This window comes from Tachypleus tridentatus, chromosome 7 (assembly GCF_004210375.1).
Source record: "Tachypleus tridentatus isolate NWPU-2018 chromosome 7, ASM421037v1, whole genome shotgun sequence".
Taxonomy (NCBI): Eukaryota; Metazoa; Arthropoda; class Merostomata; order Xiphosura; family Limulidae; genus Tachypleus; species Tachypleus tridentatus.
The window spans coordinates 66,464,273-66,593,985 of record NC_134831.1 but is presented as its reverse complement, the minus strand read 5'-3'; the positions used below and the strand labels follow the sequence as shown (position 1 = coordinate 66,593,985).

At 33.2% G+C, this 129,713-nt stretch overlaps 1 protein-coding gene across 1 annotated transcript; it reads right to left on the bottom strand.

The window, feature by feature from the left end:
* Window positions 1–8,071: 8,071 nt before the first annotated feature.
* LOC143257685 (uncharacterized) lies at window positions 8,072–125,400 on the bottom strand. Its single transcript, XM_076516728.1, has 4 exons — window positions 124,849–125,400; window positions 99,241–99,329; window positions 96,989–97,081; window positions 8,072–8,271 (listed from the first exon to the last, which is right to left on the bottom strand). Exons 1-4 carry the CDS (start codon window positions 124,884–124,886, stop codon window positions 8,072–8,074), a joined length of 420 nt encoding a protein of 139 aa, XP_076372843.1. The 5' UTR covers window positions 124,887–125,400.
* Between the last annotated feature and the right edge of the window lie 4,313 nt (window positions 125,401–129,713).

The window sequence follows — 129,713 nt, the reverse complement described above, 5'->3', positions numbered from 1 at the left end:
CCACTAAAGACATTAAATAACAAATATCCACAAAGCAACACAATGGACAGTGCTCTGTCCACCACGTATATCGAAACCCGGATTCTAGCGTTGTAAGTCTGCAGATATACCGCTGTGTCCCTTGGGGCCACGTCTATGAGGATCGCTTTATCAAAAACAGCAGCATCTCTTATGGCAGCTGGGCAATTATAGGATAATTAGATGATTAAAACACAACCTTAGAATTGTACTCACGTAATATGTGAGAAAACGACAACAACGCCTATGATTTAAGTCATTAATTATATCCAGAATTTGTTGGATAAATTAATTTTATGTTAACTTTATGTGTCCAGAATATAAGATTAATATATGAATTTTTTTATGCTTTCCACATTTCTTAGAAACGTAGGAAGTAAGTGGAATTCCTAGGCAATAATAAAAATACAAAATAAGTAAGCGCATCCTATTGTGTTTTGTTTTTACTTGCCACTGCTTTTAGTATACTAATCGCATTTATATTTAACCCCAGATTGTAACTTGTGTGATAGCCCTGTAGTCTTGTAGGAAATCTTTAAGAGCATTGGTATTGTGGGAAAGGCCTCGTCGGCACTGAATATAGAAGATATAGTGCAGTTGGCCAATTGTTATGCATTCTCAAATCTTCCTCATGGAGCAAGGAATCACTTACAAAAGAGCTGAAATGGAATTATCCATTGTTGCTGGTATTGTAGATCAATGACAGTGTAGCATTGTTACCGACGTGAGAAGGGGTTTCCTCGAAGGATACATTACCCCAACTTGACATCTATAGTGTACCGATTTTCTATACATGTAGTGCTAAAACTAGGCAATGTAGTGGTTGGGGGCGGGGGCTCATGCTGTACACTTCCTGTATTCTCACGTGTGGGCAGCTTATTCTGTGGCCGGAAGACGCCTGTCTGTTAACACACAATTTGATATAAGGCGGAGCATTCTAACGCTAAATTCATTGTGAAGCTGTCATGATGTCACGATATGTTCGCAGCTGCTAGGCCTACTTTGTGCATATTCGTTCAAATGATTGATGGATCTGTACTGAGATAAATGTAGGATTACAAACTAAACGGAGACAATACTGTCAAATGCCGTGACGTATTAGCCTACTATTGCTGTTTCATCAAAAACAGGAATCTTTTATAGATTTCAAACGCTGACAGTTTCACAAAAACGCACACGCACATCGAAACTCGTGTACATGTTGTCATGTTTCATTGCCCCCCTAAAAGAAGAATGCACGACATGATCTCGCTCGGGTGTGCGAGAGAAAACTGAATCGATCGAAAATTTATAAAAGTTGGCAGCTACAGCTTGCCTAATTAATCTCAAGCGATTCACTAAAATATCAACGAACCCTGATACACTGCATATAACTATCATTCTGAAGTTTCTTTTATGATAAACGGAAAAAAAATGCAACATTTTAAAAGTGCAAAATGTGAAATTAAAAACAATGATTGTAAAACGCAAAGTGCAAATGAATAATATTCCTCTTTGAATCATAATATGTTAAGCACGACACATTTAGCTCTCATATCTTTGGTGTGCGAATGGGAGTGATTTTTGTAGAAAATATCACATAACTTATAAACTTCTTATGTGATTTAAATTCAAATAAATAGTTCTGTAGAAATGCCTGTTTCAATAAGTCATCAGGGGTTCGATTCCCCTCGGTGGGCTGATCAGATAGCCCGATGTGGCTTTGCTATAAGAAAAACACAAACACACACACACATATTAAATAAGTCACGCGACAGAACATCTATCAACCCACGTGCATGATAATGTCTGTGTTCAAAACAGTTTATTTCGTAATATCGAAGGGCATTTTTCTTTTCTCTTTTTACATTGTCTGTCTTAAAACAATTTCTTGACAATGATTATTTAACCGGCTTTACGGTAATGTCTATAATCTTTAAGGTTTGATTATAACATGACCATCCATATATTTTTTCGATAATGTATATATTTCAATTCAGTTTTTGTCTCAAACTTTGCATCCATCCAGCTGAGTAATAACGTTTGTACCAATCACTTTTTTTTTAAGAATTTCGATTTTTAAACAGTTTATACAAACACCAAAGCTTTATGACAATTTTTACAATTCGTTAATTTTTAACGTGTGGAAATTTTTAATTTCAAACAATTCTGTAAAACTATTTTCAACCAAGGTATGTGAACTTATGAAGCTGACTTTGTACAAAATTTATCTTAATCTAGTTCATATCAAATGTACTTTGAGTAAACTATTTTGAATATTTTTGCCCCATTTGTATTATTTATTATTTCTTACTTGTTAGGAGTGAGTTCTTGTCCTCAAACTAAAAATTGGAGATGTAAATGTACGGGCTTATAACGCTAAAATAGGCAAATAGCAAACAGCCTAATATGGCCTTGTTTTAAAACAAAGACAGAAAGACATTGTAATGTAATGTAAAATATTGTAGATTGTTCCTAAAGTATAAATTAACCATGGAAAATCTCTATTTGTTTAATAGGGAAAAGTAGCTTTTTTTTAATTCTACGTACATAGAAAAAACATGTATTATACAGAGGTTGATTACATTAATTAAGGGTATATTTAAACGATTTTGAAGCTTTATAGCATCTTTACAGTCAATGTTTCCTCGTCCAATCATTCTCTATTGACAAATGTGTTCTTCACAATATTCCTACACCGTAATTTTCTCTGCAAAAGGCTCAATCATAAGGCTGTTTTTTCCAAAGCACGGTACGTCTTCCTGCAGACTTTCCATAGTCCATCTAGTATACGCAAATGACAGTTCCCCCAACGGCCGTTCCAATAGTCTAGTCGCACAGAAAACCACAAATACCTATTTTGGCGAACTTACTAAAATGTCTTTTTTAGCTCTCAGAGGTAAGCGACGGGTTAAACTTAAGATGTAACTAAAGTCATATCTTGATGAATCCACACCCTATTGACTTCATTTTCAGAAGAAAATTATTCTTGGTAAAGTTGGATATTGTTACCTGGGACTCATGGACAGTTTCTGCTAATAACTTTTGTGTTTGCGAATACTCATCTGTTACAAGACGCCGAAATTGACTTACTACAGCTTTAGCATGACTTGTTGTAGGTATCCTTCCAAATGATTTTGATGCTCTAAGTTGATTCATATTTTTTTATTCTAATGTTTTTGAGTTCAAGGGTAGAAACCCCGTCCTGAAAAATCTAAGTCCTCAATTTGTACAGATATTTATAAGTAGAGTGTATGAATATTTTTGTCGTAAAGGGTTACTACATAACCTTCCAAAAGCAACCAGCTCTACTTACATAACGCCGAGCAATGGCCAAAAATTTAGTTTTGGTACACTTCGTTAAGCTGAGACTTTATATAGATTTTATTAGGCCAGAATGGCCAGGGGGTTAGGGCTCACGATTTGTAATCTGAAGGTCTCGGTTTTGAATCCCCATCGCATCCTTTCAGCCGTGGTAGCATAATATTATGATGGTCAATTCCACTATTCATTGGTAAAATAGTAGTCCAAGAGTTGACGGTGGGTGACGATGACTAGCTGCTTTCCTTCTAGTTTTAGACTGCTAAATTAAGGACGGGTAGCGCAGATAACTTTTGCGTAGCTTTGCGCTAAACTCAAAACAAACAAACAAACAAACAAATATAGGTTTTATTATAAATATTTTTATTATAACGTATTCAGTCATGTTTAACTTCAAGGTTCTGGAAGTGATATTAATTTTAAGATCTGTGCAAACTTTTTTAATGCTTGCAAAGGAGTATTTATCAATAATGAGCTGTAATTTAATAACCTGAAATAAAAAGAAAATGAAAACGTATCCAAAAAATTCCATTGTATCTTCATAATAAACTGTCCAATAGAAAAAACACACACTAAAAATTAGTTGACATATTTTTTATTTATTTTACTAATCACTGTCTTATTTTACATTTTGGTGCGTTGAATTATTGTTCAATAGCCACGGGTAAATGATTTTAAATAAATTGCATCTAAATCGATTGAATTAGATAATATGATAATTAGACTTGTAAAAATGTTGTTTTAGATGGTTGTTCGTGAGGTTAAAAGTGCACATTTTTTTCACTATGAACACTATTTTTCGCAGTGGTCTGTAGTATTTGACGAATATAGTTAGACGAGTAGTTGATATAAAGCACAAGATACGGTCATCTGATTTGTAGCATTGCTCTGCAAGAGTCTCCTCCATACACTCATTCCGCCTGTGATGGATAGTAACGCTCATCGATGATTCAAACCGTAAAGCAATTTGCTAAGCCTAAGAAGTGTAGCGAACTATCACAACGCATTTTCGGATAATTCGTCTTGCACAACCCATTAAAGATTTTAAGCTAGACATACGTAAACGCAACTTTTCAATTCTGTTTTTGTTAGACCACAAATTAGTGCCTATAGAACCTCTCGTTCAGTAATATATCTTATCAATTAGTCAGACTTTTGGGCTATTTTTAAGCAGTTGTAAAAGATAAATGTTGTATAAGTTGCTTAATACTGTCAAACAACAAACGTCAACGTACTTAAAATTTGCTTAAATCTTTCTTGCGCATGTATAGTTGCTAATTTATTTTGAAAACTGTGTTTTTATTATTTTTCTTTAAAATGAAAGGATTGTTGCAGAACGTGAAGACCACGTGAAAATAGAAAAAAATACATAAAAGTTTAATCGTGATAACATATTTTGTTTTTTTTTTTTCAGATTAAGCTTTCATGTATAGTTTTCATTCTACATATCATAAACTTAACCGGTGACAACCAGTTTTATTCCATGCCATTTACTAAGAATGATAGATTTTATTTCAGATAACAACCGAGGCAGGCTTGTTTATTAATGATATTCTATGATAATCTCTGTCATAAATTGTCATGAATACCGTCTTTTTAATCTCACTCGTAAATTCAACAGTCCCGTCCATTTTTTTTGGTTCCTCTCTAGGATGAAACCTATATAAATTTCAGACTATAAGGCAACGCAAACAAACCGAATCTCTTGTAGTAAAAGCAATCCCCATTCTTCATTGAAGGCTGTAGTTTATTTATGATCTAAGCGGTCTTATAAATTATACAACCTAACTGAGGGAGAAGACGAAAGAACCGCGAGCCTTGAGGACGAAGCTGCATTGAAGAACGAAATAGGCTGATCCTTTGCTTGTCTTTCATCAAATATCCCTAATAATTCATACAGTCAGCGGGATCGTGAAGGAATAGGTTGTCAGAAATATTCATGAAACTACAGACTATCTTCACGTACTCGTACGAAAACACATCATTTACTGAATACCATACTTTGTTTTCGGCGACGATTTAGAGTAACGTATTTGAAAGGGTTCATGAAATGCTTATATGTAGATATTTAGTAGACTTCATCGTTGAATACATTTCTGTGCTAGATAGATAGATGCATACTTAAAGTTAGATGAACATGCATAGAGTGATAATATTGAAGTACACTGATGCAAAACGATCGAGATGCATACACACTCATACATATATACAGACAAATAAAAATAAAGATATAGACCAGGCAGAAACACACTCACGTATAAATATGTACTTATATATATATATATGCAGAGAAAGACATACATGCAGATGAAAAATATAAGCCAGTAGGTCTTACCTTAAAGATGATCCATCATGTGTGCGCGTATATATTATCATCCATCACTCAGGGTTGGCTGACTCGATTACCATATTTTTTCTAAGGTAACTGGAAAATGCCCGACGGTGTAAATGGATTATTTTGTTTCAGGGGTTTTGCCTGAAAATAAGGCTAAATCCCCCTGAAGTATAGCAATTTTCTACTTTTTAAAAAAAAATATATTTTTGACTTACATCGCCCAGAGTTGGTTACTCGATTACCGTAAGTTTTTGTATGGTAACCCAAAACTGTCCAGCGGTGCACACTGGTTATTTTGTTTTATAGTTTTTGGCCTGAGAAAGGGGATAAAAGAACTCCTCATTAAATAGTATTATTTCCACTTATTTTATATAGTTTTGTCTTGCATCACTCAGAGTTGCCTGGCTCGACTGCTTAACTTAACATGATCAGTGATGTCGAGAAACCCACTTGTTGAGAAATTTATATGCAAAAACGGCTCGTTTGGGTTGAGAAAATATTTTACATAGAAGAGCGAACAACGTTTCGACCTTCTTCGGTCATCGTTGTTCGCTCTTCTATGTAAAATATTTTCTCAACCCAAACGAACCGTTTTTGCATATAAAAAAATTAAATTAACATGAATTTCATGTTTCGGTCAGGTGTATAACACACATGAGTCTTGATTTTCTTATAGACTTTGCCACACATTAATGAAATAACACAATATCCACAGTTAGAGAAAACCAAAATAAATGGAATTCCTTAGAAAACTAGAAATTAGAGATGCTAATTTCGACACATTTGTGCGCTATCTTTAGTCTAATTTCTCTAAGTTCAAGTTCCCTGATAGTATGATTCATTTACAATAGTCAGAGTGTAAAATAATTACTCCTATATAGGAAAGTAAAAACAGTTACATAATGCTAATTACATATGATTCATTTACAATTGTCAGAGTGTAAAATAATTACTCCTATATAGGAAAGTAAAAACAGTTACATAATGCTAAAACTTTACAGAGCGCAAGAATATAGTCTGTACACTTAATAGTGGTATTTTCAAACCGAACGGATAAACGATAAAGTCAGGAACCTTTATATTTCAGGGATTCAGGAACACTTGTCTCTACTTTTGAGCTAGAGACTAAAGGAAGGCAACCAGATAATAACCCCCGCCATCATAAAAGTTTTGTTCAACTGTGGAACGAATGACGGGATTTACTAACAATCTTATAAAGTGTTCAAAGTTGAAACTGTGTTTCGGGTTAAGCAACATCATGCTGCAAACATTAGACCATCGAGTAAACAGTCCGATTCGTAAACCGCTAGGCCAAGCATGACCTTATTAGTGAATAGTTTAGTATCTATAAAGGAACATTTATAAGTAACAATCAGATATGTCTTATTATAATGGAACTTGATATGTATATATCCAAAACTGGGATCTCAGAAACTACCGCACCGATCATAACCAATAATAACTGGGTAATATTTTTATAACTAGGCAGCATTTTTATAGCTGAGCAATAAATAAAACAACAGAAGTTTCCACGAAAATGATATGTTTCCGATTTAACCAATAAAAGTTACAAACAAAAATGAGTAAGTGTCAAATATAAAACAATCAAAAAACAAACTTGAGAAATTTATTTTTGTTTAGTGAAAATCTCATGATTGTTGCAACAGAAAGACAAATACTCACATTGACAACTACGTCAACAAAGAAACATTTCAATAAAATCTACTCTGTTATGATAACTCATTCTTTAACTAAAATTTCAATAAAATCCTTTTTCTCATGAATGGTGAACATTATGAAATGTCAAGTACGAGCACATTGTTGTAGAACTATCAGATATTATAGAAAAGGCCGTAGGCCTAATAACTTACTACAGGAGCTAGCAGTTATACCTGCCCAGAATTGCGGATATTTCTGCTAGTACATATAAATACGCTCTGTTATATAAACATGTTGCTGAGTTTATACGTGAACAAAATGTATACGAAATTGATGCGACTTGTAATAAAAGCTTGTTTTTATTTGTTTGTTATTGTTCAACGCAAAGATATCCACCTGGGATATCGAAACCCGAATTTTAGCATCATAGGACCTCAGACTTTCCATTGAGCCACCAAGGATTAATTCTCCATAACGTCAAGTATATCACTATACAGTTATAAAGATTATGAAACTAAAGTGCATGTGGTTTCTTTTAGTGCCAGCGAGAGACATGAAAATAAAGTTCGAAAGATATAACATTTGTTTAAAACCTTACAGTAAAGTCATGCTTATAAATTATAAACAAAAGTTTTGTATGTATAGGCATCTAGGTACGTATTTATGGTTTGTGATCCGTTTTGAACGATATAGCCGCAGCTTTTACATTATTTGTAGCCGCTAAGAAAGGCAGACTAATGAATTTTAAGTTGAAACTGTCTACACGACAATCGGCTTACTGGTTGTTAGTTGAGAGGGATGAAAGAGACTTCTACCGGTCGTTGATCTTGTTGGAACAGTAAGACTTATCAGGCTATCAGGAACTTTGGAACCGAAATGACATCTCTGACAACCTGTTTGAAACTTGATGGCTGTTGTCAACTTGTTTTTAGGGTTCAGAGCTGAAGAAATCTCTCCATCTGAAAAGAAGTTTGACATGATAACTGTCTCTGTCATGGTTGGAGGCTCTTGCCACTTTGGCAGAGCATCTAAATAAAGGTAATCAGCAATTAGAGTCCAGATTTAGCACTCTGGTTGTAGAAGACAGGTGCTATCCATTACAAAGCGTTCGCTATTAAGTAAATAAACAACCACAAAGTATTGCTACAAAAAATATGTAAAAACAAAATACAAAAATATGATTTCAAATACTTATTAATTATTTAGATATATGCTCATATCTTTGGTATACCTCCTCTGACAGCTTCACTTTTAATTCGTAAGTATCTCTTTATTTAGCACAACTTATTTTCAATGGAATTTGTTGCTGTTTTAGCGCAAAGCTAAGAAAAGTTATCTGTACTTTTTCTGCTGCGGAAAAATCGAACCTGGATTTTAGAGCTATGAGCCTGTAAATTTATTGTTGCCCTGCAGAGGAGTCACAGTATAATTATATTATCTCATTATATGACTGTGAAACACTAAACAACACGTAAAGAAGAGTGCTCGAAACCCGAAGAAAATGTAAATAATTAAATACTACAACTAATCATAGGCTTATCTAATGATACACAGCTACTTGTCATATGTGTATGGTGCTTTTTTTTCTTTATATGCATATTCATAGTGTTGGTCGTATTTTTAGGCTTAGCAAGTTTGTTGCGAGAGTTAGTGTGTATATCTCGGTATTAAATAAATCTTCGAACAATGTTTGTAATTGTGTCTAGCTTAAACGAAAAATTACTTTGATTGTTTGGAAACATTGTTTACGATTAAACACGGCTGATTCCTTTTTATTCACGCACGTTCATGCTAAGAATATTTACAGGGTCATCCGAAAAAAAGCTTCACCTTTTGTTTATATTCTAATTTTCTGTAACACCAAATAAAGCAACAGCGCAATGACGAAAAATGAACAAAATATTCTGAGTAGCATTTGATCAGTCAACAAGTTCTATTATACCAGTCTGTTTTATCCTACTTTCATTACACCAGATCATTTGTCTGTTTTCCCTGGGACACTGGGACATTTTCAGTCTCACAGAGTGATCAAACCAGTCCAGGTGAAAAACAAAACAGAGCTGGCCAGAAGTTCCAAGTTTAAATTCACAACACAGAAGTCATTAAATGCTATATTAAATGAAACGTTAGACTTGGACTACTCTTTATAAGCCACAATTAATGAGATCTTTACGACAGGTTTTTCAAGGTCTTTATAAATTACTGCAGACAAACTAACAGACAGGAGCATGCTGTGAAATAGGTTTATAATTGGCTGTATATATCACGTGGTTCGTGACCTGAAAGGGTTTCCTGTCGATGAGATCTGTTGACGCAAAGATCAGTATCACAAGTTTATTTATGTCGTAGAACATTAATGTTTTCAAGGCATGAGCTTATTACAGATAACTTCAAACTAGTACATTTTAGCTGGCAACATAAAGAATAAAATCCAGATAAAATGTCTGCCAATTTCAATGGGGCTTATATACTCAATAGTATACTGTAAAGGAATGCTATTATATGTTACAAACACATTAATTTTGTGTTACAAGGTTATCACTTTTATCAGTCAGGTTAATTTGATGCGATTGATTGATTAAAAAAACCATTAAAAGAAATAAAATTATTAAGACTAACACCTCTAACATTTGTTATGTACAAAAACCTATTGTTAAAGTTCTAACATTTGTTATGTACATAAACGTATTGTTAAAGTTCTAACATTTGTTATGTACATAAACATATTGTTAAAGTTCTAACATTTGTTATGTACATAAATGTATTGTTAAAGTTCTAACATTTGTTATGTACATAAACATATTGTTAAAGTTCTAACATTTGTTATGTACATAAACATATTGTTAAAGTTCTAACATTTGTTATGTACATAAATGTATTGTTAAAGTTCTAACATTTGTTATGTACATAAATGTATTGTTAAAGTTCTAACATTTGTTATGTACAAAAACCTATTGTTAAAGTTCTAACATTTGTTATGTACATAAACATATTGTTAAAGTTCTAACATTTGTTATGTACATAAATGTATTGTTAAAGTTCTAACATTTGTTATGTACATAAATGTATTGTTAAAGTTCTAACATTTGTTATGTACAAAAACCTATTGTTAAAGTTCTAACATTTGTTATGTACATAAACATATTGTTAAAGTTCTAACATTTGTTATGTACATAAATGTATTGTTAAAGTTCTAACATTTGTTATGTACAAAAACCTATTGTTAAAGTTCTAACATTTGTTATGTACATAAACATATTGTTAAAGTTCTAACATTTGTTATGTACATAAATGTATTGTTAAAGTTCTAACATTTGTTATATACATAAACATATTGTTAAAGTTCTAACATTTGTTATGTACATAAACATATTGTTAAAGTTCTAACATTTGTTATGTACATAAATGTATTGTTAAAGTTCTAACATTTGTTATGTACATAAACATATTGTTAAAGTTCTAACATTTGTTATGTACATAAATGTATTGTTAAAGTTTTTTCCTAGTGTTGTATAATTATCATACATCATCTACACTAACTTCTAGGCGGTTCATAGAGTCAACGCCAACTGTCATGCAGTTTAAAACAGCTAACATCTATTATTTAGGACCAATACTAACATTCGTCGCCTTTACGGCTTCTGTCTCTTTCCATGATATTTACATTTTGTCTATTTCGTTATCTACCTATCACATGTGTTAACTTACTTTTGAAGGTTTCTGTACTTATTTAGATTTACAAGTATACGTATAAAAAGACGTATGATAGGAATCAGAACAGGAAGAGTGAGGTACTAAATCCTGAAAGGTACAGCTAGATAATTACTCTTTATAGCCGTGACAACGGTTTCTACTTTTCCATACCTGCAACTCCATCTGATAAAGCTAAATGACTATAGCTCAGCAAACCTTTTAATACACCAACTATAGATGTGATTTATGGTGTGTTTTTTTTCAGCACTCTAGCTCTAATAAGCACGGCAGAAGCAGAAAAGATGGCTATGAATTGGTAGAGGCAATAACTGCTATTGATATATCATTAAAGACAGCAATAAATATACATATATACGCTCGAGTGCTCTGGTTTTGCTGTTTATGACGCTCTCTCTCCAATGATTTGTATAGGATGAAAGCCGAGCAATGTGTCAGTTCGTCACTTGAAAATGGTGAAACACGTGTTCCAAATGTTCTGTATCAACTGATATAATTGTCAGTGGATGATATAAGGTTGAGGTTATGAGGAATGCGCTTGGTATTTCACGTTATTGCCTAAATCATCGCATATTCATCTGTTCCATTGACAGACAGATAGAAGGATAAGGGGAAAAAAAAAAACGATACCCAGAAGAAAAGAAACATAAGTTAACACATACATATATATGTATAGAAATAATGAAACTGTGAATACAGCATGTAAGTATATTGTGTAGCACTGATAAAGTTAAATAGATGGATTATTTTAGTTTTACAGTAAGGTAGTTCTTGTCAGCGGACGTGCAGCGTTTTACTACACTGAGTTCAGCAGTTTTTAATGTACATTTCGGAAGATGTAGAGAATTAATAGTGTACGACCCAATGTTCATGGTGACAGTAAACGGTTTTATTAACGACAAGGAGAACAAATTATTCTAACCTTAATATTTAAATAGGAATCTTAACCGTTAAGTAGGACGAGACAATTGTTATTCCATATCATACTTTATTTCTCTTGCTATGTTAATAGACATTACCTTTTGTATTAAGCGTAGACTTTGAATCAGTCTACTTATTAAGTAAACTTCGTACACACGGATGAAGGTGATTTGTTTACAGCATCCCCCAGCGCCATAGTAGTAGGATGCGGACTTACAACAGTGAAAGTCGGGCTTCGATACCCGTGGTAGACAGAGAACAGATATTCCATTGTGTAGTATTGTACATTATTACAAATAAGGAAACAAATAAATCATTTTCAGTTAGTTTACCGACGAGTTTATTATTTTACTCACATAATATTTTCAGAATACTTATTGTCCAAAAAATTATTTATAGATGGTTATTCATAATTCTACTGCAGAAGAAACGGTTGTAAAGAAATATAATTTTATTATTTTTCTTTCACAAATAGTTAATCTAAGTTACATTTTACAGAATTTTCACCGAATGAAACACAAATTATAGGGGATTTTTAGTTATTTTTAACCTAGTGTTTGTTTTGAATTTCGCGCAAAGCTAATCGAGGGCTATCTGCGCTAGCCGTCCCTAATTTAGCAGTGTGAGACTAGAGGGAAGGCAGCTACTCTTTTGCCAACGAATAGTGGAATTGACCGTCACGTTATAACGCCACCACGGCTGAAAGGGCGAGCATGTTTGGTGTGACAGGAATTCGAACCCGCGACCCTCGGATTAGGAGTCGCATGTCTTAACCACCTGGGCCATTAACCTATTGAAGCTTAGGTGTGTGTGTTTTCATATAGCAAATTCACATCAGGCTATCTACTGAATCCACCGAGGAGAATCGAACTTATGATTTTAGCGTTGTAAATCCGTAGACTTACCGCTGCACTAGCCGGAGACATGAATCTTAGGTTACACATTATTATAATTATCATTATTTTACTAAGTGGAACTTATTTTACAAATTGCTTTTACGGTCTTTTTGCTAAATCAAATATTACAGTAGCATTTTTCCAACATGTTTATTGATTGGTTATGGTCAACAGAATTACAGAAGTTGTTTATCTTTTTACAAATTACATAATATCCAGAAACTTCATGGAATTTTTACAGACTGAGACACTGTTTAACATACGTTTGAATCATGTTTATTAAATATCACCATTAACTATTGAGCATCTGACGTGATTATTAATACATTACAAGTGTTTTACAGATATTTTACATTCAGGTTGCTTACTGAATTCACTCGAACACGGTGAATAAAATATCTAAGTATATACAGGAGATACCATAATTTTACTTACTCTACAATAACTTACTAACAGTTCGAAGTATGTTTTAACTCAACCAATGTTTCCAGAATATTTTTCTATATATTTACTGGCTGGAACTGATAATTTTGTAAAATGGTTTTTGGTTTGTATGATTGGCATCATTTACAGAATGTTTCAATCATTTTGTTAACTAGATCATCATTTACGGAATGTTTCGTTCAGTTTATTGACTGGATCATCATTTACAGAATGTTTCGTTCATTTTGTTAACTGGATCATCATTTACAGAATGTTTCAATCATTTTTTAACTAGATCATCATTTACGGAATGTTTCAATCATTTTATTAACTGGATCATCATTTACAGAATGTTTCGTTCATTGTGTTAACTGGATCATCATTTACAGGATGTTTCAATCATTGTATTAAACGATGAATCAGTTAACAAAGTGAATAAAAATGTCTTAAATGGTGATCCAGTTAACACAATATATTTTTCATTTTGTTAACTGTCTTATCGTTTAATGAAGATTATATTGATTTTCTTAATTGAATAATCATTTACAAAATCTTTTATTCATTTTGCTTACTGAATCGTATTTTAAGGAATGTTTCATCTATTATGTTGATTGGATTATTATTTACGGAAGGTTTCTCAGGATCTTTACTTATTTGGAAATGCTAATCACTCTTTTGCAATCTAATAACGACCTCATGAAGATAGCCATTAAATGAAGTTTGCGATTTTAAATTATCATAGCTGTAAATCCAACGGAGTTTTTTTTCGGCGTTTTTAGAATGTTTTTTTAATTGAATAACATATATATACAACGTTTTTACAACAGTATTTTTTACGATTGAAAAATTATTTTCAGCATTTTTATAGTGATCCCAACATCACTAAAGGAAGATATTTGGTAGGTTTTTAACATAATAAAATCAATTTACAAAGGATGTTTGTCACGCTTGTGATGAGAAAACAAGTTATAAATGGATTTAAATTGTTTTACAATTGAATAATCATATAAGAAAATTTTGTCATTCATATACAGATTTCAGAGCATCAACCAGACACATACAAATGAAAACAAACTTTCTGAATATAGCATGACATCATTTGAGGAATAGTTTGAGTGAGATTATTGTCTAAAGAAATATCGATTTAAAAATTTAGTATATATATATTAATGAATTGTTATTTACATAAGGTTTCCCTTGAGTTGTGTTTACTGACGTTTTAGTTTCAACGTGTTTTGGTGCAGATTTACTGTTTATTGTGAGAAAAATTTGGAAACAAGTTATAGATGGTTTCTGTCATTTATTTTTCTCTAAAATGTATTTAATGGAAAATTTCTCAGAAACTCTGGAAAATATTTTATAACATGTTTTCCAGTGAGGTATGTTACAGAAAGATTTTTCACTAACTGATTGGAAAGTATTCTATAACACGTTTTTCAGTATGTTGACTGTAATAAAGGTATTATAGAGAAGGATTTTTCAGCGTGTTTACAGTCTGGAAAGTATTTTACAGAATAATTTTGTAAGTTTATTTACTGGAAGGCGTTTTACGGAAAGTTTTAGTCTGTTTACTGACTGGAGGTTATTTTACAGAATTTTTTTAGCATGTTTACTAACTGGAGGTTATCTTACAGAAAGTTTTTTCGTCTTTTTACTGATTAGAGGATATTTTAGTATGTTTACTGACTGAATCTTATTTTTCAGAAAGTACTTTAGTATGTTCACTGACTGGGGGCTATTTTATAGAACGTTTTTTAGTATGTTTACTGACTAGGGGTTGTTTTATAGAAAGTATTTTAGTATGTTTACTTACAGGAGGTTATTTTACAGAAAACTTTTTAGTATGTTTATTCACTGGAGGGTTTTCTATAGAAAGTTTTTAGTATGTTTACTGACTGGAGGCTATTTTACAAAACGTTTTATATTGTGTTTACTGACTGGAACATGAAGGAGGTCTGTCTTCTGTTTTCGTCAAGTAGATAGATGAGAGATTATGAGAGAGACTTTAAAAAACAAGTGCATTGATACTTCTATATGAAACACTGAAATAAAAATATATAGTTTGTAAAGCTGCAACTTCCTGTGATGGGGTTTAACAGAAGTCTGGAATGTTCTCTCTTCTTCCACAAGGATATTTCTTCTTTTGTATCTTATTTTATCTTCAAGAATTGACGATAATACTAAAATTCAATAAAATTTTGTTGCTTGAAGAATAATTTCAGTAATACCTGTTTAATCACTTTCAGAGTGATAAATAAGCTTCCGATTGTTAATGAATGTGACAACTATGAATTATTTAAAAAGAACACGTTAAAAATCAGTCTTAAACTGAGTTCGTTTCGTAATTGTGTCTTATCAGACTGATAGAAATTTCTAAGAAATGAACATTTGCATTTCAACATTTTTCCATATACAAAAAACAGATTGTAATATTTTAGTACTGTGTGGGGATATCCGAAACTGGTTATGCCAGTGACGGTTTTATATTGAAACACAAAGCGGTGTTAAAATGGCAGCTTAAATGGTGTTACAGATATTATTAAAAGAATTAGAAATATAAGAGAGGATCATGATTTACCAGGTAAATACCCTCCACCACCTATGTTAGTTGTGATAATCTCCTAATTCTGTGTATGCTCGCAACATTTTTCATTGTTCCCCATGGATGTAAATGAGCATTTCTTTCCATGTTTTCTTTTTAGTTCGAATAAGATAACGAAAAATATAGTTTAAATTACTTATATAGACCGTATATATTTTTTAGATACACTATACAGTTTTTTCAAGAAATATTATGTTGTTAAGTTGTAACGTAAATTATGAGTTGAAATAATAAATCGTGTTAATGTTAAGTACATTACGGTGTTAGAAAAACAACGAATAAAATATTACACATCATTTTAACAAGATTCACTTTTTTTATGCACATTTTTATATTGTGAGAAGGTAAAATGGTATTTTAGGGATATCAATAAGGGTATGTAATTTCCTGGCAGGCCTTTTAAAATCATGTAAATCACAATAAAACATTATATGGAAAGTAACCAAGAAAAAAAGGGTGTTGATTACACCCGTAGAATTCTTCCAACGCTCCATAATTTTATTTTCTTTGTTCCACTTACCTTGAAAATAAATAAACATGTTTATGTGGAGGGAATAAATATGTATGCGAGTGCGTGTACTCAAACGGTTCTGTAAGTTAAAAACAGAGTTTTATGACTGCGTATTTTTCATTTACAATGCTTAGTGGTTGAATAGTTGAACAAAGCCACTCTCCTGAACGTTATACAAAATGAATAAAATAATAAAGATGTACCATGTAAAGACTAAATTATTTATAGTTTCTTTCGGTAGGAGCTATGGATTCATTTCCTATGGTCGTTTGCATTTGCCACTGTTTTATTCTACGTTTTTCTCAACATAAAATATACAGAAACAATAACTTTTCTAGAATTATAATCTATAAAACTTCTTTTTGACCATTAACAAGGCTAAAGATAATCCAAAGTTTTTAATTAAATCTCCAACAAATGAAACCTCTTTACAAGTCCCAGTACTTAATGTAAGTAACAATTTCTAGTACTTAATCTAATATAACAAGTCTCAGTACTTAATCTAATCTAACAAGACTCAGTACATAATGTAATCTAACAACTCCTAGTTCTTAATGTAATCTAACAAGTCTCAGTACTTAATATAATATAACGACTCCTAGTACTTAATGTAATCTAACAACTCCTAGTTCTTAATGTAATCTAACAAGTCTCAGTACTTAATATAATATAACGACTCCTAGTACATAATGTAATCTAACAACTCCTAGTACTTAATGTAATCTAACATCTCGTAGTACTTAATGTAATCTAACAACTCGTAGTACTTAATGTAATCTAACAACTCCTAGTTCTTAATGTAATCTAACAAGTCTCAGTACTTAATATAATATAACGACTCCTAGTACTTAATGTAATCTAACAACTCCTAGTACTTAATGTAATCTAACATCTCGTAGTACTTAATGTAATCTAACAACTCGTAGTACTTAATGTAATCTAACAACTCCTAGTACTTAATGTAATCTAACAAATCCTAGTACTTAATGTAATGTAACAACTCCTAGTACTTAATGTAATATAACAAGTCTCAGTACTTATTGTAATCTAACATCTCCTAATTCTTAATGCAATCTAACAACTCCTAGTACTTAATGTAATATAACAAGTGTCAGTACTTAATGTTATCTAACAAGTGTCAGTACTTAATGTTATTTAACAAGTGTCAGTACTTAATGTAATCTAACAAGTCTTAGTACTAAATACAATCTAATAACTCCTGGTACTTAAAGTAATCTAACAGCTCCTAGTTCTTAATGTAATCTAAAAAGTCTCAGTACTTAATGCAATCTAATAACTCCCAGTTTTTAATATAATGTAACAACCCCTAGTACTTAATGTAATCTAACAAGTGTCAGTACTTAATGTTATCTAACAAGTGTCAGTACTTAATGTAATCTAACAAGTGTCAGTACTTAATGTAATCTAACAACTTCTAGTACTTAATGTAATCAAACAACTCCTAGTTCTTAATGTAATATAGCAACTCCTAGTACTTAATGTAATCTAACAACTCCTAATTCTTAATGTAATCTAACAACTTTTACTACTTAACGTAATCTAACAACTCCTTGTTCTTTATGTAATCTAACAAGTCTCAGTACTTAATGTAATCTAACAACTTCTAGTACTTAATGTAATCTAACAAGTTTTAGTACTTAATCTAATCTAATAACTCCTAGTTCTTAATGTAATCCAGCAAGTCTTAGTACTAAATGCAATCTAGTAACTCCTAGTACTTAAAGTAATCTAACAACTCCTAGTTCTTAATGTAATCTCACAAGTCTCAGTACTTAATGCAATCTAATAACTTCTGGTATTTAATGTAATCTAACAAGTCCTAGCACTTAATCTAATCTAATAACTCCTAGTACTTAATATAATTTAACAACTTCTAGTACTTAATGTAGCCTACACAGTGGTTTTATGCGTTTTATTTCGCCTGTCACATTGGTTCAAAGACGAGTCTAAGGTTTGAAACGCTAAAACTCAGGTTTTAACAACAGGATAGGTTAAAGCACAGATATGATTTTGTGTAATTTTATTCTTAAGAGCAAACAATGAATCTTTATGCCAGAATGATGACGATTGTAACTTAGGTAACCATTTTACATAAACATCCTCAGTAACCTATGAATAAACTTAGTTGGATATACTCAATTCAGTTAAAACTAGTGAAGAATTTAGACCATAGTATGATCTAAGACTATAAAATATATGATGAAGAAAAAATAGTATTTGGTTTCAAAATAATAAAAGGTTTGCTAGAAACCACGTATTTGAGAGGAAGCAGCTGGACAGAGACCATAAAATTGAAGACTGAATCAATAACAGAAATATGTGTTCATCTTGCATGTTTCTGCAAAAGTCCTTAAGTTGGCAGAATGATTTATAGTTGTGTTTCATCTCCAATAACATCTAATAAAAAACAAAATTAATAAAATTATTTTTATCCAAAGAGAACAGATTAAGCAGGGCAGGGTCAGCTCTTCAATAGCTATAAAAAAGCATAACCGTATATGATTTAAAAATGTTAGTTTACTAATTAATTGCTTGTATGTTAGGGCAAAGTTTGAATTGTATCATGCGTACCAAAAAGCGGATGAAATTAAATGGGGATTTTAATGTGATTTATTATTCGTAAATAAGAAATTACGGATTAAGAAATTTTATTGAAATCTAAATTTTCCGGTACATAAGCCGTACATACATATTTATGCACACTTTTTTTCTACTGCTTTTGAGCAAAGAAAAACCTGTTTCTACACCGTCTAACTGGAAACATTTACCTCAATTATGAATAATTGTGCAAGAAAAGGTCAGGTGTTTTTAACCTCTTATTGCTTCATGAAAATGTTATTATAAAATTAAGCCAGAAACAAGGGCATTTTGTACCATCACAATTTATAGTTTTTAGGCTTAAGGGAGTGTATGTAATTTAGTGGAATAACTATGCATAAACTTGCGCTCTAAGTGATGTGTATCATAATTATATAGAAGTGAATATTTATATGAAGCATGTGCATTTGTATAATTATATAAACTACATATACGCTTATAAAACATATGCACTTTTAAATATTTATATGGTTCTACACATAACAGATTTAATGAAGAGACTGTTTTTATCGTTGGAGTTCATTACTAAATGCATAAAGCAAGGATTAAATGTTTAATAGCCCCCAGTTAATACCGTATGTCAGAAAATAAAGCTACACTGTCGTAAAAAATTGAATTAAAGTCTTTTTTGTTTGTGCTTAGGATTGAGAGTTGTGTAAATTTTCTAAACACATTTGTTTTTTGTGTTACCTAAAAGAACTCATTCTTTTAGCTTAAGTGATTCTTTCTATGAAAATGGATATTACGAAAATAGGTGAATGCGTTAAAAGATGTGTAACTGTAGTGATACTAACTTGTAATAAAGTGACAAAGTTAGGTGCTAACGTAAAACTCTTTTAAATTTTCATGAAACAGAGAAACCTACAGCCATGTTCGTAAACAACAGGCAGACAATGAAGGGTCACAAATCTTACCAATAGCTAGGAAGAAAGAAAGACTGGTGGTTTACTCTAGAACACACTCAAGTTTGATTTAGAATTTGCATGAAAAATGTACGTCATCAGGAATTCGCAGTGTAAGAATAATTGTAGTTTTGAATGTGGAAGCTAAAAGTGTTTCACTTTATCAGTGGATAAAATTATATTGAAATCTCTTAAGTGTTTCAACACTGAATGTATACTGACTCTTATAACATTCTTGCGATTGAAATACACAGTATACAGACAAACAGACGCAAACAATTACGACAATCTTTTCCTCCGGCGCTGTTGTAAATGATACTGTCTTGAAAGATCATGTGTAAAATAGAATAAAACAAAACACTAAAAGTAATAGAGTCACTCTCGCCTCAGTGTCCTGTGATACATGCATACAGTTTTCTTTGTCAGATTATTTTAGATAAAATGTCCATTCAAGTGTGGTGAAAAGGAACGACTTTCTTTATTCTTATGATATTATGTCAAAATTATAATAAAAACGGCTTGATGAAACATATTGTCTTTTAAATTCATAAATAAAATATACGTTGTTTGTCTCTAACTAAAACACAAGCTCCAAAGAAATAAATGCATTTTCACCTCCCCAGAGCTGTTTATTAGGTGATTTAGATGAGTGAAGTATTTAAATAAACATACTATAATACTTTTGAACACTTAACATTAACGTGACATTAATCATTTTTGACAGAGAGGAAAAAATAAAACAACAACAAGGGAAGACAGCTATTATTATTTAATTATCACATTCATGGTAGAGAAGTTGTCCTAGAGAACATTTCTTCTCATTCCATACATGCTGTCATGTTAATTACACAACAGGGAACAAACAGGGTTATTGTTCTTAAGTTATCGCATTCAAAGAAAACATACTGTCCTATAGAACATTACTCTAAATTATGTATGTTAACTAAAAAAAAATTACCTCATTTATTATTCTTCAATTATTACAAGTTCTGTCCTATAGAACATTACTCTTCATTATATATGTTAACTAAAGAACATTTATCAAAGTTATTATTATTTATCACGTTCAAGATATTGTCCTATAGAGAACATTACTACTTATTCTACACGTACTGTCGTGTAAATTACACAACAGGGAACACGATTATTATACTTTATTTATTACATTTAAGGTAGAGTACTGTTTTAGATAAAACTCTGTATTTACTAGCGTGTTAGTTACAAGCCACTCATATATTATATTTTTAATTTAAGAAATTGTGATTTTGGTATTATGAAAAGTCTCTCTTTAGCATAACCTTTTCAGCAGTATTTTTTTTTCTTACAATTGCAGTACGCTTTTCTGTTTAGTACAGTATTTTGTTTTTCACTTTACTTTATTTTGAAAACAATGCTAAAATAAATCGTATGTTGTATAATAATTTTGTTTTCAATATCTCTGTCAGGACACTCCACCAAGAAGATCAACTTGTACATTGTAAAAGTTACTCGTATGATAATCATCGAAAATCTGAAGAAAGCCCCATCTTAGGTTTTACAGTGAGCACTTTAAATACAAAATTGCAAATAAATATTTGCTCTTTTACTATCTTCGTATGTATTTTATGTAGGGATAGAATATAACAATATAATGTTTAAGTCTTTGCATTATTTGATCTATGTATCATATAATACATATATGTGTTATTGTTGTAAAAACTAAAAAAATCACAAAAACAGGAACATATGTGCGTGCGCATAAGTAAATGTAGTATGGATTAATATATAGCTTCGAACTTACATAACATGTATATATTTATTTATTTATCGTTGAAGACTGGCACGATTGCAGAATTAAACGATTACGTGCATTGCCAGATAACATAAGATGTATGCTATAGTTTAACAGAACTGTCAGTTGCATATCTCTAAATTAAGGAAACAACGATTTGGTTATGATTATTGGTGCAGCTGTGATGGTGAAAGAGCTTTTAGGAAGTAACAGTATTTTATGTCACCCAATACTGTATCCAGAAAATCCTTTTTAAGGGGTAACTAACTATACGTTATTACAAATAAATGACACATTACAGGCACTTACTGTCTAAGTGTTATTGCCAGATTTAAAATTATGACTGTGGCTTCAAGCATAAAGACCGCAAAAGCTCAACGCATTATTACCTGTCCAATAATTTTCGCACTTAAACTTTTTCAGTCAATGAAACAAAAATATTTTTAAAGTTACAAGAGCTGTTGTAGTCAAAGTGTTAAAACGTTATATAAAGAAGGATTATGTAAGCTTTTCGTGTGTTACGATTTATGACTATTTTTGTTTCTTGGTTAAACACGTTTCAAAAGCCTGTCTTAGTTTGTCTGAAAATTAGGTTGAGTTCAACATAAGTATGTGTATTTTGTATATTCTATTTTATTAGATCACGAGCACTATTTATTAATACTGGTCTCATTTACTGTGGGTCAGCAGCAGGTTTACACTTATAACGCTAAAATCCAGGGTTCTATTCCCTCGTGGTGAACAGAAAGTAGATAACATACGCCCATCTTAAGAAATATTTTATAGATGTGTTGTATACATATGCAATTCAGCTGAGATATAAGTTAATTTATCGTCTAAGCATCGCATGACATAATTTAAAGAACATGTTTACGTACAAATGCATTTCGTGCAAGAACAAAAAATATTTATATATTTATGAAACATCACAAAATGCGTCTTAATAAACACGCATGTATTTTTGTACGAATAAGAATGAGGCTAGCTAGATTTATAAAACTTAAACACAAAATAAGTTTTATCCAAACATTTCAATGCATACTTTGATTAGCCCCCTGGTGCTTCGGCGGTACGTTTGTGGACTTACAACGCAGAAAAGCGAGGTTCGATACCTGTTTAGGCGAAAATTTAAAAAACATAGTTCTGTCCAGACATCACAAGAACCAGCCTCTTAGTGGCTTAGCTATAAGCCCTAAGACTTATAACGTTAAAAATCGGGTTTTCAGTTCCCATGGTGAGCACAGTACAAATAGCCTATTGGGTAGCTTTTTGCTAAAGTATAAACAAACAAACAACACAATAACTAGTAAAAATATGTATAAGCTCATATCAGACTGATATAGACACATTCTTGTTTAATAATTTATAACCTAGAATTACTTTTTCAGAAAACAGAGATGCGTGTATCAATAGTTAACACATTAGAGCCTCTTATTACATAGAAGGTTCAATCGTTTGTAATTTCTTCTGTACTTTGTGTATGCTAACTTAAATCATTGAATGCACCCATCAATGCCAGACTTAACCCTGTAGTACAAGGTCACTTTCGTATGGCATCCGTTTCACGTGTTTTTGCTACTGACATCCATGTTCAGGCGAACCCTTTTTTGCAACAAACTTGAAAAGGCTACAAATTTGCTTATCTCTTTAAACTCTGATATTGAGTACCTCACTTGAGTTTCTCTTGTACTAATTTAGTCAAATATTCACACAAACACTCAGGCAGAAGGTCAATCTTGAACCACTTATCTCGACAAACTTGTGTTAGGCTTTGCACTAAGGGCCCAACATGGCCAGGTGGGTTAAAGCTTTCGACTCGTAATCTGAGGGTCGCGGGTTCGAATCCCAGTTGCACCAAACATGCTTGCCCTTTCAGCCGCGGGGACGTTATAATGTTACGGTCAATCCTACTATTCGTTGGTAAAAGAGTAGCCCAGGAGTTGGCGGTGAGTGGTGATAACTAGCTGACTTCCCTCTAGTCTTACACTGCTAAATTAGGGACGGCTAGCGCACATAGCCCTCGTGTAACTTTGCACGATATTTAAAAACAAACAAACAAGCTTTCCACTAAGGTGTATATTATTATTATATACTGGAAAATAGAACTTTACATAAGAGTGAATAGTTTGGCAACTTGGCGTAGGTGGCCTTTGCTTTGGTTTTTTCGTTTAATTTGCTCTTCGAGCGCTGGAAAAGGTAAATTACTTCTCAGAATAATAAAAACTTTGGATTTTCTATCTGTTAGTTTCCTTTTAAGTGCTGGTTAGTTAAATTTCACCTGTCAGGATATAAATAAAATAAAAAAACGTATTTGAAAATTTACGTCCCATTTAGATAATAAGCTGAGATTAAGAACATAAAGCTACACATCTTCTCACGTTTACAGTTAGAAACCGCCAAAAGCACAAGTTACAGTAAAGAACCCCATAATGGTTAATCGCTCATTGCACAGAGGCGCCACTTGCGGAGAGAGAGGTGTGGAAGGGAAACTGTTCTCTACGAACTGGACTAGAAGAATATCAAAATGAAGACCAATATTTTGATTTTATTGGGTCTTCTTTAAACTTACCATACATTCATATGCCAAGCTATATATCATTGTACTTTCCCTTTAGAAAAACCTAAGAACGTTTAGGGGCTAATGGTTTCTGGACTTCTGTAAGAATTTGTCCTTAGCCTAAGTTAACTGTTAAATGTCTCTGCTTATTGTTTAAGAACAAATGTCCATCTCGTACATTTATTCAGTTTTAGAGTCTTAGCCACACATGTTGTCCGATACTTAAGTTTTAATTAGAATAAGTTTTGCAAGAAATGACTAGGTCAGTCTTGTACCACATATTTCAACAAACTTTTAATATACTTTCTATAAAAGCATATGTCAGCTTCTAAAATTTTGTTCAAGCGGAACAAATCATAAAAGTCCTTTGGAAAACTTCACACATCAAACATAGTAGAAGGGTATTGGTGCAAATCCAGTTTTCTTTCAGCCTGTGGGTTTTATTTGGAAGCTTGTGAGTTTTTTTTTCATTTGATCCTTTATTAATTTAAATCTGTTTTATTATTTTGTTATCAAAAACAGATGTCTCTCGCTTCCAGCGAATTTGAGTTAGAAATATATGTAAATAAGGGTGTTTCTACAGATTGTCTTTAGTGTGGTTTTTTGGGACTTTATTCTGTCATAAACACTCTTATATGAAAATATCACAGTTTGAAGGAAAAATTATTGAGGATTCCTTTCTTCGAAATGTTATGTCATTTGGCCTGATATCGTTTGTCAATCTTGTTGTACGAATAACCTTCCTCAGAAAAGCTATGACATATTACCCCAGCCATAAGTTTCCTCTTGATGTTTTGCACCGTCAAATTATCAGGAATTCCAAGTAAGTCAAATATATAAACAAAATATATGTTCACTACACCTTTCACATGTGACGGCTCAGCATGGCAAGGTTATTAGGGCGCTCGACTTGTAATCTGAGGGTCACAGGTTTGAATCCCCGTCACACCAAACATGCTTGTCCTTTCAGTCATTGGGGCGATATAATGTGACGGTCAATCTCACGATTCGTTGGTAAAATGATAGCTCAAGAGTTGGCGGTGGGTGTTGATGACTAGCTGCCTTTCCTCTAGTATTACACTGCTAAATTAGGGACGGCTAGCGCAGATAGTTCTCGTGTCGCTTTGCGAGAAATTCCAAATAAAACCAATCCAAAATCACGTGTCAGCAGAGTCCTACTTGACGTCATACAAATCGTTCATATAATTCTGATTAACCAACCCTCTGTAGTTTGAATAAAATAAGTAATTGCACAATGTTTTTCATCCACCTTTATGTAATTTGAAAGAGGTTTAATTTAACGTTCTTTGGTGTTACTTTTTCCTGAGAAGTAGTGTCATACGTGTGCTAAAGCAAAGAGCTCAGTTCTTTATATATTCATCTGGCTCATTTTGTTTCAATACTAAAGTTATTTTTAATTCAATGTAGTACTCACTTCTTGATGAGGCAGGTTTCTAAAAACATACTTATTACATCTCACAAACGAATAATTTGTTATTGAGTTTCCTTATTAGACACTAAACAATTTTATAAACTCATAGAAAAACTCTATGTGAAGATAAATTTTATTTGTTGTTTGAATAGTTTCACAAAAATAAATAAAGGTTATCCATGTTGACAGTCACTAATTTCGAACTAGTAGACTATACGCGGGACAATGTATCTCAAGACAGCTGGTATGAGTAACCTTTGTTAACCTAAAGATGACCTAAAAAGGTCGAAACGCTGTTCTCTATTTTATTTTAATAAAAGTTTTAATACCCATACCAGCCGTCTCGAGATACATTTTTACTTCAAGTGTGTTTCTTGTCATCATGAACTATACGTGGGACAGCTAGTCAACAGCACACGCCGCTAACTTTTAAGCTATTCTAACAGAACATTGACATTTGAATGCCACTTTTGTAGCACACCCCAAACCACAAAATACGGGACATGATTTTACAGGAACAGAACTTTAATTGTGAATTATCGAATATTCACTCGACACATTAACCACTTCCAAACATGTGATACTTTACAATACACAACTGTGTTTACTTATATGTAATTCGTTGTTTCTATCACCATCAAAAGGTTGCATTCGCCACAATACGTTTTTGAAATAAAAATTATTTTAAGCTAACAATTGTATACATGCTAGTAAATGATGTGTGTATTATGTTTTCGATGGTAAAGCTTATTTACTAATCTTAACGACATGCACTTAAGAGGAAACTTTTGAACACGAAAATAAGTATTTTATGCTGCTGCCATCTATGGGATAGAGAAAGCATTTTAAAATTATTTTGAAAAACTAGGAATTGATTAATGACTAGCATATTGAACTCCCATGGTTTAAAGTATCTTATAATGTAATTTAATTTCACCATCATAAAAGAGTTCGTACGAATGCTATTTATGAGAAATGTTTCTTTTCTATAAAAAAAATAATGCTATGTTTGAAATTATAATCAAGAAGTGTATAACGCCTTTTGTTACATGCATGCTACAATAGTATTCAATACGTTATCTGTGGTTATGGATCATATCATACCCTTATTGTTAGGTATCACGCATGGAAAACAAGCAGAGAAACTGGCCAGGTTTTGGAAATTACTTCTGATTTAGAAACTGATTCTTATCATTTTCTTTTCTGTGCTCTCCAGTTTTTCCCTTTATCCACTTTAAGACATCTCAGTGTGAAATACAACAGATGCAAGTCTCTAGTAAACGAATCTAACGAGAAAAGTTCTTGCCCAGTCAGGAAACTGAGCTTTAATTTATCATCAAAATTAAGTTTGTATGTCGTGTAATTTTACAAATTGCCAATATATTTAAAACACGATTTTTTCTGTACCCTTTCACACGAGTCTCTGTATATACCCTTCCCTTTAAAGGTCTGAGCTCAACCGTTATAAATCACTTACGTTCCTCGGGAGAAAGCAATCCGTGGATATCAAAAAACCTCACAAACCACATCTAGATTAGACTATGAAAAACAGCAAGTTTAGAGGAAGGTCAGATGTCATAAGCCTGTACTTAGGAGGCTTATCTAACGGTGTTACTGGCTGTTAGTGTGATAAGGAACGGATATGTTTGCCTCTCTAGCTTAGCTTAACATGTTTCTTGATAGTTCATCCGCAACTACCTCTACTGACATCTAGGGCTAACCGCTTCTCATTATACAAGATGCAAAGGGAAACGGTCAACGGTCAATGGCGATTTCGCGTGACTAAACAGAGCAGCTGTTGTGTTTCTAGATGGAGAGAAACTGGCATCCATGTGTTTAACGTTAACTAGTCGTTTTTCATATAATACAGAACAGGCTGAGAGCACAAAAACTATAAAAAGTCACCTGTTGTTATACTTAACTGGAACAAAAATATAAACATATATATATCATGCAACGTTTTCCATTTCTTACGAAAAACATTTTGCTTGTGTATGCAATCTATCATTTCAGTATATATAACTAAAACAAAATTCAGAAAACATAGTAGGTTCTAGCAGAACAGTTTTTGCTAGTATTAATACTTTCATACTGTCACACAGAAAGTTGAATATTTGATTAGGAAAATATGAAAAAAACAACAATAGAAAAAATGAATAATTAATATGAATCTAAATACATATTTAACTGTAAAAATTGTAAATATAATATATGATGATAAAACATTTCATAGCGTTAGCAAGGAACATGCATGTAAGTTTAGTTGCAAGTTAATAACACGCTAAAAATAGATGGGATCTATACCTGCTCGATGATTAATGCCAGTAAAATAAATACTTTAATAAAAACCTAACTTCTGTTAAAGTGAGGATATAGTATAATATATATCTTATTTAGTATAATTAAACCTACTATATATAACGCTATGATTAAGCTACTCTGGTGGAACGAAATTTGCATTTACAGCAGAATTGGAAAGTAATTTACTCTGTTTAACCATCGCCTGATAATATTAATCGATAGAATATCGCTTTGAAATGTAGTTGCAGTGGTTTTTGCTTTGAGTTATATGTCTTTCATTCATTTTACGTTTTGCATATGTATTAGAAAGCAAAAATAAACGGTGCGTAACGTCGAATCACGTGTAACTTGTGTGATGGAACCATATCGTAAGAGACCTCAAAACTAAGTTTGTAGTGATGTCGTCTTTATGACACTTGACAAATACATCAGTGTCACAACAGGACTTTATATGTTTGGATGATTTACAAGTTTACACGTAGGTGTAATAGCTCCATCCATTTGACAAATAATTTTGCGTATCTCACTTTAAGCACTTTGGAGGAGCTTGATTGAGCATTTGTTTTAGACGTGCCATTTTGTGGACTGAGATGCTGGTTCGAATGTATGATCAGGGATTGTGAACTGAATGTTTGGTTGAGATGTATGATCAAAGTTTATGGAATGAATGTTTGTTTGAGGTGTATGATCAAAGTCATGGAATGTTTGGTTGAGCTTATGGAATGAATGTTTTGTTGAGGTGTATGGTCAGGGCTTATGGAATGAATGTTTGGTTGAGGTGTATGGTCAGGGCTTATGAAATGAATGTTTGGTTGAGGTGTATGGTCAGGGCTTATGGAATGAATGTTTGGTTGAGGTGTATGGTCAGGGCTTATGAAATGAATGGTTGAGGTGTATGGTCAGGGCTTAAGAGGTGTACAGTGTATGATCAGGTCAGGTTTATGCTTATGGAATGAATGTTTGGAGGGCTTATGGAATGAATGTTTTGTTGAGAGTGTATGGTCAGGGCTTATGAAATGTATGATCAGAGGTTTATCAGGGAATAAATGGTCAGGAGCTTATGAAATGAATGTTTGGTTGATGTATGATCAGGAATGTTTGCTAATATGGAATGAATGTTTAGTTTAGATGTATAATCAGGAATTGTCGAATGAATGTTTAGTTTAGATGTATAATCAGGAATTGTCGAATGAATGTTCGGTTTTGATGTGTAATCGTAGCTTATGAAATGAATGTTTGGTTCAGATGTATGATCAAGACTTGTGGACTGAATGTTTGGTTCAGATGTATGATCAGGACTTGTAGACTGAATGTTTGGTTCAGATGTATGATCAGGACTTGTGGACTGAATGTTTGGTTCAGATGTATGATCAGGACTTGTGGAAGGAAAGTTTTTCATGGTATAAGCTTCTAGCTTGATTAAATGTGTAATCAAGGAGTAATAAGTACGTCATTGACTGATAAGTACGTCATTGACTGATATAGGTGATGTGGACTGGTGAGTTTAGATTGGTTATCAGAACTTGTCAGTTTGTACGCTCTTTACACAATGTTGGATTGATGACTCTGGTAAATTCCCAAGAACTATAGTGCTTACATTAAGGTTTGGTTTAAATGTTTTATAATTTTACTTTATATTTGTTTGTAGATGCGTAATGAAACTAATTTGAATGAATTGCTGTTTTATGTGTGTGGTTGAAACAGCTTAGTTTGGAAGTAGGTCAGCACTTCGGATCAAAGTACTGCTTTGATTGCTGTAAACGCGTAACCAGGGTTCGGATTATCGGTTTATAAATTTAAAAGCACGCTAAGAACTGGTTGGATATGTAATTGGTTCAGATGTACCAGAAAAACGCTAGTACTAGTTGTAGTGAATGATGGTTGGTTGTGATCTATTTGTTAACTTTATTATTTCGTAAGTATACGATCGAGAATCTTTAACTTTGGATCTTAGTTTAAATATATGATCAAAGGTTATTAGTTTATCCACTCTGTAAGTGTAACCAGAAATGTAAGATAGGTCCCACAGTTGCACAACTGTATATCTGCGGACTCCAACTGCTAGAAACCGGTTTGCGATACCCATGGTGGGCAGAGAACAGATAACCCATTGTACAGCTTTGTGCTTAATTACAAACAAACAAACAAAAAAAGCTGTTGGATAGACAATATGCTTCTGAGGAATAACCATATTTGGAAGAATGTCATGCATAATGACGCAAAAACGATCTTACAGAAAAAATTCTATTGATAACAACAGATGTGTAGAGATACCAACCAGCAAACATGTGGATAAACATACATTGTTTGTGAACGAAACAGAATAGATTTCTCTACTCATACAGAACTTCAAGTAACTCATTTTATATAAATATAATTACTGGATAAATGCCAATCCTTTCGTGTTTGGTGAACGTTAACGAAACAATGAACAATAACTTATAATATATATATATATGTACATTGCATTAAGTTATTACTGATCATCTTTATATGGTTAGAAAAAACAAGTTCTCGTGGACGGAACGCTATCATTCATTCTACATTTCTAGCTTGTATCTGTTTGAGACAGGTATGGCAAATTATCAAATAACTTAAAGAAATAGTGGAGTAGGGGGCTAGTGCACTGCGACCACTAGAATCATTATGGTATGTAACCCTCGTTATATTTTGTTTCCTAAGCTAATTTTAAATAATAAGAAGTTACTTACAAGCCGTTCAGAAAAATTCACAATTTTTTTTTCTCTTCTCATTAAACAATGAAACTATTCCCAAACAACAATAAAGCGAATTTATGTGTTTTAGTTTAGATTTAGGCTTTCTTATTAGTATTTTTTTTCCAATAAAATCTACATTGTTGTGTATACTTACTGAACCGATGCAATATTATTGTAGTTCACGTAAAAAACAACCGAACACATTTTCTGATCGAATTCCGTATCAAAATACTGATAATTAATTACTAAACAAAATATATAGTTGTGTTGTTATGCAGTGTTGATAAAAGTCAAGCTCTTATTTTCATCGGCAGTCATTTATCTACATTGTATTTTTTTGTATAATAAAATAAATGACCGAACGATCTGTTAACTAGAATATACATTTCCTGTTCACGTTCGTGGTATATGGTTATCTCCATGCTGCTATGTAACTTAATTCTAAAAAATACTTCAGAATACTAAAAACACATTCGAGATTTCTGAAATTTAAATAACTCTCTCATTACGATTAGTTCTTTTACAGAAAAGTTTATCTTAGATTACAAATATCTACCTTAAATATACATGCTTTTTCACGCAGTAATGTTTATAGTTAAGCACAAAGCTGCACAAAGGGCTATCTGTGGTCTGTCAACCACGGGTATCGAAACGCAATTTGTGGCGTTTTAAGTTCATAGAGATACTGCTGTGCCAATGGGGGCATTCATACAATATAATTCTAATCAGAATACAACAGTAACCTCACATTTCTTGATAACATACTTAATATGTTCGTGTTTTATTTCCCCATCCTTCGCAGGTAGACATGCACACACAAACCTACGTGTGTGTATATATATATATATACAAGTGCATAATTAGCTCTAGATCGCCAATCGTAAGGACTGTAAAAATTTGTTTATTTTTTCTTTTCCAGTAGAAACTATTTATATTAAAAAAAGAGAAAAGAACAGCAATTCTTAAACATGCCTTTCTTACCATTAATAATAATTAAAGTAATTTTCTGTCGGTGTAGGCTGAAATCATGCCAGCAAACCGTGGGACCAAGGGACAGTGAATACTACGGTTTGATTATAAACTATAAAACATTAAGATCCACGGACTCCAATTTCTAGCTCTATTTCCACTGGCTTTGCCTGACAGTAGTAATGTCGTGCATGTCAAGGAGAACTCTAGCTGTAATAAATTTCTCGATAATCATGAGGAATGTAGCAAAGAATAATAGAGACGTGAAAACAATGATGGATGATTTGTGATCCAACAATGAGGATAGCGAGCACTTTTCAAATATTTCATGTGTAAGAGACGCCATTAATTTTAACAGAGGCCTTGAATGCAATGTAGTAATTATGAAAATCTTCGCCCTTTATTTATTACATTACATAAAACAACGTTGTCGCGATCTGAATGCGCATGAGCGATCTCAGTTTTTTTTTGTTAGGGCAAAGAAAAAATACGTAGTTAAAAAAATCGAGTTTTATTATTTATTTACGTACAAACCAAACTGTTTTCAATGATAAGTCCGTTTTTTATCTCGCTATACACACCTGTAACTGTTTTTCACTATATCCGTCTGTTAACAACCCTCACTACGTGCATCAAAATTTCCCAGATCTCGCTTCACCAACCGTATACACAACATGACACATTCTATAACTGCTTTAAGCACACAATGTTTTTACAGCTTTTTACTCCGAAAAATGAACAAACAATGCATTGACTTGTTTAGCACAAGCAACTTCGAATTACGCCTTACTTTAAACACCAGAACATATGAAGCCTACTGACGCAGGGCAGGACTTAGATAAAGTTTATATTTGTTTTATATTATATTTTTGCAATAGTTCGTGATGTTCTATCTTGTACCGTAACATAAAATTTCATATAATCGTAAAAAAAATTAATGCCAATAAATGGTTCTAATAGTTTTCTTTCATAAATAACATCTTAATAACAACTATGACCTGGAGGTTAAGACACTCGACTCGTAATCCCAGGGTCACGGATTCGAATTCCCGTCACACCAAACATGCTCGCCCTTTCAGCCGTGGGGGCGTTATAATGTGACGGTCAATCCCACTATTCGCTGGCAAAAAGTAACCCAAGAGTTAGCGGTGGGTAGCGATGACTAGCTGCCGTCCGTCTAGTCTTACACTACTAAATTAGGGACGGCTAGCGCAGATAGCTCTTGTGTAGCTTTGCGCGAAACCTAACTCTACCTATAAAACCATACTTTCATAATAGGTTAATTTGAGTGGTCTCTGAAATTACATCATCACTTATGCAAAGAGTTTGGTGACTTCCTGATACAACATTATAAAGCTTTGTTTGAACATTTAAATCACACATTTTTCTTTCTTTTTATCAAAGGTGAAAACTAAAAATATAATATGTGACGTACAGGCCTAACATTATTTGATTGGTAGTATCTTCTGCTGTGGACTATGGTTTCGCCTATTCAACGCCCAACAGAACAGTTTGGGTCAGCAAACCAAAGAAATACAGAAAAACCTCTTATATTTGTTTTAACGGACCTTCCAAAAGCTCTTACTCGTTGCAATACATTTATCTTTATATATTAATTTATTTAAAGTCAGTCAATTACGTGTAAAAATCAGAATAATATTCATTTTTTGACATCCAATTGAATTCTAAGACTTGAATCATGATAATCAAATGGTAGTAATGTAAGGCAGGACAGCTTACCAGGTTTCAAATGTCAGAGGACCTGAACCAATTATTGAGCCATTTTAGGCAAATAATTGCCTAGCATGAAGAAGTAAAGAATAGGAAATATAATATTTTAGTCTTAATTTAGAAGATGCAGTAGTTGATGTTTTTGAACATTTTGACAAGGAATAACTAAGCAAGTGAATTTTATCAAAGATTTGACCAATGGGAAAACTGATTTGTCTGTCTAGCAGAGTTCAAAGTTCAAACGTGAGAGCCTATGAGAACTTGATCATTCGTATGGATGATTTTGATGTTATTGTAGAAAGTGTATCCTTATATGCTTTTAGCAAATTATGCGAATATTCTCATTGAGAAATTCTTCAAAGGCCTATCAAGGAATCTCATAATTGTCATGAAATATTTTATCTCTCTATGACTGAAACTGTTTTTGTAGCAATAAAATTTGAGGTGATACTGAAGAGGTTTGGTTTGTTTTGTTTTGAATTTCGCGCAAAGCTACACGAGAGCTATCTGCGCTAGTCGTCCTAATTTTGCAGTGTAAGACTAAAGGGAAGGCAGTTAGTCATCACCACCTTCCGCCAATTCTTGGGATACTCTTTTACCAACGAATAGTGGGATTGACCGTCACGTTATAATGTCTCCACGGCTGAAAAGGCAAACATGTTTAGTGTGACGGGATTCGAATCCGCGACTCTCGGATTATGAGTGAGTGCCTTAACCACCTGGCTACGCAGGCCTACCAGAGAGGAAGAAGCCAACAACTGTAGCTTAAGTGATTTTATCACAGTTAACAAATACCCATGAAATATCTGTACTTCAAAACTAGAAAACTGACTCAAAGCTTCATTGTCGTAAACACAGCTAGATACGTAGATACAGTCACACTTGGTCAAGTGGTTGGACAGAGCTTTACAGAGTCTATTACCATGGATACACTGCTTTTACATCATTCAGACCTGTAAATACGTTACTGTGATTGTAAGGAATGAATTGTTTACTTTCATTGTAGGCTGATTACGCACTGTAGGAGTAATTGTTCATGTCTTTTCATTCAAATGGAGAAACACCAAACTTCCTTCTGACAGACTACTAGTCAACAGCAGGAATGTTGAAGATGAGTACAGTTACCAATTTTCTGGCTAGTTTAAATTAGTGACGCCTCGGTTATATTTGACTATTCATGTGGGCAAGTGCAGCAGCTGACTTACGTCTGAAGGTGTTGGTGGTCAAATCTCAGCACATTTCTGACTGAACATGGTTCGACTTTTGCTTCTAATGTGACAAAGCACTAGGTTGAAATTTTAAAAGACACTGATGTTGCCAAATATTTGTCAGACTTCAGTATGTACCAAATATTCCAATTAAAACCACAACTTAAGCTATTCAATACTAACTTTTTATAGCTAAGTGAAATAAATTTGAAGAAAGCGAAGATGCAAAATTGATCTTTCGTCAATGTGCCTGTCATATAGTGACAATTTGTGTCAGTGACCTTCATTTGAGCATAGATATATTTTAGTTGAACTAACAACTGTGACCAAGCATTTCAACTATTAAAATATTTAACTTGAGACTCCAATTCTTGATTATCCTAGGTAATATTGTCCATTCATTCAGAATACAAAAGTCAATGATAGTAGAATCTAGAACAAACTGTCACATGTAGAGAAAGGTGTACAAAATGTAATAACATGTATTAACTGTATGTCGATAGCTTTCGAATGCCAAAACTGCATGAAAAAAAAGAGACTCGCATTTATCATATTTGTCAAATACAATTGCCATGACTTTTATGGTAAGAATTTCTACTATTAGAGTGGTTCATGCATTACTGAAATTACTGATGATATTCAAGTACACAAAAGGTATGGCTGAACATTGGATCACAATACTGCACGAAAACAACCATATTGGACACTGGTTTCGCCTATTCAACACCCAACAGAACAAATAGTGAAGAGTTGTCTGATTGTTGAATTTTGAAAACTTAGATACTAAGTAGCTATGAAAGCCATTAAACCAGCAGTAGTGACGAACTGTAAAAGCAGTGGTGATTTCATTTGGAAATAAACTCCATATATGAAAAATCAGGAGCTATGGAAACAGCAGCTGGAAAACCCCAGATGTAGTTTTGAAGCATGTTTGTTATACAGCAAGACGAACTACAACTAAGGTTACATGAAAATTCTTACATTTATATGAGCAGTTAAAAGTACAAGATGTTGTGTTGTGTTACTGCTATGAACTGGGTAATTGGATTTTCAACTTGTAATGCACTGAATAGTTTCTAAGTCTCTAAGACGGAGCAGCTTTAGTTAGATTACGATGAATGATTAACTTCCAAACTGAGATACGCTACAATGTTCTTAGTAATATTTGCAGTAATTGAGGTATTTATTAGTTGATACAAATGAATTTGTATACAAAGAGATCCACAAAACAGCTATATATCAAAACAGATAGATGTTATGATAATACAATAATATAGGGAATTAAGTTCGACCACAGAGACTGGTTCTGGTTTTGTTATTCAGCAGCAATTCATAGAAAATTGGTTTTCGCTGGATTGATTAATATTTCGTATATAGAGAGGTCATTTTAATACAGTTATTACGTGGAGGACTAAAATTTGTTAAACATCTTGACAAACTAAAATAATACGTGTCACTGAAAAAAATATAAATATCGAGCGCAAGAAGAGACTAATGAATTAGAAGATAATAAGAGCATCCTATCTTGACCAAACTGATGATGAGGAAGATGTTGTTATGATCTATCTAATTGCTTACAATGTGCTAGAGAAGAATAAGTCGATAATAAAACAATCAGGCTATGAATAAAGTTTTGAGCCATAAAGATAAATTTTATAGTAAAATATCTACAGAATATTTCAAGTTGGTTACTTAATTACAAGTGTTAGGATGTTATAATGGGAGTACAGGCTCACTACTTATAGTAATATGTTTTGGGAGGTTAAAGCACACGAAGAGTAAATCACCCAAGAAGTCCTATAAAGAAATTAAACACCAATCAGAATCTCCGCTTAAGTGATTAACCAAATCTAAACACCAATCAGAATCTCCGCTTAAGTGATTAACCAAATCTAAACACCAATCAGAATCTCCGCTTAAGTGATTAACCAAATCTAAACACCAATCAGAATCTCCGCTTAAGTGATTAACCAAATCTAAACACCAATCAGAATCTCCACTTAAGTGATTAACCAAATCTAAACACCAATTAGAATCTCCGCTTAAGTGATTAACCAAATCTAAACACCAATCAGAATCTCTACTTAAGTGATTAACCAAATCTAAACACCAATCAGAATCTCCACTTAAGTGATTAACCAAATCTAAACACCAATCAGAATCTCCACTTAACTGATTAACCAAATTTAAAGTCAATTCATTGCCTAAATTTTCTAAACCAATAATCTGTAATCTGACACCAGGATCCCTACTTTGGCACTGACTTCCAGGTAGAATTGTTATTGCCTAGCTTAGAATGGTAAGAAGAATGAGGTAATAATGAGAAAAACAAAAAATCCAAGTTGGATACGTTTCAATAAGTGATAAAACCTAAAGAATGCCTTGCAAAGATGAAAGAAAAACTTCAGCGGCTAAAGAGACTATTAAAGATGTACAATTATATAGCCATTTTCGAATGAAATGAAAAATTCGTTTTTTTTTTAATTTTTCTAATGTTGCATATAATTTGACAAAAAGGAAATCCTTTGTATTCATATATAATGTCCAACAGCCAATGTTAACAATGAGTCCGGTGATAATTTACTGTTTACAATGTAAAGGTTAAAATGCAAATTTATATACCGATGTTTAAATTGTAAATAGTGCAACCTTAGACATATAAAAATTACCATTATCATATGCTGAAGTTAACGGAGTAAGGGTTGCTTTAAGTATGTGAATTTTGAATGATGAGGAAAAGTTAAAGAAGATTTTTATTATTATAATTGCTGTATTCTAAAATTACAAATTTAGTTTGAACTTGATGTATAAGAGCGACAACTTGTGTTTTTATTAATGTCTTATCCAGATAACAAGCAATATTCTATATTTTACTTGTTGGAGTTACAAACAGACTACGTTTATTGTAATTTATGGGAGTTTAATGGTAGTGTTCTATATATAGCTTATGGACTTTTTGTAACGCATGCTAAAGTGTTATAGCCTTTAATTTGTAACTTATAAAAGCGCTCCGGTGACACAGTGGTATGTTTCAGCACTTATACATCTTGAAGACGGGTTTCGATACCAGTGGTGGGTAAAGCACAGATAGTCCTTGCTGTAGCTTTGTGATTCACAAGAACAACAAGTTAAAAGAGCTTAAAAATGAAATAAAATTCATACGTATCATCTGTGAAAGTTAAAAGCTTAAATAAGAAGATGTCTATACGTAATTCTTTGCCTATTATGTGCGTCTTGTTTGTTTGTTCGCTTCTTTTTACAGCCCGGCATGGCCAGGTGGGTTAAGGCATTCGACTCGTAATCCAAGGGTTGCGGTTTCGAATCCCGGTTACACCAAAACTTGCTCGCTCTTTTAGCCGTGGGGGCTTTTTAATGTGACGGTCAATCCCACTATTCGTTGGTAAAAGAGTAGCCCAAGAGTTGGCGGTGTGTGGTGATGTCTAGCTGCCTTCTCTCTAGTCTTACACTGCTAAATTGGGGACGTCTTGCACAGATAGCCCTCAAGTAGCTTTGTGCGAAATTCCAAAACAAACAATCGTTTCTTTTTCTTTTTTTTTTGTAACTATATTATAATACATAAGTAAAGTCGAAAATAAAATTACGAATATTATTAAATTAACAATCTGCAGTTTGAACTAACTACAAGATAAATTAAAACTCGCAAAACACAACTGAGGATATCAAAACTAACACTAGACCAATAATCGCGCATGAGTGTGTTTATTTGTTTGACAAACATTCATTAAAAGCGATCTGTCACAAGGCCAATTGTATTTGCTCAAGAACTGTCACATATTGTTCGCATTTCGTGTTAGATTTGTAGAAGAATCAGTTCTGAAAATATTTATCTCGAAAAATAGTTTTTAACATGTTAATGAAATTAAGTATCTGACTTTTCAATAATGTTTTTTATTGTTATTTTAGTGTTCATGTTAAAACACAATTTATCTATATATCAATTAATGAAACTGTTTATCCTATTCCATATCTGTTTCTAATGATAATGAAGTTTTAAAACAGGAGCCTTAAATTCGTCTTTATTAAGTTAATAGAGTTTACAAATAAGAGGTTTCATTATCATTCTTGGTTTAAAGCCAATATTGATCCCAAAAGTTTCAAAAGGACCTTACCTCTGAAAATTAAAATGTTCATTAAAACGAGTCATGTTTCGAGGCTGTTTTTTTTCCTCTTTAATGTTTTTAAGCTTGATAAGTTGTATGTTTAATTTGGTCATATTTAAGAATTTTTTATATAAGAATTTAGAATATACTCATCGTAACGTTTAATTGTGATTAAGTTCCACTAAGATATCCATTGTAGTAGTTTAAACAGCAAATTGAACACAGTTCTTGACGTTGTGATAAAAATATAATAATATTTTGACATAGTAATTCAAATTACATAGAACCTTTAATGTAGCTGTTTAACTTAAAAACACATTCTGATGCAATAGTTTAGATTAAACAGAGCCTTTGATATAGTCCTTAAAATTTTAAAAATGTGTTTTAAGTAATTAATAATTAATAATACGAATTTATTTATTTTTTCAGTAGAAACTATTTCAATTCCTCAGTTGCAAAATCTCTCAACTCATTGAGAGTTTTTGAAATCTTCGAATTTTAATATAATTTCTAAATGCTAGAAGATGTATTTATTAATAAGTTAAGTTAGGCTTTCAAAAGCAAAAACAAATAAACACAAAATTCAACAGTGAAGTAAAATTTATAATACAGATTAACAAGCCGTACTGGTTATTATTCTTTTATATAGAAATTCGCAGCGGCAAGTATTTTTTAAGTACCCACATTTTCGAATTTACACTTTATCTTAGTTTGGTGAAACTGAATCATGATTCTAAATAATATACACGTAACTCTATTTAATTACGTAATTGAGTTAAAGTTTCATATCAGTATCTCTAGGAACATTAAAAAGTAAATCTCGATTTTTTATTTTATTAACAACTTATCCGTTTTAATTTAAACTAGAGATTTAAGTCTAGATTTTTTTTAGCTGCTCCGAAAAGTCCTAGACAGCTCTATAAAATTGGCCACTTCAACATACTGGCTTCTAGACGTACATCTCAGAGAGCTAAATGTATGACTGTGTGGTTCTCCCTCTAGATAATTCATTGTTTCATGTGTTCTAGCTTTCTCTATCTCTGAATCTGCTTGCAATTCATACAAATGTGTTTGTGACTTTACGAGAGAACAGCGATATAGTCAACAGTTGTAGACTCCTGCTTGCCTGGCCACAAAGATTTATAGGAGTAATGTGTGCGTTAAGATTGCCAGTGAAAGAAGATCTGGCTACTCTTCGTTTAATGTTGTTGTTTTTTTTCTTACAGTGGAGAACTTTCATCCAGCTTGTGTTCCAATAAGAACGACTCCACCCATATAGATAGATCACTGAAGTATTCTGATTTTTGAAGTCAGTCAAAGGATTAGAATAGTTTAATTTCTATTTTCGTAAGTGCAAACAACAACAACAAAAAAAGCATCAGAAAAATGAAATACCTGCAGTTTCGCTACATGTTCTATGTTTCATGTGCTGCTTTTTGCAAATTGTAGACTTATAAGTGTTAGAGAAATTAACAACGTTATCTGGATAAATAAAAACGAACACTGAATATGGCTGTTTATCTTCACCCAGAAAAGTATTAAAGCCATAATAACAACAACGAACAAATAGTAAATACTATTCTAACAGTACCTTTAAGGCACATTCAGCAAGTTAAGTTATACCTTCTTGATAGAAACCTCAACTGGGTCTTTTAAAGCCAGAGTCTAAATAGGTGGCATAACCATATCTTTTGGTTGTGTTTTTTTCTTATAGTAAAGCCACACCAGGTTATCTGCTGAGTCCAGCGAGGGAAATCGAACCCTAGTTTTAGCGTTGTAAATCCGTAGACCTACTGCTGTACTAGCGGAGGATCAATATCTTTCGACGGCTATTGTAAGTGTATAATTGTAAGAGGCATGAATATGTCTGAGATATTTATCATAGCATTTGTAAAGACCGAAACATGCCTTTGTGATAAACATTAATGTTCCAATTATACTAACTGATATTAATGTTCAAATTCATTTATTTAAAAGGTGTATGAAAAGTGACTTAAAATACAGATTGACTCTTTGTATACGAACAAAATGAAAACCTATATTTTATGTCCTTCTTATATATAAAAAATATTTTATGGTTTCATAAATTATCAAATAGAAAGTTTTACTAAAACTTGCTAATAACTTGTTTTCAACCTGCATGTAATCAATGATACTCATGAAATGATATGTGGATATAATAATAATAAGCTGAACCATTTCGTATTTTATACCGATGTATCATTACCACGAGTTATAAATTTTGCAGACAAAGATATACACGATCACAATCTTAAGAACGACTCATATTTTTTTTTTAAACTGCATTTGATTTTAAAAGACTGAGCTCATGAGAAAGTTTACATTGTGATACAAATTTTGTGGCGAGAAAAGATATCTTTATTAATTTCTTGGTCAGTTCTCAAGTTCCGTTACTTTATATGAAAGCAATTTTAAATTGATTTTAAACATTTTATCATAACTTTTTTTACTAATTTCGTGCCCAAGATAATATGGTTGAAATTACAGATTATCACTTTACAGTCTTTAAAAGTTCATTATGATTTTTTTTTTTTACTAATTTCGTGCCCAAGATAATATGATTGAAATTACCAATTATCACTTAACAGTCTTTAACCACTATCAGGTATAATTTTATACAAACTTGCTTAATGAGATCAGTCTGGTGTACATTTGAGTTTCCAGTTAATAATTATTAGTTTCTGTTACACACGTCACATGACAATACATATTGGTTAGACAACAAATGTTTTTACACTTCTAAAAACACAAAAATGTTCTCTATTTCAATAAATGAAGCTCACTTTTAGTAAGACTTATTCCCACGTGAAACACGTGTTTATAATATGGGTAAGAAAAATATAGAAGGTAAATGGCTTTGGATAAAGAACCAACAGTGTCATAATATCTACAAAACGAACACACCACACTACGTTGTGATAGGTGTAAATGTATTAAGTTGTACTGGACAAATTTCTAATGTAAAAGCACCAGACTAAAGTTGGCAAGAGTATGTTAACCGAATATAATACAATTCATGTTGCCCAACTTTATTTCACCGTAACCACCTCCTCCTGTTCAGATGAGATCTTGTGGAAATAATAGCAGGGTGTAAGCTTTTATATAGGACCTCCAAGGAAGAGAATCCATTGAAAATGTCCGGTTTCCTGTTCATTGGTGCGCAAACGATGACAGTACAGGCGCTCATCCAGTACGATAATTGCAGTGCTTCTTTTCGTGTCTGCCCTCTACCGGCTGTTAAATTTCACGCCTTTTCTGTATAAGAACCCGCCAATACTCCATCCAACTTCTTATCCCGCCCAATAGCGTGACTCTTTATATTTCGTAAAAAAAAAAATTTGAATCAGATGATGCGTGAGGTGAATACAACGTTTCAGCAGCGTGAAGCCTAATTAAGGGGTTATCTGAAATGAGAATTTGTGGAAGAAAAAATTAACACAAAAACTCATAACAACTAGAACACGAATAGCGACAAATTGCCTCGAAAATTGCGATGCGCAGACAAAGGAACATTCTAACTGTAATCCTGGTTTCCGCTTTTGGAATCACCGTCCATAATTTACGCGCCTACTCTTCAGTGATGCACTAGGTAATTGTTTTGAAATTATAAAATTGCGTTATTTGGGATTTTAGAGAAAGTTTAGAGTCAGTGGTGATGTATTATTTGTTTAGTGTAAACGAACACAAAGAGTAACCTGTACTTCAACTTGTATCATTTTGGCGTGTTGATAATTACTAAATTATGACGAACCATCATCAGAAGGTCTGCGTTGTTATAATCGTATCTCATCCTCAAGTTACTCAATACACGTGGGTCACTATTCCGTAAATAGTTAAAATAAACAAAAAGCATTCGTAGAACACAGTGTATATTAATGTGATTTTTTTTAAAAAAAGTCCTTATTTCTATTTTTATAAACTGTAAGTTTCATACAACGTGTTAATGTGTTATTTAAGTAATTATTAATCAACTGAGTACTTTTTAACTATCTAAAATAAATTCATCAATTCACATAAAACATATTAACTAATTGTTGAGCTGACCGGCAGGGCCAAATGGATAGAGCAGTCGACTCGAAATCTGTGGGTCGCCAGTTCGAATTCCCGTTACAACAACCATGGTCGCCCTTTCAGGGACATTGTAAAGTTATGGTCAATCTCATTATTTGTTAGTAAAAGAGTATTCCAAAAATTGGCTTTGGGTGATAATGAGTTTTTCATTGCTAAATTAAGGACGACTGGCGCAGATAGCTCTCGTGTTGTTTTGCGCAAAATTCAAAAACAAGCTAATAACTGAATTCATTTAACGACATTTATAAGGTTAACTTGTTCTGGTAACTTATCGTTTGCTGAAGCAATAATTTCTGAAATACCATAATGTTTAAATTATACATATATTTATATAATAGAATTGAAACTCAAAATATACCTCCCTCATCATTCTTGTTAAATTTTGGATTTTACCTGAGAGATGGGTGGAACGTCCTTAACGCATTTAGGCGCTCTTTGATCAGAGGCATTATTGTTAATGACTTAAGGACGACAACAAGGAATGATAACGGAGGCATAATTTTAAGTTTTATTTCTATTATATTATTTCTGGTTCATTATTGTTTTATAATGCTGAATTTAATCGTCTATGAACAATAAAAGTATTGCATAGCATTAGACAAAATTATTTTTGTATATATACAATAAGTACTCAGTCCATTTACGTCGAATAAAACTATCTGGCAGTTCGTTTTGTTTTTAAGAACATAGTTGGCTGCCAGAGGATTCATTTGAAATCATTGTAAATTTTTATCTACCAGTAAGTTTTCCTCAAATAAGTAAAATGCCTTTCCTCTAATATGTAGGAAAAGTTACTAAGGATCAAATCATTTCTAAGAGGCTTAAAATAATGTCAGATTCTTTGCTTTCCTTGAATAAGACACATTCTTAAAACTTTCGTACTCATAAAAGAACCAAGGCTATTGTGAGAAGTTTGTGCTAGAGTTAATTTTTCCAACTAACGAGATCTTTCATTAAAATAGTAAAGTCCATTAAAGATTTAGTCCATTGTGAAAGTCGAATTAATGTTATGTTTATCTTTTTTCTACTGACTAGAATTCTTCTTGGAATAGTAGAATCCATTAAGGATCCAATCCAATACGAGAAGCTAACTTAAATTAATGTTATGTTCATCCTTTCTTATTGATCAATATTTTTCTTGGTATATTAGAAAACATTAATGATTCAGTTCGATAAAAGAAGTTCTAATTAATGTCAGATTCATCCTTTTATAGTAATCAAAACCTTCCTTGAAATAATGTAATATATTAAAGGGTACAGAACAATTTGAAGTTGATATTGAGTTCCTTTCTTCCTACTGGTCAGAACTGTTTTCGGAATATTAAAATCTATTAAGGATCCAGTCCATCAATAGGTGATCTACTCTTTCCCACTGAAGAAAATCTTTCTCGAAATAGTTGAATTAATTAAGAGTCTAATTCATTATAAGATGCTCAAATTAATATGAGATTCATAATATTTTAATGGTGGAATTTACTTTAGGATTGGTAGAATGTATTAAATATCCAATCCATCGTGAGAAGGTTAAATTAATGTTAGATTCGCCCTTACCTATTGATAAGAATCCTGTTTGAAACAATAGAGTACATTAAGGACTCATACAACTTTTAAATTATGCTAAGATCATTCTTTCCTTTCAGTAAAAAAATATCTATTCGGTCATGACATTATGAACTTGGATATAATTAAGTCGTTTTACTGGGATTCAGTTTGGATAAAATAAGTGTCACATGATTTAAACACTAAGAGATCATGTGATTGGGTGTGACTTAATTTGACTTTCATTCAAATACATTTCATAAGTAAAATAAGTTTCTATCATATTTATTTTTGAGTCTTTCTCTTACGTATCTTTCTACTAGTTTAAGTTTACTCTTCTTTTTTAACAATAATTGTTTCAGTAAAAACCCTTAAATTTTAATTAATGTGAACAGAACTGAATTTTGTTTACTCACATATCATCACCTGACTACGATATAAAGAACAAGAGCGAGCTACTTCTTAACAGATGAATGTAAGCAAATATCAAGTATACAAAAATATTTACGTTTATTTAAAATACTTTATAAGGCAAACTGTTACTACACCAGCAAGGTTACTGTGACATAAAAAAATAACCCACCATTGCTTCAATATTAGCACAATACAAATGTTTTAATTGTAGATTAATAGTTGTTACGGTTGGTATATAAATGTTTGACAAACTCTTGTTTTTGAATTCAAAATGGCTGATTAACACTCAGATGTCCGTGATTTTAAAAATATGTTCTTTTTAAAAGAAACTCATTAGCGAAATTTATTATTTACTTGTGATAACCAATACATTATATGAAGCGAAAATATCTTATACTAAAGTTTTACTAAATTAAGGCTAGTTATTTTAAATACAGAGAAAATGGAAACTATAACGTCTGTTTATTTTACATTCATATGAGATACAATTTTAAATGATTCTTATAAAGATGGCCTTTCTAGATCCCTTAACTTTGTATATGTTTATTACGTTTCTAATAATTCAAAGATCAATATGGCAATTTGTTTTTCTTTGTTGTTTTTTTTTAATTTCGCACAAAGCTACTCGAGGGCTATCTGTGCTGGCCGTCCCTAATTTTGCATTGTAAGACTAGAGGGAAGGCAGCTAGTCATCACCACCCACCGCCAACTGTTGGGCTACTCTTTTACTAACGAATAGTGGGATTGACCGTCACATTGTAACGCCCCCACGGCTGAAAAGGCGAGCATGTTTGGCGCGACGGGGATGCGAACCCGCGACCCTCGGATTACGAGTCGCACGCCTTAACGCGCTTGGCCATGCCGGGCCCAATATGGCCATATAATTTAATTTTGGAATCACTAACTAAATATTTATAGAAATCGTTAAACTATACCTAACCTGTACTTTACTGAATAAAACTGCCAAAATTAAAAAGTTCGAATATGTTTCTCGTATTGTTATTGTGTTCTACGAAGCCTGTTCTTAGTTTTGAAATGGAAATTCAGGCTGGTTAGATTTGTAATATTCCGCTAGTAGCAGATTACTACTATAACTTCGGACACCGTACACTCATGATCACCGTACTTTCCGAGAGAAGTGGTTCTAAAAGTACACCCTCGTGCAAAGTACAAACGAATTTCGAAGAAAATAAATGACCCAATCCTTTTCTGCCACACCTCAGATCAAAGCAATCTATCATCACAGGTTATACACCAGGAACAAACAACTTTCAGAAAGTTAGTTCTGTCACTCAGTGATTTTCTGACTTTGCTGTTTATTTGTAACATTTTCTTATCTGGAATTCAATTTTGTACAAATTTATAACATTTTCAATTTTCATCATCTGTTTACTGGTATCGTCCATATAATCGTGTGTATGCATGAAGAACAAAAGCAATCACTATTCCCACAGATAAATTGAAAAAAGAAATCAGGGGGGAAAAACAAATAAAATGCACTAGAAAATCAGCCATTGTTTTTAACGTTTTTAGAAAATATCTCAAAAACAACCACCGTGCTGACTTGAGTAATGATTTACACACATCTGTGAACTTCTTCGTTTAAAAGCAATTTAGTTAATTATTTTAATTACTTTTATTTCACTATAACTCATGTCATACAAATCATCTATATCTTTTATTGTCGATGAATTACTTTTATATTTATCAGGAACCTAAATTGCAAAAACAACAAGTATTTGGTATATTATTAACACGAAGATATAAGTTTAACGTTTAGATATTTTACATACTTTCAAATTATAAATACATTTTAACTAAACTTTCAAGTCAATCAGTGTGAGCACTCATTACATAGCAGTGATCGATTATTCAGAAATAACAGATTATCGAATAATTCGCCAGATAATTCATTAATAAAACTAGTTAGAAAAAGCATAATTGTTATTTATTTGTTAGAGTATAACTAGTAGATTGAAATTTATCCTGTAGGTCAGCTCGTTATACATATTTCAATTTGATGTTCTGATACTTTTATACTGTTACAGCAGTTTATTGAGAAGCAAGTAATAAAGTTTACAATGCATAAGTAAAATGCATCAAATAAATATGGCACGAACCATTCAATAAATGTGTCTGTTTTCTTTTAAAGATAAATCTATCTTTAAAAGTCGCCTTCATGAGTGAGACTTTAACATATATAATACATCGTAGTAACCTATTTTCAAAGCAAGATTACTTACTACACAGGGCAATAGGTTCTTAACTGTATAGAAGGGCTGGAAACTACCAAACAGTTCAAGGAAAACAGTTTTCAAAATGATTGTTTAAAAGTTGTGGTTAAAATCTATAAAAATAATGGAACAATTTAGTATATTATGTCTTTAAAAGGTTCAAATCAGACAACTAAAATGTTACTAGAAAAAAAAAAACCTTTGATGGTATTACTCTATCTTCAGTTGTTTGACTGGTTGTCTGTTGCTAAGCTCAAAGCTACCCAATGGATTATGAATGTTGTGTCCGCCGTCTGGAATTAAACACCAGATTTTAGACTTGTTGTTTTGTTTCATCATAATATTTTTGTCATTTATCATGGACGTTTGCAAATTATGTATTAGAAGTTACCCTTCTTAATTTTAAAAGGAATATTTTGAAAAACAAAATGTTTTTTTTTAAGTCTGTATATTCAAAATTCAAATTTACACATAATTTAACTTAATTTACACATAAAAATAACCTTTTATATTATTTTAATTTCTATTACTTTTAAAAATAAAGCCAGTATTAAAACAAATATCAGTTCCTTTAAAAATTCGTAAGGACAAAAGTAACAGATTTTGTATTTATTTACTCATTCATATACCTTTCCACGTATCTACACACTTTTCTCCACATGTGTTAAATCAGGCTTACCTGATAACCTTAATAAATTGAATAATTATATCTTCCATTATGACTTTACTTAATAAAAAATGCTCCGACAAGTTATTTCTGGCAAGTGGAAATTATTCTTTAATTTGAAATAAGTAACATAAAAATAAAGTAAGCAGTAGTTCATATATATACAGTGTAGTCTTTTTGTTTTTCTTCTTAATTTTGCGCAAAGATACACAACGGCTATCTGCGCTAGGCGTCCCTCATTTAGCAGTGTAAGACTAGAAGGAAGGTGGCTAGTCGTCACCACCCACCCCAACTCTTGTGCTATTCTTTTACCAACGAATAGTGGGATTGACAATCACTTTATAACTCCCCTACGGCTGAAGGGGTATGCATGTTTGGTGTAACAGGGATCCGAACCCGCGACCTTCAGTCGAGCGCCCCCTAACCACTTGGCCATGCCGAGCCATAGTGTAGATAGAGATATTATCGATATTTTTGAAAACGAATAAAAGAATTCATATATGATAAATTCTTTTTTAAAGAAATTGTGTTATAAAATTAGTTACAACGTTTCAAGCAAGTGATGAAAACCTAATAACGTATAAAGTTAGAATGTGATTTTCTGACCAAGCTAGAGTTAACAGTATATATTTTTTTATTTTTTAACATAAGCTCATTTTTTCATGGAGGAAAAATTACCGCACCTGTCCACGTAAATGTAAAGGTTTTAGTTAGTAGTGTGTTAAATAACCATTAGTTTCTTGTTTTGTTTATTGCTAAACATAAAGTAACACAATGGGTTATCTGTGTTCTACACACTTCGAATATCGAAATTCTGTTTTTGGCGTTATAAGCATTCAGACTTACCGTTGAGTCACTCAAGAGCAAATAGGTATCAGCAACACCAAATATTGCTGCTTTCATAGTGTTAACACTGAAGGTAAAAATAAAAACAGATTATCTACTTATGCAATACAAAACGTGGTCAGATACTCTAGCGTTGTAATACTATCCCTAGACTTTATATTTTTTATTACTAGTTATAAATATAATATCTCATGTTTACTGAAAATGTTTTATATTTAACTCTCTGTTTCTACATCTGGTTTGAGCTTACATATAAAGTCGGAAGTTAAAATTATATTCACTTTTTGTTTACCAAAGGATTTGAGCACTAAATTCTTGATAAGTTGCACCATCGACACCAGGGGTTATGACTTGTTACCGTTAGAGGACAGCACCAGATGATGAAAAGTTTATGTTTCAAAGAAGACGATGAAAGATTCGTCTATCAGCGGTTATCTTAGCCTTGTTTTCATAGCTTAACTTTCTACATCAGAGCAACTCTTTGCATACAGACTGAGTGAAAAGATTTCATCAACAACATAAAGTTAACACCTTCTCCATTTAGTTTTTGAAAGTCTGGATTTCGTCGTGTACAGAGACTGAAAAGCTGTGAACAGACGGATACCACCCAGAACTGAGAACAACAGTACAAACGCTTTACGTGCAATCGAGTTTACCACACTGAGATGACAGTCTATCAACACTAGAAAAAGGATGATTAACAAACCATATTCACATAACTTAATAAACACTGACTTTAAACTTTAGTGTCACAAGGTTAGAGAAGACTACTAAATATGTACATAAAATCAGTTGAAGATTTTCTATAAACATTAAAAATTATTTTATGATTTTTAACTGCATTATTTTTACAATTTTCATTTTGTTGTTATTGCATGTATGCACTCATATGTTCCTAAAGGTTTTAGTGAATTCACATGGTTGATGAGATTTGTTCAACCGCTGTCTTAAGTAATTGATTTTCTGAATACAACGTGTATGGTGTTGTGATAATATTTTTTATGCTTCAGAACTGGGCAACAAGATATTATAATTAATGCCTGTAACTGTGGTAATTATAATGATTATTAAATTTACTTAAATATATAACATTGTCTATGAAGGCCCGGCATGGCCAGGTGGTATATATAACATTATCTATAAAGGCTTGGCATGGCCAGGTGGTATATATAACATTATCTATAAAGGCCCGGCATGGCCAGGTTGTCAGGGCGCTCGTCTCGAAATCTGATGATCGCGGGTTCTAATCACTGTTACACTAAACATGTTCGCTCCCTTCAGCCATGGGGCATTATAATGTAACGGTCAATCCCACTATTCGTCAGTAAAAGAGTAGCCCAATAGTTGGAGGTGGGTGGTGATGACTAGCTGTCTTCCCTCTAGTCTTACATTGTTAAAATATCAATGGTTAGCGCATATAGCTCTCGTGTAGCTTCGCACGAATTTCAAAACAAACGAATTATCTATAATTAATCAAAATATCCTGCTCTCAGATTATAGATCTAAATAAAGTCATTAAAAATAATTATAATTCTATTAGCCGTTAAACTGTTCAGAAAGCATTACCATTATTTACACATTGTTTGTGGGTTTAATATTTGTTTATAATCGCGTAACGAAAATAAAAATACGGCAAAATATTTTGAAATAACGAAATTTTGCAAGCTCTTCTGATATTTACATAAAATGACTGCAAGATAGATATGATGAATAGTTATCAACGTATAGTTTTGTTCTCTTTAGAAATACTTTCCTTTGACATATTCGTGATTTGTCTAACACCATACAAATCATTTCGTAAGCTGGTTGAAAATAAAACTCACGGTAGATGACGTTTATTATTTAAGTGACATATTCCAGGACGATTTGTTTCAAATTCTTCCGTGGTTATGTTTTATGTGCTTCTGGGATCGATGACTTACAGTGAAGATTCAGCGGTCGGCTGACAGTTGCTCCCATGTAAGGAACAAATGCTTATTTATCCATGTTACAAATGGACTTCGGGTCAGAAAGCAGCTTGCTGTGTCACAGTCTCACATTACGTTGACTCTCTACGGATGGGGAATCACGGCGGGAACTACAGTTTGATCAGAAAGCTTTAAACAAACACTGCTGCCAGATAGATGGCTCCAAAGACTCACCACTCTGGCTGCCCAAGCAGTTGACAACTTAATTGAGTCACCAACACTATGATATCACATCAAAGACAAGGTTGCATTTTGATGGTTGAGGGAATAATAGAACTATTCATTAAAGAAGAAATATGAAACTGTCCCTCGAGCAGTCATATCCAACTGTCAGTATTAGCTGCAGGTGCATTAATCAGTTTTATCTTCTTTTCCGCTGGTGAGATATTGTCTTCAGAGACCCCAGGTTGTACATAATTCCACATCTATCACGCAAGTGTCATAATATTTAAATCTTTAAAATTTGTGTCATTGGAGCAAAAATAAATTACTTTACCATATAATATATTTCTTCTGATCTCTTTGCACATTTGTCGATTTCACAATTGTTGCCTAGTGACCGTCACGGTAACCTCATCTGCATTGTGACTTTACAACCTGCTGATTAGACTGAAATTAACGACCCGCATCATAATTCAATGTTTTCACTTTTTTTTTCTCGTTATCTTATGAAATTTACACTTCATTTCACCGACTTTATTTTCAGTAGTTGTTAACTAAACGGTTCCTTAGAAATTTCTCACTGAAATATTTGTGGTGTTGTTATCAGAGTCTCTTATTTGCTTAGAACATCCAGTACTCTATAGTAATTAACCTAATCGTTACATTAGCAGTATTCCGTGTGATTTCCTTTCAAAGAGAACGTGGTCTTTATCTAACCAAACTTAGCGACAAAGAAGACTCATAGAATCCAAGTAAAAATTGTAAAAATTCGGTAATCTTCACTTTTGAAAGACTTCGTAGACATTCATATCCATATAAGTGCAACGACAAGAATGAAAGGGAAGCTTCATATCTCGTTATATCAACTGAACAGGAACGGTCTGAACAATACATTGTTTCCTACACTATTAAGGGTTTGTTGGAGGTGCAACATCTTACAGAATTAGTTCACCAAATTTTCCTATCACTCGATCTTCGATATTGATATTTTAAAGTTTTGATCAGATTTTGAAGACAAGTTACCACAGTGGAAACAATAAGACTTATTTGTATCTGTTATGCCCTCTTGTGGTCGATATCAGAATTTCAGCTCAAATGAAAGCCATTTATCTTTTTTGATACATTTGTTTCGAAAAGAACGCTTTGAAAGTTGATGATCTAAAACAGAACCTTGTAGTCATTAATGAACACCATCATTCAATGAAATTTACTGTCACATCTAGCGAGAAAATACTGTAACTACAACACAAAAAATGTTGTGAACTGAAGTTTTGAACACGTGGCTTGTGTATTCTATACATAGTGAGTCAAACAGGATAGATTATTTTTACTTGTTGCTAGTTATATCTCCACAGAGAGGCACGCTATTTTACTTCTTTCCTTTGTTCTTCTCCTTCCAAACAAGGCACGTCATGGCTCGTCTAGATGTTTATGGTACTCGACTCGCAATCTGAAGGTTCGAATCATCGTCCCTCCAAACATTCTCATCTTTTCAGCCCTGAGGGAGACGAGAAAAAAAGAAAAATAGTAGCCCAAGAGTTGACAGTGGGTGATCGTGACTAGCTACTGTCCTTCTAGTCTTTCACTGGTACATTAGGGACAACTAGCGCAGATAAACCTCATGCAGCTTTGCACAAACTTCTTAACAAGCCAAAATTTCCAAACATTTTTCAGTCGAGCGCTATTCCTTCATTTGGCAGACGGACTTGAAACTTGACCGAATACAACTATTCAACTTTTCATTTTATTTATTTAAGCCTTTTACAGGATTTTATGGGGTAAAATATAAAACAATCGAAAAATTATGCACAACAATCAGGACGAAAAATTAACAAATCTAAATGTTCAACCCACTGACTTACAAAAGGTTAGACATGTCCATTTTAGTATTTTTAAAGGGTCAGAGTTTATACATAATTTTAGGGTTTTTGGTTCATTACTTGACAATACTTTGACCAATTTACATGAGATCTGGTACAAAAATGCTTTTTTACAGGTCCCATAAAAAGATAAATAAAAAGAGTGGACTTAGCTCATGTTTAATAATTTTATTGGTAGGTGCAGAATGATGTCACAGAAAACTTAATTTTAAGAATTGTTGACAGTTACTGAGTCATATTTCGGCTAATTAATAGGGTATGTGGTACTACGATACATTTTACAAGTCCCAAACAGAGATACACACAATTTTGGATTTTTTGTCTTTTGTTCAACTTTTCACCGGGGAAAGAAGAATACGAGGTTTACGTGGACTGTTCATGTGTATGTTAACTAGTTTAACACCAGATTTAGTAATCCGTGGACTGTTCATGTGTTAACTAGTTTAACACCAGATTTAGTAATCCGTGGACTGTTCATGTGTATGTTAACTAGTTTAACACCAGATTTAGTAATCCGTGGACTGTTCATATGTGAACTAGTTTAACACCAGATTTAGTAATCCGTGGACTGTTCATATGTGAACTAGTTTAACACCAGATTTAGTAACAAAATATCTTCTTGTAGGTCCCTAGTGGTGATATAGACAGTTTTCGATTTTTCTGGTTTCAAAATTGGCCATGCTAGGATTGGGTAGCGGAGACATCTTGCATTCACCCACGAATTATATGTTTAATTCGACATATATGTGTCGTACGTAATATTATTGCATGCAGGAATTTTGTCAAATATAGCTACAGATTCTGCCTATCTCAGCATATGTTCTTTATTTACACATATTGAGAAGCTCGTGCATGTTGTTAATATATTCCGTATAGAGTTTAAGAAACGTAACTGTAACCTTTATTTAAATACAGTGTAATTTATACATATATCACAAGTTGGACAGAGATTCAAAATTCGCAAGTAGTGTAATTGGTGCTGTTTTTATAAAGCTGGAGTGTGGTTTGGAACTTGTAGCTAGTGCATGATGATAAACCGAACTTTTCATATTAATAATTAGTGTACTATGGAGAAGCTGGACTATAGATTTGCACCTAAATACAGAGTATTCTGCTCACAAAATTCGATAAACTGGACTATAGAATTTTACATGTAAATAGAGTATGTTGTATACACTCTGAACAGTTTAACTACAGCTATATTTCGTAAATATTTCAGCAAAGAAACGTGTAAAGTTACTCGTAACTAGCGTATTTCTGCATACGTTTCAAGAAACTGGATTATAGGTTTTACGCGTAGCAAGAATTTCCCTCACACGTTTTGAGAAGCTGGGTTGCAGAATTGCACCTGTATTGTGTATAGCGTGCATATGTCAGCAAATGGAGCTAAGAGTTTGTTCTTGTAGCTAGCGGGTTATGCTCACGCGTTTCGATAAACGAGAATATACATTTTTAAATTTATTTTGTAATCATAAAATGAGCTTCCACAAACGTACACACGTAGAGTTTAATACATTTACGAAAAAATTATCAAAGTACAATATTATTAACACTACTTTTGGATAAAAAAAAAGTGACTTACGTTTATATATTGAAGAAAATTACAAACTTAAGTAAAATTAAAACCTTTTCATAATACGACAGACGGTGGCAGTAGACACTGGGATTTTTATGATAAATAACAAAGAAATGAGGAACGAGATATATCAAAACATTTACAGTAAAAATCACTCACAAAAATCGTATTCTTCAAGAATATAACACTTCACCAATCGAAAAACAAAAATTCTGATTGTATTTTAATGATATATTTGTTTTGTTTGTTTTTTTGAATTTCGCACAAAGCTACTCGAGGGCTATCTGTGCTATCCGTCCCTAATTTAGCAGTGTAAGACTAGAGGGAAGTCAGCTAACCATCACCACCCATCGCCAACTCTTGGGTTACTCTTTTTACCATCGAATAGTGGGATTGACCGTCACTTATAACGCCCCCACGGCTGAAAGGGCGAGCATGTTTGGCGCGACGCCTTAACACGCTTGGCCATGCCGGGCCATTTAAAAATACTTATATTTAATTATATATAGTCATTAACACTTTGGTTATTTTAATTCTATTTTTAATTTAAATTGGTTGTTATTGATGTTTTGAATTAAGCACAAAGCTACATAATGGGCTATTCGTGCTCTGCCCACCACGGGGATCGAAACCCGATTTTTAGCGTTGTAAGTCCGCAGACATACCGCTGAACCACTGGGAGGCTTTAATGATATAATTTACTAATATCTGATAAATGAAAAGACGTCGAAAAGCTCCCTCTATCTCTTCTACTGTCAGCTTATAAAGTAGATGTCTGTATTTTGCTAGTGAGTTAATTTTCGAACACTAAATTAGTGATTAGTTTTAATAAGTTCACGAGAGAATCGCGGGTTCGAATTCCTGTCACACCAAATATGTACGCCCTTTCAGCCGTGGGAGCTTTATAATGTGACAGTCAATCCCAACGAATAAAATTTAGCAATGTAAGACTAGAGGGAAGGCAGCTAGTCTTACACTGCTAAATTAGGGACGGTTAACGCAGATAGCCTTCGTGTAGCTTTGCGCGAAATTCTAAACAAACCAAACTAAATCATGAGAGAAGTCTCTCACACGTACATTAGAGTCATCATAAAAGTGAAAATTTTGTTTCTAAACGTGAGTTTTTTTATAGTTATGCACAGAATTACGCGCTGTGTTTTTTTTGTTCTACCCACTACGGGTATCGAAACATAATTTCTAACGATGTAATTCCATGGACCTATCGCTGTGCCATTGGGGGCTACACGTGAGTTGATATGTGATAACTCTTTTTTTTTCAAATTTAGGCAAATTTTACGTTCACTAGCACCAATATTTGCATCTGAGGTTGTAACTCAAAATGTGTCAGATTACAATACGAATTCTTTTCTTACTTTAACAACACAAACACAGTTACTTTATTTACACTTTATGTGAGTCACAGTGCTTTGAAATGGTACATTAAAATGATTAACAAAAAGAGAAACTAAGAATTTACACTTCAGTCATTTAAAGAAGTTATCCGTATTGTCTTGAATTAAGCACAAAGTTACGCAATGGACTATCTATGCTCTGCCCACCACGGGTATCGAAACCCGGTTTTTAGCGTTGTAAGCCCACAGACATGCTGCTGAGCCACTGGGGGGGGCTTATGTTGTCTTAGCTCTTGAAGTTTGATAATAAGCCTTTAATGTATCAGAAAGTTATATTAAATATTATATTTTTCATTTCCAAGCGAGAACTAGAAATAAACTCCACAATATGTGAAAAGTGCTTCATATTCTAAATACATGAAGATAATTCGATAACTTTATGCGTTAGGAAGGCCTGGCATGGCCAAGCGTGATAAGGCGTGTGACTCGTAATCTAAGGGTCGCGAGTTCGCATCCCGGTCGCGCCAAACATCTCCATCCCACCAGAGATATTCCCCCTTTCAGCCGTGGGGGCGTTATAATGTGACGGTCAATCCCACTATTCGTTGGTAAAAGAGTAGCCCAAGAGTTGGCGGTGGGTGGTGATAACTAGCTGCCTTCCTTCTAGTGTTACACTGCTAAATTAGGGACGGCTAGCACAGATAGCCCTCGAGTAGCTTTGTGCGAAATTCCAAAACTAACTAACTAGCGATAGGAAATACGCGCAATTGATATGATACAAATTTCAGATCGATTTGAATTGTGAATACATCAAACCTCTATGGATAGTACATGGAAATTCACCATCTTATATGTTAGCGATATCAAAGTAGAATTAGCTTTGTTGTTATTTGGTTTCATCAGAAGTTATACGCGTCACCTTTACCAGCTGTAAGTTAATCAATACACTACCTTTGTTTTCCTAATCTGGTTATGTATTAAAAAGAAAACAAAATTCTTTGCTACTATATATATTCAGCTTATGTGCACATGACACAGTTAAAGGAAAGATGCACACCTCCCTGCAATGAGCTAACATCATCTTAAATTATGTCCATTTATTCTAACAATGACAACTTCAGATCATAGTGAGCTAGGTACTTAGAGAAAAACTAAAAACAAACAAACAAACAACAACATGTCTATCGGTGCAGCCAATTTAATGTACCTTTCTTAAGTTTCTACTTATAAAAATTGAGATGCCTTATATGACTCTATGATAGATATTGGAGGGCAACCTTTACAAACCTGCGACTATTTAATGTGCAATCCTGAGGTTTTACCCGGAGAAAAAATAATAAGATGATGTAGTTACTTGCGAAGAATGATAGTATGAATTTTTCCAATAATAACCACCAAATAAATTGTCTTCTCCGTTTCTTTCGTGTATATGTCGAATAATGCAATAACTGTCGGTAGTCATCCCCAGGGGCATAAACCCAACATAAGCAGGTGTGCTTCGAGTCTGAGGCCGTTGATATGAATCAGAACGTTCATACCGTGATTTATTTGTTACCGATAAGAAACAATGACCTCATTGTATGTGGTTTTTCAGGTCATACAAATAATATATTTACCAAGACCACACAGAGATAACAAAGAAAACTACGTTCTAGACAAATGCCCAAGTTTCCTCCCCGTTGCACTTGTACCAAGAACCTCAGAACTCGTTTGGTCCAGATTCGTTAAAAAAAATGCATGTGTAGCGGTGGCTTGTGTTTTAAACCGTATTGGATGGTGTTGATATGAGAGCTACTGTCAAAGAGATAAACGACCCATGGAAATGAGCTCCATTCACCATGGATACGTTGTCGTCATGTCTCATTTGTTTTCGTTCTGACGCTATTTATCACAAGGACAGAAAGAGATGAATATCTAAGTTCACACTGCTTCGACTCTACATCATTTAAACTCTGTCCGCTAGGGGAGGTACAGGTTATTATATACTTTCCTCAGCAACACTCCCCTTACACCATCAAGTACACTTCTCTTCTTTCTTTTGTGTAAGTTTTTCGCGCATCCCATGTAACTAGTTAACTATCTGTGTCGAATTCATCTATTAAAGACAAAAAGTAATCCTATCTCAGTTCGTTAATACCTAATGCGTTATAGAAAACTGATTTTTCTCGTCATACAATTTATGACTCATTAGTGTGAAATGATAAATTAAATTAATCCTTATAATAATAATAAAGCAGTCTACATAACAAAATTGGCCCGACATAACAATCCGAGGGTCGCGGGTTCGAATCCCCGTCACACTAAATGTTCTCGCCCTATCAGCCGTGGGGGCGTTATAATGTGTTGATCATTCCTACTATTCGTTTGTAAAAGTGTAGCCCAAGAGTTGGCGGTGGGTAGCGATGACTAGCTGCCTTCCCTTTAGTCTTGCACTGCTAAATTAGGGACACTTATAGTCCTCGTGTAGCTTTGCGCTAAATTCCAAAATTTCAAAAACAAACAAACATAACAAAAATCAAAGATCTAAGCTGGGTGCTTTTGAACCAGTAGGTTTCAAGCCTAACCACAGCAAATATTAGGTACGAGAGCAAACCTACAGAATTATAAACATTTACACAAAACAATTAAAACATATGACGGAATCTATATATGTATTTCTTCCATATTAGGAATCAAAGGACTTTTGATAGTCTATATGTATCCGAAGTGGGCATTCCACCAAAGGAAATCTGGATTTTTTGAATAGTACCTTTAATGTTAGTTTTTATTACTTAATTATTAATTTATTCTAATTATAATGAAACAAAATATCTAATTCCATTAACGAAGTAGCTTAGATATATGAAACAATTCTGGCTTTTTCGCTTGAAAAAACTGTTTATTTTCCTCTAACTAGATCTTTGATCTATATGAGTTAAAAAAAACACAAAACATTTCGATGATATGCCAAAGCCAGGATATTATGGTTCTATCCAATCTTTATATTTCTGTTATAAATAAATTAAATTATCCTTTTATGAGCAAACCTTTTTTAAAAATCACATGTTCGCATAAAACGTCAATAAATCATAATATAAGCTAAATACATTCCTTCGATCGTTACTTTAATAAAGCTTTTCAGAATTTGTCTATGCGAATTATTTAATTAAAATAGGGGTGTAGCTGACAGTTGTAAAATTAGTTAACTTCATTTCTGAATTACCTACTTTTTGTTCTTCCTTTAGAACGACCATTACTTTTTTTCTGTGAGTTTCGTGGACGCATGGTGGTGTTTAATAATGTTTACAATGCTGAATAAAGAAAATGAGAACATGCCTTTGCTAAGAAGGTAAAACGAATAACGTTATTATATATGAAAATTCAGAGAAATTACATATCAATTTACCTTTAGATTTTAAAGAGTGGTTAATTTTTCGAGTGTTTGTAATTTAAATTCTAAGAAGCAAATTACTGGTATTTTTTAAATTTATGACATTCTACTTGTACAACTGATTGAAACGATTTATTGTGTTTTTTTCATATATGAAAAAAATAAAATTTTCTAATTTACTAGCGGTTGTAAGAGTAGTCCATGTTTTATTTTAGGTTGCTCTTAAGAAAACTGTTACTTTCATAAAAAATATTGGTAGTGTGATTACGTTTTTATGTATGTTCTTCGAGGCTTGTAGATCATGTAGGAAGACAGTGTTACCATTGTTGTGATTGGCTTATTTGGTATAGATGATGCCACTATTTATGTTGGTTAGGATTTTCAGGTTAGTTTGAGATCAGAGGTAGAATAGTAACACGATATGGAAAGCCACCCAAGAAACCTTGCTGTTTTCTTTATTGTAATCTGAACGAGTTGCATTTTCTGTCAATTTATTTGTACTAAATTGTTTTCGAAGTTAATTCTAGTTCAGTTTAACATTAAATTATTTTTCAGTTACAGTTTTTCTTACAAGGTTTTTATCTTATTAAAGTGTGCCTTTTCTGTTTTGCATATATTAATTACACTTAATTTAGACTTGTTTTTCTCTAAAGGTTCACAAATCATTTGTTTTAATTTCTGTGAAACTAGCTCTGAAGCTCATAAGTCATTTTTTTTTTCAAATCGAAGTTCGTTTTTACTAAAAACGCATTTTTGAGAGAGCTTTATCTAATCAGAATCATCAAAGTGTAGAGAATGGTTTGATTTTTTTTGGTGTCATGACAAATATTTAGTCTGGTTAGGGATGGTGAATGATTTGTGATATCTTTAACTTTGCTTACATGTATTGTGCTTTTCCAGATCTTTTGTGGCTCTTTTATCATTCGTCAGGCTTCCACAAACTTTTTCTCTCTCCCTTTATTGACTTTTCATAAAGTACTTCTGCATTATCAGAAAGTGGTTTTCTAAGGTCAAACCGTGGATGGTTTCGGGAAAGTAGGGTATGCTAGACAACAGTTTGCCTACTTGTAATGTGTTGATGCAATATTTAGGTGAACTGGGCAATATAATCAAACTTTTCATTTACTAAAATATGCTCTAAATGCGTATCAATGTTGACTTTTAATCACAGCAGGCTTGTCTATTTATCCTATATTCTGATGCCAGTGACATAGACATTAGTGTTCTGCATTTGTATGTACAAAATAACATGAAACACACTAGTTGGATATGAATACTGATTTATGTCATCATTGCACTTTTACCACTATCACTATGAACAGAAAGAATTTCATTATGAAAATTGACTATGCATAATTGGTTTACGAACTTTGTGTTCATAGAAAGTTGAACAAAACTTTTACAGGAGTATGTTTCGACTATCCATCATGTTCCACGACAGCAGCAGAGAAATGCAGATTAACTTTTTCATTTGTTCATTCATTGACTAGTTTGACCTGAGAATAACGCTACTATGAGAGTTGGTATAACAGTGATCTTAGATTATACAAGGATAGAATACTGGCGGGTAACAGACACAATATCTCACATCTCCCCCCCCCCCTCACGCATGCCATCTTCAGAGGCTAAGGGAATTTCTTTGGAACCGTAGGAGAGATTTATATTAACAAGAATTTAACTTAAACATTATAATTGTTAGCCAAGTTGTGCCATGTGGTAGAAAGTATGAAGATTCACACTTCAATATATCATTTACAATTTGGTGATGTGGCCGAGTAGATCAGATGAATAGTAAACATTTGGCTTTTCAAAGTTTATAAGCTTGGGAAGAAGCCAACTGGAATGACAACATTCCCTTGTCTACTGATATTTTACACTTTTCTCAAAACTGTTCGTTATTTTATCATGTTCTTAGTTAATGTCATGTGTAATTCATTTTCTGAAATATATTAAATCGTTACAAGCAACAAATATCAACATACACAAGCACAATTTGCTGGCAAGTAAAAACATCACCCATATAGCAGAAGCATAATTATAACATTGGGATCATTGGGAATTTGGTATAACTTTTGTACTCACTGGTTGCATACCAGCTACTCATTTTTCGAGGGACATGCCAGTACACCATATTTTGTATTCACTGGTTGCATACCAGCTACTCATTTTTCGAGGGACATGCCACTACACCATATTTTGTATTCATTGGTTGCATACCAGCTACTCATTTTTCGAGGGACATGCCAGTACACCATATTTTGACTTCATGATGGGGAACTACATTTTTAGAAAATAAAGTTTAGTTCAAGAGTGTGTGTGTTTTTCTTATAGTGAAGACACATTGGGCCATCTAATATGACTACTGAGGTGAATCGGACCCCTGATTTTAGTGTTGTAAATCCGTAGACTTACCGCTGTCCCAGTGGGGCACTAGAGGTGGCTCGAATGGTCAGTGGAAAGTATTGCATCACAAATATACAATGTTTTGACAAACTTTGGTCATCGTCTTGTACAAGTCATAATTTAGCTTCAAGAAGAAATCTATAACCCCAGCCACTAGACACTTATGATAGGTAATTATAACAAAATGTGGTTTACTAGAGTTCTCAAAAATTGTATTTAAAATAATGTTTTATTTAAGAAACATAAAATAATAAAACCATTAATGGATTCAACCAAACCCGTAAACTGATAATTAATTTCACTCGTAGTTATAAAATGTATCATTGTATTGGATTATGACATAAGTTTTTCAAAACTGTGTACATTTGAAATAAAGTTTCTTTCACTACGTATTCAAGACGTCTACAGACTTTATTACCACTATTGACATCTTAACCCATTGAATTATGAGAATAATCAACATTCACCTGGTCCTCCAGTGACGCAACGGTATGCCTGTAGACTCACATTGCTAGAAACTGGGTTTCGATACCCGTGGCAGGTAGACAACGGATAGCTTATTGTGTAGCTTTGTGCATAATTCCAAAGAAACAAACATTAATCTGTGGTGCACAGATAAATGTTCAGTACATAGACAAGTTAAATACATAAGTTGTGAAAATGACGCTGGATTAAATTTTTGGCTAGGGACTGCCAGCTAATGCAGTTGAAGTGTCAAACAAAGACAAAAATACCAATGTTACTATTTTTAATCCAAGTTACAAAGAGCAAGTTGTTAGTGACTTTTCTATTGCTATCTACATAAACAACAATAAAATAAGCTGCTATGAGTAGTTATATTAATATAAAAACTAATAAAAATAGAGCCAATGAGATGCCAAGTTAGCTAACATTCGTATGGACAGTATAGTTTATTTTCCTTTGTTGACTCAATAGAAATTATGGCTGAGCTGCAATTTTTCAGCATATATTTTTAGAGTACTCACCGTCTTTGAGGTTGGGTCTGAGTGATCATCAGGGAGGGATATGGGAGAAAATACAACACAGTTTGATATTTGGTACTAGGAATTTTCAACCTGAACAGCACACTAAACAACACAGGGGATAAATGGTCAGGTCAGATACCCCAAGGTTCAGCTGTAACTATCCCTAATTTAGAACTGATAACCAGATGGTAGACAAGTAGCCAAAAACGTCGATAATCTACTCGCAACCAAAGAATGCGATTGACTGTAATTTTTCATTTACAGAAATTACAGAGCATGTTGAGCAGCATGTTGGAGCCCAAACCTTGGACTTACTATTCCATAGAAAATGAAAAGATGTAACAGGCCACGCCCAACCCAGAGCACTGTTTTATCTTGTATTGCTCATCTTCAGCTGGGGGTGGAATGTTTTATCTTCATATCTATTTTAATTGCTTTCTTTTTTCGGAAAAGAACAGCATTGAGCTTTTAATGTTACAGATTTTATGAATCTACACTGTATTCTAGGCTACTGACGCATCATAAGTCATATTGACCAAAGCCAACTCTTCTCTTTCTGTTCTTATAAACGTGCTTCTTTCTTTATGTTAACAGTCATCATCAAAAAAAAATATTCATCACTACTGAGCTGTAAATGAGGAGATTATTCATTTTCTAAATTTTATTATTACTGAAAACATCATTGTAGAACTTCAGATTTAATACCAATAGTTGAGAACAATGAGCAGATGTCAGACAAGAGGCAACGTATGGCCAAGCCAAGTTCAGAGACTGAAAGTGGAGTCATAAATCACAGATATCTAGGTGTTTCTTCCAAAATAAAGATATACAATGGTCAAATAGAACGCTGAAAAGAGATCAGGACAGAATATGAGCATATCTTTAATAAGACAATGTAATAAATAAACTGAAAAATACTATATCTAGATCTGGTGTGAATTTAGCTCTCAGTGGATCTCAACGGTATTTTAAGAAAAGAAACTCTTATAGTAGAAGGCAATGATGTCTGCTTTATTAAAATTGCCACTATATCAAATAATAAATCCAAAAAAAGATCAGATAGCTGAAATTATAACCATAAGCATACATCTTGTTACAACTGACCCAGTAGCATAGAATACTCATAACATCATTGAAAAGCCCAGACAAACACGGGATTTTCTTCTCAGAAAAGAAGACAATTTTTTAGAGTCTATCTATGCATTAATTTATTTTTATTTTTCCTTGTTCTTAAATGAATTGTAGAATTAGATTTTGCTTAGTACGGGAATATTGTTTCTTCTTTCACTATGATATGTTTATTCATTACTTTATTGTATTTACCCTGGTTTTGGAATTGGCATGGTTGAATCTTCTTAATTTAGTCTATTTCAGTGTATTTCATTCTATTCTATTTACAGAGAAGTTGTTTATTGTGTTTTCATTTTACCTCTTTCATTACGTGTTGTTCGTTTTGTACACTTATAATTTGAGATTTGACTTTGTGTCGTGATGTTGACCTAGGTTCATGATTTAAAGAGATCACAATGAAAATTAAGTAAAGTTTAATTTACTGATGAAACTAATTTTAATTTCAATACAAGAATGAAAAAAGGTGTGGATAAGTTGGTGTGTTTAAATGGTAAACTAAATCCTTACATTCTTATATATACAGATATTTTTACTTACAATTTTCATTTGTATATCTTAAACTGTTTCTTGCCTATTGTACGTATATTAGTTACATAAACGTGTTATGTCTAAGGTTCATAATACAGTTTATTTTAGTTTATATAAAGCAGTCTTTGCAACATATTTTGTTTATCCTTTTTAATTCTCGTAAAGTCCACTAAACAAATCTTTTAGAATCTCCTGTTATTGAAAAGACAAGCTTACTTGTGAGAGAGAACTTTCGTCAGGAATGTTAAGATAACGCATCTTTTCCAACATTAACTTTGGAAGGGATAACGTAATGTCATCTTCTCTATCTAAAAAATCTAAGTGTCAGGGCGTAGAGGAACAGATTAATAACCAAAGAAGCTGATAAACAGATAGATTTTCATAGTAAACAATTTTTGTTATATGTGTGTACAATACAGTAGACTAACACTGGCTTATAGTAAATGCTGGGAGGACATAGTGTATTACTCTAAACACACCATCGACGTACTGTTATAATCCATTACAAGCCAAGTGTGGGCTGTTCTTAATACCTCAAGTACGACTAAAATATTTTATCTGGAAAGTAATGGCCTCGCACTTATCCCACACTTCACGAAGAAAATAATATCCGTCATTTATAGAAGAAACGCACTAGTTCTAGTAGTTCTTTGATGATTCTCATCCATTAAATCAGACCTTCAAGTGCTCACTTTCGAACTTGATATGTAACACGATTAAGAAATCGCGATAAAAAGTAAGAAATAGATAAAAAATAGTAGGTTTGGCATTAGGATAACATTTTGTGAACTAATTAGGCATAGAGGTTCTCGAATAAAAAACATTTCCTTTCGGAGTGTCTGCTAATAGTTCAGTTTAGTCTTTTGACACAAATTACTGGTATCAGAAAACGAACCTCCACTAAGCTATAAAAAAACAACTGCTTTTTCTTGCATGACTTTTATTGAGCTTTGCTTAACCTTTTTAGTAAAACTGTAATATTTTTATCTTGTAATATAGAATTGCTCCTTTTTTTCTGTATTTTTAATATTTACAGTTTTTACGTTCTAAAATGTCCCCCGCCCGTACAGCAGCAAGTCTACGGATTTAGAACGCTAAGATCAAGGTTTCGATTCCCCTCAGTGGACTCAGCAGATAACCCGAGGTGGCTTTGCTATGAGAAAACACACACACGTTCCAAAATATTCAGAAAAAAATTGATATTTATTTCATACGGAACTTCAAACTAAGACAGTTTTAATGATGTGCCATTATTTCAATCACCAGTTAATCGCTTAGCAAAAAATAAAACGTTTTAGTTACCTGTAATAAAACTAGTGGTTGTTTTAGTTATTTTCCATAAATTGTATATTTGATTTGGTCGCAACAAGATCTTTTTGTTTTCTTATGGCTGCACTATTCGTATTAATACCGTATTTGTTGGTATCGGTTAGCTACAAAACAAGCATGAAATTGTCTTTAACCATAGTTAAGCTTTGGTTCATCTAATCTAAGCAGTAGAAAATTAAATTTTAAACAATTTTCATTTTAAAACAAGTCGTTTACCTTGATAATATATATATATCGTCTCCCCCTCCATCCTACCAATGGCATCGGCGGAAATTCTGGTTGCACATAACGCTAAAAGTTGAGTTCAGATGTTCTCGCGGTAGGCAGAATGGAGAGAGTTTGTACTTAGTAAAAAGCAAACAGACAATATGGCATATATCAAATACCAAAGATGGACTTCCCGGTTAAATACTGATAAGTCTACAGAGTTCCAATGCCAAAATCCGGGGCTCGATTCCCCACAGTGGACATAGAAAATATTCTAATGAGGCTTTGCTCTAAAACAAACAAACAAATAAATGAGTGTGTGTTTATGTGTGTTGTTATATTAGAGCCACATCGGACTATTTGCTGTGTCTACCGGAACAAATCGAAGTTCTGACTTTAACTTTGAAACTCCTTAGATTTTTTGCTGCTCCACTGGGGTACAATAAAAGAGGGAATGATATTAAACAGGTCACAGACAATTCTGTACTTACATGAACTTATTTGGTAAAATTGAAAAAAAAAAAATTTTTATTTTTGCAATTTTTTCGAAAGCTTGTTTGCGTAATTGTTTTGTTTTTGTATTTTTTAATTTTGCGCTTAGCTACTCGAGGGCTATCTGCGCTAGATGTTCCTAATTTAGTAGTGTAAGACTAGAGGGAAAGCAGGTACTTATCCCCACCCACTGCCGACTCTTGGGCTACTCGTTTACCAAAGAATAGTGGGATTGACGGTAAAATTATAACGCCCCCACGGCTGACAGGACGAGCATGTTTAGTGTGATGGGAATTCGAAAGTTAAATATTATGATCCTGTAGTGTTTAACAATTCATGATCGAAAGCTTTCGAAAAATTACAAAAAAATAAAAATACATACAATTTCCGATGCAAATATCTAGCTACCGAATAAACAATTTTACGTTGAGCCAGAAATTTGCATCAGAAATTAATTCTCAACGGTATACTACCAGTTTGAGAGTACTTCCACAGTGCTCAAATCGTCAAGTTTTGTTTGCATAAAATAATTAAATACATGCTGATTTGATTACTTTTCATTTTCTCTGAGTATGAAGTCATTAGAATATAGAATAAAACATTTAATGTGAAATTGACTACATAAAAATTATAATTTAATGCTTTAAGTAACTATGCTATAAGGTACACGTATACATACTAGCTAAAACACATATTTATACCCCCTTCTTATATATATATTATATATTTGTTTTATTTTATAAGTATGTTGGTATTTTTATGTCCTAAACGAAAGTTCGCAATTCTAATTTGATTATATATAACTATATGAGAACTTATGCCTAAGAACACACATAAAAAAAATTATTTTAAATCATAAATAAATGTTTCTATATTAAATCGAACGTTGTATCGGGTAATTATTTCAGCAAAACATATTTATTCCACCCATTTCACAGCAATTTAGTGTATTGATATGGACAAAAGTAATTTCTGAAACAGTATACTTTTTTTGCTATAATTATCACACACAAGATTTTAAGAGACGATAAAATAAAAAAGAGAAGTGCACGAATGTAAATCCGATTGTTTTTAAGGGTGTGTCTTTCTTATAGCATGGGGATATTTTTTGTGTCCACCGGGTGGAATCGGAACCCTTATTGTTAAATCCGTAGACTTACCGCTGCTCCAGCGGGGTGCTGCCGTTTTCTTTCAAGAGTTAGTAATTCATACGTTAAAAAAAACAACAACCGTAAAAGAGCAGTACTATTTTATTAAGAACTAAAATGAAGAAGTGAGTTTCTTAACGTGTTTGTGAAGGGGTGAGTATTCAGGAGAGGTTTATAACAAGCGGACACACAGACACTACAGCATTTTTTTTTTCAGTTGTTTAGAGCTTGGTGTCCATAAACTGAAACACGGCCTCATAGCAACGAGGAACGAGCTATTAATAAAGGTTGTCTGTGGATATTTTGAAAGCATATCATCAGATAGAAAGTAGATACGATATAAGTAGAGGTAGAAGTGAAAGAACCATCCTTGAAGTGAAAGAACCATCCAAATGCTCCTAAATCATATTTTAAAACATACCCAACCACCCTTTTTAAAAGAGTCAATTTTTTTGATAAGTTTTTGAAGAATAAGTTTTATGAACCAACATACAAAACTAAGGAAGGAAAAACTCTAGATTAAATTACCTTTTTTTAGGACTTGGCGAATCTAACAAATTCGATGTTCGCAATTTTACTGTCTAAAAGCAAATCGTTTCCATTCTTTCGCTGGCTACGTGCTTGTATTACACTGTGGCATAAATATATTTTTGAATAAGGAATGACTCGTGAAAGGAATGTTTAAGTCGTATTCTTTCTTCTCAGAAGTTTGTTTAGCTCAACGAACAGTTAAATATGATCATTTGTTAGCGTTGTCTCAAACATTTAGTTTATATATATAATACGTACATGAATTGCTCGCATTGTCAAGTGTCTCCTTTTTTATTAAAGGTCTAAACACTGAAAATGACGTTAAGTATTCTTAGGAAAATGCTTACCAGCAACAGGGTACCACAGAAACATCTAGAAGGTGGAAAGAAATAGCCAGTTTGCTCAATAACAATGACAAAAAACATTCAAATTTTAAATTCTTCAAGACTGTAACGGAAACCCAATGAACCAATTTGCGTTTTTAGTGATTATGTTTTTTTGAAGTTTCAGAGATAAAAACAACAATATTCTTGAGAATATTAAAGAAGCCACAAAAATTAATTAATACATATATTGTTAATATCATTTTATTTACAGACCAGGTGGTTATGGCGTTCGACTCACAATCTGAGGGTCACGGGTTCAAATCCCCGTCGCACCAAACATGTTCGCCCTTTCAGCCGTAGGGGCGTTGAAATGTAATGGTCAATCCCACTATTCGTTGATAAAAGAGTAGCCCAAGAGTAGACAGTGGGTGGCGATGATTAGCTACTTTTCCTTTAGTTTTACACTGCTAAATTAGGGACGGCTAATGCATATTGCCTTCGTGTAGTTTTGGAAGACATTCAAATCAAACCAGCTTTTGTCTGCATTGGTAAGCGGTTCATATGATATATATATAAAAATATAAAACTGGCATGTTTAGTATACGTTCGAAACTTTATCTAAAGGATTTTATGTCATTAAATTTTTTAAAAAAAAGAGAGGAAATCTCGAGTTTTCTCTGATGTGACTCGATATGTTACATTTTGTTTTGGTGAGATTTGAAACACCAATTTTCGACTTGTTGTCGATTGTCAATCGTTCTAAGATCCTTTAACTAAGGTCCTGTATCACGGACGGAAAACGTCAATAAGGAACGAGCATTTCGTGGAAAATTAAGAAGGGAAAGTATTTTAGCTCACATGCAATTTTCAAAGCTATTCCACGTCATTTTTATTCCAACGTCTAATGCCTTAGATAATGGAGTAAAGCTCTAAAGAGCCGCCGTTGAAGCCAGTCAGTGAAGAAAAACATGCATTAGCCTTTGACGGTCGGAAAAAACAGAAGGGATGATGAGAACCGGCCATATGGCAGCGTCATCAGCCAGTCGAGATTCCTGTAATGTGAAGATTACCCTTACACATACCCTAGACAACTTACCTCAGGAACTTTCTTGGTCTATTTCATCAAAGGCTACGTCGACTCGTCTATTTTTAATGTACAGCTTTGAGAAAGCTCACAGGGGCCTCTCTGCATTTCCGTTTCTATATCATTTTCTGGTGTCTAGAGATCAGCATGCACTTATTCACTTCTGCTAATGTTAGCATATCACTGCAGACCCCCCGGAAAATCCCAATGCCCATAGCACATATTTAATAATCCATGACAGACAACTCCGTGTCTTTAATCATTGATGGCGAAACCAGCCGTACCATTAACTGCTGTTTGAGCCTGAGTGTGACACGAACCGATAAGTCGAACTGAAAGTTAGCTTCCAGATAAGTGTGCTTTTTTATACATTATTATTAAAGTACATTCTATTTATCATAGGGTTTAAACCAATCTTTAAACCTGGCTTCCTTGTGAATGAAAATAAACGTCAACATTTTCACCATCTGCAGTCAGAAACCTCAAGAAGATCAGAATAAAATTACATCATCGAGTAACAAATGAATGACAATTAAATATTACAAAATAAATAGATACACAGTATTAAAAAAGTTCAAACCCATTGATGTAGTTTAATCAATTTATTGATTGTAAACTGCAAAATTCAGGATAAGTCTACTTCAAGACATGACCAATACGTGATTGTTTTTACTCACACAAGACTTCAACAATGCCATAATATCTAAGCTCAGAACTAAAGGTCATTTGTGATTATGTTAAAATATTTGTAAGACGTTTGAAGCTTCATCTGAATAAATGTGGAATGTTTGCTATTCATTTCGCTGCTTACTATACACGTTTTGACGAGTCTAATAAGAAAAGTGAATATGCACAACCAGTATACAATTTCAATTTATTTTTAATCCTCTGTGTTGCAACTATTATTTTTACTACCACTTCTAATTGCTAAGGTAAGAAAAAATTATCCCCTTCATTTATCAGACAAATTAAATCATTCGAAATAGAACTAATCATGCTGGTTGAAAAATTTAGAAAATAAGAATGAATGGTGCACTTATCCAAGTCGGTTGAAAACAGTTCGTGAGTTACAGCTTGCATACTTAAATTTTTTATACAGTTTAATTAAGTTTGCAATTAGCTACTACGTCATTTTCCTAAAATCCCTTGTGGCAGGGGCTTATATGCTAAATGCTTTACAGCCATTGTTCTAGTTCAGTGGGCAGAGAAAAAAAACTAAGTGTTAATTTGTTTAAAATTATTTTTTATTATGAAATTACGTTCAGAGAATTTATAATCCTTATTAAACCCGAAGTTCCAATATACATGTATTTGCTATTTGTGTATTGTAAATGATCTTCTAAGTCGATATTAACATTTTTATTTTCTTTCAGAAACTACACACCAATGCCTCGTCTTCTAAATTACTAATGGTTGAGATAAAACTCTTTCTTTTTAATGCACATTGGGCCTTAGGATATTAAGAGTGTTTTTATGTGTTCTTTTTGTTATTCGTAAAGATGTCTCAAAATATAAATAATCGATTGCATTAAAACAATATATAATAAAAGTAAACCAAATAACATGAACATACTCTAAAATGAGATCAAAGTCTGTTGAAACTATTATAAAGTTATTTTGAAGTGTTTGTTAATCATGGAACGCTGAATCTTCATACTTGAGGCAGTATTTTAAAACAAGAGTATTTTTTTGAGCAAGGAAGAACAAATGATTGTCACTGAGTCCTAAATTACTTGAAGAGCTTAAAAAAAAGTGAACACGGATTTTACAAATTGTAGCAACTGATTGCTGGTCGAGACCAACATATTCTCCCACACGTTAGGTTCTAGTCACCTAATATATATATATTACAATCTTTGAATTGTTTTATCCTTTCCAGTTTCACAGCTGTACTACCGTACTACACGACTTCAACATGTAACCTTAAAACTAATCCATTTAGTTTAGTAACGTTGTTGTTTTCATTTCCTTGCTATAATTAATTACAATCAATAACAAATCGTTGACTTGAGACATTATCTCTTTCAAAAAGAGAGAAGAGAGACAGAAAACTGAAGGTTGTTCCAGCTTTGGTGACCTTGTGGTTATAAGATCTCTTAACTAATGGTTAGTAAAGTCCGTAACTTATATCAATAATTTTAAGTGTAACCATTGTCATGAAAGGGTAATCAAGTTTGGTAACATTCAATACAGCTTCTCGAAACTATATCGCCGGTGAGAAGTAGGGTAAGAACGAAGCATCTGAGAAGACCATGACGCTTTCCATTTGACGTTACTAGAAACTCAGAGAAAACTGAAATCATTGTAATGTCAGTAATTCCTCATAATAAAATACCTTGTGCCTGACTGCTGTATTCATAACACAGTGCTATAAAAACTTATTTTCTTTATTTACGTAACTGTCTCTCAGTTGCATGTTTTTTTCATAATAACGGATCTTAATACATTATTAACCGGAATAATGGCATTACCTAACTTTGCTGTTGGCAGTGATAGTTAAAAGGGTTGTTCTATTTACGTCCACGTCATGCGGAATTCTCGAAATGTGACCTTTCATATTAAACTTTACTTCCAATGGTGCCATATTTATCACTGTAACCATAATTCTAACATTCTGTGGTTGTAGTTATACAAAGGCTCAGCCTGGGATTTACTTAAGATGAATTTTCTAAAAAAATCATTCACTTTTAATCACAAATATGTAAAACTTAAATTAACAATGGCTATATTTTTGTCAAAATAAATTTTGTTCATAAAAAAACATACCAGTTCTCTGCTTTATGAGACAAAACCTTTAGAACTGAGTTTAAAATGTAAGTTTTGTGCTGAGGCCAAGCAGAATTATTTTACTTTTTTGTTAACGTTAAACTTTGAAACAAGCGAATGTTTATATCTTATAAAGCACTGTAGCATCTTGTTGTACATGATCTTGTGGAAAAAAATACACACGATATTTTTATTTTCAGATATGTTTTTTTTCGGAGAGTACCATTATTTTTCGTGTTTTTTCACACACACAGTATTCTTCTCTGTAAATATAATTCTTTATTAAAATTGACTGTTTGTAATTAATCACAAAGCCCACCACAAGTACTGAAACACAGACATACCGCTTTATTAAATACATCTCTTTTTAGTATTCTTCATAACATGTTTCTTCAATAAAGATACAAACACATTTATTATTTTGTATTTTTTAAATATTTTTAAGTAATACAATTCTACATAAAGTTCCTTAGCCAATTATTTGTTGTTGTTTTTTTTAATTTCGCACAAAACTACAGATGGGCTAGCCGTCCATAATGTAGCAGTAAATGACAAGATAGAGGGGAGCTAGTCATCACCACTCACCACCCACTCTTGAGCTATTCTTCTAACAACAAATAATGGAATTAATCGTGACGTTATAATGCCCCCAGGGCTGAAAGGTCGAGAATGTTTGGCATGGCGAGAATCCGAAACCTCGACCTTCATATTACGAGTCCAGTGCCCAAACCACCCGGCCACCCGCTGGTACAGCGGTAAGTCTTCTGAGTTACAACACTAAAATCAGGGTTTCGATTCCTCTCGATGGACTCAGTAGATAGCTCAATGTGGCATTGCTATAAGAAAACACACAAACCAACTGACCATGTGGGGCCTGTCAGGATAGCACAGGCCTTATGAACACCAAGTCATTTAAATATACGGTCGTTTGATAATAAAAGTAAAATTCTACGTTACTACTGTATACTCTTTCTGATTTTACTGAAATGAAAAGTGTAGTTTTGAAGGAATTTAGGCTAATTTAGGAATTAGTCGTCAAATAATTTTTTTCAACTATAGAACAAAAGGGTTTTTTATTAAATTCTAATTAAACTAAACGTACGATACTCATATCAAGCGGACGAGAATATGAAATTGCTATATATATGTATCGATGGCTTTATCAAATATTCCTAAGATATGTCCTTATTTTTACATCTTTAAAAATAATGATAACAACAGCTCAACCATTCGAAGAATTACTTGATTTGTTTTATTTATCGTTTTACTGCTTCTAGAACTAAAAGTCGTGGCCTTCAACCTTCGCAGATCTAACTACATTCGTCTTCCGTTTCATCAATTTTACAAGTTTTAACTGAGCCCCCAGGGGCGTCTAGATTTAATGAGAAAAACACAACTCAAGACTAACCAAACATAATTTGTTTCCATTAAAAGCGATAACACCAGGTGATATTCAAACCTGGTTTCTGGTTGTATGAACCAAACAGTCCTTGGATCACTTTAAACCTTCCTTTTTCTTTAATGATTCTCAAATGACATCTTAGTTTAAATTATATATCATTATATGTTGAGAAGCTACTTAAATTTGCTGTTTCTTTTGCTGTGTTTTCATGTGTTTAGACAGTAGTTTTATAGTAGAGTTACACACTAATCCTTTCTAATAAATGAATAGTTCGAAAGTGTTTCTGTGAACCGTAATTCTGAGAATCAAACGACTTTGAAGAAATATATTTTGTTCAAATTGGCACAAACAAACGGTATCTTTTTAGACCTCATATGCATAACTTTCCTAAAACCAGTTTTCCAGTAGTCTAGAAATATAAACCTGTTTGAGACTTAATTAACATACTGTTTTAGCCTAAACGCTAACAACAACAAACAAATCGCTGCTAACGTTTCTCAAATATAATGGTCACGCTAAGTACTTAGAACATACTGACAGAACGGGCCGTTTTGCATGAGACAGTATATATATGCATATTTTTTTTAGAGATTGTTAATACTGATAGAGTTAAGTAAATTACAACAAAATAATTTGTTTGTTTGTTCATAATTACGTGCAAAGCTACACAATGGACTATCTGTGCTCTGCTCACCAAGTGTATCGAAACCCGGTTTTTAACGGTGTGAGTCTTCAGACGTACCGTTGTGCTACTGGAGGGGGGCAACTCAAAAAGACGACTGCGTTAAAAACAGCAAATCCAAACATCTGACTAATTATATTAGTTTGTAATAACTGAAAAACAAGCCAAAATAAAAATAAAATAAAAAGCTATACTAATTGAAAGGATCCCAGGGTACAAACTATAATGTTGGATATGTAATGTACCTTAGGTTTTGGAAGTGATTGAGGAAAGAGGACGCACAATGCAGTGGGGATACACTGTCTTAACAGTTTGAGCTTCAGTCGCCAGTCTCATATACGGAAATAAAATAAAAGAATAGCAACAGATACTGAAACACAAATTAGAACAGCGAGAAATTGATGCTCAAGCCCACAACGTGCCATATCTATATCTCCCTTCGCAGCCTATAGACAGTTGTGGAAAGGTGACTACTTCCCAAAGTAAATAATAATAATAATAATATATATATATATATATATACACATATACATACATACATACATACATGTATACGTGCGTGTGTTTGTATGTATATACTAGAAATCTAAATTCCTTTAAGAACTGTCATAACGACTTTCTTCTGATTGTGCGATACATTAAATCGTTTTCTTCAGGGAAGAATACAAATCGAAATATAAGAGCTTTGAACGAAGACAAAATCTACTACTTCTAGGTCAGGAAATGAGTTATTATATGAACACACGGACCTGCGTCTCTGAGGCCATTCAAAACCCATTGAATGCTACTATACACCCATACTCTGTGGTGATTTTATAACCAAATTTTCCATGTCGACCACGGGTGTTCCGAAACGGATACGGCTGAGTTCTCAGTAATCCCATTTATCACAGGTTACCAGCTCCACAGGAATCGTCTTTCTCAACACTCTGCATATACACGCTATCACTCATGTCAGGGTCCAACTGTGAGCTTCAGTGTTTTCCACCTTTCCCATGATGATCACTTGAACTGCGGGAGCCATCACAACTGTCTTGTCACGTGCTTCGAAGTTAATATATCGAGCATGTATCTTCTCCCCAGGGGTCGCTGATGTTTCTATGATAGCACAGCATTAGACAACTTGCAAGAACCAATAGTAATTTGTTTTCGTCTTATTATTGCTTCCAAGAAACCTTAGGGCTAAGCAGAGGTCCCAAGAATTACTACTTTTGTTTAATGAAGTTAATAAATAACAACTACACGGCTCTCACTCTGTTATCCATTTATTTCTGTGTTTATACCAAAGTTTGACTGATATCATATTACAACTATCACGCAGGACATTGTCAATATACATATAAGCTTTGTATAACATTCATGCTTTCTTCACAATGATTCTCAAAACTCTGTGCATCGTTGTTTATTAACTATACCATTATTCCACATTTTGCTTTCCTTCTGTCTATGACCAGTTTTGAAATACGCGAAATTTTAACTTATCAAAGTAAAATTATATGTGTTATTACGTGATCGAAGTTCCTCCTTTAACTACCAGGCAACTCTTATTTGTATTACTGTTTAATTCCAGAGTTTGTTTGTAGCAAGGCTACACGAGGGCTATCTGTGCTAGTTGTTCGTAATTTAGCAGTGTAAGACTAGAATGAAGCCACCTAGTCATCACCACCCACCGCCAACTCTTGAGCTATTTTTTTTACCAATGATGAGTGTGATTGCTCCCACGGCTAAAATGGCGAGCATGTTTGGTGCGATGGGGATTCGAACTCGTGACCCTCAGATTATTCAAGGGAAAGCACGTTCTTGCTTATAAACAATTTTTAATACATTTCAATTTCTGAGGTTTTTGTAGCAACTGTCGCAAGTTTTACGTGTAATACATTCTCACTCTTTGACCTTCGTATTTAAAGGACAACAAAATGCAGATTAAAACAGTAAAACAATTGGTTTTTTTTCTGAATAAAAAAGAGTAAAATCGAATGTCTACATCTTGGTTTCTATAGGATGTGAACACAAAACATCTGGAAAAAATCTCATGTTCAAAGCAAAAAAAATCTAGTAGAGAACATGAATACATAGTACATAACTGATGTCTAATAATCATGTGAATAAATACTGAATTATAGTTGGTGGAGATTTTTGATTATCCACAAACAGAGCAGCAAATAGAGTTTGCTAAATAATTTAAATAGATGTATACTTACACTAAAATAAAAAGGCTTATTACACTCAAAATAAACTGAATATTCCTATATAAAAGTCATCATATTTTGTATCCATGTAATCGATTAAATATGGGAAAGGATATTTTGAGTCTAGTAGCAAGTCTAGCAGGTGAATGTTTTACCCTGATTTACCTTCGATTGAAAAAAACGTTTTCTTTAATCTTAGCTGAGCTGTTCTGAGTTCTTTTTTGTTTTGTTTTTCAAGTAAAAACTTTTAAATCATAGCTCCATCATTTCTTGACTGATTTGAGATGTAACTACAGTTTTAGGCACAGAAGGTCAAGCTCTTTCGATTGATGTGTTTATCCACGCCTCGATCTCGTAGGTTAATTTATTGTAATCCTGTCTAAAAGAATTTAAATTTGATGGTGTGCTGGTAGAGATATTGAGGAATAATAAAACTGAATGTAATAACCGCACCCCCTGCTTGGTATTGTTGGCGCACAGAAATATTTATTTATTTGTTTTTGAATTTTATGTAAAGCTACATGAGGGCTATCTTTGCTAGCCGTTCGTAATTATGTGGCGTAAGACTAGAGGGAAAGCAGCTAGTAATCACCACCCACCACCAACGCTTGGGCTACTTTTTATTAACGAATAATGGGGTTGACTGTCATGTTATAACGCTCCCACGGCTGAAAAGGCGAGCATGTTTAGTGTGAGGGGGATTCGAACCCGCGACCCTCAGATTATGAGTCAAGGGTCTTAACCACCTGACCATGACGGACCCTAAAAATATAGGTAATAAAAAGGAATTATGGGTCCCATAGATTAATTTACGTTGTTACTGTTGTTTGTCATTGAGCACAATGTTACACAAAGGGCTATCTGTGCTCTGCCCACCATGAGTATCGAAACCCGGTTTCTAGCAATATAAGTCTGCAAACATGCTGCTGTGTCATTGAGGGTTAATGTACTCTAGTCTTGCCTAATAGAATTTCAAGTACCGCAGCTATTTTCAACAATAAGATCTTCCATGTCCTTATTTGAAAACAACAATATCAACTTCATTTATTTCCCTCGGATCAGGAAAATTGTTTTTGATAAGATAAATAACTGTCTGATGTATTGAAATGTAAAATAGGAATCAATGTAGTGTATCAATTGGCATATTGATTAATATCTTGTGGCTCGTAATAGTGTATCTCTTAATGTGTTGTGCTGTAGAATAGGTATCACTATAGCGTACCAAGTGAAATAATATGTGTACATTGCGAACCAATTATCATTGAAATATTCATTGTAGTATACTACGTGAAATTCTGTAGAACATTACATAAAAGGAAATATTTCACAGTATGGAGGGGAAAATGTATAATATAGTGAAGACGTTTTTATCGCGAGGTGCGCGACCCGTGTAATTCAAAGTTTAATCTCAATCAATAGTGTGTGTCTAAAAAACAAATTATTTTCAAGTGCAATACCCAGATTCGTATCGAAGTGGAACTGTGTATAGTGCACTGTTAGATAACATTCCACGTACTACCTACTTCATGTAATTGGCTAATTATAGAGTACATTTGGTAAAACAAGTAATTCTCACTTAGAAGAATCCCAAACATAATAACACGTGTCATTCGAGGGCGGGCAGGTAAGTTGGAAATACGGTGAGACAGGCTGATAGATAGATTGGAACACGTAAATTAACTAAAGCTAATTAAAAAAATCAGCTAAGCTCTTTTAAATTCATTCAAATCCGTGTTTTAATTTCTACAAGTATCATGCAATTAATAGGTTAATTGTAGTTGTTCAACATTCCAGAGTTAGGAAAGACCTGTCAGCCAATCCATTTGCATTTCGTGTTTTCCTATTTCACCTGTCAAGTCTCATAACTTATATAACTCATGATGAATGAAATGTCAGCTTATCACAATAAAATTTTCATACGAACAAGCCGTTTTGAAACAGCACGTACACAAGTGACGTACAGACACAACCTATCATAGACACAGCAGCGTTGATTAGGAGTGGGCCATTCATCTTAATAATATGTACATTCATCTTGCATAAGTCTAGTCAAACTATATTCCGCCCTAATAAAAGATAAATCTATCAACATGGAGGACAGATGCCACGTAGGGTGTTCGTCATGTTAAACACCACTTTGACAAAGACGAATGAACATAGTTACTGCAGTTAACCGAATTTTCAAACATGCTCGGAGAAACACACGTTGTTTCTATTGCCTCTGTACTTACTTCTATTGTACACAACGTACGCGAAGAAAATAAGAATAGGAAATAATGACGAGTTCGATTCATTTATTCTGTATTTTGCAACATAATTATCCTTTTCTTCCTAGTTTAGATTGATTGGATACATGCAGCCGTACTTGCAGGGCGTACTACTACTTGAAAACAGCAAAGAAACGAGGCGTTAGATTAAATGACCCCCACCTTAATCCCAGCTAAGATAATGATAAAACTTGTTTGGCTTCGCTTAGTATGGCAGGTTAAAAGTGACTGAGCACCCGGACTAACTAACGACTCTGTGGTTCCACCCATTTATAGTTCTAGCCAATCACAATATAGCTGTAACACGTACACAAATTATGACTTTTATATGGTAAAATAGTTCCTTACTATTTTCATAACAAAATAAAAAATCGTAGACGTTTACATGTTAATAGGAGTAAAAGCTTTCACGAATGGCGATGCTTTGTGCCTACCCAGTTTTCAATATTTCTTCTGGTACCATTGTACAAGCGTTTTCTTTTCTTCGCATATGTTTCGAAAAAGTATTACACACAAACATTCAAATAGACAAATAGGAATGTTAACATCTATGATATCATTTTATAAGAAAGGTTTAAACAAGAAAATATAAATGGCTAATTACTAATGTCTCATTGGTTCTAAAGCTCCTCATTTGTGGACCTTACAACTGGTTTACAGTCATTTAAGCTACTTATTTCTATAACTGATTGCCAACTCCTTTCTTGTAACCATTTTCAGACACCTTGAGAATTCATTCTTTAAAGGTTAAGGCTTTGTACCTAAAATATTTTATTTAGTATATTATATGTACATTTTTCTTCTGCTTGGTTAAAAACCGTGTACACTAACAAAACTGGTTTCCAGCTTTTCTGTATCTTAAATAAATAGTTAAACAAGTCACCATATGGTTGTAAAGCTTCAAATAATAGCGTTTTTTACAATGTGGAAGTACCACACTACACATAAGAAATTTTATAAATTTTATATGTCAACTATATGATGTATCCTTGTTTATTTTTTCCCCAGAAGTTCTAATTTCTCATGTTCTTGTCCCAGGAAGAAAAAAAAAAAAAAAAGAAAAGGGAAGCTTTCGGTCCAGTGAAAGTATAGATCTGGTTCCAAGGAAGATGAGGAGTTGTTTTTTTTTACATTTTTTTACATCTTTTATACCTTTATTTTCTGCCTTCTATATTTTCTGTGGTGTCACATCTTCTTTGTCTATAAGATATATGTTTTATCATTGTTGAGGCTTTGAAATTGTACGTTTTGATTATTTATTTTTCGATTAATATTTCTGTTAGAGGGTACTTTCTGCAGCAAAAATCGAAATGCGATATTGCCACACATTTCGCAACTGACTTTGTCTTAAAATATGTTGGTAATACGACATTTACGGTTACCACGTGCTCCGCTGATGGAATCTAATAAATTTAGCGCTCCCCTTCTTTTGTTTTCTTATTTTTATTATATCTATTTATTATTACTGGTATATTTTATTTGGATTTATAACATATTAAGATTTAACGTGAACTTTTACTTGCTATATATTTGTTTGTTTACGGATTTCGCGCAACGTTACTCGAGGGCTATCTGCGCTAGCCGTCCCCAATTTAGCAGTGTAACACCAGAGGGAAAGCAGCTAGTCATCACCACACACCGCCAACTCTTGGGCTACTCTTTTCCCAACGAATAGTGGGATTGACTGTCACATTATAACGCCCCCATGGCTGAAAAGGCGAACGTGTTTGGTGCGACGGGGACGCGAACCCGCGAACCTCAGATTACGAGTCGCATGCCTTACCCCACCTGACCATGCCGGGCTAACTATATATTTATTTGTCCTACTCCTTAGTGGCAGAGCGGTATGTCCATGGACTTACAACGCTTCAAACCAGCTTTCGATACCCGTGGTGGGAATAGGTCAGATAGCCCATTGTGTAGTTTTGTGCTTAACTATAAACCAACATATTTATTTGGTGATGTTATTCACCACTACTTCGTAAAAATAACATTCGGTTAAGTTCAATTTATTGGATTCCAACAACGTTACTATTCTTAGCAATATATATGGTAAATAGTTAAAATACATATTTATAATAAGAAACTATTTTATTAGCCAACTTTAGGACATAAGTTACAGTGCACTAATATTTGTAGTTTTGTCAAAACAAGTGCTTCATTCTAAAGTATTTTTTCTTCTTTTTAATATTAACGTGTACATCAATACATTAGACCGGTTTTGATTAATGTTCCTGTCTTTTAAGATTTTCTGAGAACACTTTAGCAAAACCCTCAAATAATCGAGTTTATTGTAAAAAAAATCAGTTGAATTTATTTGATTATTTTTCAAGTTTTGCCTTTGACCCGACCTGGCATGGCCAGGTGGTTAAGGCGCGCGACTCGTAATCTGAGGGTCGCGGATTCGAATCCCTGTCACATCATACATGCTCGCTCTTTCAGTCGTGAGAGCGTTATAATCCCACTATTCGTTGGTAAAAGAGTAGCCCAAGAGTTGGCGATGGGTGGTGACCTTCCCTCTAGTCTTACACTGCCAAATTAGGGACGGCTAACGCAAATAGCCCTCTTGTAGCTTTGCGCGAAATTCAAACCAAACCTTACCTTTGAATGAATGAAGCTGTATGACGTTTTGCACGTAAGTTTTAGAAAATACTAATTGTGTTACTATTCTGACAAAATCATAATACTTTATTCATAAAATAAGTTCTAAAAATATAAATATATAGTGAAATTACTGTATTATAGAATATCGATTATCATAAGTTTTATTAATCACCAAACGAGTTTATAATTTATTGCTTTACCTATTTTGTTTTAATCAAACTTACTGGACATGTGATATATCTGTAGACTAGAAGATTTTGTCTGTTTATTTACTATAGTATTTTGCTCTTAGCTACACAAATACCGTTTTGTTATCAAACACAAAGCTATACAAAAAGCTATCTGTGATCTTCACATCACGGGTATCGAAACACTGTTTGTAGCGGTATACGTCGGAGACACGCTGCTGTGCCACTGAGGGCGCTACTCAAAAGATTATCTGTGCACATCTTCCATTAATTTTGAACTGCTGGATTAGAAGGAAGCCAGATATTAAATAGCCGCCACCAATGTAAACTCTCAAACTAAACTTCTCTGACCGTAGACAAGACAATAAAAGGTCAGGAACCTTAACCTATTCAGTGCCGTGGACGAGATAACTCGTCCAAGCCGATCGGTAACACAGTGCCACGGATGAGTTAATTCTTTCTCAATAATACCTAACTTTAACGCTAGGTGTCACCACCATATATGCATTTGACCTACTTACAAATTGTTTCACTTTCGATCCAAAATGGCGTCAAGAAAAAGTTACAAAATGAAGAAGCATTAGAGTTGTATTGTAGCAGTTGAAATGCTTAGCAGTCAACAGGTTAAAGCATACGCATAAAACGTACATCTTTTAAAACAGTAGACAATGGTGTAAGTGTAACCGAGTGTAAGTTATTCATATAACCGTAATTTGCTTGGAAACCATTTTAATGCACTTTAACTTGAAATAAACAAACGATTTTCCAGAGAGGAATTTGTTTATATCTTATTAAGCACAAAGCTATGTAATGGATCACATGTACTTTGCCTATCATAAGTATTGAAACCCGGTTTCTAGTAATGTAAGTTCCCAAACATGCCGGTGCACCACTGAGGAACGAACTTCAGAGAGACAATAAGCAGGCGACATTTTGTTGATAATGGAAAATATTTTAAATTGTTAAAGGAATTATGGTTTTCTTAATTTGGAAATAAAAATAACAGATTTCATGAATTCATCTTTTGTACAAAAGCTAGAATGAAAGATGAATTTGTTGACCTTACATTTTCACTATACCTTTATTGTAAAAGGCTAAATATTGACACTTGCCAAAATTATCACTATAACGTTCGTCAAGTGATTTTTGGAGGCGTACATTTAAGCAAACAACTAAAGAGACGAAAGCAAAAAATATTTCGCTCTCTTTCCAAAGTGGACGATTAACTTGAGCTGAAATTCTAAACCCTGTGTAGGGACACTTCACCTACTTTCTTATCATTTTATCATTCACGTATGTACGACCTGGCATGACTCGGTAAGTAGGGCACTCAAGTCGCAATCTGCGGGTCGTGGGTTCGAATCATGTTTCCGAACATGTTTGCTCTTTCAGCTATGGGGACATTATAATGTCACAGACATTTTCATTATTCGCAAGCAATAGAGTGGTCCAAGAGAAGGCTGTGGATGGTGTTTACTAGCCGTCTTCTTTCCAGCCTATCACTTTAAAAATAGAACCAGAGCAGTTAGTCCTCGAGATAACTTTGGTCGAAATTCAACACACAAACACTGAAGTGTTTAAGCTATGAAATTAACGTCATATTCATATCTCTTACAGGTACTCTTAACAACTGATGTACGGTTTATATTACCAGCATTTCATAATAAGTAACTATGATCGTTCCTTTATTTTATTTTAACCAGTGTTATACATTGGAAAACGATTACGATACCTTTCTCATGTTAAGAGCTGCTATCCATGATTAAAAAACTTATGCAATTTTTCTTCTCATCAGTGGCTCAGCGGAAAGTCCGAGAGCTTATACCGCTACAAATCTGGGCTCGATACTCGAGGTGGGCACAGTACAGATAGCTCACTAAGTAGCTTTTTCCTTAAAACCAAAGAAGCATAATAATTGTTTTGTTACTTGAGAATTACTGAAACTTAAATGCCACTCTCACAGACACGTTAATAGATTTAAAGTTAATTTTGGAAAGCTAAAACTGGTTTAAAAATCCACGATTAGATGTTTATCTATCTATCTATCTATCTATCTATCGGACATTACTTACATTAAAAACTGAAAACTCTCGAACCAAAATATATTTAAAAAGTTGAGCACAATCTCAAAACACAAAACACAAAAAAAAATCATGTTTAAAGATGTAACTATTTTAATTTAAGGTGAAACTTCGATGTGATCTCTAGCGGAAACTTTGAGACGTACTGTTTGCTGGATTTTTAATTTTTAATTTTTAATTGAAGTGCAAATAATTACAGTTTACACTTTCTGTCAATTGTTGGTCTCATTGAATATATTATTGTTAGGCCTGAACTTAGGCACAAAATTATATTCATATTGGTTTTTGCCTGTCTGACTGGATCTCTTACTGTTCATTATATCGCCGAATTATTTCTTCTGCATGGTTTGCCACGGAAATACCCAAAGGAATCCCGATTAAAACTTACAAATATCTCTGTTAACTAACTGAACCGGTCAATGTATGTATCTTTCGACTTTATTCACTTAGAGAATCCCTCAGAGACGAAAATTTTGATTGGCTGGCAAAAAGCGTGGTTTACTTCTGTCTGTTTAATCTACGTAGTTTCTTTTCCCCTCCCCACCTTCAGTCAATAACAGTTACAGATGATGTGTAATCACCACAAGCTAGTGATCTGTAGAGTGTAAAACAAAACAAAAGCACGTGACTTGCCTCGAGGCAATGCCAAAACTGTATCTTTAGGAGTTTGTCTGTTTGGAGGACCTTTATTGAGGCATTTGTGTGACTACATACAATTCATGACTAACTAAACATATAGAATTATGAGAAAAAAAAATCCCTTCACAAAATACGATATAACTAAGGGAAAGGAAAAAATAAAAATAAAACACAGTGCCATAACATTCTGCAGACACCTCCGACAAGCTACGTTATGCAGGACCGACTCATCGATTGATTTTTCTTTTCATATAAAGTTTAAAGTTAATAAAGCTGTTTTGGTTTTTAACAATCCATTTCTAAATGCAACCGGCGGTCGCGAAAACGCCGGATGTTTCAAATTACGTATGTTTAACTTTGTGTTTGTAAAAACAGCACTTAAACTTTTATCTTGCATCTTACTGATTTACTTATGTATCGTTAAAATCAGCACTTAGACTTTTATCCTGCATCTTACTGATTTACTTACATATAGTTAAAAACGTCGCTGCACAATTTTTATTTGGATTATATATATATACTAAATTAGTGATTATTCTCTTTTTTCTAAAGATCTATAGGTTTTTCTGTTTTATTCTTTTCTTTATTATTTTCAGCTGTTTACAGTTATAGCAGTTGATTGTTTGTTTGGTTTTTGAATTTCGCGCAAAGCTAACCAGTGCTATTTGCCCTAGTCGTCCCTAATTTAGCAGTGTAAGACTAGAGAGAAAGCACCTAGTCATCACCACCCACTGCCAACTCTTGGGTTACTCTTTTACCAACAAAACGTGGGATTGTAACATTATAACGTCCCCACGGCTGAAAGGACGAGTATGTTGGAGTGACAGAGATTCGAACCTGTGACTCTCACATTACGGGTCGAGCGCCTTAACCACCTGGCCATGCAGAGCGAACAGTTGATAAGTTACTCTGAACTTCCAATTGTTTATCTAAATAATGAAGGCTATCCGAATAATGGTTTTGTTGTTCATTTGTTTTTGAGTTTCACGAAAAGCTACATAAGGGCTATATGCGTTAGCCGTACCTAAATTAGCAATGTAAGACCAGGGGAAAGGCAGCTAGTTAGTTATCAGCACCCACCGCCAGCTCCTGGGCAACTCTTTTATCAACAAATAGCGGGACTGGTTGTAACATTATAACGCTTTCATGGTTAAAAGGACGAGCATGTTTAGTGGAAATGGGATTTGAGCCCGCGACCCTTAGATTGCGAGTCGAGCGCACTAACCACTTGGCCCTGCTGGGCCTTTTCGAAATACAGTTGAAAACCGAGGTGTCGAACGGAAATAAGCTGATTGTCTTTGGCTTTTAAGACATAATACCAATATCGTATGATGTTTTACAATACTTTATTTCGTTTTGCCATAGGAGTTTTTAATATTCATAAGAACTTTCAAAATAATACGCAGACGTTATTTAGCTTTGCACTAAAAAAAGTAAAAAAAAATATGTTGGATGAATTTATCAAAGTCTATAATCATTCAGTTAAATCGAATACCAGTGTAAAATACCACCATAATATAAAAATGTTATTAAACAAGTGTCAAATAATAATTTCTGGGTCAAGTTTTAGAATTTTCGGCTACGTTAGAATATTCATCCCTAATTTTGAACTTTTAACCTGGTAAGCTAGAGAGAAGATTGCTAGTGAACATCACCCATTCCAACTCTTGTGTCGAACTTGTTCCACCCAATATTGAGATGTGACCGCCGTATTTACAGCGCACTATCGTACCATAATAGGGAGTATGTTTTTTTGTGAAAAGTAAATTAAACACGCTGATTAACGTGGAACAAAAAAATGGCATGACATATTAGTAACCTTGCTCGTTTTTTCTTATGAGCAATTTTCATGAAGTCGTAATTAACATGGTTTTTTCAAATTATTTTTCCATAACACGCGTCTCTATCCTTTACGTGAGTTTTCAGCGGTTTTAAGGCTTCACACTTTTGTTCAGCAGAACATCTGAAATTGTAAGAAGTCCACATATGCACGATGTCAGTTTTATATGTGTATAACTTTCTTTGTATATTTGCTTACGTTGTAAATAGTTGGTTTAACTTATCTGGCTTGTATCTGACAAAGAGAGAGAGAGATTTTATTAAAAACGTACTATTTTCGCAGTGATTTCGTTCACTTTTGTGTTTCATGGCTTTATATTGAACAACAACAACTGGTTTAAATACGCATAAATATTTGTTCTTTGTTACACTTTAGAGGAAGATAGTTGTTACAAGAAATTTATTTTCGTTGATTTGATGTAGTTGGTATTTCAGTTCTTATTTCAGCTATTTTATAGTAATATCACAAGTGATGTGTAACTGTTTGGCACATACGCAGTTTTAATATTATAAATACACAGTCTATTATTAAATTAATGTAGCGTCTAAAGTATGTTTTACAGATATATTTAAAAATGTTTTACATTCTCAAATCCAGTTTCTTATTGAACTTGCCTACAATTGAAGAATACTTTATACTTAGAAAACATATCGTATGTAATATATTTGTCTAATTTTATTGGCCTACAGGACGTGACTGTGTTATAAAATTACATATTTTATCTATATTATATGCCTTCTTTATGCATAAGACGTGCTTCAATTTCATGTTATCGGATTTTCTATGAGTTGCCAGAGTTCTTGTAGACGTTAATAAATGTTATCTCAGCTTAGCCTTTGTTAAATAAACAAAACTGCTTGTTCACAATGTTCATGTAAAAACAACAACAACAAACAAACAAAAGCATTTGAAATGAGTTCACTTTGAAGTTTCTGGTGTGCCAAAGCAATTGCACTCTTTGAACGTACGATTAATAATAAGTAAACATTAAATAGAAAATCTCGTACATAAGTTCAATTATTCTTGTCTTTCTTTTGTTTAACCGAATGGCTGAAGAAACAGGAAATTATAGTTATTACAATAACATTAGTTGTTGTTTTGAAATAAGTACAAAGCCAAAGCTACACAATGGGCTATCTGTTCTCTGTCCACCACGGGTATCGAAGCCCAGTTTTTAGCGTTGTAAGTTCGCTGAGCCACTGGGGAGCAATAACATTGGAAACGTAATTCTTAATATTACCATTCCCATAAACTAGGACACAAACATTATTTGCAATCAGTAATATAAAATATGTTTTGACATATACATGCAGCATGCTTACAAAACATTTCCCAATATCTGTTTTCATATTCATGTATATATATATGTTTTCTTATATTACGGAAAACATTGATTAGACATTGATTTTTACTTGCAATACAACATAGATGTAGGTGGTGTATTCTACATCGTGTATATATGCAAGTAACAATATAAATTCCCACGCAGAAAGGTAAGGAAAATAAACGAATAATAAAGTGCTATCTTGTTTTTACAGGATTAATGTGTATGATGTGTAACGAAAAAATACAGAGATACACATACATCGTTTGTTTGAATGCGTTGATGTTTATTCTCTATTTCATTAAGTACTAAAGTTCTGTTTTGATTACTTCTGAATGGAACTATATCGATTAATAGTCACGTGTTGTACATCATCTATAAGTGTTACTGTGCTGTTTAATCACATCCTATAGAACCTGTCGGTATAATAGGAACCATTAGTTTCTAAGTGTTTTATAATATTAAAATGTTATAATTGATATTTATACTAATATTTTTTATGTTTCATAATATAGTCATTTAAGGTGTTTAAAGAAGTAAGTCCACTACAAATATTGTTTATAATATGAATATTATAAATTGTTTTCAATAAATAAGAGCATTAGTGTGACCTTACTCTTTATTTGGTTCATATTAAGATTCTGATTGGAATATCTCAAACATTGCATAAGTTAGGCTTAAATATATATATATATATAATTTGTTATCCAACCAAGTAAAGGAACTAAATAAACATCGTTCAGGAATCTAACCCTTTACCATACATTAATAAGTTCAGGCTAAGTGTACAAATTCGTGAAAGACGAGAAACCCACTTGAAGTAAAAATATATCTCAGAACGGCTGATATGGGTATTAAAACTTTTACTAATGAAGCAGAGAACAAAATTTGACCTTCTTAGGCCATCTTCAGGTCAATCTGAGATACATAGGTGTACAAATATTTCTCTCTTACATGCTTTTTTCAGTTGTTCGTATAACAATAAGAGTGTTTCTCGAAAGCTCGTTTGAGCAAATAAAACTGATAGTTTTATTATTACTGTATCGAGTCATAAAACAAAAAAAAAAAATAAACCCTTTAAATTATATTCATATAAGAAGTATTGTGTTACTTATGATTTGAGAATTATGAGGGTTGAAACTGACACGAGTTTAAAAGGGAAGTTGACCTGGTTAACGATCATTTATACCATTCTACAAAGTTGTATAATCTTTCTGTTTAGTGATTTCGAGAAACCCACTTGTTGAGAAATTTATATGCAAAAACGGCTCGTTTGGGTTGAGAAAATATTTTACATAGAAGAGCGAACAACGTTTCGACCTTCTTCGGTCATCGTCAGGTTCACAAAGAAAGAGGTAACTGACCGGAAGCTGACCACATGTTTGAAAGGGGTTGTGTAACTGTGTGTCGAAATGTAGAGGGCGGTATTAGATGTTTGAATAGGAACGCCTTTATACCTATATTAATATAATAAAATAAATAAAATTATATATTCAATTATATATTGTTTGAATAGGAACGCCTTTATACCTATATTAATATAATAAAATAAATAAAATTATATATTCAAACATCTAATACCGCCCTCTACATTTCGACACACAGTTACACAACCCCTTTCAAACATGTGGTCAGCTTCCGGTCAGTTACCTCTTTCTTTGTGAACCTGACGATGACCGAAAAGGTCGAAACGTTGTTCGCTCTTCTATGTAAAATATTTTCTCAACCCAAACGAGCCGTTTTTGCATATAAATCTTTCTGTTGTGTTTCACATTCTATGTTCCCCAGTGGGACAACGGTTAGTCTTTGCTCAAATCAAGGGTTTGATTCACCTTGGTGGACATAATATATAACATAATGTGGCTTTACTATTAAAAAAAACGCACACTTATTATTGCCCGCCTGTGGCATATTTGTAGACTTATAATGTTAGAAACCGGGTTTCGATACCCGTCGTGGGCAGAGCACAGAGATAATTCATTCCGCGGCTTTGTGTTTAATTACAGACGTTCCTCATAACTTGGCTTGTTAATGTGTTGCGTTCCTTAACAAAACATTTATCTTGTATTTTAATACACGTTATATATATCATGATGTCTAAGAAACAATAGTGCATCTCTTAAGGTCCAATATTCTGCGTATTCTCTCTTCAATATTTCTCTGGAAGAGTCTGGAAATCTCACTTTCTCTAACGTTTACCTCAAAAATCTTTTATCCAAATTTGTAATTTACTTAGTAATTCTTTTACATTTTGAGGTCTTTGTTGATTTGTCTTTTCAAAATGAGAACAAAAAAGGAAAATCGTGTTTATTATGGACGTTTTTATTTATATTTTTTCCTTTATAAAAAACAAACAAAAAACGAACGACTTTTTCTTATCGTCCTGAAGATTTTCGTGTAATTAGTATTTATGATTATTATCATGTTATTATCTTCATTTGAGCTTAAAAAACTCGATTTCAAACACTTCTAAGGAGTTATGGATTACTTTATTTTATAAATAAAACCTATTCGGTATATATATATATATATTATTATATATTATGAATGATTATGAACTAGGACAGAGATATAAACTTTACATGAATTTCTCCTTTTTATTTTCGTACTGAATACATCTTCATGACACGTACACTTCAATATATCTGTAACCCTAAAATTATTAATCTGCTTGAGACAGGTGCACGTGCTATAATTCCATAAATACATCATGCAAACAACACTCGTTATGCAAGCAGCTACTGCAAACTTTAAACAGGCAAACAGAAAACATCAAATGAAAGTAATCTTTATAGGCAAATCTATGATGTTTTTAACTTTCTGCTGTATGTATGTATTTATACATATACAACAAATCTCATATAATCACAAATACACTTGATCCGAAAGATTGATGAAACCAGAAATCAAAGGAGACGCCTACGTTATTATAAATTCTCATATTTCGAAGCGTTAGACATTCTATAAATCACAGACTCCGTTAAAATAGATTACATCTCGTTCGTCTTTCTGCAATAAAAAGTTGATTTGTGTCTCGCGAAGACTTATACAAAGTGATACACGGTCTCAAGAGGACTTATGCATGATACTATTTATCATTCAAATACACTTCAACTATGGTTAACGTCATTGATTATTTTGGAGTTTGTCAGTCTCTACATTGAAGCTAGAACTACTTTTAGCTTTGAGGTTGTATCAAGTTACTATATTCGTTTGAATTCAAGTCTTCGTGAAGTTTAAGAAAAGCTTTCTTGAAATTGCCCTCACACTGTGTTATTTTCTTTGTTATACCTTTAAAGATTTCTTTTTTTCAAATAATTAGTTTAAGAGACATACACATTTGTTGTTATTGTTTGTTTTTTAATTTCATGCAAAGGTACATCACTTCTGCGCTAGCCGTTCCTAATTCAGAAGTGATAGGCTAAAGGGAATGCAGCTAGTCAATACTATCCACAGCTAACTCTTGGGCTACTTTTTACCGAGAAAGAGTGTGATTAATCGTATTATTATAACATCCCACGACTAGTATGTTCAATGAAAGGAATTCGAGCCTGCGACACTGAGATTGTGTTTGTTTGTTTTGCATTTTCGCACAAAGCTACTCGAGGACTATCTGTGCTAGCCGTCCCTAATTTAGCAGTGTAAGACTAGAGGGAAGGCAGCTAGTCATCACCACCCACCGCCAACTCTTGGGGTACTCTTTTACCAACGAATAGTGGGATTGACCGTCACATTATAACGCCCCCACGGCATGTTTAGCGCGATGGGGATGCGAACCCGCGATCCTCAGATTACGAGTCGCACGCCTTAACGCGCTTGACCATGCCGGGCCCCTGAGATTGTGAGACAACGTCTTAACCACCAGGCTGAAGGTGTAAATATTAAATATTCTAGATTATTAGTGAAAAGTCGGATTGTTAGTTTTAAAAATATCCTCTTGAATAAATATTAAATCCCCTCCTAGCGGCTCAGCGGTAAGTCTGTAGGTTTATAACACTCAAAACTGGCTTTCCATACCCGTGGTGAGTAGAACACAGATAGCCCAGTGTGCAGCTTTGTGCTGAATAATAAAGAAACAAAAAAAATAAATTTCGAGTTAAACTCAAAAACCGCCAAATGTGAGTGTTCATATCACCATAAAAGGTCGAAGTGTCTAAACGTGTTATATGAACTAAAAATAAGAGATTATAAATTCATTAAAAAGTTAACTATTTTATTTTATGTAGATAACAATGTTTATCGTACTTATTAATATTGACACCATCAATAGTTATTTACTTACCAGCATTTTCTTGAGTGTTTAGTTCACCATTATCAGGACAACTGAAGGGCAACGGTTATAAATGAATGCGTGGGGCGTTATAATTTGACGGTCAATCCCACTATTCGTTGGTAAAAGAGTAGCCCAAGAGTTGGCGGTGGATAGTGATGACCAGCTGCCTTCCCTCTAGTCTTACACTCCTAAATTAAGAACGTTTAGCGCAGATAGTTCTCTTGTAGCTGTGCGCGAAATTAAAAAAAACAATCATAGTTCGATTCATCAAAAAGTATTTTTCTACGTGATACTGACATGTGGTACGTAAAGCACGAGAACACGTCTAATGATGCAATTGATAAATTAATGTAATTAGCAGTTGGAACTGCCAAATTAATAAATAAATGAATAGACAGAGAATTATTTTTTTAAGTAGAATTGTTTGTTTGTTTTTGAATTTCGCGCAAAGCTACTCGAGGGCTATCTGCGCTAGCCGTCCCTAATTTAGCAGTGTAAGACTAGAGGGAAGGGAGCTAGTCATCATCACCCACCGCCAACTATTTTACCAATGGATAGTGGGAGTGACTGTAACATTATAACGCCCCCACGGCTGGAAGGGCAAGCATGTTTGGTGCGACTGAGATTCGAACCCGCGACCCTCGGATTACGAGTCGAACGCCTTGACACGCTTGGCCATAAAAATAGAAGTACGGTAACAAAAAGTAACAATTCTGCTAAAACTTCGATTTTTTTCTTAATTAAAGAGACGATAAGATAAAGAAATTGCAATAAATTTATTGTAAAATAAGAGGTATTGCAATAGTTTAATGAATAAAGGAAACGCGATATTATAAAGTGCTAAAACTGGTTACGTAATAAACTATAACTACAAGAAAGGTAACATAAGGTGGCTTAGTTTGTTAAAGCGCCTGTCTAGTAAACAGGAGATCGCGAGTTCGAATCTCGTTGGTGCCTTTTATACATTTGTCATATTAAATTCCTGGACGAGGTACTCATTTTTTGTAAGTCTTATGGATTTACAACACTTAACAGCAAGAGCTCGATTTCCCTGGGTAGACTCAGCAAATAGACTTATGTGGCTTTATTGTAAAAAAACACACATCTTAATATATGAGATACTTTTTATCAATTTATAATTTTCAAATTTCTTTTTTAACAAAATTATCTGAATACTTTTCATTACACAATTAATATTTCGAAACCTCCACTTTCTTGGTAGTTGTCGTTTTTTACTACAAACAATGTTTGGGCAAGAATTACCTCACGCACCACTTGTCATTGTTATGTGAAACAACGTGTACTTTATGATTCGAACAGTAACAGCTGTTGATCTTAAATACACTGATAAAGATCTACCGTACAGTCACCTAATGGTTGATAAATATATAAAAAGAATAGTTACCTAAACGGTAGGTGTTAGTATGAATTATTATGATAGACTTTGCAATACCCGATCCATTAATTTTCATAAGTACATGGGTAACAACGCAAGAAAAGATCCTTCTCTTTTTGTTACAATTGGAGTAACATTCAACATATCAAAAACATTTTTTTATTATACCTGATCCTCTACATGAGAAAATAAAGAATGAAACATTTTGATAATTGAGATATGAAAAGATGACACATGTTTTAAATGGTTAAAGATAGATGCTCATTCACCTTTCTTGTAACTTGTGATAAAACATACTTGGTCTTCCAAACCTTAAAACTTGTGAAAGTAAAAATTTCTATTTCAGCCTTTAACACGAGTAATTATAGTAGAAAAATTACCACATCATAGAACCGTAATAGTGTAAAAAGTCCCACTAGCAAGTAACAAGACAAGAACTGCAGAAAAAAGATGTTACTTTACATCTTCTGAGACGTGTATCTAAACAACATGTTCCGCTCTGTAGCAGCTTAAAGACATAGCAAGGAAACAAAATACTCTATCGTCCTACTAGCTGGAACACACGTTCCGTGTACTGAAGTTATGTAAATATATGTAATTTAAGAAAAACGGTCATGAAAACTGCAAAACATAAAATGTGAAACTGCAAGTTTACATCTATTAATATATCTGTTCGGACCCAACAAAGCTTCATGTTAAATTTGATGGAGATCCGTAAACAGGAGGCGAAGTAGCGTTATATAATGCACGTAAAAACCGCAAAACGCAAAATTCAAACTGAAAATGTGTATTTACCAAATGAGCTTAACGAACCTTCATGATCCATGATAGTAATGATCCATCCAGACCCTGCGAAGTAGTTACATGGACATACAAAAGACAGTACTGTTATATTTATATAGATATGTCCTAAATCCTGAGATTTGAATAAAGAAATTAAAATGTTTTATTATTCTGAGATTTGTAACATATCACAATTGGCTTGGACTAGAGAGGAAGAATTGGTTTCTTCACTGTTTTGGTTTAGCGAGGAGAGAGAGCGGTTGATCACAGGCTTTTTACTTTTGCATGGAGATTTGTCCTATTACACATTAAGTTTTACAGTATTTACATGTTTATCGTGGATGGGTATGTAAAGTCTTTAATAAGGAAGGTTAGAGTCCTTATTCTTTTTAGTTAATGTAGTGTATAGTAATTGTATTTCAGCGTATTCTGTACGGAATAATTTTCAGAATGACATTTCAAATAGTTCAAGTATAGCTTATAGGATCTGCAACCATAAAAGCGCAAAAACTGCTGGACAACCCCTACCCATTCTCAATTCGTTAATAGAATAAAGAAACAGACTACCAATTAAAGATTTTTCTTTAATTTTTACTTCCTCGACAAAGATAGTAGCAATCTGATATTGCTAATAAAATAAACACTTTACATTAAAATATATTGTTATGTACTCAACAACACACAGTATTCCTTTGAACCATATGCTTTTGCATCTTAATTTTACGCATTACAAATTATACATGCAGTTTATCAACATTACTATTATCATATTACTTAAATTATTTTATAATTTACCTATCACACCTTCTGTGTTTTTAAACAGTCTTATAATTTATAATTATTTTTAAGTAAAAAATAATTTTATTTCTCTCAGTAAATACTGTTGTTTATCATAAGTATTGTTATCCTTTTTATTGCTCCACTGTTATAAAAATATACCCTGATATTCATGGCAGTACACAATTTTCCAATGTTTAGCAGCTATTTAGACATGAATAATATGGGAAAAAGGTCCAACTGCTACATATCTTATGAAACCCGTAACAAAATCGTTTATGGTCTAACAGACACCTGAAACACGAACTAATAGCAAATCCTCCACTGTTTTAGAGTTTTTGGGACTTGTAACAATGAAAATTGTTTACTGTTAAACAGCCATTGAGACAAGAAAAAATATGATAAAATGACCTAATTTTTATGGCCTCTGAAATCTGTATTAAAAGCAATTGAAATATGAAATTTTCTATTGTAATAACATTCAGTTTTTGTCTGTTCTGAAAATGAGTGAATACTTTACTGTTTAAATGCGCATGTCCACTTTATTTCAAGGAATGGAAATACAGAGTGGATCTAAATATCCTTTAGTAAAAAAAATTATACAACGAAGCCCATCAAAGTTTTAGAAAACGTTTAACGTTAGGTGGTACAATAATATTATAAGGTTATTTATTGATAGTATTAATTAAAGCTTGGTTCTGGCTAAACTAAGACAAAAAATGTGCACAAGTTACAGTATTAAATCATATCTTTATAGAATATAGTCTGTACCTAATAAAGACTTAATGAATGTTAGCCTAAGAAAAGTGGTCTTGTACATTTTAGTGTCTGCAATTAGAATTGTTTTATATTATAATAGAAATCCTATATTTAAACAAATACTGTTGCAGTAAAGATACTAATTTGATTGGTTTGGTTTGAATTTCGCGCAAAGCTACACGAGGGCTATTTGCGCTAGCTGTCCCTAACTTAACAGTGTAAGACTAGAGGGAAGGCATCAATCACCATCTACTGACAACTCTTGGGCTACTCTTTTCCCAACGAATAGTGGGATTGACCGTCACATTATAACGCACACATGGTTGAAAGGGCGGGTATGTTTGTTGTAATGGGGATTCGAACCCGCGATCCTCAGATTACGAGTCGATTTCCTTAACCACCTGGCCATGTCGGGCCTACTAAATTGAACGATGGAGCCTTGTTGGTCTCCACCAGTACAAAACAAATCCTTACTGCTGTGTCCTCTGAAACGTATAACAGTGTAAAATGTTGTTATATGAACCAGATTGTGAAATGGAAATAATAAAAAAATATATTTATTTGCAATCTTGAAGTTTCTTAACAACATAAACTTTTCCACTATTTAATTAACAGCTTATAAAATACGAAAAAAAATTGAAGAAATCACTCCACGTCTTATATCATTTTGGAGCTGCAACAATGTAAAGTATTTTTCACCACATAATAGCATCTGAAACGCAGAATAATAAAATATAATATTCTAGTGCTTTACCTACTCTGAGATATTTAACATTACAGAATATTCAGTTAATTAACAGCCACACGAAACAATAGAATAAAATGTTATGTTGGTCCTAAAGCACGAGAGTTGCATTGAAAACAACTGTGTTAATATAGCTAAAAGGTGGCACTAAAAATAGCTTTGTTTGTGGCATGTATGTCTCATTAGTTAAATGGTGGCTTTAAAAACAGTTTTGTTTGTAGTGTGTACGTCTTATTAGCTAACAAAACTCTCTGAATCTATTTAAAATCTTCTGCCGGATAAAAAATGGTCGTATTTGCTTACCAAGAAATGAAAGCTTTGTTTTACTGTTTTGCGTATTAAAGAAGAAAATTTGCTCATTCTAAAACAAAATATATAAAAGTGAGAGAAATATCAAATTTCACATTCTCCTTAAGTGATTTTCTATCTTAAGACCTCATAAACAATTTTAAATGTTAACATACCAATATACAAACTTGTATTATCTTCAATATTCAGTTATCAAAATAAAGTTCCTTTAACAAGTCAACTACTATAGTATCACTTTTGATTGATGTTTCTTGTACAAGAGTATATATATATGCATATATGTTTGTTTATTTGCAGTTAAATCTTATAATTCGTCTTTAGTTTGGACATTTCATCTTATTCGTATTTTATTTTCGGTCGAGCGACATTAAAGTCGAATATTCAAATGCCAAGTTAACAGAAAAGCCAAATTCTCTTAAGATCTGTATATTAAACTCTGTAAAAGTGCATTATACAATATGTTATTCATTTTGGAAAATATAAGTTGAAGGTGTGTGTGGTGTAGGTAATGGTATTTTTGTTTTTAACGTGCTTAATAATCATTCGCAAGTTGTTTTTCATCAACAAGCAATAAAATATTCTTAATTCATATATCATTTAATGAATACTGTTGTTTTTTTATTGTACCGCGTAAAAATACGTTCGACTCAAAACCGAAAAAAGAGTTCTCTTTATGGAAACACCCTCTATGGAGAGCTTGAAGCCATTTCTACTTTCGCAATTTCTTTTCATTGTACTTGTACATCAGCTGCATTATACTTCCTTATGGAAAAACCGTGCGAGTAAAGTGGCAGGCCTGAGAAATGTTCAGCTGTTTCTCTAGAAGCTTTTACAATAATCGTTTACACCAACTATGGTTCAGGTAAAAATAAATCACTAACAAACAACATCAGTAGAACATTTACAATAATTCTGTTGAAGGTGAAAAGGAAAAAGGGCTAGAACGGTCTTTGTTCTCCTTTTACACTAAATTATTACGAATACAATCTTACGTACCATCGGGAAATCGGCGCTGAGCCAGTATTGTCTTTGCCAAATATTGCATATGTACGGCCTGGCTGCATCCAGTTTTGACAAATGATGTGTGAACTGAAATAAAACCAAAACGTATTATTATAACAAATACGTTATCTGTTGCAACAAGTGAACATTAAAGTGCGTTATTATATTCATCTTCACTTTACAGCCACACTCAGAATTACTTGAAAAAATAATGATTTACTTCCATCATACTAAGCCTAAATTCCAATTTAGGATTAACTAAAGCAGAAAATAAGCTAAAATGATACCCAGTGCCAAGAGGGAAGTGTCGTAGTCATAGACTCTTGGCTAACTTTTAAATTAATTAACAGGAAGCAATCAATAAATAAATAAGGAACATGTTAGCGAAATATCCACAGAATCCGAATATATTCGTTGAAACTCACCATGGCTTTCTCAAGTCTCTCAAAACCAACTTGAGACTTGCCTGCTACTACACGGTTTTTCTTCACAATTGAATTACCCTCAGCAGAGAAAGGATTTTAACCAGGCATTAATATTAAATCCGAATATTTTATGAAATAAAAAACTGCATATTTTAAAACATAAGACGTTAATCCCATGACAGAAGGAACGATAATGCATTCAAGACAGAGATCCGGCAAGTCATCATTATAATGGAATGATTCTTATCCTTTAATTCCAATACAAGCTAGGAATAAAGCAGGAAAGGTTGTGCGCAATGAAATTATTAAAAATTTGTAAACCACACTTTTAAGGTTTGATACGGAAAAGAATTATATTACACACTATTTCTTTCCATTATAGTTTTTTTTTACTCTTATCAAACTATCTGTTTTTTTTACAAGTGGAGGAAGTTAAGCCAGAACTTTTAATTGGTGAAAATAAAGCACTTGCTAGTTTCTTATAGTTGTACGTAAAGAATAGTTTTAATTATTCTTCGTTACCACTGTGTTTTAATTTCTCGTTTTTAGAGGCTTCAGACGTCATAGCTTATGAGATTCAAGCAGTAATCGATAGTAGCTTATAATAGAATTCAAATCTTCCGATTTGTCTCTTGCCGTTCGGACACAAAGGGAAATTAACGTTTTTATTTCCACCCATCCTACAACTACCAAGTAACCCAGTATCGTGTGCTCACCTGCAATGTAGTTGTAGACTAGTTCGCTGTTATTTTTAACATTCAAATAACACCATGTGTTGTCGCAACGTGAAGCAAACTGAGACGTGACATTTGTATTATTAATTATATCGCTTCAATTGTATAATACAAAAAAAAAATCTTACGCGGCTTCAAAATGACCTGATCTGGTATCCCGCATGAAAAACAAAATCGTGATGGAACGTCCTGACATTTAAGAGTTATATGTATTTTTATTTTGTTTCTTTCTCTTTTTATGTAACAGACATTAAATAAAGTTAATGTATGGTAATACAGCGTATAGTAATATGTTAGAATGTATGTAATTGAAAGGAAACTTGTCACATAACATATGTTTTGACATTCCACTATTATAAGTGTGTGTACTAATACGTAGTATAAAAGCTTAACATTTTTGTTAGGCATTTGGCTGAGCAAATGCAGTAGCATTTCTACTGTCCAACACAACCAGGTGCACTGTAGTTAATACAACAATCCTGTTGTTAAGAATAGTACTTATAATTCGCTATTTTCTTGTTTATCTGGGACTAAATTTGGTTTATTTAAAAGAGCTGCTTGAAGTCCATCTGCTGTCGTTCACAAAGTATAGTCTCGCACAGTCACGTAGTTTTATGGTACAACTGAATTAGGGTTTTATTAACAGTGAAAAGTGTTTTCAGACGTTTCAATTTCTCCTTAACCTGGCACCAAAAATGCTTCGAAATTAGTTTATGTAGTTACCGATGTGTGTCTAAAGTAACTTTCTTCTTGATGTGTATTAAAAATTACTTAATCAAACTTACTAGTTTTGTCTTTAACTATTACTCATTTCTCAAAGATGTCGATTTTTTAAATTGGCAAATTTAACATTCCTAATGTTAATCTTATTTTAAAAGTTTTTATTTAATATTTTATGTAAGGATCTTCCAGTTGCTTGTAAGAAAAAAGTTTGAACTTAACGTTATTACATTTTCATCTTGATTGCTATACATATGTACCGGGGACCAAAAATATATTTTGGGATTGTTTTACCTTTGATCCATAGAATCCATAGAAAGATCTAAATAGAAAAAAAAGAAAAATTGCCTCGGTGTTTTGGACCTACCAAGTTTCAAGTCAATCCGCTGAGAAATGAAGAGATGGCGAATGGCGTTCGATTGAAGAAAAAAAACAACAGAAACAGAGCACGTCTCTCTGCAGAAATATAATGAGAATTGGTTATCCATTATCATAGAATGGAATATAAGGTCATTATATATCAGTGGAAATAACTGTTTATGATTAAAGATCCATTTCAAATTTTGAAAGTAATGCCTCCATACATTTACACTAATAAAATTGTCTCAGTTCATCTTTTAATGTCAGCTATAATCGAAACAAAGGAATATGTGTTGCAAATAACTTTTACTGGAAATCTAAATGTCCTATAATATTTACAATATTAGTATCACAGGAATGAATTATCATAACAGTGAAAACCATATATAAATAAATAAAATATATATAATGAATGACTAATCAATATTATAAGACAACACTAGTGTGGTCAAAATGTGGTAGAAAAAAATATTCATTCAGAATATTATGTTGAAAATAAAAACAGCAGGATTCTTTTTCATCTGTTAAAGAGTCTCGAACTAGTTGCCGATAGAAAACTAAGATAAATTCCATTTCATTCCAGAGATGTATATGGCTGAAATCCATTAGATATGTTGACCAGGAGAAATGACTAAGACATTGTGGCGCTAATGAAACCAATTTCGGACAAGAAGAACGCGACTGGTTGTTCCCTGATTGCTTTTAATGATCTATCGTTAGTCGAAGTGGAAATGCAAAATTTTAGAGTAGACATGACTAGGACAACTTTCATTTACACACTGGACGTTATTCAAGACACAAGTCTTGCAATAAGACTGACACAATTACATCACTCTCAGCACTTAGCAGCTTGATTAGTTTCAACAACACAAGTAATGCTAAGTTCCTTGTGCAATTTTCTCCATTATTTATTTAGTAAAATTACAGAAAAATAGTGAAATGAACTTAACACATCATATTTGCGTACGTTTGTTCTCCCCCCATGCTTATTAACTGTATTCAATTTGCATTGTACGCACCTCTGAAGCTATGCTTTCTTCTTTGAATCTGGCATAATAGTTTTTGGGAATGGTTATTGGTTGTACTTGTGAGACTTTGCGTAGTCTTCTTTGTATGATGTGGTTGGAGATGCTGGCATTTGACCATTGTAGAAAAAACAACAACTGAGTCCAATGGAACACAGTTTGATGTATTTTGTATTTGCTTATCCAATACAGTCTTTTCCCCTCGGTCAGCCATTAGCATTGGCGGCCACAGATTTTCTAGTGTGAGATAAGTATTCCCTATAGATTGTTTCAACTTACAAATTATGGTAATAAATGTATTTTAAAATTCAGTCAGTATGACAGTTGAAAAACACGGAAATACTTGTTCTTACCCATTGTCTTAGAGACTAACTATATGATTCAAATTTTCTTCGTACATAAACATACGGAGTGTTTTTTAAATATCTCGAGGAAAGTAAATTATAATAAATTATTTTACGTTTCACGTACAGTAGCTAAACACTTACTAATTAAAGGACACACTCATTAAACGTAAGGTTTATAAATAGAATGTGTAACGTTTTCGAGTATGTTCAAAAAGTTATAATGTTGAGACTTTTTACACATTTATCTTAATACACATTTCACCTGTAACATTCACACTCTTTCATTGTATGGAAAACATTCAATGGGTTTGTAATACATGACCAGAAAAGAATTTACATATGATGGCTTAGAAATCAACCATGAAAGTTTGCCACCATGTGAAACTCTAAACCTTTTATTTTGTGATACCCTGCACTTATCAGAGACAAAAAGAGAAAAAGAAGTGAACACCAATTATTTGCAGTAACAATCAAATAACTGATTCGAAGATATTTATGTGACTTTATATATGTGAATTATTTGTTGAGCTCTTTTTTATCGCTTTAAAATAATATATATTTTTCTTTTTACTTGAAAATGTAATTAATAATACTTTATTTGATTTTATATATACAGATATGTATATAATCTGATGTCAAATACTATAGAGCGCCATCTACTTGATTTATTTTGCTTGCCTGCGGTAAACAACATATCCAAGGCTAATGATGCTTGGCTTCCTTACACACTCAGTTTTCACACAAAGTCATTAGTTCCTTATCACTTACAAATGCCTGATTCGAGTGACAAATCCAGGCCTGAACGTTAGCGATCAATTAGTGCCATTCATGGCGTCTGCTCTAGATTCTAGAAAGTTAGGGTTAATTTTCCAAAAAGCGCCATCCATCATTATATAGATATATACATTATCATGTATATGTCTCTATAACAAAATAGCATGCATCTCTCAAAGTTATGTACGAGAGATACAGTAAGTCATATGTTCAAAAATGTATATTTTACACATTTTGACAAAAGAAGAAAAAAAAACCACTGACACAAGTGATATCAGTCTATCAAAGAATTCTGCGATATGATATTATAATAAGTACAGAGCTTCACAAAACGAATGAATAAAGTTGTTTCAGATACTTTCTTAGTTTTGTTTGTTCTTACTTGCTCACCTGGAAAATAAACACAAATGAAAAGTAAAGTTAACTGTAAAATTGGAGATTTTGAATTTTATCCAAATGTTGTTTCGGTATCTGTCCGGTATTAAATTATATATCAGTTGTAAATAGAAAACGCCCATCCAGGAATAACAATTTACATTGTGAACTTTTCGTATTTTTCGTTTATTCCATACAAACTAATAAATAAACAAGTAAAGTATTAAAAAAGAATAGAACCTAACATGTTTCACCTGAATATAAGTGTATATAAAGCTGGTCAGCGTCTGTTAATTTAAAATATACACACAGTACCACTGTTTAGCACAGAAAGAGATTCACATCTCTAAGACGCTAAACACATTATGTAACAAGATATTAGAAATAATAATAAAAAACTCCCGAATTCCTCAAAACCCAAAGTTTGTAAATTTTCATCTAAAACTGAAATTTTCTAATCCAAGCTCAGTACAGTAACAGAAGTGAGTCGCATTAAATATTTCATTTGCACAAAACCAATTAATTCTTTGATAAAATAATAATAGTTTCTTTATTTGCCAACAGCTTTCGAAAGTAAATTATTTATCAAATCAAGAGATGTCTTTAAAAATCTGGAAAAAGAAACAACAAACAGACTAGAAAAGTATGCTAAATATCCATTAGGCTTAGCAGAAAAGTTTGCTTAATGATAGTAGCCTTAAAAATATCTTAAGTAGATTTCTATAGATAAAAATAAACATTTTGTTCAATTATTCTTCAACTATGAACACCAGCAGCTGGTGCGTATGAACACAACTTAAGAGATGTATTGATCTTTGAATATTAATCTGACTTCAACTATGAAATACCGTCTTAACACCGGGAACCACTCCACTTCCATCGCGTGCTAGAGATTTTTAAATTCACTATATTAAACGAGCCTATCATTACGGTAGATGGATTTTTGGGAACTTGAATCGAAATGATTGATTCAGGATATTTCTTGCGGAATTCTTATATTGTACATCATCAAACTAACAAACTCCCATATTTTAGACACAAGTTAATTGAGTTAAGCATTCTCAAAGAAAATTAAGTTGTGCGCTTGTGTTTTTTTTTCATATATTCTAACCCTACAGGCAAAGCATTATGTATCAGCCATCATATAAGTGCGAGTCAATTATGAGTGTATCATTTAACTTCGCCATTTTGAATACGAATGCGTTACACCAACTGGAATTTCACAAGAAAGCTAGTAGCGCCCTCTTTTGAGCAAAAGGTTTCTCGAGAAATGTTAATATTATTGCTCATTTTTTGTTTTTGTTTTTTAAATGTTAACTTGAGATTGTCAACTTTATATTTACGATGAAACTTTCTTTTAAGTTTTAGAATCATATTTACTCAAAAAAAACCTAATAACAAACCGATTATTTTAAATTTGTGTGATTAACTATTATCGCCTCCTTTTAAAAGTTATCAACCAAACTTAATTTTTGATAAGTTAGAATGGGAAAAATAAATGCATATAAAAAAATTAAAACAGCTATTCTGAGCACTTGCTTTAGATTAAGTAAAACTTCTGTACAAAAATAAAAGAGTTAAATGTTTAAATGTACTTGAATATGTCTTTCGCTAACTGTCAAAACAAATCAAAGAATAAAGTTTACAGACACTGTTACTATTAACTATAACAAATTATATTAAATATGGTTTTATACGTACAGCATGGTATTAAACTATAAATTTTGAGGTTTTTGAACTTTTCTTTAATTAGAAAAAAGTCCGTTATTTATGAAGAAAATAATATATTTATTATTTCTAGCAGTGTTTATTTACTGTTACTTATCTCTGTCACGTAAACTGAGAAGTTTTGAAAATAATCACAAAATTTAGTTGTTTTCATTTGTATGTCAACGTTATTTTTATTTTTATTAAAGCATATGTCGCTCATAGAGATGGCTACAAGCTGTAACTTTAGGAACAAATTGAAAACTTTAAATATATCCATCATATTTTTGTTTAAATCTTATTAAGTAAATTGTTAAATCTGCATTAACATCACATTTTTTTTCTTCTGCCAGGAATTCTATTTTTACGAGTTAAGTAAGATTTTTAATCCTGTTTTAGCGTACATGAGAAGAATTTATAGCCTAATTAAATCTCAGGACGTCTTTACTTTCATGGGTTTTATTGCAAATTTGCAACATAAACATCATCAACTTTCATCGTAATTTAAAAGTAGGGTAAGTGATACCATGATCGTTGGGTATAAATGATATAATGTTACACACTCGACACAGCTGCGAGTGTATACTACATCACAGTAAACAATGATGCTTACCCCGGCTATAAAACTTTATTTCTGTTCTCAGACTTCGAATGTGGTTTTAGTAATTCTAACCTCGATAGGTGCTGTACATATCGTAAAGCGTAGTTTATTCCATCTACCCACGTGTTTATTAAATAATTATCTCAAAACTGACTTCGTGTACGAGCTATATAACCTGCTACAGACCTCTTTTGTAATAAGTTTAGACCCCCTATTTATTTTGCCGAAAAACAAAGAGACCTCTGACGCCAAGATCAAGGCTGGAATTTTCACTGTGGCACTAGTGAAAACGGTACGTAGTGATGAGAAACTCATTTCTATACTAAAGTCATAATAACTCAACCAATTGGCTTATTCACAAAAGGTTTGTATTACCAATGACAAGTTTAAGTTTGAAATAACAGAAGTCGTTAGAACCATAGAAGTAAAATCCAAGAATGGCATTAATATACAATGTAACCACATATAAAGCGCAGACTAGAAAATAACTATCTTTCTATTTACACATTATAGTCAAGTTATGTAACCGCTAGAAAAAAGTTTAAACATGTTAACATCTTGACTTGGAGAGCGTAACCACGTACTTAAAACATATTGATGTGCCCAGATCAAACTGAAAATTTCATATATAACCATACGATGAAAAACATCCAAATCGTAATAAAACCATACAAAAGGAAAATTGTACGAAAAGAAAATAGATGTTAAACACATAAATATAACAAAGTAAAATACTGTAAAATCCATTTTAACGCGTTAAATTTCACTTTCAATTTGAAAGAATACAGATACATCCTTGTTTTCGTGGTTTTTTTATGAGCTATTTTTCACATTTTTGGATGACTGTAGTTGAATTACCTTTCTTTAAATAATGATTTTGTCCAACGCATGAAAGAGGTGGTTTTAGATTTTTTTTCTCTGGAGATATAAAGTATTTGTTTACGCTGCTCTAAATTGTTCTAATTAAAACACGTGGAAACTAAAAACCAAATTGCTACAGTTTCTAGCAGAAACCTATTTGCACAATGAAAATCCTTCTTCTTCCCGCCAAATTGAATTTCATGCACATGTCAGGTTTTCCTTTCTGTTAGCTTCAGTGTGATAAACCTTTTAAAATAGGCCTAGGTCACGTACTCGAAGAGTATCTATATAATTACAGGTGGTTGTTAGAATGTTCTTGTTACTTTGACAGACAAACGTTTAGAAAGAACCGCTATAGCAAATCCTGCAGATATTGTAATCACAGGTCTTATAACATTTAATGACAGACAGGCCATCAGTTTAGAACTGTTGTTTTAGAAATGGAAAAAAATATCGAACTACCGTCATTCTCTATCAAGATAGCATGACACAAATGTTCATTAATAACATATCAGCGTAACAATTATCTATCAACAATAGGTGTACTACCGTGTGGAATAGTCCAGGGTTTGCTTAACAGTCTTTATTCTCACACAAATATAAACTATAAAAACAAATTTCACCATAACCAGTGGTGGTGGTAATGCATCTAGATAACTTTTGGAGATTCTCTTTGAACTAAAGATTATTTTTAATGGTGGGATAACGGTGAAAAGAAACCTAATGCACATATTAGTTACTGATAAAGATACACTATTAATCTACTCCAAACGACCAGTGTTAACATTCGTTCAGTTGAGAAAGACTCTACCTTCTAATCTCTTATTTATGGATACTACATCACCGTGTTCCTAATAAATTAATTATTTAAGTTATTAGTGACAAATGCACAATCCGATGAGAAGTTGAAAGGCTGTAAAATTTAACTGTGTTGACAAGACTTGTAGTTGCTTTCGTGTGGTAATACAAGCACTTTTTAATTATATTAATTAAAGTAAATTTGTGCTGACAGTACTGCTCTCATGTACATATGCATCCAGCAAAATGCTATTTTGCAAAGGATATTGGACGTAGGGCACTTTCACATTAAAAACAAAGTTGTTTGTTATTTCAAACTCACTATTCACGTAGGCCACTTTCACATTAAATACAAAGTTGTCTGTTATTTCAAGCTCACTATTCACGTGGGCCACTTTCACATTAAAAACTAAGGTGTCTGTTATTTCAAGCTCAGTATTCAAGTAGGCCACTTTCACATTAAAAACAAAGTTTTCTATTATTTCAAGCATGTGTATCCACGACGAACACAAAGTAAGGAACCTTATTACACAAGGGGTAATAATTCATTATAAGTTTGTTTTCGTGTTTTTAATATAACACAAAATGATAAATCACTTCTGATATAGTCTGAATTCTGGGATATGATGCAGTTGATGTTACCGTAGTAACAACGTGCAGCTCAACTTCTGGGTTGCTGGTGTTTTTTTGGTAACAAACCACAACTCATTCTAGCTATGATGGCTGATAATTAATTGCTGAAATAGATCAATCTGGTTGTTGTTATACTTATGAGGTGGCATCTGACTTCAGACTTTTTGTTGTTGTTGTTATTTTTACCTTTGTGATAGACTGTATGTGTTTATTTTATCTATGATAGTTGATAATTAATTGCTGAAATAGACCCAACTGGTTCTTGTTATAGTGACAAAATGGTATATGACTTCAGGACGCTGTTAAATATTGTAAGTACTTAAAGTGATTGTGGTGGTTATTTAACAAGTAAAAGATGTTAGGTCATGTGTAAGAGTTGTTGATTAACAAAGAACAGCCTATGAGTAAGTTAACATGAATAGATATTTGTTAACAATAATGTGTAGAAAATCTACAGGAGTTGTTATTAACAATAACATATAATTTAGTCTACACGACTAAATACTTAATATCCAGAGTGTATCAGTACATAATAAACTCTTTACTTTCCTTGTTAAAAAAACGACTTAATGTTGTTTTCCTTCAAGTTTATTAGATATTCTACTTACTGATTAAATATCATAAGGAAAAAAAACATCATTTCTTTTTATGTATGTTTTGTTCTGTTAAAACTGTTCTTGTCTTATATTTCTAAAGTCTATTTTAGAAATACTAATGTCGTGGATCAAAGCTTTCAAAGTGATTTACTCTAAGTGCTCGTCCAGAAGTCAAGACCCGTAAATCTTAACTTCAACAGGAAAACAAACTTGTGTGTTCGTAGATTATAGCTATATGACGTGTTTACCTAGTCAGTCACCTGCCAGTCACCGCCAATATGTCCTCGACTTTTACCAATAATCTTGTCACTTTCGTTTACTCTAGTAATTACACCAAGATAAGATGGCTTGTGTGATATCTGTTAGCTAAAGTCACGTATCAATATCACTATGCTCGTAAGACAAGCTGTACACAGATTCTGCTCTCTGTGGACAGCTCCAATTCTCGTATCACACTGGTAAATATTTATGTGTTTTTAACACTTAACTCTGACACGTTTTCGACACACCGAGTAACACGATCATCGTTATTGCTAACAACTTTTGATATCAACAACCTTAAATACTGACAAATGTTGGTAGGGTGGATGATGTAAATGCATCTATGTCGCAACCTTTTTTCTTTTTTTAATATAATGTCATAATGTTAACAAGTAAATATCTGCACTCTTTCTGGAAGAACTTTTAAACATGCACTTGTTCTAAAGATCAAGATTTATGCTCACGACTAGTTAGAGAATAGTTTTAAAAAATCCCACATATATAAGATTTACGAGATAAGCTTCTTATTTGAATTAGTTTTAGTTTCGATGGGATTTAAGAAACTAGGAATTGAGATACATTCTACCTGTTAATTATAGCTATTGGTAATAAGATTTTCATAGACATTACATATTTTTGTAATCGTTCTCATATTGACTGATTGTAAAAACTGCTTTCAAGAAATGTATTTACAAGTTTTATTAAAACTATAATTTCTATTCATTCAGTTGGCAGTTTGACTTTTATTTATTTCAAGTAACATTTATACACCTCTAATAGTACTTGGTTACTTTGTTTTAAAAATATTTATTCATGTAGAAAGAAATATTCTCAGTTTTTATATGTATGTATATATTTGCTTCTTTGTTTGTTTTTGAATTTCGCGCAAAGCTACTCGAGAGCTATATGCACTAGCCGTCCCTAATTTAGCAGTGTAAGACTAGAGGGAAGGCAGCTAGTCATCACCACCCACACTAATTCTTGGGCTACTTTTTTACCAACGAATAGTGGGATTGACCGTCACATTATAATGCTCCCACCGCTTAAAAGGCGAGCATGTTTGTTGCGACGGGGATTCAAACCCGCGACCCTCAGACTACAAGGCGAATGCTTTAACCCGCCTGGCTATGCCGGGCCGTATATATATTTGCGGTAACGTTAATTGTTGTCTTAGTCTCGGTCCATTTCAATATGGAAAAGTAAAACAATCTGGCTTCTCACCATACCTGTGAAAGGAATACCATCTGTAGAAAGTTGCACTAGCGGAGAAGAAGCGCTAGTGCCTGGGGTCACTTGGTGAAATGTACGTGCACATTGATAACTGTAACAAGTATCCTGCTATTTTATAAAGGCCAGTGAGTGGGATGCAAGCAGCCTTATTTAGATGTAGTAACTTCTCCTTCGGGTGTAGCAAAATCGTATGGCGATACGTAAACAAGACAAAATGGAAGAGAAATAAGGGTGATCGCACGATATGTAAGAAGTCTCATAAAGACGAATTATAATTTCTCCTGTCAGGATATTTATTTTGAGTGAACAATGCTGCTTTACGATAAATAAGCAAGAAAAAGCTATAAAGGGACAATCAAGATGTTAGAAGCCTAGTTTACTATTCTCCGCTTTGGTGAGTAAAATAATTATGAAATACGAATTAACTGTAAGGAAAGAACTCGTCTATAATGACGCAATTTAATTCTAAGTATCCTTTTCCTACGGAGGTCGAAGTTCCCTTGAACTAGTAGAATAGTTTGGTAGTAAGACATTAAAATAAACTGAAAATTGTCGTGAGCACTTCTCACTGCTGCGTTTCTCCCTTGGATAATAAAATTGTTTGATAATAAAAATCCAGAATAAGACCCACTGAAGCACTGTTTGAAATCTATAGATATTAAAATCATCCGGAAGAAAATATTTGTTCGTTTGTAATTAAGCACAAAACTACACAATAGGTTACCTGCGCTCTGCCCACCACGGGTATCGAAACTTGGATTCTAGCGTTATCAGTCAGCAAACATACTGCTGTGCTTCAGGAGGTCCTAGTGAAAAATTAACACTAACTAATTTGTTTTGAAAGGCTTAATGTGGTCTTAATTTAATGGATTACTTTGATTTTTAAATGTGGAATCCAAACGTAAAAAATGACCTATGAAAGGATCGTTGTCTCCTTAAACTTATGGAGCCTTTTGGTCTTAAATGTCTAACGTAATAATACGTTTAAGTCTGTTATATTAACCCTGGATTAGAATAAATGCACTCATAGGTAATAAAATGTATTTCGTTTGGTCGCAACTCAAACTAATTGTTTTCATTCAGCTTGTACGTTATTTTTTATTCCATTTTATGATTTTAGTTGCTCTATAACTATTGGTTACATTGGTTATTGTTTATTTGTTTTTTGTCAGGTGGTCTGCGTCATCTTAATAAACAAGAAATTCGATAAGACTTGTTATAGTATGTAAATAGAATGTTTGTTTGTGAGGAGAATCATTAGGAACAAACAATTTTTTTTTTCTCACCATCCTGTGGTTTCAAAATTTCACTTTGTTTTTCTTTCATGTATTGAATTTCTTACTGGGATAATCTACTGTTCAGTTTAACAGAATGTCTTATAATTGCAATATATATGTTTCCTGTCTATATCATTGTAAATGCTAAATTTTATTAGCAAGAGATTATCAATAATTACTTAATAGGAGGCTTTATGAGCTGCAAAACTTCTATTTTCAGTAATAACATTATCTCTGTTTAGGAGAGAAAGCACATTTATAGAACTATTGTTAATAATAGTCATGCAGTGTACAAATATATATGTATTAAGACTTTATGTATAACATTAATTATTTTGGATATTTAGTAAAAACCAGTATTTTTTTAAACCAGAAAAATGGTCATAACAGTTTTATTACAACCAATAATTAATTAAAAAATACGTTTTGAATAACTGTAATGCATTAAACTGAGTTAAAATGTGTCGTCGTTTATCGAAGTGTCTGAGGTTGAAATATCGGTAGTAGTTAGCTATTGGTGAACATCATTAAAACAACTTTTGACTAAAGAGGACGCTGCATTCAAGGCAGTTAGAAAAAATGATTGATTATCGTTTACTTCCAACCGCGTAATTGCTGACAAATACAGAGTAGGAGAAGAATGACTAACAGGTCTTCGTTATTCCAGAGGCCGGTTGGTGTTTTTCTAATAGAACAAAGACAAAAAATATGAAGATTTATAACACAGTTTGTCTTCCGCGCTCTAGCAGAGCATATAGTTTCAATCATATGCCGAGTGCATGGAATAGTAACTACTGGAGCTAGTTATTTCACTCTGTGTCGGGCTATATCTAAGAGCTGCTGCAGTGAATACATTATGATTCTTAGGACGAAGAAAGAAATACGAACACTTTATCGTTCCGTTGGCAATTTATCACACACGTTGCTATATCTATAGCGAGAAATACATGTCACCAATAGCCCAGATTTTCTGTGATTTCTGAGCATTTACCCTCCCTATTATCAGTATACAACGTTACAGCAGCTTACGCTCGTAGAAGGAGATTCTAAACATTTGAAATTCTCGAGATAAAGAAAGAAATGCATTTGGAAAATAGTATATATCGATGTGAGCTCTGATAAGGTTGGAAAACGCCCGAAGACACTGGGGAAATTATATGTGAGCTTGTATATAATTGAGAGTTGCATAGCTATATATTCACATACACACACAACATATTTTTTTTTTTTGTAGATTTAAAGTGTGGGCTATTAGCTTTTCAAAGTAAGCTTTAAATGTCAATGTCGTTTTCTGCTGTTTTCCTTATCTTCTCTTCTTTGTAATAACTCAGACTATGGCATGTTTTGATTTTTTTTCATCTATTTAAATCTTTGGTTTGATATAATCTCGCCGACTGTTTTATGCCACTGTTTTTTATTTATTTATTTTATAATTTCATTTTTTTACCCCGGGATCAAAACTTCATTTAATGATCAAAAATGAGAGAGCGTATATTTAAAGTGACAGTTTCTTTGGTATCACGTAGACTCGGTCACGCATCTGATAGATTGAATTTAATAAAGAAATTATCTTATTCAGTATTCAAATGTTTCCTTTATTTTTAGAACAACTGGAATTTAGTTGAGACAGTGAATCAGATAAAGGCTAATCAAAATAACAATAACAAAAAGATATATTCTCACATGATATCTACGAAACTTAAATAATAATGAAGTATACTTATAAGGTGCTTTAACTGTAATTATAATAATGATAATATTCATTCTGTTTCTAAAATTCAATATTTTTTTTTTAAATTATCGATTTCAAGTGATAACATAAATAATTATGAACTTCAATTGTCATCTCATACTCAAAATCCTAGCAGTCCTGGCATTTCATGGTTAAGTTACCATTCTAAGAAATAATGAGCAGTAAGCTCCACGAATACTAAACAGGTATGAAAAACAAATGTTTACAGTGCCACCATGTGATATATTTATGTACTAAAACTTTGAACAACTTTTATAATTTATAATATAAACTGATTTTATTGCGACATATTTAAACGTAAGCCGTCGTTAGCAATTACAGTAGCATCAATTTAAAATTATCTTAAGATTAATGTATATAATTAAAATTCATTCAGATTAAAATAGCATTATTATTGACACTTAACAACTCTGTAGTAATTGTACTGAAAATGTTGCCATCAATTAAGTTCGTAGAAAAAGAAGTAATAAACCATTTGTAGACGTCTCAAAGACTGATATTTTAATATCAAAATACCTGGTATTAAAAGATATGAAAAAGGAAAATAAGTAGAGCGCAGAGAAAGATTTGAAGCGGAACTTGTTGCAGTTTGTTTATACCATATCAGGTTTGAAGATACATAACAGATAGCACTAGTTTAATACAGATTTCTGCAACAAATGATTCATAGCAACAATATTTGTTGAGCTAAAAAGAAAAGATAACAGGCTTCTTTATAGGTTCCATTTCACTTCCTATCCATTGAGTACCATCTAACCAGAAAGCCAAATCTGACGCAGAAACGTCTCTTAATAACCTACAAACAGCTATCTAGTCACTATAAGGGTTAGCTAAAAACAACCACTTAGTCACAGTCAGGGCTAACTAAAAATAACTACTTTATCACTGTAAGGGTTAGCTAGAAATAAACTATCTAATCACTTTTAAGGTAGTTAAAAACATCTACTTATTCATTGTAATGGTTATTTTTAAAATATAAAGAACTATATTTGATAATTCTCGATGGCAAAGCAAGTAAATAATATAGTGATAGAGTACTCTTCAAACTATCAATAACAGTTGTGAGGTCAGTACTGTAAATCAAAGATTATATATGCAAGTTCCCACAATTCATTGGAGCGGCAGTATTATTAGTGTAAGCAGCAGAAATAAGGAGAGAATATTCCAAATGTTGAGAGCTAATCTCATTTAATAAGGTAGAATAGTTCAGCATTATTTTATTACTTGAAATGTGATCCATAGTGTTTGATAACAGAAGTAGTCACATCTGTCTTCAGAACATGTTTAGTATATAGGGAGAGATTGGTTCGTTCCATACACAAGACTGACTAAGGGACAAGATGTTGGTATAGAAACCTACATCAACTTGAAAGAACTGCGCGTTTTGTGTGATCACTGAAACTTTTCTTATTTGATCTCTCCTTTAGAGATTAGTGGAAATGATAAAAACTGTGAAATATTAACACCAACGATGTAAGAAAAATCTTGATATTGTTCTAATTGTTATGCGCCTTTCAACACAGGGAGCTTCAAAATTCATTCTAACGTATAGGAAAAGTAAAAAAATCTCCCTTTATCCAATTGAACTAAATAAATAGTTTTCTAGTTCTGAATAATAAAGCAATTTTTAATCAAAATATACGGCCGTTACACTCTTTGCTTCAGGAAATGTGCGTTTTAGGTCATTTGATAAAAGTTATGTTTTTATCGTCAACTCGTCAGGCATGATTTCAAATAGAATCCTTACGAAATCTGGTGGTGAAATAATATCCGGGTATTACTGATATGTTAGGTCACGAGGTTTAATTCTGTCGACCTGTTTCGCTGAAATGTAGACCTGTTTATGATTCAGTAATGTCGTAAAAATTGTCTTTTTTGTACACATTAATGGTTACATATTTGGTTGAAAATGATTTCGAATAACATACATTTAAATCGTTTCTCTCTGATCAGAACTGAAAATATAGTTGATTGAAATGGAAATTGAAAATGATTTCGAATAACATACATTTAAATCGTTTCTCTCTGATCAGAACTGAAAATATAGTTGATTGAAATTGAATAATAAGTTTGTTTACTTTTATTTCATAACCTTTGCTCAAAAATACATTAAGGATTATATCTATAAATAGATAGGTTCGTTTGTAATGCAAAGATTCCGTTTGATTTCTTTGTTTGATTTTAAGCACAAAGCTACAAAATGGATTATCTGTTCTCTGCCCACCACGAGTATCGAAACCCGAGTATTAACGTAAAAATAAACCTTTGGACTTATCACTGAGCCACCGTGGAGCACACACAAAGCTATGAGTTAATCTGCGCTCTGTTCATTGAAGAGAATTATACACTGAATTTGGTATTGTAAGTTCGAAACGCACATCCGATCCATCGAGAAAATTACGTGTAGCATTGTGTATGTGAATATTCCACGTGTTTTCTATCTCCTTTTATTAATACAATAATTTATAAAAAATTGTTATTTGATCATTCTCACATAACACATTGGTCAAAAAGTTTATTAAGTTAATTGTTGTACTAGCTGTATGTCGCTGTGTAATAGTCGTTTATTAAACATTACAAGGTTAATTGTAATATGAAATTAGACAGTTATATTTTACTCTAACAGTCAGGGATGTCTTGAAGTTATGACTGCCCTTATGTTTCATTGGAATGACTAGTCATGCAATTAACACTAGTCCTTCAGATTAATTCTGACATTAATAAGTTACTTAAATAACTTGAGATTTATTCAGTATTGAACAGAATGTTAATGGAGTTAATTTTGCATGCCATTTCATCTGAGTAATGAGTAAGTCAAACATAATTCTCCAGCAAAGGCATATTTCAATTGTGATAGTTAAAATATATTTTTATTGTGTTTGTTCGAAAGAAAAATGTTTAGTGTGATTATAAATTTGAGTTCAGATGATCTATATATTTCATCTGCACTCTGTTAATGAGAGAACACAATATTATTTCTCAGTAAATATCTTGACGAATCTCCAGTTACTCTGCAGATATATCTATTCATTCTTAGAGGAAGTAAGAGTTATCTGAAAATAACACAGAATAGATAGGAAGTAAAAATTATGGAGCTGTGACCACAGGATATCTTATTGTGCAGTTTATGTGTTTCCATTTCTAAATTATTGTGTATTTAGAAGAAATATTATGTTCCTCAGCTTGAGAATTATGACCAAGGATAAGATTTGTTCACTAAAGGGAGAAGGTTGTCTATAAGTTGTTTGGTCTAGCAAAAGCCCTCTACTAGCTGTGGGATTTTTGTCAATGATATGAAGGTCCATGACTTATTGCTCATTATGGATAGTAAATTTAGATCAGTTGATCAAGTTCTCATCTCGAAGATCGACTTCAGTGTGAGAAAGGCATGAATGACTGACAGCTATTACAGTGGTATAGAATCTGGCAAGTTTGAGATCAAATGGTTCAGTTTATATAGGACTGTTACGTCTTCACCAACCAAAGCAACCAATCGAGCTCTGGTGAAAGCCAATAGAAAATAGTCGAGAAAGACTGGGATTTCAGTTGGTGGATGATATCTGTCAATAGGAGGTACCTCATCAGCAGATGGAAAAGCAAATATCTAATAATGAGAATGAGAATCTATGGGGTAATAGAAAGGCAGAATATATCCTATAAGGGTGATTACCGGTCACGGGAAAACTAGAATAAAATAAGACTGATAGATGAAATGCTGAGAGCCACTCTGTGCTGAAGGGACTGCTACAATAATTTATGTGATATCAATAACATCTCAAACAGATGCTTAGTGACAGTTCATAGTGGAAAGGCTTTGGTCACAACTATACACCTACCATGAGTCAAACAAAGCAAATTATGCCTCGAACTTTCAAAGATAAAGTAAAAAAAAAGAAAAGATCTTGACCATTTCCTGAACTAGATGGTCTCTAGAGCTGGTTGCCTAACATCTGATTTTTAGTTTATATGGTCAAGCCCTGGATCCCATTGAATACTTGAGTAAAATTCAACTTCAAGAGTCATTGCACAGCTATGACGACAGTTTGACTTACTGAAAAATTAAGCAATCGATTGGATCACGGTCAAGGCTTAAAAGAAAAGTATCACTGTAGGTTAGACTCTTTTTACACAATCTGCATGGGAAGGCACACCCAACTTGATAGATAATCTCATTTATAAAATTTCCTGGAGAAACAATGCGATTTATTCTGGGCATGAGAAATACTCTCACTTTAGCAGAGGCAGTTTCTATCATGACAAGGTTCAGAGTCGTAATTCTGAACTTCTTGCAGGAGAGGAAAAAATCTGAAGCAAGAGCGGAAGTAGCTGTAACTTCAAGAGACTATCTTGCCCAATCCATAAATCTCACTGAACATGAGTAATATTAAAGGTTAACCACAAATCCTGGTGCAGCAGCACAGCAGAAATAACATTCAATGTATAAGCAGAACTATACTACCCCTCCCATAGTTTAAGTACAACAACTGATGACAGTTGTACTTCTGTCCTAACATATGTTTGGAAAATAGGAGCAAAAATGTGTGCTTTGCTTGTGTAATCGTGAATTACGATAAACTGAATAGTTTATACCTTCTTATGCGAAGTCAATAACTTGTAAATAATTTACAGCAAGCAGTAAATGTTGCTACTACAGCTCCAGAAAACTAAGAGATCTCAAGTTGAGCTTCGCCATTGATTTGGAGAGTGCAGCAACATTCATCTTACACTGAAAGATTTGATAGTTGATGAAGCTTAACATTGGCATCCTTGGGACGGCCATATTATGAAGCCTATCAGTCAGTTTCAATTGTTCAAATGGGAAATGATGGTCTGCTGGTCATGTTCGTTCTAGAAACAGTTGACTGAATGAGTACATGTGGAAGAGGATGTTACGGTACCCCATGTACACAAACGGTATTCTGTAGTTTGCTGCACATAACGTATAGTGTGACAGTGCTGTGTAATGTGGCTATATAACTCTTGTATAAAATTGGTTGTTTTCTGTCCAAAATAAAGCAGAATTACCTTGGGCAGTTATCTGTTTAAGAAGAGATAAATACCTAGAGATTTTTTCTAATTACTGGTGATCAATTAGCTATCTTCCCACTAGAATTATTGTTTGAATGATAAGCAGAGTAGATGTAATTGAGAGTGGTTGTAGTGCTCGTTTCATCCATTGTAATCACCAGATATCGTATACCTGACTGCTTACACATCTAAAACCATTGTCTGAGGATTATAGAAACATTCTGAATATAGTGTTGTGAAAGCAACACAGCATCTTGTGTTGGTTTAATATTCCAACATATTTATGGAACCAGATAACTGATTGGGTTGAATAACACCACAAAGATACAGGCGATTCACATTTGATTATTCAACCTCCACACTTACTGCCCTGGGACAATAATGATGTCGCTAGTATTTAGTTATAGTGGATGTTAAACGAATAAATCATATAACCCTCAGAAAGAACTTATAATCTCCAGTAGTGAATGTCAGAACGAAAGAAAGTACACCCATGTTCTGTGTTAATTTTAAATGGGTGAATTTGGTAACTCGCATAACATCTTTATCTTGCTACAAACATTATTGTTAAGATGAGTCAAAATGTTCTTGTTAATTTGTCATGTTAATTCTGGTGTCTAAATACTGTCATATCGAACCAAATTATAAGAGCAGATATAAGAATACTTTTAGTATGAGAGATAGCTTATGGGAATTTTTCATCATACCATTCTGTCAGTGTAGTGAGACCATCACAATAAAGCTTACATTCAAAGGATTGCAGTGGGAGAAATACCTTGTATTTCTAAATGGAATGTTTATGCTTTCTTACATGTTCAAATCTGCAACTGATAATCTGAAAATAGAATGCCAGCAGATAAAATGATAAGCTTGAAACTGAAACCATATTTAATAATATTATTGGTAGAGAGACTGGCTCAACCGAGCAAGAAATCTGGAACTTCCTTGATTTTACATTGTGTTATCAATGTTTTGCAGCAAACTTTTCCCAAGCTGGTGCACCATCAATTGCCACTGAAGGGAACAAGCATTCCAGCTACTGAAGAATCCTTTAGTGAAAACCCAAGTAAAATCATATACATGACAAATTATAAATTCTCGCTTGCAATAGTGATAGTGGAACGAGAACAGTGTTATCGTATCTGTAGGACAGAGTATAATGTGTAATAACTTCTATTCTAGTCACATGCTCACGACTCGTAAATGCAGCTATTGTATAACAAAGATATAACTGCTAGAAACTGTGGTATATAATGACACCAGGATGGATCACACATTATTAAAATAGTTGATGAACTTTAAAAGAATGAAAAGAATAATTATATGTTAAATAGCATCATTTCAAGAGTATAATTTTAACATGTAGTATTGTCCAGACCCACTGCATGGAAATATCAATGGATTTTATCACTGTGTGTTAAAACCCCGTTCACTCATTGAATGTCCTAATTCTAAACACTGTGACATTAAGCCATACGGTAGGTGCTTCCACTGCTGAATAAATTCCATTGTTAATTATATGGGAAGAACAAATGAATGATTTAATATTGCATCGGTACACTTTACCATGTAGCAAGGTTTCACAGATGCATGCAATCTGTGAGCAACTATATGTGCAGAAAGATGTGTTGTACCATTGTTATTAACCACTGAGATGTAAATCTCAACATGTGCTGTAGCTAGTTGTCACCCAGAGCTCTGAGTCAAGAGATCCTCCAAATTATGTATAACATAAAAACAATAAGGTACCAAGGCGTTACTCACACTTATGCTAACACTCAATGGTGGTTATTCTTGCCACGTTCAAGTATCAGATGCACATCAGTGATGTCAATATTGTACAATGTGTGCAATCTAAACAAAAATCTAGTAATTAACACAGTGGGCAGAGGCTTATTCATTGGTTTACATGATGGTACAATACATAAAAATAACAGCTTATGCATTAACGAGGGTTGGATAACATGTCTCAGAGCATCTGAAGAGATCTACACTGGACAGGGAGCTAACTTCACCAGTCAACTATTCTATAATTGGTGTAAAATATTGGTGGTGGTGAAGAAATGACATTAATTTTATCATTTACAGCCTAATGGTTTTTCATAATGGGTAATACAATGAGTCAAACAAATGCTTATGAAAAATTCAATCCTGATGAAAATGACTCGGATGAGCACTCGCTATATTTTATGTGGCATACAGAGCAACTGAGCATAGACCAGAAGGTTATTTACTAAATATGCTTATTTCCGAGTTGAAAGTCATGCTCCTTAGAGCAGATATCCCACAATTTGTGAGAATATACGGGGTAGTTAACCTTTAGATTAGTTGTTGTACACTTGTACATAGTTTCTGTAATAGAACAATGCAAGAACAGACAGATCACTGTAGCGACTGGATGTGGCTTTGGTATGTACTATCAGTATGAAAACAGTTTCATTCCAGTTGGACAAAACGTTTCTTTGCAATTCAACAATTCGATTTATTATCATACAAGTTACATCACACATCCCAGCACTGCAACAAAACTGCTGTAGCATCAAGCGAGGGGGCAGAGCTACCACAGTCTTCCCATGGTTTATATTTATGCCACATCCAATGCTTATGATGTCTCTGCCCAGGCGTAATTATAGAAGAGAGAAACAAAGTGTTTGTCATTGAAATGATGGCTCACAATAAATTGAACTGTCCATGCCTGCCATGCAAGTCGCATAGAGTTGACAGCAAATGGTAAATGCTGCTGTCACAATGCCAGAAAACGAACAGAGCATAAATCTGGCTTGATCGTGGACTTTGGAGAGTGCAACTAGCAGCCTACACTTAAAGGCTTAGTAATTAGTTCAGTTCTCTTAAGGCTGGATGGAGCTTAGTACGTATTTGTAAAAGTATAAAGCTGAAAGATTGAACTCTTGGAAGATATAGGAGTGACCAGAACAGTGGTAGATATCGCAACACACCAATATCTCTGGGTAATGTACAGTAACTTCATTCTTTACTATGGAGCTCTATCAAATATTTAATCTGGAGAACTGATATTCAATGTCAAGTTTATCTATTGTTGGACAGGTCAATCACAAGTGATATTTTGTGATTTGCTACTAACGAAATCTAGTGTGTCCAATACTCTGTAACACAGCTAATGAGCTCTTTTCCTGCCCCAAAATCGAACAGTATTAGATTGAACAATTATCTGTCCAATGAGGAATGAAGTCTCTATGCTATTTTGTAATTTTGATTGATCAACTGCTCATCTTCTCAGTACAGTTGTCATTAGTATGGTAAGCAAAGTATGAATAACTAGGTTAGTGGTAATTCTGAAAATAAGTAAATGGCTTCCAACTCATCTGAGATATTTGTAGAAGGATTGTATCAAAAATGAGGACCCAATTCACTAACATAAATTCAGTAGCTTATTGGTTTGATACAATAATGTATTCGTGTGATCAGAATGTTGAATTGGTCGAAGAATAATGACTATCCTCAACAGAGATACAGATGATGAATCCCCAATTAAAGAACTCACACACAAGCTTTCGTGGACCATTACAGATCTAGCTAGTGCTGAGATAGAGTGAATGTTAAAGGACAGGATCATATAACTTTTACAGAGTGCTTAGTCGTCTCTAATAGTGTTGTTAGCTGGTTGTTTAGTTTTGAATTAACAGCACTTTCTTTTTTCCCTTAATTTCCATTCATCTGTCGCTGAGTCGGTTTGTTTGTTTTGAATTTCGCACAAAGCTACTCGAGGGCTATCTGCGCTAGCCGTCCCTAATTCTGCAGTGTAAGACTAGAGGGAAGGCAGCTAGTCATCACCACCCACCGCCAACTCTTAGGCTACTCTTTTACCAACGAATAGTGGGATTGACCGTAACATTATAACGCCCCCACGGCTGAAAGGGCGAGCATGTTTGGCGCGACGGGGATGCAACCCTCAGATTACGAGTCGCACGCCTTAACACGCTTGGCCATGCCGGGCCACGCTGAGTCGGAATTGTTCAATATTAGACTTTTTACTATAAATTTTGCTTAGACGGTGTAAGTTCCAGAGTTGTTGTAAGGGCTGTTTTGTGTGTGATCCTGGTAGCTAGGACAGAATGTGTAACTGGAAACAGTCTAAACACTTAGTAGAACTTCTAGATAATCAGATTCTATTTGATCTAACTCTTTCTATTTATGATGAAATATTTAGCCCTGGTGTCTACCTTTTTTTCCTCAGCTAACCACGTGTGTTGTCATTATATGTTTGTTTAACTCCATTAATTATCTTAAGCCATTGTTGAATGGATATAAAGCATGCGCAAGATATTCTCTTTTCAGCCATGAGAAAGATCTGGAACTAATGAACATTCACAAGATGCTTGAACCCAGTCTAATTCTTTGATAAAAAGAGGATATAGATGAAGAAGTATTGCTTGGAATTACATCAGATGCTCATGATCTTGCCAAACCCACAATGGACTATCTCTTCATTATCTCAGGGTTGGGCACCCCCAACAGGTGCTCCTCAGTCCAGATCACCAACAGCGGTTCTGGCTGCAGCAGACTATATATCACTATTGCCCACTTTTCATTGATGACGGATGTTTCTTTAAGTGTTGAATGAATGTTAAATTAAAGGCTATTCTTGATGTTTTTTAAATTGTAGTCAAGTGTATAAGAGTATTGTATTAAAGTCAAAGTTTTCTGTATGTAAAAGCTGTTATATTTATTTATCATAGACAATATTATTTTATGAAAATAATTAATTCTCTGAATTAACCTTTATTAACCTTGTTAATTACTAGCTGGGGTACTCGTCCCCTGAACAGATGTTACATAAATTCATGATTATTAAGAGGTTATCTTACATGAAATTGTAAAATAATGCAAAAAACGTACATAAAACTGCAAAACAGAAAATGCAAAACTGAAAATTTGTTTCTATCTTCCCATAGATCCAACAAACAGCCAAAATCCGTTCAAAAAGAGTGAAGTACTAGTAGAACTGCAAAAACAGCAATAAAAACCACAAAACGCAAAATTGAAAATTTGTACCTGCCACTGCAGGGACTTAATGAACCTCGATATCAATTTTGGTGAATATCCGTTCATATCCAGGAAAGTAGTTATATGAACATACAACAGACAGTACTATTGTATTTGTATAGAATACGTAATAAATACATTTGCTTCATTTTTAGAATGCATCATTTGTAATTGATCTTTGTTAAAGTGTATTTCATTGTTACCACCGAGTTGTGATATCTGTGGCAAGTGTAAGTGTTTTTATAGGACAGAGAGAATGTTACGCCACTCCTTGACCAACGTATATCCGTAAATCTTATTGGCATTAGAGTTACGAATAATTTTAGCTTGAGGACAAGCTTAAAGAAAAGCGTGACGTATGTCGTCCCTAATTTAAGAGAATAAGCTTCTTAGCGATTTATTTATTTCTGAATTTCCCGTAATGCTACATGAAGATTATCTGCTCTACTCATCCCTAATTTAGCAGTGTAACACTAGAGGGAAGGCAGTTAGTCATCATCACCAACCATCAACAGTTGAGCTACACATTTACTAATGAATAGTGGGAATGACCATAACATTATAACGCCCCCACAGCTGAAAGAGCGAGCATGTTTGGTGTGATGGAGATTCTAACCCGCGACCCTCAGATTACGAGTCGAACAACCTAATCACCTTGTCATGCCGGACCTTCACCTAAAGTAGCGCCTTTTATTTTTCCATTTTAAATATAATTGCCAGATCACCTTTAGTATGCGAACTTAAACAGTTAGCTTTTCCACTGGCAGACGGATAATCTACTGAGATATGACGCTCTGTTATGTTTCATTGGTAATGACCGGTCCCGTAGTAGCGCTGGTCGTTCTGGGCAAGTCTAAAGAGTTAAGTACGTACCGTGAAATTTATTATTCTGGAACAAGAATAGCAAAACACTTCGTTTTACATACAACTTCTTCAGAATAGATCAGAACAACTTCAAACCAAATAGTCCATTGTGGCAAGTAATATACATTCGCATGATATTTATATGAATAAAGATGAGTAATTTTAATTGTAAATTTGTGTTTAGTGTTTCTCGCGAACTCAGCCAGAGAATATAGAATTATTTCCCATTAAATATCTTGATGAAATATCCTGTTATTCCACGTACCTATCTGAAAATATCAAGCCGTCCTTGATTTTGAACTGATAGACTCGAAGGAAGACAGCTATTCAGTAACTCTTGAGCTAATCTTGAATGACCATATAATGGAATTTGACCCTCACTCTTCGTGCACACCTGAATCTACAAAGTGTAAAACATACTTTTACGGTGACGGAACTACAGCCCATAACTTTTGGATCCACAGCACGGGATCATTAACCGTTAAATCACCCATGCCTTATTTTGGGCGTATACGAACAATTTCAAAATAGATTGACACTTAGAAGAAACATCTTTACTTATAGGTGAAGTAAAACGACCAACAACCAAGAATTATCGGGGAATAAAGGGTTGGGTTGTTGTTATTGTTTTGATTTAACCACAAAGCTACTCAATGGGTTTTTCTAGGTTGTAAATCCGCAGACATATCGCTGAACCACTGGGGTGGCAAAGAGTAGGGAAGAAAACACGTTTTATAACTGAAAATACTCCTATAAATAGGGATCTCTAATCTTTTAAAGACAATTAATTCATTATCGACAACTTAAAAGTATTCACATAACACAAATGTAGACTTCAGACGATAGGAGACAAAAATAACTGCTCAGAACGAAAACAACAAGTAATTCAAGACGTATTTGTTACAAAACCTTCTACCATTTGCTTCACTTAAATTATTTATAGCTCTGAAATACTTACTGTGAAATTATGCTTCCGTTGTGAAGCTGTTACAAACCTTTCTTTGTAACTCTTCACCTTCTAACAAACTTTCGGCGATGAGCCAAGTTTTAATGAAAATGTTTTTTTAACGTAGATTTAGGCATTGTTTCAACATGTACGAAGCTCGACCACATGTATTCTTCGAAGTAAGTTGTTTATTGAATTTAATAGATTGGTACTATTTACGACACAGAAGTATAACTTGAATGGATCTTAATGGCCTTGTTAAGAAGAGAAAGGATGGTATGAAATCTGACTTAACCTTCAGTGAAAACAGAATTTTCTAGTCTGAACAGGCGGTTATTTTAAATTAATTCAAAATTAGAAATTTTTTGTCCTTTTGCATGATTAGTCATTTTTAAGATCAACAATACAGGGAGTGTTAGTTGTAAAAAAAGAAAAAGTGCGTAAAATCGGCAGATACATAAACTAAAACCCGTGAAGCACTTGAGTAGGTTCTTAAGTGGAATAGTTCAGATTCTTTTTAGGATAGATGTACAATAGTCAATATTCCACTCTTAGATCCGGGACCATCTGCTCATTTACTGATATAAACAAAACGTAGTAGCTGTTTCAAAGATTGCCTCATTATTTCCTCTCTCGAATGTTACTGAACAAAGACTTTAAAAACGTTATTGAGCCTGTCTAAGAATCAAAATGCGGAGTTAAAGCAAAAACCCCTTATTCTTGATAAAAGTTCAACACGAGAGTATTCCAACAACGTAGAGACATAAATTATATATATAAAAAGTATTTAATGACACTTTAATAACAAATAGTAAACAGCAACAAGGATGTTGCAAATTTATTAAAAACATACGTGCAGGTATTCAGAGTATAACAAATGGTCAAATAAAAAAATTCTCACATTTGTTTACAGCAACAAACCTAATTTAAATCGATGTCTTTGGTCATAAACTGGCCCGGCATGGCCAAACGTGTTAAGGCGTGCGACTCGTAATCTGAGGGTTGCGGGTTCGCATCCCCGTCGGGCCAAACAAGCTTGCCCTTTCAGCCGTGGGGGCGTTATAATGTTGCGGTCTATCCGACTATTCGTTGGTAAAAGAGTAGCCTAAGAGTTGGCGGTGGGTGGTGATGACTAGCTGCCTTCCCTCTAGTCTTATTCTACTAAATTAGGGACGGTTAGCACAAATAGCCCTCGAGTAGCATTGTGCAAAATTAAAAAAACAAAAACAAATCGTCACAAACTTAAGTTGTTTTTTTTCGCTTAGTTTCTATTCTAGTAATGTATCGAGCTCTCTACCTATCCTATGACAGTGCATTTAGAAAGATAAATCATATACTGTTGATGAATTATATTATGAAAACCTTTGTCTTTACCTTCCTCACACAGCTCAAACATCAAATCTATTTGCGAGATAAACAATACATAAATCTTGGTATTAACTAGGCTTCATGATAAGTTTCTATTTATGTGTATCGTAAACCGTTTTGACTTAAGAAACGACTATAATACTCACCGTTGCTTTAGAAAAAAACAGTCAGAGAGAAATGACATTGACGTTCCTGCTGAAACATTAAAGAGGGAAACAGATGTAGAAAAATTTTGATTTCGAGCCGAAGAAACAAGGTTTGCTGTGATAGATGAGGACAGCACTTACGCTCCACTGCTGGAAAAACAACAATACCTTCCCTGGATCAACACTCGGTATGAGCCCGTATTCAACTATGACAAATGTTCCTTCACATTGCCCATTCAAATAGCTGACTTTTCTTGTCCTTGCAACAGCCATCAACTCTGGCAGCAGCATTCGTCACCTTTCTTGGTTCGTTTTCAACGTTCTTTTCTCTAACCATTAGGTCTTGCTCCGGATAATGAAAGCTCAAGACTTTCTCTGTGTCATACACAACTTTCGACACGAGCACTTCTGGGTCTTCTAAATGTGGATTTTCACGAAAAAATGTTTTAATACACCAGCTCCTAGAATAGACCACCAGGTGACATTGTAGTTTTTCATTAAATTATGTTTTTTGTGAGAGAACGTTATCACAATTAGTTTTGTAAACATTAATTTTTAAAACTAAATGAAACGCATGTTAAATATAGTCTATATTTTATTGAAAATAATTTAAAAAATTAAAATAAACAAGAATAACATTCACTATATTGTGAATAAATAGTATTTTTATGTGTTTCGTTCCAATCCATCTCGAAACATTTTTTCTCCTATCTATCTATGCATCTAGCTATTTAGATACTTATATGTCTATGTGGGTATATAGTAATTTTTCCTATATAATTAGTAATTTTTCCTATATAATTAGCTACATAACAGCTTCGTGTCAAAATGTTTGAAATTTCTAGATAAATACTTATTGATCTGTATATTAACAAACATAAATTATTATATAATTAGCTATATAACAGCCTCGTGTCAAAATGTTTCAAATTTTTGGATAAATACTTATTGATTTGTCTGTCAACGAACATAAATTATTATGACTTTTCACCTACAAATAGTGGAGTTATGAAAAAGAGAGAAATAAATACCATAATTAAATTGGTACGGGAATTATATGTGTATGTAATATATATATTATGTATTAATTTTCTAGAAGACATTATAATACTTGTAGTACTTGCTGACGTTATAAATATTTTACGCCACCAGGTAGCACTAGCTTGAGAAATATAAACAGCTCATTATCATTACTTCAACTTCCAATATGCCCTTTAAAAAACAAAACAAACTGAACACATTAAGCAGTAAACTGGATCACTCTTAGTTATAACTTTGAACTCTTATCACATCCTATTTAACAAAGTACCAAGAAAAATAAATCATTGTGGTCACAGTTCTAATGCAGTTTCCTTATTCAAATGCATGTTATTCATTCTTGTAACAAATGTAAACAACGTACGATTAGCATTAAAAAATGAAAAACAGATTTGGAGCATCATCAAACGCTATAACAACGCCTACATTTGACGTTAATTGTCTCTTTTTGGTTTGGTTTTACAAATTACTAAAAGTATAAAAGGGCCGATAACTTGTCTTTAAAGTAAGCTAACACAGTCAATCATATCGCTAGGAAAACATAAGACAATAGTTTTTGATTTCTCGATAATAGTTTTCCTTGACAGACCCATTGTTTATTTATATATCTATGCATGTATGCTAATGATAATCCATTTATCAATCTACAACATTTTTATAACTGTACGTTTCCTCTTTTGTAGTTATCTCCACAATAAGTACCGAAGACTAAACAAATATAAATATAACACGAGTAGTTTGTGTAGCATGGGTTAACTGGTTAATTTATAATTCTTTACTCGACTAAGCCTAGTTTAGGTTGATTATCATCACTGATTACAACAATTCAATTGCAGGACTTATCAAAAACAAAACATAATACTCTCTCTAAAAAGTTACCGTAGGCTTCTTTCGGATAAATTTGATAAATTGTTTATATTCTTTCTTCACTTATTTTAATTCGTACTCTGAACATCATGTAATTAAAACATGATTATTAGGATATTTCAAATCGCTAGCGGGAATCCATTTGCATCAGAAATTTATGTTTATAATTAAGTACAAAGCTACACAATAGGATGTTTGTGCTGAGTACATTATGGCTATCGAAACGCGATTTTTAGTGTTATAAGTCTACAGAATTACTGACGTGTCATGTGAACAATATGGTGTTTGTTTGTTTTTTCCTTCTGTGAAAACAACATGGAGGAAACCGTTTAAATGCCATGTTACATCTAAGTATGTTTATTCGAACACCTGCTACAGTTAAGAAAATCTGATCAAAAACAAATTAGGAGTGAAAAAATAAAGGTGCAGCCAGAAAAAATATTCAGTGTGCGACTTAAGTGAATAAGATCTCATTTTACGGCCAAACTGGTAACTACACTTATAGCATTGATAAGAATTGTACAACAAATATTCACTCACTAAAATCAGCTAAGCCACCATTATGCTCCAAATATCGAGGTCGGGCTGGCTAACTAATCATTAAATATTTACTATAAAATGTTTATCAATGCTTAAGTTTGGCTGCTAAATTTGATCTCGTTCCTTTAAACCACAACACCTTTTTGGCTGCACCTTTTTATTCACACCAAAGGTGTTTTTCTTAATTAGATATCACGACATTTCGTCAATACACGCCAACAAACCATTGCAAGTAAGAAAGAGACATCCGATATTAACCAACATTATCCTTAGGGGCGAAACATTATTATTTGGAACAGACTTACACTTACAGAACCAACCAGATCCTTTTAAATATATGGTGGTAGTTTTTCTCCCTAAAAGAGTGTAAAGCACTCTGTAGAACCATATCAAGCATCATTAGTTGCGCTAATTGCTTAACCTAATATCACGTGACACTAAACGCTCTTTAAGCAAAAGAATTACATAAAATTTTGCAAACTGGTGCTTTAAAGTTGACACCGAATAAAGAATAATAACTGTTCATCTGTATAACTGTTTTGAAAATATAGGCTAGAAACTATTAATCTAGTTTGCTTGGCCTAACCAATACCAAATGTATCACACGTGCTTTTACCCCATAGTTTTGCTGCTCTATATGAGCCATCTTTCATCCGAATAACAAGAGACTAAACATAGTCCACTTTTTTTTCTTAGATGAAAATTTCAGACTGATAACTCACGTGACCTTTTGCGTAGGCGTGCGCAAACATTTTGATCAAAATTAAGCAGTTTTTGTTGAATACCTTTGCACATATAGTTTATATTTAAGTCAAAATTAACATTTTACTGTAGGTTCTAAACATATATCAGTGTTCCAGATTTGAAAAAATTTCATGAACGTTAAGTACGTTTTTCTATCAAATAAAGTCTCTGTCGTTTTAGTCCAAAAGAAAAGAAGAAATTGAATCAAAATTGAAGAAAGCCCGGCATGGCCAGGTGGGTTAAAGCATGCGACTCGTAATCTGAGGGTCGCGGGTTCGCATCCCGTCGCGCCAAACATGCTCACCCTTTCAGCTATGGGGGCGTTATAATGTGACGGTCAATCACACTATTCGTTGGTAAAAGAGTAGTTCAAGAGTTGGTGGTGGGTGGTGATGACTAGCTGCCTTCCCTCTAGTCTTACACTGCAGAATTAGTGACGGATAACGCAGATATCCCTCGAGTAGCTTTGCGCGAAATTCAAAAACAAAATTGAAGATTTTATACCTCGTGTATTGCTTAACGGATTGTCTTGAAAGTTGGTATATGAAGTAAAACCCAAAAGAGCATATCCACTATATGACAGTTTGAATCGACAAATAACGCACAATTTACTGCAGGTTGTTCAGGCCACAAGAAACACTAGGTTAGAAGAAAAATGCAGGTAGACCTACGTATTAAATCTAGGTGTAACTGCATTGTATCACCTTTAAGACGAGCAATGTGACTGCATTACATTAGTTCTTTAATAAAATGTAATAACAGTTTCACATGGCCAATACAACTGGTCAGCACAATGCAAGACATATAAGCACATAAACTCTTCATTAGATGTACGGCCAAACAAAATAAGAGATTCAATATTGTAAAAAGAAGACATATTTAATCGTTACCATTCGTCTCTGTATCTTCTTCAATTCAATAGCAATGATTCATCCTTGATACAAGAAATAATGAAAAAAAAAAGAGTTAGGCTTACCTACATATGACCCACTGTTTTCACTGTTTATGCCCACTAGGACAGAGCAGTGGCCGTAAACCGTTTTGATAAGTAAGAAATTAGTGATATATGCATGTGTGGTTCTCCATATAGAACAACCTACAAATACTATAACATCCAGATAATCATTTTAATTTGCAACTTTGATGTTATTGAGTGACATGTAAAACATGAATTAGAAATATCAGTTTCATGATATAATTACTGACCTGTTCACGTTTCAAAAAATAATTATATTTTTAGAATGTCGTCCCTTATCGTACTCGTTAAAGATCCATTTAGAAGTAATTCATTGTTAATAAAGGCAACCTTCAGTTTTAAGATTAAATTACTCCTTTGTGTAAATTATTTAGTAGAACGTTGGAAGGACAAAGTAAGCCTAAACCGTTAAAAACTGCCTTTTATCACAAATAGATAACTGCACAGACTCATCTCTGTTTGACTGTTACGAAGGGTATTATTTATACCTTGATGAATCACATAGAAATTATACTATTCGAGAAATGTATACAACTCATTTAAAGCGTAGGATTTTCAGGAGATTACAAAATCATGGTTTGTTTTTCTGTGAACAAAAGCACCAAAAATCTAAACAATAATAAGAGGCTACAGAAATAAGAGTCCCAGTAACCACGCTTTTCTTGAACATGTAATTTTTGTAATGGATGAATTGACAACA

What these genes read in the sequence shown, in the direction of transcription:
- LOC143257685 (XM_076516728.1), bottom strand. Translation starts at nt 124,886, where the DNA reads ATGTCATTTCTCTCTGACTGTTTTTTTCTAAAGCAACG. An exon ending in GCGGATTGACTTGAAACTTG is followed by an intron (nt 97,082 to 99,240) that starts GTAGGTCCAAAA and finishes GTTTTATTTCAG; the next exon opens with TTCACACATCATTTGTCAAA. An exon ending in TCAGCGCCGATTTCCCGATG is followed by an intron (nt 8,272 to 96,988) that starts GTACGTAAGATT and finishes ACTTCTTTTCAG; the next exon opens with ATGGAGAGATTTCTTCAGCT.